At 44.9% G+C, this 144,179-nt stretch overlaps 1 protein-coding gene across 2 annotated transcripts; it reads right to left on the bottom strand.

The window, feature by feature from the left end:
- Positions 1-36,085: 36,085 nt before the first annotated feature.
- Positions 36,086-98,779, bottom strand: SBK1 (SH3 domain binding kinase 1). Of its 2 annotated transcripts, none has more exons than XM_029576721.1 (4): positions 98,640-98,779; positions 56,287-56,483; positions 44,396-44,598; positions 36,086-37,204 (listed from the first exon to the last, which is right to left on the bottom strand). In XM_029576721.1, exons 2-4 carry the CDS (start codon positions 56,474-56,476, stop codon positions 36,416-36,418), a joined length of 1,182 nt encoding a protein of 393 aa, XP_029432581.1. In that variant the 5' UTR covers positions 56,477-56,483; positions 98,640-98,779; the 3' UTR covers positions 36,086-36,415. The 2 variants fall into 2 exon arrangements, with proteins under 2 accessions (XP_029432581.1, XP_029432580.1); XM_029576720.1 differs by lacking the exon at positions 98,640-98,779 and adding an exon at positions 98,310-98,381.
- Between the last annotated feature and the right edge of the window lie 45,400 nt (positions 98,780-144,179).

Genomic DNA, 144,179 nt, shown 5'->3' with positions numbered 1-144,179 from the left:
GACCGGGACCGGGCCGTGGAAGTTTTTTGCCAGTCCGCAGCGCCGCCAAGCACCGGCAGGTGTGTCGCGTGCTCCCGGTCTCTCCCACTGCTGTTGCCGCTGGGCTGTCAGCACGTTCAAGCTCAGTGGGAACGGCAGCGGTGCTAGAAGAAGCTGTGGCACCTGCGGCTGGGCCTTTTCTTCTTCCCACGCCTGCCCCCCCCCCCCTCCCGTGACCCGGAACAGGAAGAGATACGCGGAGCGGTGCGCGGGAAGGAGAAAGAGCCGTGCCGCGTGATAAAGTAGCAGCGGCAGCTGCAGCATCAGTCCCCGAGCAATTGAAGCAGCTGGTAATCGGGAAAGGAGACAGCAGCTTGAGCCTCCCGCGGCCGATGGGATTCTTCTTTCTTGGCCTGCGGGGGCTGCTGCAGCTCCCATTTGTGCTCCGGGGGAGGGGAGAGGAAGTGAGTGAGAGAAAGAGAGAGAAGCAGCCAGCCAGCCTGTGTGTGATTGACTGGTCAGAGAGCTGATGTGTGTGTGTATGTGAGAGACAATGAAAGTGATTGCTCAGGGAGATGACTGATGTGTATGTGAGAGTGTGATACATTAGTCAGGGAGGTGACTGATGTCTGTGTGTGTGTGAGAGAGAAAAAGCATGGAAGTGAGAAGTCTGGGTATGTGGGAAAGCATGGGCTAAGAAGCCTGGTGTTGTGGGGGTGAAAGAAAGCATGGGAGTGAGAAACCTGGGTGAGTGTGCATGCATGAGAGAGAGAGACTGCTTGGTAAGGTGACGGTATGTGTGAGAGAAAAAGACTGGTGTGTGTGAATGTGAGAGAATGTGATTCAGGGAATGAGAAGCCTGTGCATGTGGAGAGAACAAGCATGGGAGTGAGAGACTGGTGAGTGTGTGTGTGTGTGTGTGTGTGTGTGTGAGAGAGAGAGAGAGAGACAGAGAAAGTGATTATGAGAGTGAGAAGCCCATATATGTAAGTAGAACATGGGAGTGGGAAACCTGTGTGTGTGTATGGCATGAGAGAAACTGTTCAGGAAGGTGACTGGTGTGTGTGTGCCAAAGACTGGTTGGGAGATGATTGGTGTGTGAGAGACAGAAACTGGTCATGGGGGCATGACTGGTATTGTGTGTGTGTGAGAGACATGGGCACTAAGGAAGAGGACCATGAGTATAGAGCTTAGCTTCTACTGCTACTTCTGGTGAGTGCCACGGCCTGCAGGGAAGGGGAGTAGGAGAGCTGCTGGAGGGGGTAAGTAAAGGTGGCTTTTTAAGTTTATTTTTCTTGACTGCCATTTTAATTGTGTGATGTCTGCTTTTTTGAAATATTTTATTGGTGTTTGGAGAATGTTTAATAGTTTTTATGAGCTTTTAATTGCTGGATGTTATTCTGTTCATAGCTGTTTTGAAACATTTATTCTGCTTATTAGTATAGTTTTATAATTATTTCTGTGTGGGGATCTATAGCTGCTTGCTAGTTCTGTTTTCCTAATAAGAGGTGTATTGGTTTTTAGGACCTGATTTAATATTTGTAGTGTTGCCTTTTCATAGATAGGGTTGCTCCTGTTTGAGTGTATTCCATAATACAGGTGTAACTGTGTGCAGATTAGTTTGTGCATTACTACAGATCCTGGGAGTATGTTAGGTCGGTTCTGTGTCTGTTACCGAGATGAGATATTTTACTAGCATGTAAGCGTTTGTTTCGGTCTTATTTGTTGTGTTTTCTCAGAGGACATGCATTGGTGGTAAACTGCTGTCTTTTCATAAGTAGGGCTATTGAGCCTGGAAGTAGAAGGAGTTTGAGTTGCTGTTACTGAGATGACACCAGAACCAGAATATCTTTTTTGTAGGGTGAGTTGTATGGGGAATGTCATAATTCTGCTTTACATCCATTATTGTGGGTCAGGGGGGTTCCCGTGGATACAAACTGTACTTTTACATCTAGCCCCGTGACGATCATGGGTCAGTGTGCCATGCATATGAGAACCTATGGTGAGTTGAGTCACATTCACATTATAAATGTCATAATTAAATGATAAGTGTGCACTAAAATCCAACCCCCTCCATAACCCGCCCCCATATGACCAAAGCTCCGCCCCTACCCCACCCCCACCCCGCCCTGCCGGGCCATGGAAAAATGGTCTTGCTTGAAGCCGGTCCCTGGTGCAAAAAAGGTTGGGGACCACTGGCCTAGGGTGCCACAGGTTTGGGGGCAACCCAGCAGCCACCTACTGCTTCCATTGGACCTGCTCAGAATTGTGAAAAACCTTTGTCCCGATTACCGAGACTGGTGGCAGCTACAGGACTTCCAGCCCTCGAGAACTGGAAGAGAAAATGTGCTGTGGGCCCGCGTGGGCAGGAAGAAGCATGCCCAATCATCGTAGCTGGAAGGAGTGGCCGGAAGAAAAGACTGAGAGGGTCAATTGCAGCATCACCCGGGCCATACAGCAGGAGAGAGGCGCGATCGACCATGCCACGCGGCTGAAGAGAGGCAACGATCGGCCAAGCCGCACGGCTGAAGAGAGGCAGTGATCGGCCGGGCCACATGGCAGGTGAGAGGCAGCGATCAGCCGGGCCACGTGGCAGGAGAGAGGCAGGAGCAGCTGGATTCGCTGCAGAAGAGGCAGCATATCTGCTGAACGAGGAAGACAGTGGAGGCCTCCTGATGCTGTGGAAGTCCAAGAAGAAAGCTGCTGCTGTTGCCTACACCTAGGAGGGAGAGTAAAAGAAAAGAGTACATGTGTGTGAGCATAAGTGAGTGCATGTGTGTATGAGAACATATTTATTTATTTATTTATTTATTTTTAGATTTTTATATTTATTTATTTTATTTAAGGTTTTTTATATACCAACATTCAAGACAGAAGTCCCATCATGCTGGTTCACAAAGAACAGGGGTGTAAATATAATAAACATTACAATTTGAACTGTAGTGTGGAGAAGCAGTTACATATAACAGGGAAACAATAACTTGGATTAAGAAGGAAAAAGAAGATCAGATAATTATATATGTAAATAATAACATTGTACGAGGTGGCTGTTAATGCTATAGCTAGAGAAGCGTGGTAGTTGAAGAGAGTTAAGTGATATTGGAGTTAGGAAAGGCCTGTGTGAACAGCCACGTCTTGAGTCTTTTCTTGAAGGTTGAGATGCTGGGTTCCATTCTAAGATCCGGGGGAATGGAATTCCATAAAGTGTTCCTATATGAAATAAAGATCACATCGGTTTACATTGAAACAGAACATGAAAATTGCCAAAAGGCATTACATAGAACAAGGTTATGAAACTTGGAACAGAGTACATAAGTTCAAAATTTAACAATAACGTTGTAACATTGATGACCAAAAGATAAAGGAAAGAAAAAGACTTAAACAATTAAGTTGACAGGTCTTATTGAGCATAAAAATTATAACGTATAAGTGAGAAAGTCTCAAGTGTCCTGCAGCAAGAGATTAGATACCGAAGTAGGTAGTGGTATGGAAAATGGGGGTTTGTGAAGAAGATATGCTCTTGCTGGCTGGAGGGGAAAAAATGATGATCATGGTCCTGGAAAAGCTTGGCTAAAGAGCCAGGTTTTAAGTTTTTTTTTGAATGAAGAGTGGCAGAGCTCAAGCCGAATGTCTGGTGGGAGCGCATTCCATTGAATGGGGCCTGCTGTAGATATGGCACGTTTATAATGCGAGGATTTTGTTGAAGGTACATAGAGTGTGCCTTTATATGCTCCTCTGATGGGTCTAGAGGAGGAGTGAGGGCGTAGTTGGTTACATAATTGAAGAGGAGAGATATTGTGAATATGGGGAGAGAAAGCATGTGGGGGAAAAAAGAGTATGTGTTTGTGAGAGAGAGCATGTGAGGAAGAGTGAGTGTGTGGGGAAGAGAGCATTTGTGTGTGAGAAAGCATGGGGGGAGAATGTGTGTGTGTGTGTGCATGCGTGTAGGGGAGAGAGAGCAAGTGTATGTGCATGTGAAAGCATGTGGGGGAGAGTGAGTATGTGTATGAATATGTGTGAGAGAGGGAGTATGCTTGTGTCAGAGTGTGTATATGTGAGAGAGAGGAGAAAGTCTTTGTATCGCAGCCATCACCTCCATTAATCCATGACAAGCTCAGACTGAAAATCAAAAGTTCCCAGGTATGAGTGTGGGAGATTTTTTATCCTTATTTTTAATTATAGGGTGGTGTTTATGTGTTTGCTATTTTGAAATATTTTATTGGTGTTTGGGAAAGCTTTCAAAATTTGCATGAGTCTTTATTTATGGATATCCTATTCATCAGCTGTTTAGAAATGATTTTATTAGTATAATTTTACTATTATGATTAATGATTTATATATATTGATTTTATTGTTTGTTTCATGAGGAATGATGAAATGTTTGTTTTTCCATTGTTGCACTGATTAGAGTCTGGCGTGTTGCATTTTACAATTCAGTTTTTGTCTGCACATTTCTATTTATATTTTATGGTGGCTTTATTCTGTATTTGATGAGGGTCTGTATTCTGCATGCGAGACTGAGGTGAAGCATTTTGTTAGCATGTGGTTTCTCTGTAGGGATCTGTAGTAGCTTGACCTGTTCTGTTTTCCTGATAGGAGGTGTATTGATATTTTAGATTCTGGTGTAATATTTGTGGTATTTTTTTTCATAGGTAGGGTTGCTACTGTTTGAGTGTTGGCAGATAGTATTGTGTTGATACGGGAGGACCATGCTGACACGAAACATGTTACAACAATAGGTGTGATGCCATATGAATTCCAAGTTGCAAAGTTTTCTTGTTGGCATCACAACAGTGCATGTAACTATCACAACAACGTGTATATTATTTTTACCTCAGAATGTCATTTTTCATGTAAAATCTGTTGTTATAAATGCATAAAATTGTGTATGGGAAGGTGGGGGCACCAGGCTGTGCCCCCACCTTCCCATACACATTAGGGTGCCTAATACCCTTCCCATACACTCCCCATACACATTAGGGTGCCTAATACCCTTGCACTGGCCCTGGATACAGACCCTACACCATTTTGGTCGCCCTTCTCTGGACCGCCTCTATCCTGTCTCTATCCTTTTTGAGATTAAGGTTCCAGGTGAGACCCTCACCAAGGACCTGTACAAGGGGATTATCACCTTAGATGATGGGGGCATGGAGGGGGGTGACAGAGTGCAAGAGCCATAATATGTCCATTTGGGGAATGTGGATTTCTTCTATCTTTGTACTTTGCTGACTATAGGAGGAAATGTATTTCTATTTCTAATTCTTCAGGTCTGCGCTGCAGGCAGATGAACTTCTTGGGGTTTTCAGTGCAGGTTTTGTATCCTCATTTATAATTTGTGGTCTTTTATTCTGTATTTGGTGAAGGTCAGTTCTGTGAGGTATTTTACTAGCATATAGGGTTTTGTATCCGTCTTATTTGTTTGTGTTTTCCCAGTAGAATATGCATTGGTGGGGCACTGCTGCTTTTTCATAGGCAGGCCTATTGCTGTTCGAACTAACGCTGCTATTGTATGGAAGATTTGCCACACATGCGCTGAGTGGGTTTTCTTTTCAGGTTTTGTTTTATTTTACAATACATCTGATACTAAAGGGAGTGTGTGTTGCTGTTACTGAGCTGACACCAGAAGCAGAATATATTTTTGTACTGTGAGTTGTATGGAGAAATGCCCTAGCTCTGCCCTCTACCCATTGGGGCAGATTTTAAAAGCCCTAGGCGCGCCGAGCCTATTTTGCATAGGCCTGGCGACGCGTGCAAGCCCCGGGGTGCGCATATGTCCCGGGGCTTTGTGAAAGGGGCGGGGCGGGGGCGGGACCAAGGCCTCCGGCACAGCGGCCGTGCCGGGGGATCGCGCGCTGGCACTCGGCCGGCGCGCACAACCTACGCCTGCCCAGAGGCAGGCGCAACTTCCAAAATAAAGAATAGGAGGGGTTTAGGTAGGGCTGGGGGGCGGGTTAGGTAGGGGAAGGTGGGGGGAAGGTGGGGGGGGGGCAGAAGGAAAGTTCCCTCCGAGGCTGCTCCAATTTCGGAGCGGCCTCGGAGGGAATAGGGAAAGCCATGGGGGTTCCCCTAGGGCTCGACACGCACAAGGTGCACCCCTTGCGTGCGCCGACCCTGGATTTTATAGCATGTGCGCACGGCTGCGCGCACATGCTATAAAACCGGGCGTAGGTACTAAAATCTGGCCCATTGTTGGGGAGGACGGGGGATTCCTGTAGATGCATGTAGCCCTGTGACGGTCACGTGTTCAGTGTGTCATGCATGTGAGTATCATGTGGCAGGTGTGCCCCGACAGCAAAAAGGTTGAGAATCACTGCTTTACTCTACCTGGCTAATAATGTTTTATGGACTTTTCCTCCATCAGTGGCAATGGTAAGGGAGCTGACGTGAGGCTGCATTTGTGTCACAGTAGCTTAGAAAGAGACTCACAGTTCGCCGCTCCTGTTTCTGGAATAACTATCCTCATAGCTCTAACAAGAGCTCTCTCTCTCTCTTTATCTGTTTGTTTGTTTGTTTCTTACTGAAGACCTGAAGTACACTTAGATATAAATGAAACCAATTTCTACAAGTGACAATCCTCGGCTTAAGAGCTTTCTCCAAGGCTGGTGGGGACAGAAGTGCTCCTTTTGCTCTTAAACTGGAAACACTACAAGCATTGAAGATCCCCGACACTCTCTTAGTCAGGAGACTCGGGATGCCTGTGGACCGGGTTATACAGGGAGCTGCAGTTTGTGGCCATTGGCCAAGGACTGTAATGGAACCATAAAGGTACTATACTATCAGAAGGTATACATTAAGGATTCCAAACTCCAATTACCGTATGCCCATACTGAAGGAATCACTATCTACCTTATAAATGGGCTCTGACCGACGGCCCGCAAATGCGCAGTAGAGAGCAGCTCTACCGCACATGCGCGGGCGAGCACGTCGGTCAGAGCGGAGTGTGCCCATAAAAAAAAAATGGCGCTGGGTCCTTAGGAGCAGGAGCGGCGGCGACGAGCAGGAGCGGGAGGAGCAGTAGCAACGGCAGCAGCGACGAGCGCGAGGGAGGGAGGGACACCCCCCGTCTGCCGGTTGTGGATGAGCTGAAAGGGGAGGGGATTGAGAGAGGGGGAGTGAGTAAGGGGAGGGAGGGGAGAGTGAGCTGAGGGGGAGGGGAGGGGGGAGGGGGGAGTGAGGAGAGGGTGAGGGGAGGGGGGAGTGAGGAGAGGATGAGGGGAGGGAGGAGGGAGGAGAGAGTGAGCTGAGGGGAGGGGGAGGGGGAAGGTGAGAGGGAGGGAGAATAGAGGGGGGAGGTGAGAAGGAGGGGGGAAGGAGAGGGAGGGAGACTAGAGGGGGGAGGTGAGAGGGAGGGGGAGGGAGTAGGAAGGAAATGGACCAAAAAATATTTTTAAATGTAGCCCGTTGTTACGGGCTTAACGGCTAGTCATCACTGTAATAGTACTGCACAAAGTATCATATTTAATTTACAATGTACATATAATGAATACTTTATTAGATACATGTTATACATATATCAAAACATAGACATGTTCTATAGCATAAGTAAGAATACATTTTGTAATTCTGAGTGGTATAGTGAGGATTAGAAATTGATTGTGTCTTGAAAATATAGATATTTATGCTATAGTACATGTCTATGTTTTGATATATGTGTAACACGTTTATGTTTTGATATATATTATATATAACATGTTTTAATAAAGTATTCATTATATGTATAATACTATTATAGTGGTGATAGTGATTCTTTCAGCAAGGACTGTCAATCCCACAGCTGCGCTAAATAGGAGTGGGGGAGCCTTAAAATGGACAAAACCCCCGCCATGTAGTTGCACATGAAGGCTCAGGCCATCGTCCACCCAGTTCAGATTAGTTCCAATTGAGCTGGAGGCTCAAGAAATTAAACTGCCAGACCAATCATCCCATCTTATTCTGCCCCAAATGTGTAATGCTCCCTTACAGTGAAATATAAACAAAACCATCTGTAAGAGATTACCCTGAAAATCAGAGATCACCCTGAAAATCAGAGATCACCCTGAAAATCAGAGATCACCCTGAAAATCACCTAACAAGGTAACTTAGTAATGATGGCAGAAAAGGCCCAAATGCTCCATCCAGTCTGCCCAGCATGGTAACATCTGCCGCGCCGTGCAGGTTACCCCCATGTTTCTCATAAGCAACTGCTGCTCTGTGCAGTTATCCTCAAGCTTTATGATAACTCATAAAAATTTACTGCTAGCAACATTTTTACTGGGTGATGAGCCTTCTTGAAAATTCAGACAGAGCTGCTTGACGTGCTTTGCTTATGGACTTGGCCAGGCCTGGATTTGTCACTAGGCACACTAGGCCTTTGCCTAGCTCGGCAGGCAGAGAAAAAAACAATCCTGCCTCCAGTAGCAAGCAATCCTCTGCCTCTCCTCAGCTCATTTCTCGCAGCATCTTCTCCCAGCCCGTTTCATCAGCAGTCACTTTAAAGTGAGTCAAATGCGAGGGGAAGAGAATGGAGTGAGTGGGAAGAGGGGTATGAGAGGGAGGGGAGTGGAGGTGAGAGAAAGGGGTGAGTGGGAAGAGAGATGGCTATGTAAAGGAATGTGTGTGAATGAGGGGAAGGAAGGGGAGTATGTGAAAGGGACTATCTTACATGTTTGTGTGAGGCATTACAAGATATATTCACTATTTTGAAATATGTTATAGGGGTTTGTGAAATTTTTAAACATTTTTATGAGTTTGTAATTAATTATTGGTTCAATTTGTCAGCTGATTTGAAATATTTTATTAGTATAGTTTTACTATTATGTTTGTTGTTTTATATTTTATTATTTGTATAAGGAATGGTTCAGTTTTTATCTGCACTTTACTATTTATACTTTATGGTGTTTTTATTCTGTATTTGGTGAGGCTCTGTCTGTATTCTGCATGTGTGACTACAGTGAGGTATTCTGTTAGTGAATAGTTTTTGTATAAGGGCAGCTTGGCTTATGTTGTTTTCCTAATAGGACATGCAAGATTTGATTTGGTGTACCACAAGTTTTGAGCAAACTTGAAAGTGTGCCATGAAATAAAAAAAGGTTAAGACGCTCCATTACTTTATTTCTGTTTTGAGTTGGTCAGTGGTAATTTCAGTGGTAATGAGCCTAGGGGTGACAAAAACCTAAATCTGTCCCTGGACTTGGCCTTAAAAGCAGTCCTGTGCTTTTTCCCTTATGTCTGCGTATCAGTACCCCAGACTATAAAAGTCAGCGCCCTCATTGGTTGTTGTCTGAATCCAGCTACCCTTTTCCCTTTGCTGTTGAAGTGGAAAGCAACGTTGCAGTTGCATCAAAAACAAGATTTATTAGTTGAGATAATAACCCCTACACCAGCAAGTTACCTCCATGCATCCTTTTCTTCATTTCCATCCTCTAGCCTTTAGGGATCCACAGTGTTTATCCCATGACCCTTTGAATTCTTTCACTGTTTTTGTCTTCACCACCTCCTCCAGAAGGGCATTCCAGGCATCCACCACCCTCTCCATGAAGAAATATTTCCTGACATTGGTTTTGAGCATTGGCCCCTGGAGTTTCATTTTGTGACCCCTAGTTCTACTGATTTCTTTCCAGCGAAAAAGGTTTGTCGTTGATTGTGCCTCATTAAAACCTTTCAGGTACCTGAAGGTCTGTATCATATCTCCCCTGCACCTCCTCTCTTCCAGGGTATTCATATTCATATCTTTCAGCCTCTCCTCATAAGTCTTCTGATGCTGACCCCACACCATTTTGGTGGCCTTTCTCTAGACCATCTCCATCCTGTCTCTGTCCCTCTTGAGATACATCTCAAGAGGGACAGAGACAACTGTCCCTCTTGAGATGTATCTGACTGAACACAATACTCTAAGTAAGGCCTCACCAAGGACCTGTACAAGGGCATCATCACCTCCTTTTTCCTGCTGGTTATTCCTCTCTCTAGGCAGTCCAGCATTCTTCTGGCTTTAGCTATCGCCTTGTCACATTGCTTCACCATCTTCAGATCGCCAGACATTATAACACCAAGATCCCTGTCTTTATCCATGCTCATCAGTCTTTCACCCTCCATCAGGTACAGCTCTTTTACATTAATGCATCATGCTGCTGGATGAAACTGTAAGCAGAGCAAAGGCCCTGAGCTAACTCTGCCCACTTTCCTCACCTCTCTATCTTCCTCTCCCTCCACCCATATCATCCATCATTCCCGCCGACCTCTCTGAAATATCACAGACCCAACCTCAAGGCTGTATCCAATTCTCAAGTGTCACAAAAAAGTTTGGATTTTAGTGTAATCTGGCAAATTAACCAGATGGCTGTTAGACCATCAGGAATATTCATTGGAGATGTCCAATGAATGAACAACTTTTAAAAAGAAACTAAAGACATGGCTGTTCAGCCAAGCCTTCCCCACTACAAACTCCATTGCCTGATCTAGAATTGTACACCACACATCTCTGTAAACAAAACTCTCCAAATTTTTCATGCATAATATCCATTAAAGAGAGGTTGGCCCCTTGCCCCCTCTTCTGTATATAGTATTTATTCTATTTTATTTCATTTTATTTATATATTTATTGCTCCGTTCACCCCTTCTTTATTTTCCTACTCCAAGTTAAGGCTTCCTTGTTATAATGTAACTGTATGCTCCGTATCTCTTGTTGATTGGTTAATTGTATATTCTGCTTAGTTCATTGTAAACCGAATTGATTTGATTTGTATCAAGAAAGTCGGTATATAAAAGCCTTAATAAATAAAATAAATAAATAAAATGTCCTGAAAACCAGTCCCTGGGCATGAGTTAAATATCTTTTTCAGGCTTGATCTTCGGTTTACCTTCACTTCTCCACTACTACGGCTCCTCTGTGCTTGCCCTGTGCTTTCTTGATTTCTGATACCGGTTAATCCTCCACCAACCCCACTGGGAGGCTGTTCACGTTTCCCAGCCTCTGTGATAAGAACTATTTCCTGAGTTTCAACCTCCCGGCCCCCCGCCAGTCCCGGATTTAGGCATAGGCAACATAGACAGCTGCCCCTGGCGCCAAATTCTTATAGGCACCGGACCATCGCCACTGCTCCCTGTGCCTAAATCCAAACCTGCTGCCGTGCCACCATTTCAGTCCTTGCTATGGCACTGGCTCTGGCCGCATCGACAGAAGATGAGGAAACATCAGCACGGGGCCTTCAGCAGCGCTCTTGCACTGATGGACCCTCTGGCACCCGGCCCCCTTCTTCCCACATGGACTTCCTGTTACCGTAGTGTCCATCGGCATAAGAGGGCTGCTGAAGGCCCCGCCCCGCTGATTTCCCTCAACTTCTGTTACTGCTGCAATGCAAGCCGTGACTTTAAGGGGAGGAGAGAGCGGGGGCATGGGGGGGGGGGGGGGAGCAATGCCCTGAGAAGAGGATTTGGGCAGGAAGGATCTTACTCACCCCCCCCCTCCTTCCCCATTGCCTAAGGATGCTTGCCCTTTTAATCCCGCCCTGCCCCCCCAAACCCAGCTGCTGCTGCCGCATGTGACGAGCCTCTTGCTCTAGAACAGCAGTGTTCATTGTGATCCTTTAGTGATCACAACCAAGTCTGGGTTCTAGTATACCCAAAATATGCAAATCAAGCTCTCTCGGACCCACTTTGTGTAAACATATCTGATTAACATTTAAGGTGGGTGGCCTGAAAATTGGACCCATTTGTGGCCTTGGGGAATTTGAAGTGAAAACTCCTGATCCCCTCCTCCACCCAAGGAAATCCATTATGAATGATAATATGCATGAGAGAGTGTATGCAAATCTAGCTCATGCATCCTAAAAAAAACAGGCCTGAAGACTGATTTGGGAACCAATTCACATGGCATCAGAAAGGGTCTTTACACTGTAACAGGGCAATTTCATACATTTGTACCCACATGAAAACCTATTAAAAATAGCTCATCCCCCTCTTTGGGTAAAAGTACCCATGCGGGTGACAGCACAAGTAATTGTACGCACCGGCACAAAGGGGCAAGGTGGGGGAAGGGAAAGCACGTGCAGGGCTTTAGTTTTGAAAGTCCCAGGCACACTTATTGCGTGCAAGTTTGCACCTATTTCAGTGCAGGCGTAAATGAAGGCAGGTGGTACCTTGTGCCCGCTGAACGGGTCCCCCGGGATTTTGAAAGGGAAACTTCCATGTGGGGTTTCCCTTTGAAAAGAAGCTTGCGATAAGTTTAAAAATTGCCCCATAAAAGCACGAGCTTTTTAATTTTGCTTCAGAATTAGGCCGATACAGACAAGCGTGCTCAGCAGACCGCACCGTTTAACCTGCAGTTGGACGCACGTCCACTACCGCTTATACATAGCGCTCATCACATGCAAATGCATGGTGATGAGGCTATTAGCTATTCGCCCCAGATAACAGAAAAATAAATGTGCGCCGGATCTGCACATTTTACACTCAGAAATTAATGCCTGCCCAAGAGTAGGCATTAATTTCTGAGCAGCCCAAAAAAGCATATAGAAAAGCAAAAAAATACGGCTTTTCTGAACATCCTCCAACTTACGATCGCAGCAATATTAAGTCAAAGGAACCAAAAGGTTATAAAAATAATTTTTTTTTTAATGTATGCCAGCAGTCAGGTTAGGGAAACGGATGCTCAATTTTACGAGCGTCCATTTTCCTAACCCACTGACAGCCCCCTCTCCTGGGCGCCCACTGCTAAGGAGGCGCTAGGGGTGCGCTATTGTCCCTAGCATCTCTTTTTTAGCGCGACCCCCTCATTTAAATACTGTATCGTGTGGCTGGGCGCACATTAGGACAGCAGGTGCTGAACACTGAGCGCCCGTTTTTCCCCGCGACCTTACTGTATTGGCCTGGATGTGTTTTTGTTCTCAGACCCCCATGACTTCTTTTCTGTGCTTTTGCTGATTGCCAGGTTTCCGCAGTACTCTGATTTATTCAGAAGGACAACCCTTTATTTTTAGGAGAGAGATGATGCCATGGTAGAAAAATTCTCTTTGGGCTCAAGTGGAAGTCGAGGTGGGCTTTTGTGGTTATTCTTCTCTCCTGAGGAATTAGCTGCATCACAGGGTACAAGATCAAAACATTCACACCCTGTTACTGTGATCTGTTAGAGAAAGCCACACCCCATGTAGATTGCACACAATTTCAAAAGTACATACTGCAAACAGTTATACCCCAATGTAGAGTTGCTAACTGGCTCCAGATTGTCAGAACAGGTTGATCCAGTCCTGGTTTTATCCCATTGCATGCTGGGATTTATTCTGATTTCACTGTTGCATTCCCTAAGAAAAGCAAGACTTTAAGTACCTGCATGCAGGGGAGTAAAACCAGGACTGGATCGACCTGTCCTGAAAATCTGGAGCCACTTGGCAACCCTATGCCCCATAAACATTTCACTTGCTCTGTCAGATTCTAGGAAAGTTCTAAGCTCCTCCCCCTATGTGGGAGGACAGCCAAGTGGAGAACAATGTCACAAATGACCTCACTCAGTCGTGCAGGGCATGAGGGCTTTTGTGACATCACAGCATGGACCAATTAGATTCGGTCAAGTCATTTGTGAGGCTGGTTAATGTGGCTACTCTCAGGGGTTCATGGAAGATACAAGAAGGCGAGTTTCAAGAAACGACGTGGATGCTATGCGTGTGTATGTTAGAAATCTTCACTGTATGGTATGTGAGTGATGTTTCCCTTTTGAGCACGATGGCTTTCCATCATAAGCAACAGATTGAGTAAGTCTTGGGTTTTTTCCCACTGCATCCAGGGATGGGTTGGGTAGTCCTGCAGTTCTTCGAGAAATTGGACCTTCAGCTCCATAGGGGCAGGGGGGTAAAACCAGGCCTTCCACTTATGACACGGAACCCCCTGGCCCCCTGGTCATCTTATCTTAAAGAACAGTGAGATCTTCTTTAGCATATACAAAACATTCACTGGCCTCTTTGTATCTGTTAAGAAACCAGAGAGATAACGGGCAGCTTTCTAAGCTCTGCTGTTTCCTTTTTTTTTGCTGTAATCTCCTTTCTATGTCTGAAAATCACCTTTCCCCTATCACTTTTCATTTTTCCATGAGGTCCTCTTGGTTTGTGTGCCAGCGGCCCAATATTTTGATGAGGATCTGATTTATTGAATTCCTAACAGTGGGAGTGGCTAAGTAGGAGTTCAGGACTTATACTACTTGTCTCTCCTCCAAATGAAATGAATGTCAGACTGAGAAGGGGACATTCAAGGATTTTCTCTGTCTGAGCCAGCTGTTCTAGGGTCTAGAAATTGTTTTTGCTAGCAGGGCTGCCCCATCACAGTCAGCACTGGTGATTTTTCATGCTGGTGGGTGCTCAGAGGAAATCATCATCTTTATCATTTATTTATAACACACTTTCCACCAAAAGAGTTCAAAGCGATTTACAATTAGCTACATCCAAGCTGAGGCAATATTGGCATGATTGAGCGCTCGCTCCCTTAACGCGCGCCGATCCACCTCTCCTGGGCGCCCAATTTAATATTTAAATTGGGTGCCGCACTAAAAAGGAGGCGCTAGAGGAAATTGCATGCCCGGGAGAGGTGGCTGTCAGCCGGTTAGGAAAATGGGCACAATTTTAGAGCATCTGTTTCCCTAACCTGTGCACAGCCATGGGTTAGGAAAATGAACGCTCGTTAATTGAGCGTCCCTTTTCCTAACCTGACCACTGGCACCTTTTTTTTTTTTTTTTTTGGAGGGGGACATTTCTAATTTTTTAGTTCTTCCGACTTAATATAGCCATGATATTAAGTCGGAGGAAGTACAGGAAAGCAGAAAACACTGCTCAGGGCAGGCATTCATTTTGGTGAGTAAAAATGTGCCCGTCGGGCGTACATATTTTTTTTTGCATCGGGAAATAGATAATAGCCTCCTCAACATGCGATGAGTGCTGTTACCGACACGCGTTTTGGACGCGCTAACCCCCGTTTTGCATCGGGGGTTATGGTCACGCGTACAAAATCGCCCGTTGAGCCGTGCACTGTCGCCAGCACACGGTATTGCATCGACCTGATAGTTTTCAAGTATAATACATAAGATCTAGAGGTGAGAGAAAACGAAGATGATACTGTTTGCCTAGTAGATACACAGATTGAGGGGGATACAGTGTGTCTCAGTGATTTGCTTAGTATACTCCTGGAGGAATTCTGCACACAAAAATTTAAAATTCTGCAAAATTCTGCATACTTTATATTTGTTGCGGTCTCTACCGCTTCCCCCCATCCGTTATGCTTGGGACTCACCTCCGACGGGGGGTACGCCGCGTCTGCGGCTTCACTGGGCCTCCAGGGCGCCCGCCATTGTTCGATCAGCTCACTGCTGCCACGCGCGCGCGCAAGGACGCGCATTTTGGACGCGTGGCCGCCGGAAGTCTGGCCCCGCCTGAGTTAATGACGCCACGCCCCAAGCCCGATTTAACCAGCGTTCGCCTGCCTTCTCATTGCCTTGCAACGAGGGTCGCTACTGTTAGTAGTTCTTAGTTGCGCTTCTGCTGTCCTGCATTCCGGTTGACCTCAGCTTGTTCCTGACTTCGCTTCTGCCTGCCGCCTGCTTTGACCTCAGCTTGTTCCCGACTTCGCTTCTGCCTGCCGCCTGCCTTGACCTCAGCTTGTGCCCGACTTCGCTTCTGCCTGCCGCCTGCCTTGAACTCAGCTTGTGCCCGACTCCGCTTCTGCCTGCCGCCAGCCTCTGACCTCCGCTCTCCAGAGACTGCTTCTTCTGCTGCCAGCTCGACTTGGGTTCGTCTCCATTCCTGCTCTCCTCCTGTTCCAGTTCCGTTGCACACTACAGACTCAAGTCCTGCCTTCTACTGGTCAGCCACTACACGCTACAGACTCCGATCCCGTCTCCTACCTGCTCCACTCCACGGTTTACTACAGACCCCGGGCCTGTGCTCAGACTGTTTCCTTTCAACAGGCCAGGGCCTCTCTCTGACCGCTCTGCCTTCACCGGGCCTTCCAGCCCCCTGGTTACTGGACTCAGTGATTTACCCTTGCCCAGGCATCCTTGCAATAGAGACTGTGCTGTGCTCCTAAGTCCCAAGCTTCTAGGACCCTACGGGTTCCTCCTGGGGGGTTCCTGGTTCCCGGGTGAAGACCTTGCCTGTGGCTCCGCCTCCCGACCTACTCTGCCTTCAGGGTAGTTCGGCTCAAGGGTTCACACCTGGACTGCAGCTTCCCAGACTGCAACAATATTGCTCAAAATAACAATATACATCACAGTCTGAGTAATTAACTTTTCTGTATTATATTTTAACTTATTACTCAAAGATGCAGAGTTTTAAATATTTTGAGCAGAATTTCCCTAGAAGTACAATGTAAGTGTGTCCCTTCCATCTGTCTCCCTACTCCCCTGGCTAGACCCCTTTCACTTTGCTCTCTCGGGCCCCAACTCCTCCACCTTCTCTCCCCTACCCCTCTAAGCTCAACCCCCTTCCACTCTATCCAGCCCTCCACTCCCTGAGTTTGACCTCTTTCTCATACTGCCCCTCACACAGGCTTTCTCCCTCCCTCTCTCACCACCCCCCCTCCATAGGATCCCTCTCTCTCTCTCTCTTGCACATACCCATCCCCTCACAGGCTCCCTCTCTCGCACCTACACCCCCTCACACAGGCCTCCTCTCTCTCTTGCACACACCCGTTCCCTCACACAGGCTCCCTCTCTCACACACACACACCCAGACAGGCTCCCTCTCTCACACACACACACCCAGACAGGCTCCCTCTCCATCTCACTCCCTGTACGTAAGCTCCCTTTTCTTCTTGCACACACACTGACAGGTTCCCTCTATCACAAACAAACATGCAACCTCACATGCACACACCAGCTCCTAGTCTCTCACTCGTATACCCACGTCTTTACAATCTCTCCTCACATTCACACACCCCCACGCACCCTCATACAGGCTCCCTTTCACTCCCACACCGCCTTTGCACACAGGCTCTCTCTCACCGGGCCTGTCAGATCTTCGCCACGAGCAGGATGGGCTCCTCTTCTGGTCTGCTGCCCCTCTCTCCAAATTCTGTGCCAAAAATTGAAATTCTACACTCCACAGTAGCGCAGGATTCCCCAAGGAGTATTAGTAGCTCTGTTGGTTGAACCGTCTTGCGCAGAGTGGGGCAATTCTGTCAGTCCAAAGAAGTATAAATGTCAGGGATCTGGGGAAAGTTTTTCAAGGTTTGGACCAAGTGAATGCAGACGTTATGGGCTGGTACCAAATGCTGCCTTATAGACAGCCACATTTTAAATAGTTTTCTGAAAGAATTCAAGGGCCAGTCTGATATAAGGAGGCAGGACATGCCAAAGAGTAAGAGGCTGCGAGGTGCATGGGTCTCAGGGGCGGAGTCATGAGATGAACTTGGAACAATGACCACAGTGGGTGGGATGGTTCATAGCAGGCAATGGCATTGCTGAGGAAGGATGGGGAAAGGTCTCAAGAGATTTATAGGTGAAGATCAAGTTCTTGAATTTTTACAGCCAGGGTAAGCGTTGCAGGATTTTGATCTCCCAGTGATCCTTTCCTGTCTTCTGCAAAGGTAAATGAGAATACATTGTACATCAGAGCCACATAGAAACTTTCCGGGAGATGGCTGTAAGAGAACAGACAGAGTCCTCCTTCCCTGTGCAGGGAAGGAGGACTCTCCGAAGGAGACGTGACTTCCTTAAATCAATTCTCAAGTGATGAAAATGCAGGTGCAGCTTCAGAGGCAGGACATAGGGGGATGAGGGCTCCCAATCCCAGACAAGGCGCTCCCCCCCCCTTCCCCCCACTGATTAATCAGAGGGAAAGGCACGTGGTGCTTGCCCACCCAGAAATTCACTGTGCTCCCTCTATGCCTCTCTATACATACATTTCTGGAGGTGCCTCAGTCAAAATGCCTCTTTAGTGGGTAACAGAACAGATGGCCTGGAGTGGAAGATTAATGACTGTGAAGGAAAGGGGTGACCTGCCTGATAAAGGATTGGGACTCAGGACCCCGGGGTTAAAATCCTATTCCCACTGTCACTTGCTGTGACCCAGAGACGTCAGAATGGGGTGGCCCTCAGGGCCATTTCACCTGTGTGAAATCTGTACCCCGATTTTTAAGGCACTATATAGAAGACAAACCAAATAAAGGAACAATAAGGTTTCAATTGCCCCTCAAACAGGCCCTGCTTATAACAAACAAACTCAACCTCTGCCACCTTTTCAGAATTTTTTTTTTCTTTTTATTTTATAACAATTGTCAATATATAATTAAATAACACATTTAAAAACCTTCTCACAATTCAAAGATTACATTATTTACAAATGTCTATTACACGAGAAGAGGGGTTGGAAGAATGACAGTGTTTTCTTGTGTCCCCCTCCTCTCCTCACCCCCAGGAATACAACGCAAGAACATTCTATACAGGACCAACCTCACATAGCTAAGTCACACAACATTTACCAAAAGATGCAGTGGTCTCTTTCATTTCACTTCAGAAAAATAAATATTCATCTTGAGAAGCAGGGCTGGTGTTTGGGCCTGGAGCGAATCAGCTGGAATCCTCCCCCAAGATTGAAGAGGGGGCGGGGAGAGAGAGCTTGGTTCACCGCCGCCATCTCTGCCACCGCATGGGTCACTGCAGCTCCTGGCCTGCCAGCACTCTTAAGGAAGGAAGCGATGTCATGCCAGAGGCCTGGGGGCAGGGCTAGTGAGACCCAGGGCGGCCGCCCCCATAGGTGCCAGCTCTGTGGGCATTTGAGCCCTCCCCAAGAATTGAGCAAACTCCTTTACTGTGTCTAGGAAGGAATAGTTTTTTTTTTTCATTTTGAAAAGTTGGTCCCTATGATTACCCCGATTCACCCTCTCACGCCCCAGGACAGCCCTACTGAGAAATCCCTGAAGCCTGCTCGAATTCCTTGTCCTGTGGGAACCGGTGGTGGGTGGGCTCCATTTAAATCCTTCTGTGGCCGGTTCAGACTAGCACTTTTGGTATTATTCAACTGCAAAAGGCTAAAAATCAACCAATCTGGCTGGCTAATTTAGCCTTCTCCGACACATAAAACCCACACGGCCCAGGTGAACTAGCTCTCCTCACTCCCCCTCCTTGGGTTTACAATAAGGCTCCAGCACCTTGGGGAATTCCTGGATTTTAGAATTAACCATCCCCTAAATAGTTTTGGACATTGTAAATTAAAGCCATTTGCTTACTAAAATTCTGGTCTTTAAACATTTTTCGGTTTGTGTTCTGCTTTCTGGCTCCATGTTCCTTAGAGATTATATGGCAATAGATAGCTAAACTTGTAAGCAAATGTAAAGGTGCCCAAGGAGTGCACACTAGCCCACTTTGTGCTGGCAGAATTAAGGGCACACGAGCTCACTAACAGATATTCATTGCTCAGTACAGCCAGACATTAGAAATAGGAGGGGAACATGTTTATCTTTTCTCATCTTTTTTTTTTTTTTTATCCCAGTCCAATATTATTGCTTGGAAACTTAGCTACGAGACTAACATTAGCCAAGGTTAACGTTTCTATGGAAACCCCTATTTCTTTCAAGAACAGGTCAACAATTTCCAGAAGCCAAGAAAACTTTTCCAGATCACTCTGAAAGTTTTGCAAACCTTTCCTTCCATTTCCACCTGCTGATGAAGGCACGGCTGAGTGGAGTTGGCCCTTCTCTATTGCCGAAGTCAGTCAATGAATCTGCTCCCTCAGCGCCAGGCTGTTGTGAACAGCAGCCAATGGCTACGAGCGGACCTTCTCCTTTCAACCAATAGGAGGGCAGAGGTATTGCTTAACATAGAAATTCCACACTCTAAACCATGTAGCTTTGTAATTAAGGCAACTTTATTTTTGCTAAGTGAAGGGGGATACTATTAAAGGGGTCCCAGCAGAGAAGCATTACTGCTGTCCTCAAAGACTGGTAACTGTACACTACAATACATGGCATTCAAAGCAGGCACTGAACAACCCTGCTACACTGCTGGCCACATGGCCATTAGGCTGTTCTGCCAGCTTTTCCCAGAACTGATGTGAATGTTGAAATACAGTGTAGCAACATTGAATGACTTACAACAGATTGTGTTTACCATGGCAAAGCTTTACAAATGTTTTTTTTTTCCTATTAGTTTGATGAGTTTCATGACTTTATTGTGAATCTAGTAATTACTGGGTTCAATATTCAGCTGTACAGCTTGGCTCGTTAACCAGCTAAAACTATCTGGCTAACTTAGCCCGTATATTCATTGGCACGGCTGTGCTATACCCGGCTACCTAAAGTTAGCTGGATAAGTCTACCCAGCTAACTTTAGGACTGGCCTATGGGACAACCTGACTTACAGGCCGATACAGGTTGAAAACGCGCATCCAACCCCCCCAAATCTAATAGCGCCCGCAACATGCAAATGCATGTTGATGGCCCTATTAGGTATTCCCGCGTGATTCAGAAAGCAAAATGTGCAGCCAAGCTGCACATTTTACTTTCAAAAATTAGCGCCTACCCAAAGGTAGGCGCTAATTTCTTCGGGCACCGGGAAAGTGCACAGAAAAGCAGTAAAAACTGCTTTTCTGTGCACCCTCCGACTTAATATCATGGCGATATTAAGTCGGAGGTACCGAAAGTTAAAAAAAAGTAAAAAAAAAAATAAAAATTTGAAATCGGCCCGCGGCTCACGGGTTGAAAACCGGACGCTCAATTTTGCCGGTGTCCAGTTTCCGAACCCGTGGCTGTCAGCAGGTTTGAGAACCGACGCCTGCAAAATTGAGCGTCGGCTGACAAACCCGCTGACAGCCGCCGCTCCTGTCCAAAAGGAGGCGCTAGGGACGCGCTAGTGTCCCTAGCGCCTCTTTTTGCCGTGGGTCCTCATTTGAATACAGAATTGCGTGCACAGGAGAGTGGCCTGTGCGTGCGCCGGGAGAGCAGGCATTCGCCCGCTCTCCCGCGACTTTTACTGTATCGGCCCGTTAGCCAGATAAGTTATCCCGTTAACTCTGCATATCAAAGTTAGCCAGATAACTTATCTGGCTAACTCAGCTCCTCCCAGTTATACCCCCAGAAAGCTCCTAACTTATCCGGCCAAATTTTATCTGGCTAAAGTTTAGCTGGTTAAGTATCCAAATATTCATTTATTTGGATAACTTTGTGCAACTTGATCACTAACTTCAGACCTAGACTTCCTTACTTCTGAATATAAAAGATCTTTTTCAGTCTACATTAGACAGAAGTACACTGACTTTCTCTCCCCTGTTCTTTGAACCAGGATACCTCACTACAGCTGAGTACTGAATGTGAAGCTTTCTCTGGGCTTGAATTCTCGTTAAGTATGGACACCACATAACAACTGCTTATTCTTCTCTTCTGTAGGACAAGCCGTTCCTCCCTCTCCATCTCCTTTTGTTTGCATGGCCAGCTCCCTTCCAGTTTAAAACGCCAATTCCCAGGGGTCCAAATTATATGCAAGTGCCATCCCTGAGTCCAACACCTCACCTCCAGCATAGCTGTACTCAGACCTCACCAGCACCAGCCCCGTGGCACAGAAGGCCAGAGAGATTTAATCCTGTCAAGATACACAAAGAAACCCATTTGGAGACACTGATCCCCTGAAAGATCAGTGCTGGATCCTTCTCCAATTACCTTTCTACTTACAAATGAAAATCATTGGAGAACAGGTCTCTTTTGTTCTTGGATAGAAAAGGCTTAAAGTCAATCACCTTCCAAGCATTTTCACTATTTTGCTATAATACTGGAGGATATATAAGAAAATGCTTTTAAACACAATCGTTCTACAAAGTGCTTCCTTTAATTAGAAGGCGTTGGCGTTTGGGTTTGTTATTCGGTTGTTAAGGGGTTGCTAGCATTCACTAATTGGTCATTAACTCGGGGCCAATTTACTACTGCAGAGGGTGTCCTTAGAATTGTACAATCACTTGCGGCTTTGTAATGAGGCATTTTTGAGAAATTCTTAATTACGAATTCTTGATTGCAAATTCTGATCCTTCCATTTACTAAATTCTTCCAGAAGCTTGGAAGGGAAGAATAAAGGTAACCGATTCTCATTTTATTGCTTAACATTTCTAATTTTCTCTTTCCAAAAATTTTGTGTTGCCAGCCTTTGTTTGGAGGCAGGACTTGTGGCCAATGCAATGCTGAGTGCCCTTGAGTATCACTGACCCTGAAGACAAAAGTGGCCAGAGGGTCAGGACGGAAAGGAATATTGCCCCTGAAGGTCCTTGCTCTCTCAAAAGGTTTTCTATGAAAATAAATAGAGGCAATCTGTCCACTTTATGAAACTATTCTGAAAAACTTAGCAACAGGAAGTTTGGTGACGTCAAGTCAGCTCTTGCCTGCTATGCAAACTATTGACTCAGTAGTGGTCAACAGTCAATGTGACATCATCCACAAGGAACAGTGATATATATATTTCTAGTCAGATGATGAGAAATCAACCATTCCGATTCTTTGTTACTTAGGTAAAGCAAATACCTCATTTTAAAAAGAATCCTGGGATAAATAATAGCCTCCCTGGTCCCACCACAGCACCAACATATGCACAAATAGATAAGTGAGCATCTGTTCCATAGCAAGAGAATTATTGTAGGCATATCCCATCTCCAGCACAGATATTGCTTATCCAAGTTTAAGTAAGGTCCCTAAGTTAAGACTAAGTTTCCCAGTTGCATATGTTGTTTGTTTATTTGGCAAGCACCTTCAGAGGCAATATTAATTTAAAAGTCATGCTGGAGTTCGGCTAAGAAAAATATGGCTGGCTCAGTAGTTAGGTGGTGGTCATTCAGCCCTGCTCTGTCCCACTTTTTATCACCCTCTGCCCCCACCTCTGCCCCAGTCAAGTGGTGCCTAAGAACTAAGGTTTCATAAATACCAATAATTAGTGGGTCTCTTGTGTTTCACCTTGCCAGCTTGGTTCAACAGGGTAATCAAAAAGTTTCTGTGCCGCCACCGGTGCTCTAGGCAAACAAAAACAGTGCCTTCTGTAGCCTGGGGGGGGGGGGGGTTGGCAGCAGTGCACACAGCTCCCCTGAAGTGGCAGTGTTCTGCTGTCTGTGGCCAGGGAGCAGGGTCCCTCTCCAGGGCACTGTGGCCACCACAGCGCCCCTAAAGCAGCGGTCCCCTGTGTGGCTTCACAGGTCGCACACCTTAAAGCTGGCCTGGCCCTGTGCAAATCCCAAATGTACCATAAAAATGGCTTCCGTCATTTTGGTCATGCTTCAGTGGCCTTCTCAGCTTACTCCACGTCCTTTTCAAAGCTTGGACATAGCTATGCTGGTTTTCTGCTGCCCTTATTGTAACACAGGCAGTCATTTGCAGATGGATGTTTATAACCACCGAAGATGCTGCCTACCTAAATACTGAGAAGAGCATATAGGGCACCTATCCATAGTCTTTTGAGACCAAAGCAGCCCAAGAAGAAGAAAGTTCATTAGTGTACTGTAGGGACTTTTTGATCACCCTGTATCTATTCCAAGTAAAGGCTGCATACTAAGTTGAAGGAAAATGTTATAACCAGGTGTACAGATTGTGTATAATCCAATAACTTTGGGACCAAAAGCAAGAAAACTACCCAAGATGGTAACAACCTCTGAGAATCCACAGCCTCGGCCAGGCGGTTCATTCCAGGCAGGCTCACCCTACACTGCAGAACCATAAAAGGAGCATGCAGAAACAAACATTCTGCATGATATTTTGTAATCCCCAATAAATAGTGATGCTGGAACATACATTTAATACATAAAAAAGTTAGGAGCCAGATACATTTATTGAGGAAAAGTGTGCATATTTTTATATCGACACATACACACAGACATACACATTTTTATACACACAGACATACACATTTTTATACACACAGACATACACATTTTTCCTGAAGAAATGTATCCAGCTCCCAACTATATTTGTTTCATATACTACTTTTTCTGACATTTATTCCAGTCTTCACAGCCAGCTATGAAAAATAAGATGATACAAACATAACCATCAATAACAATATGCAATAGTGCTCGGAGATCTCACTAAATTACATGTTATAGGACCTCATGTTACCAAGACTATTGAAAGAAAGAAGGATGCCCTGCATAATAGCCATAGAACCATACTGTGCATCTTATTTCTTTGGTTCTGTGTAGAACCAAACATTTTCAGGATTATGGGAGGATATACAATCTAATTTGTTGCTTTTGTACCCATTGTCTAAGGGGTATGAAAAATAATTTAATGAAGATTTCTCTCTACTGTTCTACTGATAGGACTACATTCTGCAAAGCAAAGAACCCATGATTCAACAGAGCTGATGAGGTCAATAGCAGTCTTTCAAACTCTTGAGACCATGAAACATTCACATCATCTCCATCACAAATGAATTAGGACATACATTTGAGCTAGTGAGGTCATTAGCAGGATTTGAAAATCGAGAGTCCATGACATGGTCAATGATGACATCACTGTATGCTCATGATGTCATAAGAGGTTTAGTAGTGTAGAACTAAGTCATTACTTTTAAAGAAAGACAACACACTTAAAAACATATAGACTGTACATTGCCCAGTAGAAGGTTCCATAACCTTAACATTAGAGATAAGTTATAATGAAGAAAGACCACTGCATTCATTTGATAGTAAAACCAATCTTATAAAAAAGAAAAAAATAGACATCTTCACTATGTATATTTTTTGCTTTTTTTTTTTTGTTTTTGTTTTATGACTAAAACTGAGGTAACATCTGTGACAATAATCTTACCCTAGCGGAAGAGTTGAAAAACAACAGCAGAACAAATTCATTTATATATCTGGTTATCTACATTATTGCACTAGAAGATCAAGGACATTTAGGGACCTAAGGCAAAGGAGAAGTCGCTGCTAAAATGTCTACATCAGTGCAATATCTAACTCTACAACTGCAGGTTCTGAGTCTGTCCAAAGAAGTGCAGAGCGACAGTATACAGTATATTCAATGAATCTTTCAGTCTGGATCTATAGGAGCTTGGGCAACTAGAGCTGGCTGGCACAGGATGTGAGGGGTAAGGAGGAAGGGTGAATAGGCCTGAGTTGTGCCACAGAGCTCAACAGATTTGGTCTATTGGTAAGGGCACCCTGACAAGCCAAGGACAATAGGGAAGAGATTCAGGGTGGATGCTGCATCTCCCCAGACAGATTTCATTTTCTTTGATGAACACAGCTCATGTTCAGCTAGAAATGTTCCTTCCAGGCTACAGTCAGGGCTGTTCTTTGGAGGGGTGAATAGGGGCAACCGCCCTGGACCCTGCACTTTTTAAGGGGGTCCTGCACCACCATGATAGCCCCATCCCCAACCCTATCATTTCAGCATTCCAGAGCCCCTCTGTGGTTGATTCACCCAGGGCCCCTCAGCTTCCTAAGGTCAGCCTTGGCTATATTATACAAAGGGTTTTCCTACTTCTCCAGCTCGCAATTGGCAAATGATTGGTGAGGAATGAAGTACCTTCTAGTAGACATGCCTTTGGCTCTTATATATAACACCAGCCATCTTTTCTCTGGTTTAAAAGCAATCTTGAGCCTAAGAATGTATCATTGGTCAATCTTCTATGTGCTTGATGACAGAAACAGTTACATTGTGGTTGTGAGTCATCTATCGCTGCTTAAAAATGCCCTTAGTGTAGTGAGTTAGTGAGTGTGAGGGCTGTAGCCAGAGCACATCTTGGGACAAGGCTAAAAAAAAAATCAAGCTCCAGCTTAACGCCTTATCCAAATAAAGAGGCATGCTGAGGTATCTGTGCCTATACAGACTGATAACCAGCATAGACTAGGGGAGCCCCTTAGGAACATCCTACATTGAAGATTTGTTTCTATTTAAAGAAGCTCTTGGCTACATCCTGGCATGTGTACAGGCCATTACAGTATATTTCAGGGAAATATCCAGTCTTAACTAGATGCCCATGGGAATACAGCTCCTTACAATCTACATTCAGAGCAATATACAGACATAGCTTTCAGAGGGTTGGGTTACATATGAACTCATAACCAAATACTATAAACAGTTGTTTGTCTATCTGTCTGGTACATTGGATGTCCCATGTCATTCCACACATGACTAGTAGCCAATGCTGAGAAGGAAGATGCCCATTCTACAAAAAGGTTTTGGTGCTAAGCAGCACCCTCTGCTTTGTCCCTCCTACAGCAGGCCACAGGGCCAAAGAGGCAAAAACAGCTGCCCACTGAGGTAGATTTGAAGACAGCTGAGTATAAAAGAACAGTCCAGAACAGCATTGGAGAGGAAGGGAAAGCCCTCATCCAGGCTAGCCTTACTTTCCAAATCCCTGATTAAAGAGGAGGAGTAAAAGCCCCCTCCTGCTAGTCTACTAGACCCTTGTTTATAACAATCTATTAAATCAACAGATATATGGGCAGGCCTGGTGACGTCTACCTCTACCAGTGTAAAGATTTATGAAGATATTTTCTTCAGCTTGGTTGACTGATATTACACTATTAAGCCCTTGAACTCTGTAAGTCATCAGAGAGCTTTACCCTGCTACGTTTCCACTGGATTTTAAGGGGAGTTTATTAATTATTTGGTTTAACTCACTACATCCATTAGCCCCAGTCAATTGAATTTCCCAGTGTCAATGAGACCATAAGGATGCTGAGGACCAAGTCATCTTATTACTGTTCGAAACCTCTAACTCCAAATTTTGTTACTGGCTCACAGACAATCCAAGCTAGGCAGTCTTGGCTTATAGCCATTAGGGATACAGGGGAGAGAGGAGTATCTGGCATGGAAAGGAGTTAGCCAGCTAAGCCAGTTTGGGGAGAAAATTAAGAGCTACCTTTCCGATTCAGAAAGATCACATGGAACCTGCACACAAACAGAGATACCCCTAGAAAACAATCAGTTATGCAAAATGAGCTGCTATTTGTATTTTTTGCTAGCAGGTAGACACTGTGTTATAGGCTCCCTGATGTTCTAAGATTGCTACAAAAGGGGACCCCCCCCTCCCCGATTCTATCAAGTAAGAACACAAAATGCCCCCAAACCTCCCCCTCAGTACGTATTTGCTTCGGTTCAAACAGATTTCAAAGCAAATAAACTCAACTAGTGAGAGATCTGGGTTTGATTCCTCAGCCGGATTTCTGTCCCCCAGGTTGGCCGGGCAGGAGATGTTTCCAGAGAGCTGCCTGTATGACACGCCAGGCACCGTGGTGAGAGTCCTTGGTGTTAGCGTGGGCACAAGCAGAGAGCACTGTCGGCTGCCCTCACACAACGCTAGGAAACTCGCAAACTCCCATCACGTTCCAATGGGAGGCAGATAAAACTGAGGTCTGGCATTCCTTACGTCTTGTGCTCGAACTAAGGGAATTCATAGATTTGTCACAGCAAACAATTTGAGAGCCACATAACGCCAAACAGAGTTTTTGACTAAAGAATCAGTTTTGCTTTGCATTGCAAAATGGGGAAACAAGGCAGACAACTCGAGGCAACTGATGTCTTAGAAGGGCTATGCCTTACAGTAAAAATGCCAGCGGTGGGAACTGGCATGGCCCAGCGGGGCCTGGCGCTGCCACACAGGGGTCAGAGCACAGAACTGTGAAACCTGAAGACTCCAGTTTAATGCCCTCTCCCCATCGCTCACTGTGACCGTGACCTTCAGCAATTCACAGAAACCTCCACGTGCTCAAACTTACATTAGAAGCTCTTTGGGATAAAACATAAATATAATCCAACTCTTTTCTACAGTGCAGTGTACTATGCACTGTTACAGATATAATAAATGCATCACTCCCGCTGGTCACTGTAACGCCTGGGTGGGGGCTGCCTGATTTTTATTACTTATGTCCTTCAAAGGTAACAAAGCAGCAATTGAAAGGAAGAAGGACTTTCACACCTATTGGGATTACTGCACTACTGAGAAAGCCCATAGAAGGAATACGACAGGCAGGCAACTTCTCATTGCTGCAAATTATTTGCTGAATTGAGAAAGTAAAACCAAAATGAAGCCAGATCTGAGAAAGCAGCAATAACCTTTGATTTGAGACAAGCGTAACGGTCATAAGAAGAAGCCAGTTCAGCTCTGATCATTATGGGCCCCCACCCAGTGGAGCTTTCAGGTGATTTAAAAGCCTGGCAGAAGCTGTGGTCAGCAAAGCACATGTGCACCAGGGTCAGCTCCTGTTCAGTTTGGTCTGGGATGGTTGCTGGCATTAGTAGCAGGGGATTTATTTAATGTTTGGGTACTTGCCAGGTACTTGTGACTTGGGTTGGCCACTGTTGAAGACAGGATACTGGGCGTAATGGACCCTTGGTCTGATCCAGTATGGCATATCTTATGTTCTTATGGCACAAGCAAGATTTCTTCTGCTGTGCAGAACCCCTAGAAGAGGTCTCTAGCTTACTCACCTCTGCTATGTTTCCCTTCTCCCTTCCAGACTCACCTAAGGCTCTCAATCAGCTGATATTTGGCTGGCCTGGCTACTATTCACTAAGGGATGTCAAGATCTTTAAGTTTCAGTTTTCCACCAACGTCCGACCTCTAGATTGACAGACTTTCCCTTCTCTGTCCCCTGCCCCACTACTTAACATTTCCTAATATTTCTATAGTGCTACACAACATACGTGGCACTGGACCTTTCCCTGTCAATGAAGCATCAGGCTGGAGGCCAACTGTGGCAACGATGGCAGAAGCAGCGCGTTGTAAAGGCACATGGGATGGGGACAGAATCAGCATGCACTCTGCTCCCAGGCCCCCACCTACTGTTTGGAAGCCAATGGGGGAGGGGGGACTCATTCCTCCACCTATGCGCCTTTACAGCGCTCTGGAACTGGCTTCTGTTTTGACAAGAAAAGGTCCATGCTGAAGGGGAGATGGGAGGATGGGCAACCCTAGCCTCAACGCTGCCCACAAGAGAACAGTACAGCATGTTCTTCCAAATTCCAGGATGCTAGCTGAACTGACAATTATTTCATGGTGGCTCTCCACACCTCAAATGGCTTATTAACAGGAGGTATCCATTTGGAAACATGATGCAAACTTAAAAGCAGTATTTCAACACGTGGAGGCCATTTTTCACTAAGGTGACATGCAGCTGCTTTTGTACCCACATTAACTTTAGCAAATTTTCACAGAGAAGCATCCTGGGTAGTTTCCCTTGGAGCAGTGTCTCCAAATAGGTTTTTTTTTGCATGTACTTTGACAGGAATGAACCTCATTTCATAAGCCAGGGTATGTTGGGAATGACCTCAGTCTCTCAACTTTTACTGCTATCACCATTCTTAGTTCATGCATTGTGCCAAAGAGAGCCTTCTGCTGGTGTTCATAGACTAATCTTTATAGGCAACATCTCAAGGTGCGTTTGGAAATTCTTCTTAATCAGGCCAGTGGAACCTAATAGAATTGGGACTATTTCTGTATGTTTTTGCCACGTTTCCTTGATCTCTGATTGCATCTCTTTGTACATATGGATCTTTGCTTTCTCCATACGATCCACAGAATAGTCGCCAAGGACCGGCACCTCTATCCAGCTTTTCTCCTTCACCACAACATCTGGTTTTCTAGCAGCAGTCTTCCTGTCAGTTGGAAGAGAAATGTCCCAGATGATCACAACTTCTTCATTCTCTTCGGTTCTATTAGGATTGTGCTCTCAGTGTTTTTAGGTACATCTATATTATGATGTTTACACAGTTTCCAACGAGAAAGCTGTGCCGCCTTGTGCCTTCTGACGGCACATCACATCTAGCGAAGAGATGTGTAACTATTTCCAGTTCGATACTGCAGGATCTGCATTTGTACCCGTCTTTTCTATGCTGGCCGTGAACCGTCTTGTGCATATATCAAGCTCTCCTTAGCCACTGTTGTGTCAAATCTTCACCTACGTGGGGTTTCCGGAGTAGCTCTCTGTGCTTTCCACTCCATTTGTGCTTCTGGCAGTTATCTTACCTTGTGTGCTGGTCTAATCCTATAAAGAATTTTTTCTCTTGTTTTGCTAATTCTTTAACTTCTTTCCCTTCATGTCCTGGTGGATTTCTGGTCACTCCCTCTGTTCACCAGAACGATTGTCCAAGCTTAAGGACTGAGACTGATGATGGCATTGAGCATTTGGGTCCACTGATGTCATTAGGGATTCCTGAAGAGTTTCCCTTTGAAATTCTGCCAATGCTTACGCGGGAACAAAGGCATCCATGCATTCTGTGCCTGACACATCTGGGTCTGGGTTAGGTGGAGAAAGCTTCAAGTGTACATTTGAAAATTCCATATAAACATGTAGTACACTCCTGTGACCCAACCCCAGTTCCTGAAACCCTCACTTTTTCAGCTGGCATTAGCTGCTCTGTGGAAAACAATTTTCTAATCTTTGGCTCTAGCTGAATAACTCTTTAGTTAGCCAGCTAAATCATTCTGAACACTGCCCGCCACATGTTATACACTCCCTTTCGGCCAACACACAAGCCCTCCAGGGCTTGCATGACTTTTTCTTTCAGGATCAGTCTGGCCATTACTACATTTTGTATTGTCTTTGAATGGGCCTTCCAGTTCCCTGAAAACCTGAAGGAGAGGTTTCAACTGATCCCACTGTCTGCTGCCAAGATAACCATCAACCCAATGATACCCTTAGAATATAAGAACATAAGAACATGCCATACTGGGTCAGACCTAGGGTCCATCAAGCCTAGCATCCTGTTTCCAACAGTGGCCAATCCAGGCCATAAGAACCTGGCAAGTACCCAAAAACTAAGTCTATTCCATGTTACCGTTGCTAGTAATAGCAGTGGCTATTTTCTAAGTCTACTTAATTAATAGCAGGTAATGGACTTCTCCTCCAAGAACTTATCCAATCCTTTTTTAAACACAGCTACACTAACTGCACTAACCACATCCTCTGGCAACAAATTCCAGAGTGTAATTGTGCATTGAGTGAAAAAGAACTTTCTCCGATTAGTTTTAAATGTGCCACATGCTAACTTCATGTCCAACAGATCAAGAGACCAGATGTCAACAAGAAGGACAGACCACAATCTCCCCCACTGAAATGCAAAGGGAAGAAATATTTTGGAGGGCCAAACCAGAATAGTCACTTTATAAATCCAAACTAAGGGAAGGAAAGTCAGTGACCTGACCAATGGACAACAGCCAGGTACGGTCAACACTTGCTCAAACCCCTTCTTCCGAAGTGGGTGTACTGCAGTACTAGCCCTGAGGTGCATATAGGCTAAGCTTCCCCTCCTCCTTATAACTATAAGTGCATATAGGAAAGAAAACATTCACTATTACATTTCCAATAGAAATAGAATCAATGCTTCAAATAATGGAATTTGAAATTTTCATATAAATAGCTCCTCAGATCAGCACAGATTCAAAATTAGCCTACACACACTGTTTTATCCTTAAAGAGCATCTCTATTTGGAGCACAGTGATGATTTCCATTTCACATGATACACAGCCAGTCCATTTAAGGCTGCATGCAAAACAGTAACCAGACAAAACTAGCCTAGCACGCATAAACATTTTAAGCCTGCCTGAACACTTGCAGCCAGACTGGTTCTAGTCTTTGTGAGAAAGGCTCCATAGAGGGCAATAATTGAATACCAGGATTAGATGTACTTCCTGATCAGCCCTGATGATGCAATGCAAAGCTGGGATATGCAGGCCCAAATTAAATATATAAATATATATATGTATGTATGCATAAGCATTATGCTTTGTAACAACTGACCTAAGCCTTTGAACTAGTTCATGGGTAGACCTGATCACAGGAGCTCCCTGGTGCCAGTTGCAGAAGGACATTTCATGAACTGCAGTATATCAGATGGCTTCTTTTTTAAATTTTTAAGGAGAATCCTTAAATATTCTGGGATTTGCAGGCCTGCTGTGCTTAAAGAGAAAGCCAGATTACAAATTGGTAGGCATGGTGGCTGATCTAGCTAATTTGGGTTTAGTTGCTGGCCCAGACCTGCAAAGCAGTAGGGGAAGTACTCCCAATTCTCCTTGAGGGAGGGTGTACCATGTCCACATGCTGCCTGGTCAGAGAGAAGCCAATGATGACTTTCTAAATCATCCCTGGTTACAGACTTTACCCATGTGCATGCTGGAAGATCCTAACAGAATTCCACAAGCAAACTCAAAAGATTTTCCATTTTCAAGACATTATGATAAAGGGGATGGAACGGCTCCCCTATCAGGAAAGACTAAAGAGGTTAGGGCTGTTCAACTTAGAGAAGAGACGGCTGAGGGGGCATATGATAAAGGTCTACAAAATCATGAAAGGACTTGATCGGGTAAACGTGAATCGGTTATTTACTCTTTCGTATAATACCAGGACTAGGGGGCACTCTATGAAGTTAGCAAGTAGCTCATTTAAAATAAATCAAGGAAAATTCTTTTTCATTCAATGCATAATTAAGCTCTGGAATTCATTGCCAAAGGATGTGGTTACAGTAGTTGGTTTAGCTGGGTTTAAAAATGGTTTGGATAAGTTCCTAGAGTAGAAGACCATAAACTGCTATTAATCAATAAGGATTAGTAGCTTGGGATCTAGTCATTTAATGTTTGGGCACGTGCCAGGTACTTGTGACTTAGTTGGCTACTGTTGGACTCAAAGTACTGGGCTTGATGGATCTTTGGTCTTACCCAGTATTGCATGTCTTATGTTCTTATGTTTAGTATTTGATTGAGCTAAAATGGAGAGAGCCAATTTGTGTATGACTGAAGCTATTCTTCAGTAAAAGATTACTGAAAGAATAGCTTTTTGCTTACTTTTTCCCCAGTGCACATCTGAAGCAAAAAGGTGTGCGGAGAGCCACAGCTTAGTTGGGATCTATGGATATTGTGCCAGGGTTAGAAATGGGTAGACTAGTTGGGTCATTATTTGCTGTCCTATTCTATGACATTGGTAAGAACAGAGTTTGGAGGTGCAGTACTGCAAAAAGCCAACCTTCACATTCTCAAGAGCAGAGGCTCGAGGAGAAATAATGACAAAACAAAAGGGGTAGAGAATGGAAGCACAAACTAGTGCTATTGCAGGCCATGGGGCAGCTGGGCTGGTAATAGCAGGCTACGACTCCTCAGAAACCAACTGGGTTGGTTTTGGTGTCGCCCTGGTTCACTCCTTCCCCCCCATCCCCTCACCCTGGTTCACACTCTCTACACCCCATCCAATCCCCTAACACCCTGGTGCACCCCCCCACCCATCCTTCATCACTTTCTCCCCACACACAATCCCCTCGCACTTCCTGGTTCACTCCCTCCTCCCATTCCCTCACTCATCCTAGATCACTCTCACCCCGCACCCCCCACCCCCACCCAATCGCCTTGCTCACTGTGGTATATTCCCTCCACCTCTTATGATCTCCTCACTCTCCATGTTGAGAATAAGAGGAGGACAGAAGTCATGCAGGACCTCGGGCTGCATTCTCCTTCTTCGCTGCCAAGGCCTGAGTCGCACTTTCAACCATGTGGTTCAAAATGCAACTCTGGCCCTGGCAGCAGAAGAGGAGGATTCGGCCCGAGGTGCTGCAGGGCCGCTGTCCTCCTACTCCTATTTCCAACACGGAGGGTGAGTGAGGGAATCGGGGAAAAGGGGTACTGCCAGAAGGGAAGCTACCAGCGCTGCCTCTCTTCGCTAGGAGCGGGGCCAGAAGAGGAGCAATGCACCTGCCATGGGCCTCTAGTCTCCCAGGGCAATTAGGCCACGATCGGCCAATTCCATGGCAAAGGCCGCATTTTCCAGCCCTTACAGCAGCTGCGGAATCGCAGGAGACTTGGGGATCTGAGTATATGTGCGTTTTATTTTAGTTGTTTATCGCTTTGATAATATATTGAAAAGCAGTTAATCAAATCAATAAACTAGCTGTATGCTCATCTACCCAGGAAGGTAATGAAGTGCTGGGGTGACTTTCACCGCGTCACGGTTATAACTCTAAACAGCAGTGGGATGACTGCATCAGGCTTCCGAGAAGGCACTGAGGCAGCCTGCGTGGAGCGACAGTTACAACCCTAACAGCAGAGCTATAGCTGCTTCCAGCTTGCAAGAAAGCTAGGGTAACCGGCACGAAGTGACCGTGATTAAGAGTCGAACGTCAGTGAGCACGGTGAGGCCGGGCAACAGCAGCCTTGCTAATTTTGGTGGCTCTGTGAATTGCTGCAAAAATTCTTAGCAATCAGACAATGGAAGAGGAGATGGGGTTAGATTAAGTCTTGGCGAGGAAGATGATGAGGTCTGAAAAGGCCCTACCAGAAGAGGTGGTGAAGGTCAGCCCTGTAACAGGTTGTGGATGCATTTGTGATACAGAAGGAAGGGGTGGTAGGAGAAGGACCGAGAGGTCACCTAACAGACATTGGGTGGGGGAGCTGGGGTTGGTAGAAAACCAGAGGAAGGACCTCAACTGGGCAGTCTGGATGGCCAGTTTGTCTTTATCTGCCACAATTGATAGTGTTATTCAGTTACTATGTGTTTGCAGTTCACTGGAAGCTAAATAAGCAGGCAAGAAAAGCAAAACCCTGCCAGATCTTTTTCGTTTCTTTGGCCCATGCAGTTTTCTCCTTCTCCTTGTTTCCAGCTCATCCAGAACCTGCTCTGGTGACATGAATGTTCATTAGACACAGCCCACCTTCAAAGCCCTCCCCCAACATGGCCCTACCATTGCAGCAACAGAACTCGGTCAAGGACTGAGCTCCCACCAGAACCCAGAACAAGCATATCCTGAGTCCAGGCACTGGGTGTCACCGCTGCCCAGTGGTTGAGAATGCCATCTCCCATCTAGGGGCTGCTAACACCGTCTCCACAGCATCTCCTACCCATGGCCAAGCCCAGGGAGCAGAAACCAAGCTCAGAAAGGGTAGCGGGCAGCACAGATACCGAGAAGCCAGCCAGCACTCCCTTTTCTAGGGCTTTTGCTGAAGAATAATACGGGGAAGGTAACTCTCAAAGTCGTTTGTGTGGCTAACAGCACGCATTCAGTCCCGTTTAGAGGGGGCGTGGTTTGGACAGGGGAGGACATTATTGTGTGCAGATTGCATTTGGAACTGTAAGTGAACTACTTTCCGTGGATAAAGCCACCGGCATGAAAAGGACGCGCCAAACTGCGTGGGTACTTTGTATGCACAGCAGGTTTCCAAGTAAAAGCATGTATGGGCTTTCTTCTGGAAAACTGTTGCAAAGTCCACGAATAGAAAGTAACCCTGGTCTTTGTCCCAAAGTGGAGAGTCTAAAAACTGCCCCCCCAGTCTGTCAGTGATACCATCACCAGGAAAGAAAAACGCCCAGTGCCACGCCAGCTGCATTTTATCTATTTAAGCATTCCTGAATATAGAAAATATCTTTTTTTTTTTTTTAAATTCCATATTTGTGCTATTACCTTCCACAAACAACAGCGGTATTTAAACCTCTCGTCACAGAGAGACGTGCCCTGGCAGCTGTGACCTGATCCAGGAGCGAAAATGGGACACCAATAGGTAATACAGCCTAGGAAATGGACTCGATCTGATGAGGTCCCACAGTGTTGATCTATTCCATGGAGTCCCTCCCCACCCTGCCTGTCCGAGGGCAGCGGACTCCAAACCAAAGAGAAGACCCACCCCATCCCCCACCCCCCTGCTATTTATCAACAGGCTTTACTATTTTCAGTATTGGATTCTTAAGGGTGGAGTGGGTAGGTGGAAGGGGAAGAGACTCATCCACGGGTCAGAGAGATTCAGATCAGTAGCCATCATCAGCTCATCTATCCGGAACTGAGCGGGCGGGGGGGGGGGGGGGGGGGGAATGAGCGCGCCTCTCGCTGCCAGAGGTGATCCCTCCGCGGCAGGACAGGCATGGGAGAAGCTCGCATCGGTGCTGCCTCTGCTCTTCCCTTTCTGCAGTGCCGACGGCGTGCGGGTGGGGAGCCGGCGCGTCTGCCACCTGTGCCGTACCTGTTCTGCAGTGTGTGGGGAGGGAGGGGGGGAGGCAGTGCGTGAGGCAAACCTGCACTGCTGCCGCCTGCGCTGTGTTTGCTGTGCAGTAGGGGATGCTGACACTGCCTCTGCTTTTAAGTTGTACCTGTCCTGCAGACAAAACAGATTTCAGGTTTCCAGCACTGCTTTTCCACCATCTCTTAATTCCTTTGAAACCTCAGCAGTTCATTCCTTTTCTACCCACCCACCCACCCACCCAAGCTCGGAGCTGGGTCCGCAGGCCGGCATTATTTCACTACAGTCCATCAGCAGAATCAGAATCCAGTCATCACTGTCCAAGCACATCTCCCTGGAGTTTTGTTCCTAGCCCCCGCAGCATCCTATTGTGTTTACCGTATTGTTTTGTTTGATTAATTATTATTATTATTAATATTTTTTGCTTGCTGGGGCAAGGCAACAAATCCTGCCACCAACCTTTTAGCAACTGCAAACCAAACCTGTCCATCGGGACGTGAGGGCGTCACCAATGACCCTTGCAAACTATTCTGAGAAAATGCCACGGTCGACCTTGGTAAAGGTTACTAGCTCTATTATTTCTAGACACAAATCTCTATTGCTGTAGCCAGGACCATTTGACCTTTCCCCTTTTCCTGCCTCCCATCCGTCCTGCTAGGTCCTGGGGAAGGCAGGGCGGCATCCGACATGGGTGATAATCGAGGGCCGGTCCCTTCCGTGAGGATTGTCCTCTTCAGAGGGGTTGGGGTGCAGGAGGCGGGAGTCTCGTGGCGGTGGGATGTGGTGGAGAGCTTGTCGCTTGCGTGCTTCCGCGAGCGGTAGGAGGGCCTTCGCCGCACCTCCGACATCAGGTCATACTTCATGAAATAGAAGACCTCTTTCACGGGGCAGCGCTTCTCAGGCTCCAGGGCAAGGAGACGCTGGAACATGCGCAAGGCGTTGTCCGTGAACCGCCTCCACTGGGAGGGCAGCCCTGCCAGACGCCCCTTCTGCCACCGCCCAAACTCCTCAAAAAATGTATCTGAGGGTGAGGCTGCCTCCCAGGGGAAGTTACCAGTCAGGACACAGAATATTAGCACCCCAAAAGCCCATACGTCGATGCTGGTGTCCACTGTGAAACCCTCTGCTCGGCCTGCCTGGCACACCTCGGGTGCTGTGTATGGGATGGTGCCACTAATGCGCTTCACTCGACAGCCAACTTTGCGGGTCATACCGAAGTCCGCCAGCTTGATCCGGCGACAGTCCCGGTCGAAGAGGAGGACATTCTCAGGTTTGATATCCCGGTGCACCAGAGTTTTGCTATGCATGTAGTCCAATGCCAGGCCCAGCTGCTGCACACAGCGTTTTACCATATCTTCTGGAAGGCCCACCTGAGAGAAGACACAGACAATAAACAAACATAAGCACCAGCAGATGAGGGAAGACAGAGCCTGATACTATGGCAGAGTGGCAGAGAAAAAAAACAAAGCGTGAATCGAAGATCAGAACACGGCACAGGACTATGGGAGAACAGAGCCTTAAACTGTGTAACATGGTGCAATGGAAAGACCAAAACTTGGACCAGGGTAGTATGGGAAGACTGTGAAGTCCATGAAGGCCTTGGCACAGGAAGATCAAGCATCTGATTATGGTAGGTTTGCAGGGGAAGACATAGCTTTAGACCACAGTGAACAAACACAGGGGGACAGACCTCGGACGCTGGTATGGGAAGACAGTCTGACCTTGGGAACTGGTGAGTACAATGAATGGTGGAGAAGGAAGATGACAAAGTACCTATGTAGTACAGTCCTGAAGAAAGCTGGAGTCTTATTTGGCTGTGATAATTTTTAAAGGAAAAGCCAAAAAAATGTTGAGTAAAAGAGCTTTCGAGGCCTCCCAGGTTCTTCTTACAGATCTGAAGACAAGGCCAGTCTTGAAAGCTAAAGTACTATAACAAATCTTTTTTGTTGATCCTTTAAAAATGATTGCAACTTGCTAATACTCCAAAGTTTCTGAGAAAAATAACAAAGACACTCTGTATTGTGCTCAAATACAGATCTTAATGTTCCTCGTACAGCCATGAAAGGAAAGCCTAGGAGGGGGGGGGTCTGGCATGCTGAGTCTGTGGCATCTCTACCTTCCCATCACTTGACTCTCTCTGAAGCTGAATAATGAACTATACAGTAGGACTTCACTCACAGTTAATTCTGTTTCTCACAGTTTCTCTGTAGCCTTCAGTTTTCTGTGCTCTGAAGGATTTTAAGGAGCCCTGTTTTTCAGGTTTGGATGGGAGAAAATGAACGGAGAGGAGGGCAGGAGCACGTTAGAATCTAGGAATCCTTCCCTCCATATAAGCTGGGCTGTGATTTCTCAACAGTGGGCTCTGAAGTCTGGATTGTAGTCTTGGGCAACATGGCTGTTGACCAACCTATGCTCATCTCTGTGACACCAGGATTTGGTAGCAACTGGGTATGCTCTCATCCTTCATGCAGGCTGCACTGAGAGGTCACATCTCAGGCCAGCTGTGCTCAGGAGCCGAGCCTCACAGCACTCGCAGGGGCCCAGCTTGACCCATGCTCTGCTGCCTCATTGGCAATCCCTGGGACCCAGCCTGTCCCCTGCCTCACGGCATCAGATGTGAATAAATACCCCAGCAGCCTCTTTGCATGCCATTAGGCTAGAACAGCATCATGTAAATGCTCCTGCCCATCTTAGCTAAGCAAACCATTCAAATCTAGACTGCTACACCATATCCAGACCATCAGTAATATGTCATTAGAACAAGCCCATCTACCAGAAGGCTTAAAGAGTGTGATTAAGAGACTCACAGTAAAGAAACCCAGTTTAGACCCTAAGAATTGAACAATTACCACCCAGCGACTCTTTCTGGACCAAAAGCAACCAGTCTTGCTAATACTCCAGACCTCTCAGCAGCATTTGATCAAGTGGCTCACAAACTCCCAGCCTGACTGAATAACCTAGGATTCGTAGTATCAGCACTTGCCTGGTTTACATCCTATCTCCACACCCACACCAAGTCTGTTTCACCAGAATCAGCTCTCTCAAAGCCTTACCTTATCTCCTCTGGAATCCCTTAAGGTTCCATCCTCTCACCAACCCTATTTACACTTCAGGGAATTACACAATTATGTACATGCATAATTTTTTGTGCATTATTAATGATCATGTGCATAATCCCTTTAATTCCCCTGTAGCAGATATCTTTTGTCTGTTTTCAGTACTTCCAGGTTTGGTACTGGATGCTTGCCAACTCTTTCGGGGGTCCTGCATGCACTGGCTCTGTGTCCCAACTGTGTCCCACCTGAGCGCCTAACCACCTACCAGGCCTCTAGAGTCATCTCTAGCATTATTTGGCAGCATCAGGGTTTCTGTTTGGTTCCACTAATGTCATCCATCCCCTCAGCCAATGGCAGACCACCCCATGCCCACATCCAAGATGGCTGCCGTGGTGCCTGAAAGCGGATGTCCTGAGTGAGAAAGTGGCACTGGTCTTGCTGACCCTGGGGTCCAAGGAATGCGCTTGGTATCTGCCTTGGATGCATCTCTCAACCTTAACACCCCCCAATATGGCCATGAAGCACAGCAAGAGGTTTTAGAAGAGGAGCATCAAGTTTCTGGGGAGGTGAATGAGGAGCCTGACTGGGAGGGTAGGGTTTGACCTGCTGTACTAACTGATCAGAGAATCAAACTAGTCGCTATCCCTGTGGTTGACCCGGTGGCTGCAGCAGGAGGAAGGGGGTGTCAGATGAGGAGGGAGTCCTAAGGGCGCAGAGGTCTGAGGGGAGGGGAGGGAAGGCTGCTTTGATGTGGGAGGGGAAGGTGCTGTGATGGGTGAGCAGTGGTTGTAAGGAGGAGGGAGCCAATGCAAAACTGAGAAAAGGATGCATTAAGGGAGGAAGTATTTAGGGGACCTGATGGGGGAGAGCAGGGGGATCTGATGAGCAAGGAGAGGGCATTAGGAAGGGGGAATCTCATGGGAGAGGAAAAGGACCAAATGGGGTAGGAGGAGGAGTCTTGTTAGGAGACAATGAGAGGAGGGTGCCTTAGTGGAGGAGGGGGGGAGAGGGACCTCATGAGATAAAGATACGTGAAGGCACCCTCCTCTCTGCCCCATTTCTGGGAGGAAGGGTCAGGGGAAATTTGATAAGAAAAGAGGAAGATGCCTGGGGACATGACTGGTTGGAAAGGAGAAGGAATTTTTATTTGTTTCACTTTTTGTACTTTTTTGGCATTTCTGACTACTGCCATGATGTGATTTGATGTAGAATGATGTAGTAAATGATGTTTACTAGCTGGCAGGTAGAGAGTGATTCCTGGCTAACACATATTTAGTTTTTAGAGTTCTAACAGTAGTACAGTACTGTTCGGTTAATCTGAGTTTTTCAACTCATAATTTTACATTTTTAGAGCATAATTTCCTGGGCAAACTTATCAGAGAGAACCAGATCACATGCTACTCCTATGCCAATGGCATCCAACTGCTAATCCCTTTCAGTACAAACGATGGCAAGATGCCGGCCATCTTCATGACTGCTTAGGAAAGATATCCAATCAGCTGGACCAAAAGCAAAGTCTAAACCTGCAAAAGAGAGAGGAACTCTGCATCAGGAAAGAAGACCCCAGTCATCTACACCCAAAAGTGACCCTGGATGGGCGGACCCTATCCTTCAGGCCCCCAAGTCCAGAACCTAAGCTTCACCCTGGCCTCCCAATTTACCATCAAAGCCCAAATCCAGGCAATAATGAAAATGGCCCTTTTCCACCTCTGCCAGCTCCGCCATTTCCTTCTAAATAATAGTCACTGCCTTCTCAAGACTGCTGTTTGGGCCTGCGCAATCTCCCACTTAAGGCTACTACAACTTGCTTTACATTGGGATCCCTAACAACTTAAACGGTCATCTGCAACTCACTCAGAATGCCACAGCGTGAATGATGCTAAAGGTAAACAAATTTGAACAAATTCCTCCAGTTCCCAACCCTCTACCACATCAAGTCCAAAAAGCTTGGTCCTGGCCTACAAAACCCTTAAAGGCTATGCCCTGACCTACCTCATCAAACACTCCTCCCACTTCCTGCAGCCTGCCTAGTGGTGCCATCTTCCAAAGAAGTGCACCTCGTCAGCACCAGAAAAAGAACACTCTCCCATTCAACATTAAACTTGTTCCAGATCTCCTATCCTTCAGGAAACCGGGGAAAACGTGTCTCTCTGAGGCAGTATTCAGCCCACACCAGTAACATATCTCTCACTTATGAGCCCTGTTCACTACCCACCGGATCACAAGCAGAGGTACCATTATAGCAGGACATATTCACGGTCCTGCACTACCTTATTTTTATTATGTAGTAAGGATGTGCATTCGCTTCAAATGAATAAGGAAACCAGGCAGATTCATTTTGGATTTTTTGAAAACAAATATGAATGGCCTGTGCACACCCCCCCCCCCCCCCTCCGAAAAAAAAATTCCTGGCTTCATTTCATAAACAGTGTGCACTATTTGTAAAGAGTGCACGCTATTTTCTGAAACAAATAAAAACAAATCAAAAAAAAAACCCACAATACGAATAAAAAAAAGGATATGAAAACGAACAAAGAAAGCAAAATGAACATTTTTTTTCTGTGCACATCTCTGTTATACACTCTATCTTGCTATTGCTATATATTATACAAACGTTTTTACCTATATTCTGCATCTGTACTTAAGCTAACCTACTGTAACACAGTCTGAACTTCTCTGCTAGAAAAGCAAGACATCAATAAACGATGATGACGATGTCAATAGAATCTGCAGTACACGAGGGGCCATGTTTAGGAACAATGAGGGAATGGAGGGAATGTGCCCTGGGACGGAACTCTCCTGCTTACAAAGTGACTTTTCTCATTAGAGGGTGCGCTTTACCTCTGCTAGCTTCTCGCATGTTTCCTGGCAGCCAGCTCCGTAATCCAATTACCCTGCGTGTGAAGGAATACTTTCTCCCCACCTGCCTGACCTTCACGTTCCTTAATAAGCCGCTGTCCTCTTCTCTCTCTCATCCTGAACAGCTTCCACTATCTTTTCTTTTTGGTCTGCTCCGCTTCCCCTGCAAAGGCTCTCTCTACTCCCCCTTATCCATCTCTCATTGGCGAAGCACCGCACACCATCTCCTGGACCTGCCTCCCTTTCTCACATAATACAGACCCCCATGCAGCAGTGACCGACTGGGGGCCAGCAGCAGGATGCAGCTCCCTGTAGAGCCATCTGCAGAGATCCCTTCTTGTTGGCTCACAAGATAGGGCCGTGAAATCAGTGCTCGACTTGGAACTCGCCAAGGGTTTCCAAGCTTCCCCCGCCCAATCCAGCAGGCTCGTGCCCAAATCCGCATGGAAAATTAGATGTTGCACCATTTTCAGGCTTCTCTTCTGTTCCTTTTGTCTCTTTTATTGGTTTACCATAGCATTTTCCGGTTTGCTGATGTCTCTCTTTTTTTCTTTTTTTTTGTTCATTATTTTAAGCTCTGTGCAATTTTTTAATGTTATTTTATTTTCTCTTTGGTTTGGAGAAGTTTTGGGGGTTTTATATGTTTGGAGATGTCATCAGGTGTTCCTATTTTTGGTCCAAGGAGGCGGCACAGAAGCTCTCTTAAATAAAATAAATAAATAAATGCGCTAGCTGGGATTGCAGGGCAGCGGGATCTTGGCCTCTGACACTGTAAGTAAGCATTTGGGGAGACTGAAGGAGGCTGTACAGAGCACCTTTAGCTTCCAAAGAAGTTTCCAAGGCAACGCTGCCTGAACTGTAGCTTCTGATTTAGATTCCACCTTTCACGGCTGCTCAGCCACTTCAAAGCGGATTGCTTTCAGGTGCTGTGGGGACTTTCCCTGTCCTCAAAGAGCTTGCAGTCTTCCATTTTCACCTAAAAAGTGACCTGATTTGCTCGGGGCCACAAGGAGGGGGCAGTAGAGTTCAAGCCCTGGCTTTCTCTGGTCCTCAGCCTGCTGCTCTAACCAGTTCTCCACGCTGGAGAAGAAACCAGGTACAAAGACACCGTTATACACTTCCTGGACTTGTCAGCAACATCTTCCTCAGCTGTGACAGCTACTCAAGGCTCCCAGGTGACTCGACCTGGACCACCAGAGCATCAGATCCCCCCCCCAATGACCAGCCTATAATTCAGCAGTGCTGATGGTGCAACTCTCAGAGGACATGCATGGGTTTCTGCTTTGTACTAAATTTATGACTTGGTCAATATCAGCCCCCTTTTTTTTTTTTAATAAACTTCCCAAGCTAACAGATTTTTTGCCATTTTTTACAGACTTTTTGTGGAATTCGTTTCAGGCAGTGGCAAAAGCTAAGAGGGTCTTCCATGCAAATCTTAAATGTGGTGAAAACAGGGTCCAGGATAGACACGGGGACAGAAACTTAGAGGGGGGGGGGGGGCCTAGCCACCAGCGCTCCGCCTCAATGACATTATTCAGCGTTGCCAGAAGGGGGCCCTTGTGGTGCTGGGGGTCACAGGGCAATTGCTCAGGTTTGTGCTCTCCCACCTACAAACTAAGCCTCGGTTGTAAAACTTGCACAAGTGTGAAGGACACCGCGCAGCCATCACGGTGCGGTGGGGATCGGCCGCTGAAAGCTACGCGTCTGGTGCTGGCTGGGAAGGGACGAAAGCAGCCTAAGGAACGTCAGCCTATACATGGCATGAATGCGCCTTCAGTGTGCATGCAAGCTTGTGGAGGATTGTGGGAATTACTTCTTGCCCACTCCTTAAACGGGACTCAGCAGGAACGAGAAGGAAATAAAGCAAACACAATTTGTTTCTGCACAGGCATCGCTACCCATGTGAAGCAGCAGAGAGAGTCCCAGATTTGGGAGTGAGTGCTTCCTTGCTATGTGTTTAAAAAAAAAAAAAAAAAGATCATTAGTGGAAACTGGAGGCAGAAAAGGGTCTTGCACTCAGCCTGTGGTGGGAGCTGCTATGGTAACATGGGTTAAAATCCTGGTTGAGCAAATTACCCTATGAAATCTTGCATGCTGCTGCTGCTGCTATAGCAAAAAACGACAGCCTTATCAAGGAGTATAAACGGACAGCTCTAAACTTCATGCGCAGAGATGTAAGTAGAGCCTGGGATTGTTTGTGTAATTATCGATTGTTTCGTTGATTATAAATTTGCGACGTAACCTCTTGTTTATTGTGGTTTTGGTCTGTATTGTTAAGTGGTGAATATGCTTTCATTACTGTTATCCATTTTGTGTATAGGCGGGCTACAAATCAAACTACAGTAAAGTAACTGGATGTTCAGCACTGGCCTCCAAACCCTGTCACCTCCCGCACACCTGGAGAGAGATGTCCTCACTGTTACTTAGCTTCCCTCTCGCCCACCGCACAATTAATACAAAATAGTTCCCAGAGTGCACCCTAGGCCACAGCAGCTATTTCAGGTTCTTCGTCAGCTCAAGTGGAAAAGTCACTGCTTCCGGAATTCTAGTTCCAGCTTGAAAACCATTTCTGAGACTTTTATCAAGTATTAGCTGCCTCAAAACAATCCAGGAGAATCCCCCCCCCATGATTTCAGTCTACATCACCTGGGGTGGGATGACGTCAAAGAGGTCACCACCTGGGGCATACTCTTGTGCAAAGACATAGCAGTCCTCTGTCTCAAAGACCACGTCGAAGACCTTGATGATGAAGGGGCTGGATGAGAGGGAGTTGGTGATGCTGAACTCGCGTAAGAAGTTCTTTAACTTGGTCTTGCTTTTGTTCACAAACTTCAGTGCCATTTTGGTTCCTGGGGGAGAAGAGATAGACACAAGGAGTTTAGGTTTAAATCCAACATCCTAGAAGACAACTGTGGTGCCCTCATCCATCAGTCATGCTGCAGATCAGCCAACAAAGAACAGCCCATGAATAGAATAGCCAGAGGCTGGCAGACGTCATCTGCCATACCTGATCTACACAAGACCACCCAGGGTGAAGCTAGAACCATTAACCATATGCACAGGTACACATATGTCTCTAAAACCCGTAGCCATGTGCTCTTAGACATGTCACCCAGTATGCATTCATTTCCAACTTCAATTGAGGCAGATTTGCCAATAGGTGGAGTAGGTAAAGTGCCTATGGGCAGCCACCCTGGTGTGAGAGTCATCAGCTCCAATGCCGCACTACCTTGTGGAGGGAGGGAGTCAGCCCGCTGACCTCATGCCTAAAAGCAGCCAGAGCTTCATGCTTAGGTATTCTCCTGAACTGTACATAAGCTCACCCACGTTCTGTATACAATACTCCTGTAATATATGGACACTGGCTCATTCACAGACATAGTCATGAATTAACCTTTACGATTATAAAGTGGCTTTCATCCAGTCAGGATCTTAGTAATGGTCATTTTTAAAGGCATTTCCATGGGTAAAGCAGTGTTTTACCTTTGGAAATGTCCTTTTATAAAATTGTGAGGAATAAAGTCTTTATTGGTTGCCCAATAAAGACTTTCTGAAGGACTTTCGGCTATCCCCTTCCTTTATTCCTCACGGCTTTGTTAGACCATCTTCCTCTTTGCTTTTTGGGCCCATCCATTTTATAAAATTGGTCGCTCAAAATGCACAAGATTTGCATGTGTGCACTGTTACCTGCATTTGGGACAGCATTCCAGTATGTGGGAAATGGATGGGCTTTTTTTTTTTTATTTTAAAAAGTACTGTATGAGTGTAGATTTTCACAAAACTATTCGCACCAAAAAAGTCAGGTGTAATTGTGGGCAGGTAGTTCTGTCGAGGTATTTTCCACAGCAAATTTACACACTCGAGTTTGCTCTGAAAATTGGTACAAACTATGCATATAACAGTCCACAAATGTATGCAGGCTACTACAAAATTGCCCCCAATAGGTATAGGTGTGTGTGCATCCATATCCAGGTCTATTACACAGTTCAGGTCCAAAATGAGAACATACATGAGTCTATGAAGTAAAATGAAATCTGCAAAATAACACTCCTAAGAGTCCAACATTATTTCTAGAAATTGTAAGTGAATAGCAGTGAGCGAGAAATAGCCTGCGCGAGCCCCTGATACCTAACTCACATTCACGCTGACCTTTCAGACTGACAGTGCAGGCGCAATATGACCCACGTTCGGCACATATGGCTCCTGGCCGAACAAATTGGCGCGATGGGACCGGCGCAAAATGAAAGCTGAATTCAGCGGCTTTTTTCCTGTGCCCACGTCCCAGCAAAGAACCCTGCTAAATCTCCTGTTAAATCTCCTGTTAAATCTCCGAAAGTTCTTCACCGATTGCTTTGAAATTTTGACACAATGTTGCATTTGAATTCGCGCATGTTTTTATATACCTATATTATATAGATGTCACACCTGTGACAGGTAAAAACATGCTTTTTTGGAAAAACAGCACCATCTGTTGGACGTACAAGCAACACACGCTATCTACAATATAAATGGGCTCTGACCGACGGCCTGCAAATGCTCAGCAGAGAGCAGCTCTACTACGCATGTGTGAACCATTGAGCTCTGCGCTACGTGCTGGGTGTCAAAGAGGGGAGGAGGAAAAGGCAGACGAGTTGCTGCTCCAAGAAACGGCTCAGCCCATTCCTTCCCCACTGGGGAAGGGGGGAGGGAGAAGGGACTGCCGGACAGTTACACACAGGAGGAGGAAAGGGTAAAAGAGTCGCTGAGCCAGTCCGTCCACCGCCAGGGAAGGGGAGGAGGGAGTTGGGATGGCTGGAGCAGAGCAAATGCAGTAGAAAGCGGCTGTGAAGAGATCACAAACAGCTGCAGCCTGCAGCAGTCAAAGCGCAAAGAGCTGAACAGAGAACAGCTCGCCCTCCTCCCCTGCCCCCTGAGTCCTGCAGATAAGGAGAAGCCAAGTAAATATCCTGCAACTGGGGGGGGAGGCAGTGCTGTCAACCCGCCCGTGGGTCTCAGCCACCACAGAAAGAGTTTAAATGGGCATCGCTCCACCCCCACTCCCAGCAAAGCACCATGATGAAAGTGAAAGCTAGAGCCCTGCTCCCTCCTCCCTCTCAAGTCCCCAATCGGATTTCTTAAAGGCACAGGTCTCCCAGAAAGAGCAAGGTAAGCTAGGCAACGTTTCCCAAATCTGTTGCAGTGCCTGCCGCCTGCCCTTTGCGAGGGGGGGGGGGAGTGTTTTCCTCACTCTCCCAGACACAACTGGCATGGGAACTTTGCAAGCTCTTGCGAGTGCAAAGACTTAGGTGGAGAGGGAACAAAAATCCCGCCCGTTTTAACTGTGTGAGAGAGAAGTGTGGTAATGTGTGCTGAAGGCGAGTGTGAGTGCCAGAGAGAGAGGGAGACTACGTGAGGGATTGTGTATGTGTGTGAGAGGGATTGGGCGTGCGTGTGTGAGGGACAGAGAGAGAATGTATGTACAAGAGAGAGAGAGAGGGGAAGCCTATGTAGGGGGCTGTATGAGAGAGAGATTCTCTACCCCCCCCCCCCAGCTCTTCACTTATAGGTTACAGTGGAAGGGGTTCAGTGTAGAGGGGAATGGGAGAGCAAAGTAGTTGGGGCCTGTAAGGATAGAGTGAAAGGGGTCTGAGCCTGTCCCTCTGCCACCGGGGAAGGGGGGAGGGAGTTGGGATGGCAGGACCATTACGCCTCGCGAGATCCCCCTTGGCCACCGCTGCAGCTCCTACCACCGCCGCCACCTCTGGCCCTTCGTGGTGCTGGGGGGGAGAGGAGCGGAGCAGAGCAAAGACGTCGGAGGAGAGGGGACAAAAAACTCACCCGTTTTAAAGGCTTAACGGCTTGGACTAAATATTTTACAATTCCATTTCAATGTTTCCGATTGCATTGTTAAATTGAATTTTCATAGATTTCGATTTATCTTCATTTTGATTTCATTATTTCGTGTGACATTGCGTTGGAATTGAGCTGTGTCGTTTGCCATACCATTCATTTAGTGAGTATAGTTTGTTTTTTTCTTTTTTCATTCCTTTTCATTTCTACAATTATGCGGTTTACATCTAGACACGGATTGCTTCTCACATGGACAATTATATGTTGCGTGTCCTAGAGTCGGCAAACCAGACAATCTCTATATCTGCGCAGACAATGGAACAACAAAAAATATTGTATCCCCACAAGCATTGTGAAATTAAACATATTCGAAACGTGCGCTTTCTCTTTACTTTCTTTTCCATTTAACCAGACTGAGCCACAGCAACTCGTGGCCGGGTGCAGCTAGTAATAAATAAATAAATGAAAAGCCCACGTAGTGGGCCCCATTGCTGGTGACTTTCAAAGGGGAGTAGGAAGGGAGGGACAGGAGGCAAACAGTGTGAGAAGAGAGAGAGAAAAAAAATGATCGTGAAACGAAAAGGGAAGCCAGAAGAGGAGGAGCAGCAAGAAACGAAAGTGTGAGGTATTTAGTGGAAAAAAAAGGGACGGAGCAGCTGAAGTAAGGAGGGGGGAGGCTGTTGGAGGGAGGCGCTCACTCATTGAAGAGCTGGTTTAAGAACAGGCAAATTACACATCCAGCAAGAGGAGAGGAGGAAGCAAGGAAGGGCCTGAAAAACACAAGGGAGGAAAGCAACCAAACAGATCAGACAGAGTGAAAACAACGGCAGGAGTGCAGAGGATAAATGAGATACAGAGAAGCAGAAGGAAACCATGAGGCAGAAAAACATATACTGAAAGAGAGACCAAGAAAAAATCAGAAAGAGAAACAAAAAGGAGTGACTGAGGAATAACTGGATTAAGGAAATGTAGTCTTTTTCCTGCTGTCACCTACCAGGCTACTATTAAGGGAATAAATCAGAAACTGAAAAGAAAAAAAAAATAAGAAGCAAAGAAACAACTAGAAACAAGGAGAGAGACACAGAGTTCTGTGAAGGAAATCCTAGAGAAGAACAAGAAACAGAAAAGAGGTAATGCCACATTAGGTAAGAGAAGGTCAGAGAACAGGAGGCTGATGGGAAATGTAATCCCAGGAAGACTTAACCTAAAGCCGGTCTGTAAAATCTCCAGGTATAGAAACTTGGTATTAATTGGAGGATCCAGGAGAGGCTAATGAAGGATGTACTTACAGAGAGAAGTCTCTTTCTAGGGGGAGAAGACTACCAGAGAAGCGAGGGCCGTTCGGTCAGAGCAGTACAGCGGTAGGGATGTCGCTGTAAGAATTGGTGATCCTGCAGCTTGCTGCTAGCAGCATGACTAGAGGCAGGCAAAGAAGGACGTTTAGGATGCCGCATAGAGTTTATGCCAGTCTGTGTTTAAGTGCCTGCTGTACATGCCCAGCGTGACCCTTGTGCCTCAGGGGCATGCAATTGTGATGGAACAGAGACTGAAGCAAAAGTAAAGGCGCTGTTTGTTGAAAGAGTTTTGTCAGACAGTTTTCGTGTGCTCCAGCAAATGCTCAGAGCCAGTCACTGGCAGTAACTTGTCACAGGGAGAGAGAGAGACCGAGACCACAGATGGGCACAGAAAAAAAAACCACATTACTGGGAGAAAGAAAGAACGAAGAAAAGTAAATGCAGAAGAGTGAGAAGGAGATGGAAATCTCATTGAGATTCCAGACACAACATTGGTACTAACATAATTAGCAATCTCATTACCAGTGAGCAACTAATAAACACTACACAGTACAGAAGCCTCCTCCTTTCCCCCCCATCTCTGCATCAAGCAATTACACAACCCAGCTCCATTGTCAGTGTGCCCCTGCATAGAAAAGACAAATGCGGAAAATGTTACAGGAACCCGAACAGAAAAAAAAAAAGAACAAAGGGAAAGGAGGAAGAATGAAAAACCATGAAGAGGAGAAATGTGGTGAGAGAACAGAAAAGAGTGCACAAAGATGAAGAGAAAAAAAAAAAAGGTGGCAGAAAATCCCACTGTGAGCCTCGCTGCCTGGTTATGAGCAGGTTCGAGAAAGGCAATGATTAGGACTGTAGGAATGGGGTCAGGCCTGGGCCCACGTTGCCAGTGGCAGCGTTCAGGTTTCCCCGCTTGGTCCATCACTCTAGGCCCCTGCACCGGCTAACTGGGCCAGGCTGGCTTGAGCTGGAAGAATTGTTGCCATGAGCTGAAGAACGATGACCCAAGTGCTTCACGGCAAAGCCTCTACAAAAGGAACCTGCTGCAGTGTAGCCCTCAGCAGGGCAATGCCAGCACCTGACCGCTGTTTGAAATGCTGGGGCACCCTAACAAGGCAGCCTCTCAGGTCGCCTTGCCCACCACACCAACCTGCCCATCCTGCTCCAACAGACGTGCACGTTTGCAGCATGTGTGCCCCTTCACCACATGCATGCCCTGTGTAGCACAGGTTTCATGCACTATAGCCTGCACCTTTGCAATCTCGTTTGTATGGCATTGCATACATAAAGGCTGGCATTCCAAAAGATCCAGGCCCCCTAACTGTGTAAGGTACTTGCAAAGTCTGCAGGTACTTTTCCTTGTGGATTGTACACCAGCCCTGAAAGGGAATGTACATGTGTATGTTCCCTTCGAAAAACTGCCCCTGGGGAAAAAAGTAGCTGCCACAGACTTGGACCTGCTTTTTCAGTGGATGCTCTTCCCCTGCAAAACTCTGCACCTTGTGTTCTCCCCGACCTAACTCCACATACTTTCCTGTGGGTAAAAGTACGGGCATTGTTCATACCCCCATTATTTCGCTCATACCTTTTCATTGGCAGCTCACGGCAAATTACATTCAGGTGCTGCCTAGACCTTTTTGTGATTAGGCGATTTATAAATTTAAATAAATCTAAATCTAATCCCTTTCCCCACAGGGCTGACAATCTAAGTTTGTGCCTAAGGCAATGGAGAGTAAAGTAACTTGCCCAAGGTCACAGAAAGCAGCAGTGAATTTGAACTCGTCTCCTTGGTTTTTAGCTTCCTGCTCTAACTGCTAGGCCGCCTTGCCATTCCATCCATGCCTATGTTTACCCACTTAAAGAGGGTGGGCAATTTTAGCCCTTTTAACCAGGTAGATGGCTTTTAACCAGGTAGATGGCTTTTGATACTTGCCCTCTCAATTTAAAAGATGTTCAGGTGGTACCCAAACAAGGCTCTGTAGAATCATGAGAGGAGTAGGCGTATCATGAGGGTCTCTGTAGATGGGAAGGTCTGGATTGCTGTTGATATTAGTTGTCAGCTAGGAGGAGGGATAATAATTGAAATTACTGGTAGCCACTGAACTGGTTCCAGAATTGGTCTTCATTATGGCGCAGCATTCTCTCTTGACAAATTTGGTATGTTAACATGAAGCTCAAACAAGTACACAGTATTCGGCTGCTGAGAAGACCAAGGCTATGGCAGATATGTAAAGAGCAGGAGATCTGCACCCCAATTTCAGCCAGCAAGCTTTCCAATATTTATTCGTGCCTGTATTTATATTACGGTCTCTTGAAAATGACAGCAGTGGATTAGTGAGTGGTCAAGAGTAGGTGAAATTTGGGGTCATGATGCACTTTTTCACCAGAAGATATGATATTGAGGAGATTGTTTGCCTTGCCGCTTTCAAGATGAAAATCAGAATTCAGTCTAATTTCCAGATCTTGGAAAGTTTTCACTTTCTAGTGAAGATAATGGCAGTGTCCTCAGCGTAACAGTGTTTCTGCATAGATATGTACAGCCTTGCTTGAATGAATTTGAAATAGTGCTGGTGCAAGGACAGTGCCCTGTAGAAGGTCCCAGAGTACTGACCTTTGCACCTTGGGAACACCAGGGTCAATTGAAGCATCAGTCCATGTTTTCACATGGTAAGATAGGCTAAAGAAGGATCTATAAAAGCGACCTGGTCTTAAGCTTATGAGGGAAACCAGCCTCAGTGTTTGCAGTAATGGCAAAGACTTGTTCACAGCAGCAAGGATATGGTCTAAAAAGCTAGCCCGTTCCTGGGGGAAGAGAGAGATTGATGATAAGGCTAATTTTTCTAAGGATGAGCTGCTCGCAGAGCTTACCAGCAATGGAAATGGGTCTATAGCTCCCCGGCTCACGTGCTGGCTTTTCAGTTTTTATTTTTTTGTTTTTTTTAACAGGGCTATCACTCTTGCCTCCCCGCAAATTTGTGGAAGAAGGCCACTCTCCCCCACAGCTGAAAAGAAAGCCAGAAGTCATTGTTTTGCCAGTGGATCAAGATGAGGGAGAAATTCTGGTTGAATAAATCTATGTATCCCAGTAACTTTGCCTGACTTTGTGGATACTAAGCTGGCATTCAGTTCCACAAGGCCAACTCGACATGTTGCTATTATCTCTCTAAGCTTTGTCTTGACCTCCTGCATGTGGTAGCAATAATTAAAAGATTTTACATGGATAAACACATGTTTACCCTTGTAAAAATGCTGTTTGATTATTGCCCCACTCCCATAAAAATTAGGGTTGCCAACTGGCTCCAGATTTTCAGAACAAGTTGATCCAGTCCTGGTTTTACTCCCCTGCATGCAGGTGCTTATAGTCTTGATTTTCTTAGGGAATGCAGCAGGGAAATCAGAATAAATCCCAGTATGCAATGGGGTAAAACCAGGACCGGATCAACCTGACCTGAAAATCTGTAGTCAGTTGGCAACTCTAATTAAATATGGATGAAGTTAGTTTGCAGGTGTGAAGTAATGTGCATGGTCTTTGCACCTTGGTACCTGCACTGTGCACGTTGGCCACATTTTAAAAGAGAAACTCCACAGGCACCTTGCCCTCCCCATTGCTTATTGAGGAACCCCTTTGAATTAGCCATCAGGTTGGCTGCAACAGCATTTGCACCGACTTGTGGCCCAGTGGCTTAAGTGTACAGAATCCAGAGATTCCAGACAGTCCAGTCAGCTTTGTTCTCCAGAAGTACCCAAGGATTTGAGGAAGGCTACAACTCTCGCTGGGTCTTCAGATTGTTGGTACAGATGAAAAAAGAACTTTCAGGGCATGTACTGAATGGATTCCACATGCTGTTAGTGCATAGTAACGATCAAATAGTCCATCCAGATTACCCAGCATGTTGTTTAAAGTAATAACTACCACTCCGTGCAGGTTATCCCCATGCCTTCTGTTAAGGGCAGTAGCTGCTGCTCCATGCAGGTTATCCCCGTGCCTTCTGTTAAGGGCACTAGCTGCTGCTCTGTGCAGGTTATCCCCATGCCTTCTGTTAAGGGCAGTAGCTGCTGCTCTGTGCAAGTTGAAAATTGTGCTCAGGGTGCACTGTAGCTCCAGTGAAATCAAATGTGCAACAACTAAATGCTTCAATTTTTTTTTTTTTCATGGATTCAGACTTCAGTGTCTCATGCATATTGAAATGGAAGCTGCACCTTGATGGGGAGCAGCCCAGCAGCACCCCCAATTTAATTTGGTTCATAATAGAAGAGATGAACATGTTCTGCATGAATTTCACACTGTCGCTGCATGCACTGCATGGATTCCATGTGCTGTCAGTGCAGGCATTGCATGGATGACACATGCTGTCGGTACAGTCGCTGCATGAATTCTACATGCTGGCAAGTGTATGCACTGCAAGGAATTCCACACGCTATCAGTGCAGGCATTGCATGGATGACACACGCTGTCGGTGCACGCACTGCATGAATTTCGCATGCTGTCAGTGATTGTGTGCTGCATGGATTACTCACGGAGTCGGTGCATGTACTGCATGGAGCCCACACAGTGCCAGTACGTGTGCTGTACATGCTGTCTTGTCATGGCCGGGCCACATGCATTTTTATAGAGGCTGCTCTGCTTTTTCTTTCAGTCTCAATATATTTTATTTTTTTCTACATTGGCACCTTTTCTGGAAATAAGAAGTGTGCAGCTTTTATTATGGCTGCACTCTGTTTTTAAAAAATCTCCTCTGGGTTCAGCCTTCAGTGTCTCGGGCTGTATCCAGGCGGTAAATGCTCCGGCATGATGCCTCGATGGCGAGCAGCACAGCAGCGCCCCCAATTTAGTCTGGTTCATAATGGGAGAGGTTAAGCGGCAGGAGCTTTAAAACAAAATGTACATTGGTGTCTTTGCTGGAATGCAACATAAATCAGAATGAAAAAAAGGGAGGAATCTTAATGATTCTATGTAATTGCCAACAGAATTATCTAAGGCATGTTTTGCTGGTCCCACTGCTTTAGTGCTGTTCTAGCAAGCATCGTTTCAGTGATTGGAAAGATCCGCTCTGTCGCACCGCTGCTTTCATTTGGTCACATACCATGCAGCTTTCGTGTGTCACTGCCCACGGACATAGGTGATGGCAGCTGATAGGAAACGCCACAAGAGCATGGGAAGAATGTTGTGCTGTGGGGGCCGAGCGACGGAACCAAAATCCAATCTTCCCCATCACAAACAAATCCACAGACTTTAATTAAAACATGAAGGGAAAAAAAAAGCAAAAAAAGACATTTGGAAGCCTTTATTGTTGCACACTTGATTTCACTGGAGCTGCAGTTTGCCTTGAGCACAGTTTGCAAACAGTTGGGCCAGGGTAATTCAACAGTTATCCTGGGTAAAACCAGGGTCTGGGATCTCTCTTCCCCTTCTGGGCGCACGATGGTTTACAGCAGGTGCAAAGCAGTACCCCCCCAGCACTGCCGCCCCCAAATTTTCAAAGGGAAACTTAATTCGCTTGCAGGTTCAAAGCCTGCAGGCCTTAAAACTTTGTGCTCCTTTGGCATGAAGTAACTGCAGCCCATTAATAGCAGTAATTTAACACAGTGGTCATGTCTAGAGCGCTTAGGAGCAGAGGTTTCCAAACCTGTCCTGGAGGACCACCTCCAGCCATATTCGAGTTTTCAGGATATCCACAATGAATATGCATGCAGTGCCTCTGCAGCATGCAAATTTCCTCTCATGCATATTCATTGTGGATATCCTGAAAACCCGACTGGCTGGGGGGGGTCCCCCAGGACAGGTTTGGGAACCTCTGCTCAGAGACACTGAACCCAATCATTACAGCCACGGTACAATTGGTGCACACTGTGCAAAGCTTGGAAGGATGAAAAGTGAATCAAGCAGGCCGGCATTTGAACCCAGGTCCCTTGATTATGGAGATATTCTTCAATGCGGGAGTCTGCAGCTCCAGCCTATGAAAGCCACGCACAGGGGCTGGTTTTCAGGATAACCAATTCATGCAAACTGAAGACATTTTAGAGCGAATATATCTGATGAATGTGACTATTCTGAAAAACAGGTTTGTGTGCGGATCTCAAGGAGCCGAGCCAGAGACCTCCCCCTGGTCTGAGGCATTTTCCATTAAGAACTTGTATGGGACTGAGAATAGGGGGCCTTGGACTCATCACCAAGGAACCACAAACGTCCTGGATTTCAAGGTTGCCCACACGTGGAAGTCCAGCTGGCTTTTCCACTAAATGCATGCAAATGCAGTCTGTTCCGGGACCAATGCAGCCACTCGAACACTGCCCAGTACATTCAGCCTCACGAGTGACCCAGTTGGAGCCCTTTTTGTTTTCCCCTTGGCATTCTGTTTCAGAGGAGCAGTGGTACATGCTCCTCTCGCTGTCTGCTTCTACAATATGTGCAGGCTTCCTGGGGACGGATGGCAGAAGGCATTCGTATACGAAAAGATTTGAAAACTTCTTCCCACAAACCTCCCCCGCTGCCAGTGAAGAGTGAGATGAGTGCCAGTCCCTAGAAGAAGCAAGGAAGCGGGGGCCATGGGGAGCACCCACCCGCTGACAAGGAGCAGCCAAGCAGGGCCATTGGGACCACTCACAGGGAAGCAGCAGCAGCAGCACGGGAACACTCGCGCCACCACTAACAGGGAAGTGGCTGAGCCGGGTTGTGGGACACACTCCCATCTCGGAGGAGGCGCAAGAGTGCCAGGGAGCTGGGCCACAGCACCTGCCGAGGCTACCACCGCCAGGAAACCTCCCCCCCCTTCCCCCCCCCCCCCCCCCACCACACTCCTGCTCAGAGAACGACAACTGCGTATCATTTCCGCAGTGCGGCTCGACATGTGCAGCACTGTACAAAAACACAGAAGAGACTGACCCTGCTCAGTAGAGCTTACAATTGAATCAAGGCAAACACACAGTGCAAAATTGGGAATTTAATGAGAAAATGGTGAAAATCAACGAGGCTGTGAGTGGAATAATCAGGTTAAGATTTAAAAGCAAACGCAGAAAGATGGGGGGGGGGGTTTGACTGGATTTAAATAGGAGCAGGAGGGAGTGTCTAGAGTCTGGGAGGACAGAGTGAGGAGGAAGAAAAGAAGTGAGCTGGGGGGGGGGACTAGAAAGGGGAGAGAGAGAAGCCCGCACCTGATTTGGGGGGTAGGGAAGGGAAGAGAAGCCTGCACCTGAGTGGAGTAAGATGAGGAGAGAGAGGGCTGCATGGATTTGGGGTGAGGGGTGTGCACTCTTCTCCAGGGCAGAAATGCACTCACCATGTACTCCCACCGCCCTCTCCCCAAAAAACACAATTTTCAAACGCCATGTACAGTATATATATATATATATCAGGCCCCCTGTCAAGTGTTACTGCCCCACCCCCTTCCAGTAGGAGGCAGTGCTCGCGGTTACCTGTGCTCTTGTGGGAAACCAGATCCACCTTCCCATAGGTGCCTTTGCCTAGCTCGCGGATGAGGTCATAGTGCTTGTAGATGTCTGTTCCGGAGAGGGTGCGGATGGCCAAAGACTGCATATCCTCGGTGATGAGGGGAACGCCGCAGCATGCCAACTTCCGTGATGGCTCCTGCTCAATTGAGCTCATCTTGGCACTGCCAACAAGAAGAAAGAAGTGATAGTCTGAGCTACTTCCAGCCACTAGGAAAGCTTGGTTATAGGGAACCAAAGATTGCCCCATCTCAAAGAGCCATGGGACAGCTAGCAGAAACCCAAGTTATCCTCTTTTATTCCATACTTAACTAGGTATCTGTCAGCTTCCAGTCAGGGATAGGTTAATTCAGTGGGAACCAGTGCTGGGATCCGTGCAACCTTCCAGGGATTTTCCCCGTTTTAATAGACCCTCCACCTTCCACTGTTCCTTACAACCCAGGATGCATGCCTTAGAGGACTTTGAATCAGGGGCTCTTAATCCAGCTCCCAGGAGTCACACTTAATGATGGCCATGACTTCCCTCCCCAGGGCTGTGAACCTTGACTGCAGCATCCCCAGCCTTAGCTGATCCAGGCTGTGGACAACTCAACTCGAGCATCAATCCAGAGACATCCTGTTTGGCAGTGAGCCACCAAGCTGGCTCCAGACCGTATCATTTTAGGATACTGTTTATTTCCCATAGCACAAGCTGAGTAATATGATAATATGGCAGACACACTTGTAATGTTTGGGGGTCAAAGTTGTACAAAGCTGTCTGTAAGCAGAGAAGATCAGGTTATAGGACTGGGTAACATCTGGCGAGTGGTCCGTCAGGAGAGATGCTGCTGTAGTCTGCAATTCCATGTGTCTTCGTAACATTGATTTAACTTACAAACAGATAAGCTTCCCTGAATTTACCTATAAGAACAGCAAGAAGCATGTAGGAGCCGTACTATTATTTTTAAATGACCAGGTCTAGAATTGAAAAAAAAGAGGAAAAGATTATTCTACCCTCAAAAAGTCCAGAATCCAGAACGGCCAGTCCCTGTACTTTTATTCCTATGGCCAATCTTCTAGCTTATATTTTGTTCTGGCTGTTTTACTGGACTTTAATTTGCTCTACCAGACAGGTGCAGATGCTGGAATTCTGCTAGGATATTCCAGTACTGAGCACCCCACCCCCACCCTGAAAGTCCACTCAAAGTTTACCTGCTGTACTCCCTGCTAGTCCAGTACTGAACCGCTCTCAAACTCTGTCAGTGCACCTCAGTCCTGACCTGCAGGACTCCCTGCTGTTCCAGTAATGAGTCCCATGTATAGCACTGCCGATGCACCTCATTCCTGACTCCCTCTGCTAATCCAGTACTGAGCCCCTCTCAACTCTGTCAGTGCACCTCAGTCCTGACCTGCAGGACTCCCTGCTGTTCCAGTAATGAGTCCCATGTATATCGCTGCGTGCCGATGCACCTCATTCCTGACTCCCTCTGCTAATCCAGTACTGAGCCCCTCTCAACTCTCTCAGTGCACCTCAGTCCTGAGCTGCAGCACCCCTTGCTGTTCCAGTAATGAGTCCCATGTATATTGCTGCGTGCCGATGCACTTCATTCCTGACTCCCTCTGCTAATCCAGTACTGAGCCCCTCTCAACTCTCTCAGTGCACCTCAGTCCTGAGCTGCAGCACCCCTTGCTGTTCCAATACCGAGTCCCACATACATGTAGCCCTCCTTCCTCCCTGTTCTCAACTACAATCTCGTCTGTATCTCCCCCCACCTCACTCCCAGAGCCATCCTATCTCCAGCCCCAAGCACTCCTCAGAGACAGCTCAGAGGAGACACCCAAAATATTCTGTGAGCCCCTACAGGAAGCCAAGCTCCCTCCATATTCCCAGGTCTCCCAAGCTTTATAAATACAAAACACTCATAAATACAGTAATGCACTTATTATTTCAAGGGGAAGTTTTTAAACTCCCCAAGCTGCTTGCAGGATACCTGCAGATCTAGAAACGTGTTAGGGAATCTCACCACACGCCAGGGCTACAGAGGTATACACAGACTTGGCCCCTGCCTTGAAGCAAAGTTCATGCCAGAGAATGCATGCGGGGATTTCAGAATGAAATTGCCGGGCATTCTATCTCTCCCCTTTTTCCTCGTACGATAATGTGCATTTACTGTACACAGAGCACATGCTTTTACTGGCACAGAGAGGGGAGAAATTTCAAAACCTATTTTTATGAGGGGAAACGGGGTTAACCACATACAAATATTTAAAATTGTTCTTGCCAAGGCAAAACTTAAATAGGAGCTGAAAATATTTTTTTTTTATTTCTTAGCATACGCTGTATTACTCCTTTGGGATCCTGCCAGTTACTTGTGGCCTGGATTGGCCACAGTTGGAAGCAGGATACCGGGCTTGATGGACCCCCTTGGTCTGACCCAGTATGGCAATCTTATGTAGGTACTTGACCATTCGGTGCAACTTTGCAATGCAAAATTTGTGCAGGATTCCCTTCCCGCACAGAATTTTAGATGTCCCTGCAAACATTTGGCATGGAAGGAAGCAGTGGCAGGCTGGAAAAGGAACAAAGAGACAACTGAGACTGCCTACCCAGGCCAGATAAGGAACGCCAAAGTCTGGTGGAGAGCAAGAGAGCCAGCGCTGGGGAAGGGAATGAAGCCTAAATGCAGATTTGGAATAAGCTGTCAAGGGTGGGTGGGAAGAGAAGTTGAGCCTGGGAGGCGGAGGGAGAGAGCTGTGGGAGAAAAAGGGAGAAAAGCAGAGGAAGGGGGGTGTGGGAAGAAACGGGAAACATACAGAAGGGAGGAAGGAGAAAGGAATGGTGTAGAATATATTGAAGACAGATGAGAGGCAGACAGGGAGAAAGGAAGGATGTGATGTGATGAATGCATAGAGGAGGAGGAAAGGGGACAGGAGGCGGGGGAAACAAACCACAATCTCCGCACAACACATCAGAAGCCAGAAGAAATAAGTTACCCTGTCCCTGCCTGGCCCAGCAAATTCTCCTAAGCTATACACTCCCAAAGTCAGCCTGAGATCAGCTTCTTAACCACAGGTCTTAGCACCCCTGCCTTGGATAAGCAAGTGGGATAAGTATTATAGGGCCTGCTTGTGTATGTGCCACCTGCCTCTTCACATAATTACCCATGGGCCTGTGTGCCCTCAACTTGTATGTCCACATGTATGCGCCGGTATGTTGGTGCATGCATGCAGGTTTCTGCATTTTCCACGTGCGCAGATTCGCGTACCTTCCTATGGGCGTGACTACCACTGTCAATGTGAGCAGGGTCGCATTCTCCAATAGGCAGAGGAGGCAAGGGCCTATGGGCAGCTGCCTTGCTGCCACGTCTCACCCGCGACTGGCCAATGATGAGGCTGCACATCGCCACGTACGAAAGTTATGTGGGTGGACAAGGGGCAGCTGGGGGGGGGGGGGGGGGGGGTAGTGATACGGGTGCACGGAGGTCCCTGCATGCCGTGCGCTGTGGTGAGGCTTCTTCCACTGTCTGAGGAAGGAACGGGAGAGGAGTTATTTTGTTAAGAGAGATAAAATGACTGAAGGAAAGAGAGAAACAAGAGACAGAGGCAGGCAGAGAGGGAGCGAGAGTTGTGGAATGGGAGATTTAGTTCCTTGTCACCATAATAATAAATTCCCTTCTACAAAGAGTGGCAAGGTCTACGTCATCCGCATATTATTTTTTGCTGCCGTTGGAAGCAATCAAGCTTCATTTAATTCAGCGTGTCCTAACACACACATGCTCCAAACCCATTATATCCATCCATCTCCTCAGAGCCTCGCAGCTTGCAGACGTCCGGCCCTCTCTTTCCCCTCCGTGTATCTCTTCCCTTCTGTCTTGTCTCTCCTTCCTGCCTCCCCTGGTCAGAGGCAGGATTAGGATCCCCGGTGTCCTACCTGCCTCGGCACCATCCCTCCGCGTGTCTGTCTCACTGACCTGCTATTAATGTACAAGACCTTCTCACGCCTTGCGCCATTCCACTGGAATCAGCTGTCACCTCCGCCCAGCTCCAGTTAGAAACTACAACGTTATCCCAAGGCATAGGAATCCACTTTGGAAAATGCTTCGGGGTGCTGAACGCAACACAAGTAACAGCGCCTCCCAGCAAAAAAGAAAAACCACCCAGCACAGTGGGTTGCGAGTGTGACTGACCAGCCTGTATTTAAATGTCCAGAGAGGAGCAGGTAATGTGGACATGGGGAAGACTCACGTGGCCCAAACAAAACCTAGGAAAGCACTCAGAGCCCCGCCAGCCATTCTCCTCCCCAAGCACAGCTCATTCCCATCAGACTCCTTCCCTTTTCAGCCTTCTCCCCCCCCCCACCCATCAGTTCATCCATACCTCAGCCTCTTCTCCCACCCTCCCCTGCCACCATCACCACCACCCTCTCCCATTCTCCTAATCTCTTCTCCCCATCTTTTCCTCTTGTTTTGTCTCTCTTCCCTCCTGACTGCCTCTGCGCTCTTAATTCTCTCCTGGGCATACTCTGGATTTTACGTATCTAGGGAAAGGGGGTTTAATACCCCTCTTCCAGTTCCACTCCGTACATCCCCTGAGCCTGTTCTGCCCTCCATTGCCCCACTGTTCCCCTCCCAGATGCTCCCCAGCAGGTTCCTCCTCATCCCCACCCCCCTCCTCCGCAGGCTTGGTCCCCCCCATCCCTCAGCTGCACGTTAGGCTCAGCTCATATTTCAGTTTGTGGTTTCCCCCTCCTCCCGCAGGCTTGGATCACTTCCCTGTTCTGCACTCCCTAAGCCCAGGCACCCTTTTTTTTTTTTTTTTTTAACTGGAACTTCCCCTGCCCGCCCCCCCCCCCCCCCCACCCCCACCCCCGTCCCTTGCAGACAGGGTGGGTTTTGGAAATCAGAGAGCAAGAGAGGGGATTCCTAAGTAATTTTTGGGCGCCTTCAGAATCTGAAGCCCAAGCAGATGCCTGAATCTTGGCCCTGCCCGCAGCCCTTCTCCCAGCACTCACAGAATCTGGGCCAGAGCCGGTCCCGGGCCTGCGAGAGCCCACATGAGACTCTCCCCCACCTGCATGCCCTGAGCCCCGGCAGCTCAGCATCTTCCCCAGCTGCACCTGGTGCTGCCTGCCCTTGATTCGCAAACTCCAGCGATAACTGCTGTCTCCCGTGGGATGTAAGCGGGGAATTTATTTATTTTTGCTAGAAGGGAAACAACGTTCACGTCAGTTCGGGCCCTGATCGCGACCCCTATCAATTCTGGAGCTGCAGTTTTTAAGAGAGAGATTTTGAGCCTATGATATCACAGGCTGCCACAACCTCCTCCCCCTTCCAGTAAAATACTTTTATTTACCCTGGGGACTGCAGGGCTGGAAGATAAGGGAAGATACCACCTGCCCCCAACCTTGGCACTGCCCACCTCGCAAAGAAATCTTCATCCAACTTCAAATAAACAATTTTCCAGTCTTTGTGTCTATGATTTGAATCTATCATCTATCTCTGCTGGCTCTTGGCTTTCTCTTAGCTTCCTCTCTGCCTCCTCATTCCTTTTTCTTTTTAAAACTCGTTTTCTGGTAATTCCTTTCATTTCTTTATCATTTTATTATTTTTGCTCCATGTGTACATGAGACACCTTATCACTTCCCAAATCCGGCTCTTTCCCCCCCTAGTAGGTACTGACACCACCCTGCCGCAATGTTTACTTTCCTGCCGTCAAACGCGGATCTGCAATCTATGTGACAATTTTTCTCCAGAGGATTTTCCATCACAGGGCAACAGTTTTCTGGAGGGGACATGTTCTGTTTTGTATCACCCTCAGAGAGACACCACATCATTATTAATGTGAATTCGACTACCTGTCCCCTGGACCCTTTCTCCTCAGCACCACAAAAGGTCATTTGTTATAAGCCTGGTGATTTTATTGCTAAGCTGATCAATTTGTCTTTATCATCTGGACACTTGCCTGACTCACTAAAAAGAGCCTCTTATATGCCCGTCTTAAAAAAAACACAAAAAAAAAACAGACCCTACACTCGTTGCAAATTACCGCTCCATCTCATTCCTTCCTTTTCTCGCTGAAGTTGTCGAGCGAGTTGTTGTCAATCAACTAAAAGATTTCTTAGACCAAGATTCTGCACTTGACCAATATCAGTTCGGTTTTCAGAAACTGCACAGTTCTGAGATGGTCTTACTATCTAGCCTTGCCACTACACGATGAGGTTTTGAAGCTGGGACAGACTACATGCTTATTTTATTTAATCTCTCGTCAGCATTTGATACCGAAACATTTCATTTTATTGCCTCATCTGTCTGCACTGGGGATATCCAGTTCCATTTTGAGCTGGTTTGTCATTCTTAACAGATCCATGCAGGTAAAGGTCAATGCCAAGATTTTCGTGATCTCCCATTTTGGCTGGTATTCCCCAAGGCTCTGCCTTGTCAGTTGTACTTTTTAACATTTATTTAACACCTCTAAGTCGGCTTCTTGGCTCTTCACCCAGTAAAAGTGTTGCTAGCAGTATATTTTTTATGGGTTATCATAAGGCTTGGGAATAACTGCACGGAGCAGCAGTTTCTACCCATGGAGAAACATGGGAGTAACCTGCACAGCACAGCATATACTACCATAAGAAGCTTGCTGGGCAGACTGGATGGACCAGTTGGTCCTTTTCTGCCATCATTACTATGTTACTATGTTATTATAGTACATTTTATCTCACTGTTGTTAAATACAATATCATAATTCTCTCTAGATTCCATGCTACTGATTGCCCACAGTTACTTGTCTTCAACGGTTACCATATGCCAATATCAAATACAGTGCATAACCTTGATGTTACAATCAATGTGCATATGCACATTAAAACCATTATTCTGTCATCTTTTTGTAAGCTCTGTTTCCTATGCCACCTGAAACCCATCTTAGAGCTGCCTCTTCTTCTGATAGTACTTCAATCATTGGTTTTATAAAGCTTAGGTATGTTGCGTTTGGCGATCTGCAGGCTCCTCCCATGGACCGGTGCACTTACCCCTCCGGCCAGGTTTTCCCTCTGGTCTCAGGACACCACCAGGCTGCAGTTCTTTCCCATGTGGCAGGACACCACTGAAATTCTTTGTGGCAGGACGCCAGGCCCCAGTCCTAGGGGGTGTGTGCACCCAATGTCCACATTCTTAAAGGGCCCACGGTGGGAAAACCCAATGGGTGCTCCCTGATCACGTCGCCATCCCTGGCCTATATAAGGCCACTGCAGACATTTCCCCAATGCCTCATCAACAGGTCACCACTGTTTGTGGTGTGTAAGTTGCTACAGTGTCTTCATTCTTGATTCCAGTTCCTCGTTTTCATCCTTGGTTCCAGTTCCTTGTCTTCATCTGCAGTCCCTGTGGTCTCGTCTCCTGTCCTGAGCTTGTGTCTTCAGTCTTCATCCTTCAGTGTTCCATGTTTCCTAGCCTGCTCGCCTGTCCTGCTTCTTTCCTGCCTTTGGACAGATATCCAGTATTGTCCTCAACTTGCTCACTGGACCTCCTTGAACGCCACTAGCCACTGCTTCTGGATTAACCTGTGCTTCTTCTATTCTGACCCGACGGACCTCCATCAATTCAGCAGAGGCCCCTAAGACCTGCCAGCCCCGGCACCCAAAGACTCAACCCCAATGTGGAATGGCAAAGGGGAAGCTCCAGCTGGGCCAATGCCTCATCCAGATCTGCCTGTTGATTTTGGGGACCTGCATTGTTCCTCCCTGCAGGTTGTGCCACCTCCACCTCGGTCCAAGGGTCCAAAAAGTCAACAAGATGACTGCAGTACCCTTTACACTGGACTCCCCGCCAACACACTGCATCCCCTTCTCTTCATCGGATCCCAATACACCGATGAATTCAATATAAACATGCTTCAATAATTTTCAATTTGTTAAATAACATTTCATTACCTTGGGCTACTGCTCTGCTCAAAGTCTACACCCCCAACATACTCTTAGATCCTTTAATTCAGGCCTGCTTGATGTTCCTTCTCCAAGGGCAGTTTACCTAGGCGAGTTTAGAGACAGAGCATTTTCCATAGCAGGGCCAGTCTTGTGAAACTCGCTCCCCATAATCATATGCATCATCAAAGAACAAAAGGTATTGAAAAGGGCCTTAAAAACACATTGGTTCAAACTCAGATTTGATCCTCCAAGCTAGAATGTACTAGTCAATTAAGGCTGTCCCGTTCTGTTTTGTTCTTTTATTAGATAATCCTAGGATTTGCCTGTATTTTATTTGCTATTTTATCTATTATGTTTTGTCTGCTTTTACGTTCATGATACGGTTTGATTTTATTGTGTGTGTAAATTATGCCCCGCCCCGAAATATGGAGGCGCAGGTAAGAAATACAATAAATAAATAAATAAAAAATAAATATCTCTCTCTCTCTATCTGCCAGCTGTTTCCCCACAGCTCATTATCTTCTCTCACACCTCCTGCCACTTCCATCTCTCTCATCACCTCTAGCCTTTTCCCTCCACCATGATCCCTTCTCGTCTCACAGCCCTTCTCTTGGTTTACTTCACTTATCAGGCACCCTCCTCTCTATTCACACAGCAATTTTCCAAGTCCTCCTCATGTCTCATCCTATTAAATTCCCTTCCACTTAATCACTCACTTCTGCTCCTCTTCTTATCACAGCCTATGCCTCTCTCCCAGCTTCTATCCATTTTTCTATTCTCACAGTCTATGTTCCCACTTTCAGCCCTCTCTGGCCTCACAGCCTGTGTCTACTCAGCTACTCTCCCAGTCTCTCTTCCCCTCACAGTTCCTTGTTTCCTCCTCTCCCAGTCAACATTCCTTTTTTCACTTCCTCTCCCAGACCCTCACAGCATTATTCTCTTTCCCAGCCAGTATCCCCTTTTAAACCATTTCCCAGCAGTTCTCTCAGTTCTTCTCTCATAGCTCCTCTATAACAACATAAAAACATAAGTTGCCAAATTGGGTCAGACCGAGGGTCCATCAAGCCCAACATCCTGTTTCCAACAGCAACCGATCCAGAATACAAATACTTGTGAAATATCCAAATATTAAATAGATCCCATGCTACTAATGCCAGTAATAAGCAGTAGAGATGTGAATCGGAACCAGAATCGGTTCGGATTTCAGTTCCGATTCACATCTCTAATAAGCAGTGGATATTCCCTAAGTCAGCTTGACTAATAGCAATTTATACATTTCTCCTCCAGGAACTTGTACAAACCTTTTTTAAACCCGGCTAAGTTAAACACATCCTCTGCCAATGAATTCCAGAACTTAATAGTGCATTGAATGAAAAATAATTTTCTCCAATTTGTTTAAAATGTGGTACTTGCTAACTTCATGGAGTACACCCTAGTCCTTCTATTATCTGAAAGAGTAAACGACTGATTCATATTTACCTGTTCTAGACCTCTCAAGTTTTTAAAGACCTCTATCATATCCCCCCTCAGGCGTCTCTTCTCCAAGCTGAACAGCTCTAACATCTTTAGCCTTTCCTGATAGAAGATCCATTCCATCCCCTTTATCATTTTGGTCGCCCTTCTCTGTACCTTCTCCAGTGTAACTATATCTTTTTTGAAATGTAGCGACCAGAATTGTACACAGTACTAAAGATGCAGTCTCACCATGGGGCGATACAGAGGTATTATGGCATTTTCCATTTTATTCACCATTCCCTTCCAAATAATCCCTAACATTCTGTTTGCTTTTTTGACTGCTGCAGCACATTGAGCCAATTATTTCAATGAATTGTCCACTATGACGCCTAGATCTTTTTCCTGGGTGGTAACTCCTAACATGAATCCTAATATTGTATAATTACAGCATGGGTTATTTTTCCCTATATGCATCTATTGTACTTGTACACATTAAATTTCATCTGCCAGTGTTGCTAGGTCCTCCTGCAATTTATCACAATCTGCACGTGATTTAACTACTCTGCATAATTTTGTGTCATCTGCAAATTAAATCACCTCACTCATCATTCTCCTTTTCAGATCATTTATAAATCTATTACAAAGCACCGGTCCAAGTGCAGATCCCTGAGGCACTCCACTGTTTACCTCTCTCCACTGAGAAAACTGAACATGTAATCCTACTCTCTGTTTCCTGTCTTTTAATCCGTTTGCAATCCACAAAAGTACATTGCTTCCTTTCCCATTACTTTTTAATTTTCATAGAAGTCTCTATTGGGGGACTTTGTCAAGTGCCTTCTGAAAACCAAATACACTACATCTACCGAGTCACCTTTATCCACATGTTTATTAATCCCTTCAAAAAAATGTTGCAGATTTGTGGGTATTGTGTATGTTATTCATGTAATCCACCTGGATCCTTGGAGGGCACGGGATAGAAGTAATTTTAAATACATAATTAAATAAATCCATACTAGCTCTGTCCCATTAAACCTTGTCTATCTATAAGTTCTGTGATTTTTATCTTTAGAATAGTTTCCATGATTTTTCCTGGCACTGAAATCAGGCTTACTGGTCTATGGTTTCCTGGATCGCATGTGGAGCCCTTTTTAAATATTGGGGTTACACTGGCCACCCTCCAGTCTTAAGGAACAATGGATGATTTTAATGATAGGTTACAAATTACTAGTAATAGATCTGAAACTTCATTTTGAGTTCTTTCAGAACCCTGGGGTGTATACCATCCGGTCAAGGTGATTTACTACTCTTCAGTTTGTCAGCCTGGTCTACTACATCTTCCAGGTTCACTGTGATTTGGTTCAGTTCATCTCACTCATCATCCTTGAAAACTGTCTCTGGAACGGGTATCTCCCCAAGCAAAGAATTAATTTAATCTTTCCATGATGGCCTTATCTTCTCTAAGTGTCCCTTTAACTGACTCCCTCGCAGGCTTCTTCAGATACATTTTGAAAAGTTTTTATTATGAGTTTTTGCCTCTACAGTCAACTTTGTTTTCAAATTCTCTCTTAGCCTGTCTTATCAATGCTTTATACTTAACTTGCCAATGCTTGTGCTTTTTCCTATTTTCTTCAGATAGATCCTTCTTCCAATTTCTTCCCTTTCTAGTCCCTTTATCAGTGGCCTTCCCCATATCCGTTACACCTCAGGAAAACTGTCTGACCTAAACTGCTCCTGCACTCTGGTCCCACTGTGGCCAGTTAGTCAGATATTCCACAGCCAGCCAGGGGGAGGCAGAAGTGTATTGCCTGGCCTTCCTGCACCTCTTTGGAAAGACAATCTATAGCCAGCCAATAGCCATGCCACCCCTGTACCCTTATTTTTTTGCAGGGAGTCAGTACAGCACATTGTTTGGAGCTGCCCAAGGCTGACTCCTGTTCTAAGCATCTTAAGAACACTGTTACTGAAGTTCTGGCTCGCCTTTTCACTGCACCTTCTCTGCTATTGCTGGCATCAGTAGCATGGGATCTTCTTGGTGTTTGGGTAATTGTCAGGTTCTTATGGCCTGGTTTGGCCTCTGTTTGGAAACAGGATGCTGGGCTTGATGGACCCTTGGTCTGACCCTGTATGGCATGTTCTTATATAAGGGCAACCGATAGGAAAGGCCCCGAAGGAAAGGCAAAGAGACTACCTAGTGAATTTCCTTCTGGCAACAGCTAGGAAAATCATTAGGTGTACAAGAGAGGAAGGAAGAGCCCATGGAGAAGCAATTGATTGCAAAATCTATTTTAGATCAGAAGTAAGATCAAGGATTCAAATGGAACACCACTGTGCAGTCACTAAAACCACCACAAAAGTCTTTTCTCAAAAATGAGCCATTCTTGATGTCCTCTGCTCCAACCCCCTTCTCCCCCACACTTATAATTTAGTTTTGCATATTTAGACCCTCCCCTTTTTTCTTTATTTCATTTATACTTTTGTTTGGGCAGTGGGATCCCTTTTCCAAGAGTGGCAAAGTATGACGATTAGCTAAAGGTCACCCATTATAAATGGGTGATTCTTTTCTGCCTTCGGGTAGTGTTTAATATGAATGCTTTACCGCTCCTTTCCTCCCCTTATGGCAATGAGTGAGAGCTGTGAAGAAGTGCCAACTAAGACAATTAGTTTTATAGTCAGACATGATTTTTTTGTGTGGTGTCCCACAGGATGTGGGGCCACAGCATGATTGCTGCAATTGTTTATTCAGACCCACAGTGGTCCGCCAAAGACGGACCACTGAGGCATCCACATTACAAATAGGACAGGCACTTCTTGCTTGCCCTCCCCTGAAGCCTACTGGTCAAATATTTTCCAACAAGCCAGTAAGCTATAGAGCAGGGGTGGGCACTTCCGGTCCTCGAGGGCCACAAACCAGTCTGGTTTTCAGGATATCCCTAATGAATATGCATGAGAGAGATTTGCATGCACTCTGCCTCATTTGTATGCAAATCTATGTCATGCATATTCATTAGGATATCCTAAAACCTCGACAGGTTTGTGGCCCTCGAGAACTGGAATTGCCCACCCCTGCTATAGAGGGAAACAGCAGCAGTAGCAAGCACTTCCTTAATGCCCTCCCCCACAGCCCTGCAGCATGGAGCTCTCAGCTCCCAATCTACAGGAGTGCAGGAGACAATATTGGGGGTGCCCAAGCACCCACAATACCCACAGAGTTGACACTTATGATCCAGGAACCTAATCCTACAGTATTTGCCACTGCCTCAGCTGGCCAAATACTCTGGTGTATCCTTTGCTCAGCCTGTGTTTGCTTTTTGTAAGGCCCCCCCAAAATTCCTGTAAATAAACTAATGAAACACATAGGATCAAAGTCACCAAAGGTTTGAACAGTTATTGCTAAATAGCATGCCATTCACTACTTGAACAAGAATCCTGTAAATAATGGGGCAAAAATGCTATAAATAAATTAATCAGACACACACAGTCAATATTATGGAGGGATCTACAATACATGTTGCCCAATGAAGTCAATTTTATCACCTCCCTTAACTAATTTTTCTTTGATCCTTATAATTGAATTTAATATAACTGCTATACATATGATTTTTCTAAATACGTCAAAGAAATTCCAAATGAATTATAAAAAATTCAAAAAACATTTTTTGGAAGGAGTGGAAAGTTTCATATATTATTTTGTAGCCACTACCAATCGGTAATGCTGAATAGTGTGCTAATGATGTAAATAAGAACATAAGACTTGCCACACTGGGTCAGAACAAAGGTCCATTAAGCCATGTATCCTGTTTCCAACAAGTGGCCAAGCCAGGTCACAAGTATCTGGCAGGATCCCCAAGTCCACCTTAATAATGGTTTATTGACATTTCCTCCAGGAACTTGTCCAAAACCTTTTTAAACCCAGCTACACTAACTTCTTTCACCACATCCTCTGGCAATGAATTCCAGAGTTTAATCATGTGTTGAGTAAAAACTATTTTCTCCTATGTTTTAAATGTACTGCTTAGTAACTTATTGCATGTCCCAGTCTTTGTACTTTTTGAAAGAATAAACAATTTGCATTTACCCATTCCATTCTGCTCATTAATTCATAGACCTCAATCATATCTCCCTTCAGCCATCTCTTCTACAAGCTGAAGAGCCCTAACCTCTTTAGCCTTTCCTCATAGGGGAATCATTCCATCACTTATCATTTTGGTTGCCCTTCTCTGTACCTTTATTAATTCTGCTATATCTTTTTTTAGATGTAATGATCAAAATTGCACAGAATACTCAAGATGTGGTCACAACATGGAACAATACAGATGCATTATGATATTCTGTTTTATTCTCCATTCCTTTCCTAATTATTGTATTTGCTTTTGGCTGCCGCTGCTCACTGAGCAAAGGATTTCAATATATTATCTACGATGACATCTAGATTCTTTTTCTGAGTGGTGACTCCTAATGTGGAACCTTGCATTGTGTAGCTATAATTTAGATTACTTTTCCCTAAAGTGCATCACTTTGCGCTTGTCCACATTAAATGTCATCTGCCATTTGTATGCTCAGTCTCCCAATATTGCAAGGTTCTCTTGCAATTTCTCACAATTCTCTTGTGATTAACATCGAATAATTTTGTGTCATCTACAAATTTGATCACACTACTTGTTGTTCCCATTTTCAGGTCATTTATGAATATGCTAAAAAGCAGTGGTCCCAGAACAGATCCTTGGTGTTCTCCATTGGCACTAACCTTTAAAACGGAGATAGAGCAGCTTTTAAATTAGAACAAAGGGGAAAGCTGATAGTCGCTCAGCAGCGCATGGTTCGGAGGAAGGTATCTTCAAAGAATACTAACGAAGCATTAGAGTTAAGGGCATCTCAACAGAGAGGTTCCAATAATATTTATTTATTTATTTATTTATTTATTTATTTAAAAACTTTTCTATACCATGGTTTAGTAATGCACCATCACAACGGTTTACAATTAGGCACAAAATAAGTTTGGTATATAAATTATCCAGAAGGTGCCAAAAAATTTTCGGTTACATGTTTCAATAATATACTCTATGTGGAAAGTGGATTGGGATTTCCATGTATATGTTCTATACAGTCCTTCTCTTAATTTAATACTTACTTTATTATTTTCATCATAATTAAGCAATTATGCTTTTGGGTGACTTTCAGCTGTGTGTGAAAAGAAGTTCAAGTGCCTATAATTAAAAACTCACCTGTGCTAAAAGATTCCAATTTATCCCTGTCAACTGAAAAGCAGAATGTAAATATAAACAAAAAGCACACTTTGAAATATCTGTATGCTAATGCCAGAAGACTAAGAAGCAAGATGGGAGAATTAGAGTGTTTAGCAGTGAATGATGACATAGACTTAATTGGCATCACAGAGACATGGTAGAAAGAGAATAACCAAAGGGACAGTGTTATAGCACGGTACAAATTATATCACAATGACAGAGAAGAGCATCTTGGTGGCAGGGTGGTGTTTTATGTCCAGGATGGCATAGAGTCCAACAGGATAAAGATCCTGCATGAGATTAAATGCACAATCGAATCTTTATGGGTAGAACTCCCTTGTGTGTTGGGGAAGAGTATAGTGATAGGAGTATACTACCATCCACCTGGCCAAAATAGTGAGATGGACAGTGAAATTCTAAGAGAAATTAGGGAAGCTAACCAAACTGGTAGTGCAGTAATAATGGGATATTTCAATTACCCCAATATTGACTGGGTAAGTGAAACATCAGGGCATGCTAGAGAGATAAAGTTCCTAAATGAAATAAATGACAGTTTTATGGAGCAATTAGTTCAGGAACCATCGAGAGAGGGAGCAATTTTAGATCTAAATTTCAGTGGAATGCTGGATTTGCTGAGAGAGGTAACGGTGGTGGGGCCGCTTAGCAATAATAATCATAATATGATCAAATTTCAATTAATGATGGCTCTAGCACTAAACTTTCAAAAGGGAAACTTTGATACAATGAGAAAAATAGAAAAAAAAATAAAAGATGCAGCTACAACAGTAGAAAAGTGTGTAACAGGTGTGGACGTTGTTAAAAAATACCATTTTAAAAGCACAGTCCAGATGTATTCCACACATTAAGAAAGGTGGAAGGAAGGCAAAACAATTACCAGCATGGTAAAAAGGTAAGGTGAAAGAGGCTATTTTAGCCAAAAGATTTTCATTCAAAAACTGGAAGAAGAATCCATCAGAAGAAAATAGGATAAAGCATAAGCACTGGCAAATTAAATATAAGAAATTGATAAGACAGGCTAATAAAGAATTTGAAAAGAATTTGGCAATAGAGGCAGAAACTCACAATAAAAACTTTTTAAAATATATCAGAAGCAGAAAGTCTGCGAGGGAGTCAGTTGAATTGTTGGATGATCAAAGGGTTAAAGGGGCACTTAGAGAAGATAAGGCCATCGCGGAAAGATTAAACGATTTCTTTGCTTCAGTGTTTACTGAAGAGGATGTTGGAGAGATACCGGTTCCAGAAAAGGTTTTCATGGGTGATGATTCAGATCAACTGAACCAAATCATGGTGAACCTGGAAGATGGTAGGCCTGATTGACAAACTGAAGAGTAGTAAATCATCTGGACCAGATGGCATACACCCCAGGGTTCTGAAAGAACTAAAAAATGAAATTTCAAATCTATTTCAAGTAATTTGTAATCTATCATTAAAATCATCCAATGTACTTGAAGATTGGAAGATGGTCAATGTAACCCCTATATTTAAAAAAGGATCTAGGGTTGATCCGGGAAGCTATAGACCGGTCAGCCTGTCTTCAGTGCCGGAAAAATCATGGAAACTGTTATAAAGAATAAAATCACAAAACATTTAAATAGACATGGTTTGAAGTGACACAGCCAACATGGATTTACCCAAGGGAAGTCTTGCCTCACAAATCTCCTATATTTTTTTGAAGGGGTGAATAAACATGTGGACAAAGGTGAACAGGTAGATGTGGTGAATTTGCATTTTCAGAAGACGTTCAACAAAGTCCCGCATGAGAAGTTTCTAAGAAAACTAAAAAGTCATGAGATAGGAGGCGATGCCCTTTTGTGGATTGCAAGCTGGTTAAAAGACAAAAAACAGAGTAGGATTAAATGGTCAGTTTTCACAGTGGAAAAAAGTAAACAGTGGAGTGCCTCAGGGAGCTGTACTTGGACCGGTGCTTTTTATTATATTTATAAATGATCTGGAAAGGGGTATGATGAGTGAGGTTATCAAATTTGCAGATGACACAAAATTATGCAGAATAGTTAAACCTCAAGAGGATTGTGATGACTTGCAGGAGGTCCTTGCGAGACTGGAAGATTGGGCATCCAAATGGTAGATGAAACTTAATCTGGACAAGTACAAAGAGATGCATATAGAGAAAAATAACCCTTTCTGTAATTAAACAATGTTATATTTTATCTTGGGAATTTCCACCCAGGAAAAGATCTAGGCGTCATAATGGATAATACATTGAAATTGTTAGCTCAGTGTGCTGTGGCAATCAAAAAAGCAAACAGAAAATTAGGAATTAATAGGAAGGGAATGTCAAATAAAACGGAAGATGTCATGCTTCTGTATTGTTCCATGGTGAGACCGCACCTTGAATACTGTGTGCAGTTCTGGTCATTGCATCTCAAAAAGGATATAGCTGCACTGGAGAAAGTGCAGAGAAGGGCGACCAAAATGATAAGGGGCATGGAACGGCTGTGCTAGGAGGAAAGGCTAAAGAAGTTAGGGCTGATAAGTTTAGCCTCATCTACATGGAATTTACATGTAATGGGCACTATCAGCTACACATTTGTTTGGGCACATTTTGGATGTGCTAATCTCCTCATTGCATTGGGTGCTAGTCTAGCGCATCCAAAATGTGTGTCAAACCACGTGTAAACGTGTGTGCTTGGCTGGGCACACTTTATTGCATCGGCCTCTCTGTTTTCCATCTGTTAACCAGCTACCAATCCAACTATGACATTGCCTTCAAGCCCATGATATTTTAATTTCCTCAAAAGCTGCTACATATATAACAACATAGAAATGATGGCAGAAGAGGCCCAAATGGTCCATCCAGTCTGGGCAGCAAACTTCTCATGGTAGTATCTGCTGCTTAACCTACTCCCTGTTTATCAAAAGGGTATTGCAGTGTTGATCCTTGAACATAAAAACATAAGAACATGCCATACTGGGTCAGACCAAGGGTCCATCAAGCCCAGCATCCTGTTTCCAACAGTGGCCAATCCAAGTCACAAGAACCTGGCAAGTACCCAAACATTAGATAGATCACAAGCTATCATTGCTTATTAATTACCGTATTGGCAGTTTATAGATTTATGGATGCACTTTGACTCAGAGAAGGGGTGAGCGATTATCAAATGGACATTTTACCTGGGGATATGGCTTTTGAACGTTGCTCTATAAAGCTTTATCCTACATGTTAAGACACCCACTAGCACGTTAACAAGAGAATGGTAAGCTGTGGTGTTGCAGCACATGCTAATGAGTGTAATGAGATGCAAAAGGCATAATGAGCTTGTACACATCATCTCCCTATTTACTAAACTACATGCTAGTTAGTGACCTGACCACACGCCCCAGCCAAATATTCATCCCGGTCTCCGGACCGTGCTCTAGGCATTTGTTACACACGCTCTGAAAGCCACCTGCTGGCCAGTGCCAGATTGTGAGGAAAAGGGAGGTGTTTTGGCTACTTCAGCAAGCAAGGAGAACAGGAGAAGACAGAAGGGAATAAGAAAGAGGAAAGGAGGAGCAGGAGGAAAGCGAAGGAGAGCGAGGTTGCAGGGGAGAACAAGACAGCCACATTCCCAGATTTTGTGTGGCCCAAGACAATTTGCTACTGGCAACAATGCCACCTATCTTCCCCTTGAATGCCAGTCATGGCCACACACCATGAAGCATGGCCCTCTCTAACTCAGGTCATCATGTAGTGGAAGGAAAGACTCAAAGGACTGGGGGGGGGGGGGGGGGGGGTGGAGGGAATGAATAGCAGGTAGCACGGGGCCTACAGTATAGTGGCAGGATCCTAAGTACCTGACACGAATGGGAAGACAGAAATAGAATAAAGGAAGCAATCTCCCCTCCATTGTACATCTCCAAGTTTCATATCTTTCTCCTCTTTCATTCATTCGCATTCACCTCATAAATAGGGGGCAATGTGTTAGAAAGGTCCCTCTCCCTAACACTCAAACCCACTCAATAAAAACACACCACTTTTATCCCAAACGAAAACACTTTCACGGAGATAAATTATATAGTGTATCAGGCAACATATCACGACTATCACTTCCTTGATGGGGCCTGTGAGTCGCTGACAACCAGAAGGTGCGAGAGACACAGTCATTCACCCGTGAAGCATAAGAGGCTTCGTTTCTCTTCAGCTACAGGATGCAGTGGGTGGCTTCCTGCCCCCGCTGAACACATCTCCAGGCCCTTCCACCTCTGATACGTGGCCTAGGATCCAGCTGGGCGTGTACTCGGAGGAGGCACCTGATAAAGGGGCAACTGCTGCTCGCAGGATGTCAAAGCTGTGCCAGAGGGGAAAGCTGAGGTCAGAGATAACTGTTATCACCTTACCCATGGACCGGTGAGCCCCACTCAGACGGTTTGTCGCTTTGTCCCTGGATTTTAGCACAGGGTTGCCAATGCATGAAAATGTGTTTTACTGTCTCAGATTTTTACTGAGAATTGTTCTACCATTGCCATATTGTGCACAGTTGGGGTACCGTGTAGGCCGGTGATGGTTCTGGTCGAGCCAACACAAGTGCTAGCCTCATTTTTGCACACACTGCCTCTGTACAGGCACACAAGAGTGCATTCACAGCAAATAGTGTAATATCAGCTGTGCACTAGTGCGCACAATCAACTTGTAGCATTTGGTCCCCTGCTCTAAGCTATTGTGAGCTCTGCATATCATTATCTTAGTAAATAGCATGTTAATGGTGATTTAACCATGTGTGCTAAAAAGAAAATCTGGTGTGCTTCGTCATGAACTTTAGAGAATCAGCCCAAAGCTGCTCATTATTTTTCTAGAAAGGAAGAACCAATTACTTTTACATTACTTAAGGTATGAAAATGTGTTTACATGTTCTGAATTGGTGAATAGAAATGATTTATCTTTATCATATTCACAGTCACAACTGACCCTACAATCAAAAACTTTTGTGCTGAAGGTACAGAATGAAAAAATATTTTCAGACAGTTTTTGGCCTTCCTGGCTCCATCTCTGTCTGTAGAATCAGGACAATATTGAGTTTCACTCAAAAAGCTGCTGGAAAAATTAAGGAAAAGAAGAAAAAGCAATTAATTTTTTTAATCTCTAGAATGTTGCCCGATTGCTTGTTTATATTCCATTTCCAAAAGGTAACTCCCTACAGTAATCTGTAAATTTAGAAAAGCAATCAGTCCTCATTACTATAATTAGTTATTTTAACAACCCTGCACAAGCCCCAGGGAGGGTGGATGCGGACAATGGTGCGCTGCAGTGGTGCTCCCGGCTGCTAGAGGCCACATCTGGAGCTTGGGGGTCTGGCGTTTTTAATGTGACAATTCTTTTTACAAGTCTCAGAATACCGACAGGGAAAATAACAGCTGAGCCATGCCACAGAGCAGAGAGAAGAAAGAGAAAAGGGAGGCTTTGGGGCGTGTTAAGAGGCACAGTCCTTCCAGGGCATCGAAGGCAGAAGCTGGGTAGGATGTGCTTTCGGTTTCAGGTGATATGAAAACAATTGACAACATTTGTCATCTCAGGTCAATTTCAAAACCAAAACGAAAGAGAAAAAAAAACAAGGAATTTTGATTTTTTTTTTTTCATTTTAGCACATGCTAAAACAAAAACAAAATGGGGAAAAAAAAACAATACAAAACCGTCTTTCCCTGCAAACCCCCTACTGCCTGGAGCTTTGGATTCCCAGAGGCTTCCACTGCAGACAATGCATTTTATTTTCTCGATCAGAGCACCGAAAATCATGGGCAATTTGACGTAAATTAGCAAATCTTATGCAAGTCCTAGGATAAGAGGAAGTAAAGCAAATGCAAGACGACCAAAATTAGATTAAGATACCAAGGTGAAACAAAATTAAGGGACATAAGAGAAAGTCCAGGAAGACTATTTTATGACAGGGATGTGAAAGTAGGTCAGGGTAAGTCTATGCAGACCTTATTAGGAAGTCAATTTAGAAAGAGAACATTGTTGGTCCAGATCTATGGAGGCTATGTCAGGATAACCAAATAAATCAATGAAACGCCAAATCTATGCAGCCCCTGTCAGAACATGGGGGCAAAATGTATTCGTGCTGGCAAATATCCATGGAGATCATTTCGCAATAACTATGTCCATCCAGAGAGGTGAGTAATCATCTATGTTGCATGCAATGGGCACTTCTGCAACCAATAATTGTTTTACCTTTTTTATTGTAAGTACAGATTTTTGCCTTTTTTATTGCAGATTAACTAAGGGCCTCATTTACGAAGCATTTTCCCCATAGACACTGAATGGGAGAAAAGCCTTAGTAAATCAGGCCCTGTTAAAGGAAAAAGTCCACATAGTCCAAGTCATGATATCTAAGTGAAAAAAAACAACAAATCGGTGAAAGCAGGAGTCTATAGAGGGCAAAAGTAAACCGCGTGGGGGATAATCCTGTGAATCGCGCATGAGTTATACCAAATGTTCAAAGCAACCCTACGCGCTTTGAAATTTTTCCCAACAAATCTATCCACCCCTGCTATTGTGGGTGCAGAACCTTTCTGGAAATATGCAGGTGGAACATCCAAAACCCCTCCCCAGCAAGAGCCTCCACTCAGTTTGAATATATGTACGGGCATATGAAGCATACAGGCTCAAGTTTACCCAAATATCTAGGGAGACATTTTGACATATGCCCCTTTCTGTGAGTAAAACACAGTTTCACCAGCCGAAATGCTTTCGAAATTTACCCTCCCTCCCCCCCAGAGATGAAAATGTCAATGCAAGTGCTTGGAGACCACATGACATCAATTCAGATCAGAGAAGACATTATACAGTCAAGATGAAATAGTGGTGCAAGGCTCTGGAGACCATGTTACAGAGGTGGATTAAAATCAGACAGTAGCCCTGCAAGCCTCTAGAGACTACGCCATAGTCATGACATCCTAATGCAAGTCTACAGAGAGATATTTCAGGGGCAGGGCAGGGCGAAACAATGCCAGTGCAGTCAATGGGAAAAAAACGCTACAGAGGTCATGAAGAGAGGTCCAGTTGCAAGTCCCTGGAGATCATGTTACTGGGCAACGAATAAACAATATGCTACCAGTTCTAGATTATGGGCAGCGCAAACATATTTATTAAAACATTTTTATACCACGTTATCTAAAAGTCCAAACGGTGGACCACAGATACAGTCATAAAATAAATAAGCATTCTTCACTTAAAACAAATAAAAATCATACAGATGAACAAAAATAAACTGCCTTATTTGTTCATTAAAACGTTTTCATACCACTTTATCTAAAATTCTAAGCAGTGAACAACAGATTAGAATTATAAAATATACCCATTTACTTAGATATTTAAACAAATTGCAACACCTACATAAACATAAAAGGGAAGGAGAAACACACAAAGCCAGAGAAATACAAAGTTCAAGCTGCCATTATAACCTAAGCACAGTCCTGTTGTGCTTTGGTACTGATGCCCACATGGTCCAGGGCAGGGATGGCAAAATTAAGGCTTACAACCCACAGTGGCTCTCCTAGCTAACGGGGGCAAAACATTCAGTTCCCATGATGGCGTACCTCATCCTGGTAATTCCAGGTGGTTGGGCCTTTTATTACACCAGAGTTCATAAAATTTCTCTGTTGCGGGGCACAGAGTCGATCATAGCATGTACCATAAAAAAGATTTTTTTTTCAGTTATTTTCTATGTGAAGAGGTCTCGGGGGAGATTAAGAGAATGGGCCTGTACGTCTAAATGCCTAACTGCCTAACTCGATGTTCCCAATCATTAGCATTTAGCGTTCACATCTTTAGGTACCCTATGGGAGATAGCTAATCCATCAACTCTGTCTAGCGTCTCATCCAATAAATTCAACAGGTCCCTCATTCCTGACAGGATCTTAACATGGCTTCCTTCCAGGAGTTAAAGACAAAGCATCATATGCCAGCCTGCTTCCTCTAAGAAGGGATGGAAAAATGCATGATATGTATTTTGTTCGTTCTTTTTCTGGAGTCTCCATGGTGATGTACAATTAATGGCTTTCTAAAAAGGACAAAAATGTCACTTGTTTCCTTTTGCTGTGTGGAAGGGACACCTGCTATCCATCTCCGCGCTCCCGATCTGTCATTCACAGAGGCCACGTGATGTCCCCATCTCACGTGTTAAAAATAGTGTAACCTCCTCTGGCTCTGCCTCTTCTGCAACATTTTTAGTTCTCATTTTCGGTCCTTCGTGGCAAACACTCTAAATTCAGAGCTGTGCACCATGTCTTGCAGAAACTCCCTCAAGGAAACTGAAAGAGGTGCAACTTTCCCCATTCTCCATAGCCCAGCTGGGCTAGACCTTCACTATAATACCTCCTGCTGGGACAGGCTGGGACTGCAAGAGCTGTGAGCTCTAGAAGACCAGTGCTTCTACACCACGGGCCAGTAACTGGCAGCCTACGGACCAGATCCAGGCCAGATGGCTGCCAGCCATGTTGCCCATCGTCTTGACTTGGTTATGAGATTTGGACAAGCTGGATGTGCAAGAAAGTGTTTGTGCTCCCTGGTTCAAAGTAAACATTTCACCGAGAGGGACCCCCTACAACCTTCCTCCACGTCGCTAGCAGAAGGGGAGATGGATTGTAGGGAGGCAACTGAGGCTGAGCCAAGAAGACGTAGAAAAGGAGGAACCATCGCAGGATTCTTGCTCCAGCTGTGTCCCCTCACAATGAAGAGAGAAAAGGAGACCCTGTTTTATCACCCTTGTGTAGTGCTGTGTATGTCCAGTAGCACTATAAAATAACTAACCTCCTCCTTCAGGGTGGGGGGGCTGCATCTTCTCCCTGTATGAAGGCAGCTCCTTCTTCTCCACCAAAGAGGCCGGGTCTTGGTGTCCTCCAAACCAGAGGGCTTTCCACCCTGCTGCAAGTGCCCAGCACCAAATTAAAAGGAGTCCCAATGTAGCCTCCCTCCCACTGCACATCTGGGGAGCTGGGGCCCCTACCTTTCGACACCAGCCTCCTCCTCCACACAGCCTTAGCCCATCCCTCCTTGCCTTATCTACATTTCAATCTAGTTTCCAGCCAGGGTCCTATAACATTCCCATAACATGGTGACTCCTGCCAGGACAAGCTTAGAAAGGAAGAGCGAGTGTACACCCCCCAGAGCATTCCTATATGAAAGGCTTGTCTGCAACAGTGGTCTTAAACCAGTTTAACAAGGTGACATGTAGACAAAGTCAAGCCATGGTAACGGCTCTTAAAGGAATTTGCATCCACACTGCAGGACCATTACAACTATTACTAGATTCTTCATATTGATTGCTACATTAGCTTGTCAAGTGATATGCTTGATGTAATATGAAAAAAAAAAAAGGCCATAAGATTAAAGTGAAAAAACTATTACCAAGAACCATTTCTCAGGATAGACTCTGGAATGGTTCTACAGAGAACGGATCAAACTAAAGCAGTTCAATGGCAGTTCAGCCAGGGCAAGTCAGGCTGGCAGCTGCACCAGAAGCTGGGCCTCACCCTGCCCTCTGCTTCTGAGAGATGTATCAGCAAAGCTGGGAATCCCAGCAGCAAAGCCGAGGCTCCTGTGGGGGGGAGGAGAGGCGAGAGAGATACAGAGCTACTATGAGAGGATGGCCAGGGCAGCTGTCTGCTCATTTTGGGTGTTTTGTGATTGCTTTCTGCCCATTTTAGAAAGCCAAGCAGCTGAAGCTGCGAAGAAAAGAAAGCAGAAGAAAAAAAAAAAGTTAAAAAGAAAAAGAGAGTCTTGAGAAGCTTTATTGTAGTAGGCAGGTGGTAAGATACACCGGCAGCCTCTCACACGTACGCATTTACAGAGAAAAGGTCCCATGAGAAGTCAGAATGTGAATGAACACCCACAGCAGCTCTCAAAGCAAAACAAAACTCTGGTAAGACCAGCCTCAGGGGTGCAGTAACAGCTCTTTCTCCTCCCTATCACAAGGCAAAGCACAACCCTAGGAAGTTTTGTTTGAAGCAGCTGAGTCAGTACTACATCCCTTCCAGCGAGTTCAGCTGAGCATGCAGCAAGTCAACAAGGTGAATTCAAGGTCATTAGCAATATCTCCTCTCAGTGTTACCCGATTGGGCTATTTCAAGCCCAATTGGGCTACATCTTCGCGTTGTGTGAGAAAATATTATTGCAGGCTGGGCCAGTCGTGGGCTGCATCTTTAACCTAGCCACACGTGCTAGCATTTCCCTGAGATTGATGCCCACGTCCTGAGAAGCAGCCTGATGAAGGGGGAGCTGTTCCAACACGTGCCTGCAGCACCGCCCTGCTGCTGCCTGCCTGCACAGCCCAGCCTGCCTGTCTCATGCCTGTTACTTAGCCATGGGCTGCTCTGCCGCCCCTCCCCTGCTGCAATCATTGACCTCCTCACCCCCAATCCTTGGGCCTGAACTGGTCAAAGTCCTTGGACTGCCCCGAAGCTCCCTAATGTGGCTGCTGCCTGGGAACTGGAGAGAGAGACTGGAAGAGAGCAGCAGGAAGCAGGAGGAGAGGCTTTTTAGGCCTGGAAATTAAGGGTTAACTTGCAAGGGGAGGGGGAGAGAGTAGCACTGTGGGATAGGAGGCAGAAAGAAGGTGGTGAGGGTCAAGGGGGGGAAGAGGGGTTTGGGGGCAGAAAGAAAGATGGAGGGGAGGGGTGGGGGAGGAAGGGAAAAGAAGGGAAAAGAAGGGAGTCGTGTGAGGGGAGTATGGGGTGAAGGGAGGGGAAGCAGAGAGACAGGGAAGGGGGAGGGAGGAAGCTTAGGCAAACTGCAGAGGAAAGGAGAAAAGTGTGACTGCTTTGATAGAGGGGGGGAAGGGAGAATTGGATTCAGATGACAACCAATACAAGCCCCGACTTTTCTGGTCTGGGGTACTGATACGCAGACAGAGAAAAGGCACAGGACAGCTTCTACGGCCAAATCAAAAAGTAACGCACGTCAAGCAGCAGTGACTGAATTACTGAGAAGGCTCCTCACCCAGTAAAAATGTTGCTGGCAGTAATTTTGACAGTTGCTTGGTTTTGATGGTAAATAATATTACTACCCTTATCATAAGGCTTGGGGATAACCGCACAGAACAGCAATTACTGCCCTTAATGGGGTAATGTGCACAGCATGGCAGATACTGCCATAAGAAGCTTGCTGGGCAGACTGGATGGGCCAGTTGGTCCGTCATTGCTGTGTTACTATGTATATTGGCACAACAGTTGTATTTTGCATCTATTAGAACAATTTTCAAACTGGTTGCCTAAGTGCAAAGTCCTTGGGTACCCTTTCACCTGCGGAGGAGCTTACCCCCTGTTTATGAATAGGTAAACTTTCCCTTTTGAAAACTGCCCAAGCAAAAGTGCGCCCACAAATTTACGCCTGCTACTTCTGTGGAAGAATGATGCCCATACTTTTGAAAATGCAATGTGCCCACCTAGCCCCTCCTTACACTGTCTAGTGCAGATAATGCTGCCCACAGATAGGGTAGGCAAATTTTCAAAGGGCCATTTAGTAACACGCTCAATGATGGGCAGGAAAAGAGCCTGCTGCCCATCCAGTCTGCCTAGTTATTCTGTCTACACTGGTAAGGATACATCCTGGCTCCTAGCCACCTGAAGAATTTCTACTTCTCCAAGATAGTCTGGGGTCTCCTATATTTTGTGCTCCACTTTCCTGAATAGAAAAACATACAGATTCCCATTTGGTTCCCTCCTGCACTCACTTTCCTATGCTTCCCCACAGGGATCTGTAATAATCTAAATAACAATTATTGAAAGGGCTCCAGGGGTGATCTGAGAAACAACTATAGACCAATGAGTTCGACCTCACTGCTGGGAAGAAATAGTGGAAACTATTCTAAAGAACAAAATCACCGAACATATAGAAAGACACGGCTTAATGGGACACAGCCAGCATGGATTTACCCAAGGCAAATCTTGCCTCGGCAATCAGCTACATTTATTTTGAAGGGTTTAATAAACATGTGGATAACGGTGAGCCAGTGGATGAGGTGTATTTGTATTTTCAGAAGGTGTTTGACAAAGTGCCCCATGAGAGACTCCTGAGAAAGATAAAAAGTCACAGAATAAGAGGCGATGTTCTATTGTAGTTTACAAACTGACTAAAAGGTAGAAAATAGAAATCAGGACTAAATGGGTCAGTTTTCTCAGTGGGGAAAGGTTAATGCCTCAGGGATCTGTACTGGAACCAGTTTTTTAAAAAATATATTTCTAAATGATCTGGAAAGGGGGAATGACGAGTGAGGTGATTCCATTTGCAGACAACACAAAATTATTCAGAGTGGTTAAATCACAAGCAGACTGTGAATCATTTCAGGGGGACCTTGTGAGACTGGAAGATTGGGCCATTTAAATGGCAGATAGAATTTAATGTGGACAAGTGCAAAGTGAGGCACATGGGAGAAAAGTAACCCACACTGTAGCTTCATGATATTAGGAGTTACCACCCAGGAGAAGGACCTGGGCATCATAACAGACAATATTTTGAAATCCTCGGTTCAGTGTGTGGCAGTTCAGATCAGTGAGCAGCAGCGGCCCAAAAAAAAGTAAACAATGTTAGGAATTATTAGGAAAGGAATGGAAAATAAAACGGCAAACATCATAATGCCTCTGTATTGCTCCATGGGGAAGCCACACCTAGAGTATTTTGGCAGTTCTGGTCACAGCCTCTCAAAAAATATATAGTTGCATTGGAAAAGGTATAGAGAACGGTGATCAAAATGATAAAGGGAATGGAACTTCTTCCCTATGAGGTAAGACTAAAGAGATTAGGGCTGTTCAGCTTGGAGAAGAGACGGCTGAGAGGGGATATGATAGCGATCTACAAAATCATGAGTAGAATAGCATGAGTAAATGTAAATTGGCTATTTACTCCTTCAAAAAATACAAAGTCTAGGGGACACTTCATGAAGATAATAAATAGCACATTCAAAACAAATCAGAGAAAATTATTTTTTCACTTAATGCACAATTCAATGCTAGAGGATGTGGTTAAGGCAGTTAGTATAGTTGGGTTTAAAAAAGGTTTGGACAAGTTCCTGAAGAGATCAATAAACTGTTACTAACCACTATCTATCACTGTGCAAGAACATGGGATCTATTTACTGTTGAGGATCTTGCCAGGTAATTGTGATCTGGATTAGCTAGCTACTGTGGGGAAACAGGATTCTGGGCTTGATGCACTCTTGCTGATCCAGTATGGCAAATTCTTATGTTCCTAGGTCCTCTGCATAATCTGCCAGACAAACTCAGCAATATGAGCGCCTGCGCTTCTGCTAGGATTTCTAGTTGCAGCCTGTCAGACATACCCAGATGCTAGTTTTGAGTCTGATATCCCAGTAGGATCCAAACAGCTACTGTTACTAGGGAGCCACCCAGGTCCCTCCTGTCAGCTGCCAGACTCAGCTGTAGAGCACCTGCATTTCTGTTAGGATTTCTAGCTCTTGTGTACAGAAATGGCTTTTGAAAATTGCCCTGCTAATGTGAACACTTTAAGAATGCTGTAATTACAAAATTCAATTTCTTTTCATTTTGTGCTTCATGGCGTTTTCTATATCCACCTCTTTATCTGGATATATTGCCACATTGTAGATAACAGGACTACATCGGAAATAATTATTGAAAATACCATTCATATCAGCCTTTATTGGGTCTTCTGAAGGTTGGGTTAGGTTTGGGCTTGGGACCCCTCCTTTCCCCGGGTTTCTTGGGCAACAGTTAAGTCTTACGCTGGGCTACAAACCCCATTTAAGATCTGGCAACACTGTTTCCTCTCCACATCCTCTCGCACAGAGAGACACACCAGGACGCTTTCTGTGATAAACGTGTAAGAATCGCCCGTGCAGACTCCCCCCCCCCCCCCCCCCCCCCGAGACTGACATGCATGCCCATAGGTACGGACAGAAAGACAGACACACACAGGTTCTGCTAGCTGTGTCCCAAGGGGAGGCTCTCAAAACCTGCATGCCTGGCACTGGGGAAAAGGGAGCTGTGTTTTTTCCCCTTCTAGCCCCCGACCCTCTCTCTGCAGTACAGTCGGAAACCCTCCGGGGCTTTCCCACCGTCACTGCCGGCATTTGTGTGAGAGCAGTGCCCCTCGGGCTCCATTGTGCTGACTCGGCACAGCTCCCGGCCCACGATGCTAAACACGGGTCCTCATCGCAGGCACGAGGGACGCTGCCAGCTCAGCCAATCCGTGCGCGGCACGTGGATGCCATCCCTTGTCCTCATTTCCACGACACCACCTGCTCTGCCTACTCCCACACTCCAGAGGCGGCGTTGCAGAGGCATCGCACGGCGTGCGGCACGGAGTCCATCAGGTGTACCCTTCCTGTCTCAGACGTGGTGGAGACCATCAGGAAGTCAATGGGGCCTGACACGTCTCTTTCCCTGTCACTTCAGCAGTCTACAATATCGGTGCCATGCTCACCCTTTCGCTTTCAGTCATCTTCATGGTCACATGAGCCTGTCTGTACCATGGTGCAAGCAGGGACCGAGGCCCATCTCAGCCACATTTCCCACATCGCCCTCAACATGACGGTAATGGCACTCTCATAGAATGACAATTCCCCCCCCCCTCCCGCCCCCTCCAACCAAGGCCCTGGCCTTCACAGACTTCGGCAGCATCCTCTCAGTTACCAGAATGACCTAATTAATTACAGAACATCGCCAAATGATAGGGTCTGCCTGGGACCCACGGGATCCCCCAACCCTGACGCTTCAGGACATTCACAATAAACTACGGACAATTCTTCTCCAAGAACTCCTTTCAGTTGGTCCCAAAGCCCCTCCCGGAATCATCAGATCAGCCAGTCTGACGCGAACGAGAAGGCAGTGAAGACAGACTTAAGGACCACGGCGGATTTGGGTTTCAAGCAAAAGGGCAAAAACAAAAAGACAAGCAAATCAGTTCGCTTGCAATTTGGAAATAACCCACTGTTTGCCCAGTGTCAATTTCATGCAACTTGTGGAAGGAAAAAGTGCCACAGACCCATCCCCACTGCAACCAAAACGAGCTTGTGCACAGAGCACTGTGAGACATCTGTCCTTCTTCTCAGATTTAGCACATTTGGGAAAACACAGCTTTTGCACGAGTAGTTTTTCCCTGCACAATTTTTTTTTCTGTGGGCTTTCCCTCCCCTCCCCCTCCCCCCTTCTTTACCTTATCATTTCTACCAGGTGTACACAGCACTGTACAACTACGCCTACGCGGGCAGTCCCTCCTCCGTGCAGCAGTGCCAGCAGGTTTGTGGCGGCTGGGGAGTTGTGCAGCGAGGTGATCAGGGAAGGAGAGAGGAAGCACCTCCCCAGCAACCAACCGGGCTGGTGCCAATAGGTCGGTGGTAGCCAGGTTCTGTCCAGCAAGGCCATGGGGACCTAGCCGGCTGGATTTTCAGCCAACAGCCTCACCAGTTTCGGCAGCTGTTTACGGACATTATAAATCTTGGTACTAAGAGGTGGCGGAGGGCCTGGGCGTTGGATGAAGAATGAGAACACATATGCGCATCCTTCCAGGATAGTAAAACACCGAAGAGAAAGACCAGGAAAAAAATGCCTTGGAGAAGAAGTACTACCCACCGAGCTCTCAGGCTCCTAGGGCTGGCAGCTGGGACGTATCCTTAGCAGTATGGAGAGGAATAACTGGGCACACTGAATAGGCCAATTGGATTTTATTCTCCTGTCCTCTGCTGTGTTGCTATGTGCATGTTACTATGCAGCAGGAAATTAAATCCTTGGGTAAAAGACTCACAGTTTCAGCATTCAGTAAGAAAGTGGACTAGCAGGCTTTTTTACACTCTTTAAATCTATGCTGAAATTTGAGGATGTCTGATTTCTTGTATTAATATTATTAAAGACCAGTTTCTCTCTTCTCCTCCTAATTTTCCCTCAGGTTCCTTTTCCTCTCCTCTAGCTCACCTCTGAAACATCACCCCAGCTCCTCCTGAAGGTTGAGCTGCTTTCACGCTGAGCCTCGGGTTGCGGACTCATTCCAGGCCAACCAAACAGGGCAATCCGGTCCAGGTCTTCCCCCATTGTATGCAAGGAGCTGCACCTGTGATTGTCTCAGGGGAATCCCAGAGAAAATGAGAACTACAAGTCTCTGCATGCAATGCAGAAAAACCAGGACCATCTATTGATTATTTCCATTTATAAAACCGCCTCTCCAACAAGGGTTCTGGGCGAGTACATAACATACAACAATAAACACCATTCCACAATACAGCTTCAACTACTATAGAATTAAAACAAGACAGACAATAACAAAAAGTAACAATTAAAACTAAGAAAAATGACTCTTGGGTGACTTGGGGTAATTTGGCAATCCTAGCTGAGGCCCTCAATAATTGAGATTATCTCAAGGCAGCTCCTTTGTAGGTCATGGCACAGGCCATTCTCTCTTCAGTCAGTCATGGACGATACCCCTACCTGGGAATGTTCAAAACTGGCTCCCTTTGAGATTTGCAAGGGAGCATCTAATAAACTGGATGTAGGGATTACCCCCAAAATATTATTATCCAAATGTGCAGCCTCTGGAATCCTGGAGTCGACTTAAAAAGCGGACATCACAAAATCACACACAATTCAGTACAATCGCAGCACATTCTGTAAGGCACTTACTGACTTGAGAGTCTGGACCTAAGGATTCTGTCCATACTTGATTCTTTTAGTTATTCAAACCAATCCATGCAAAGCAATATGTGTTGCTGTCTTACTGTACAAAGCAGTCATTTTTTAAATGTACTTAATCAAGAGACAAACTGGAGACCATAAACTAAAAATATTCTTCACCCCAGACCAGTGCAAGTTTAAGCCCATGTCTCTTGCCCCAGTGACATCTACTGTAAGATAATACAAAGCAGCAAGAAGGGTTTCAAACCTGTCTTATTTATTTTATTTATTTAAATAGATTTCTTGTCTGTGCCCTCCAAGGTTCAGGGCAGTTTACAATAAAACAAGCATAATAAAATAGATTATAATAAAGCATTTACATATAAACATAAACATAAAATTAAAATCAATAAAATCAATAAATGAGTAAACAGGGAAATAGGGAACTACAGACAAGGTAGAGGTCATGTCAGTGGACATAATCAAACAGAATAAAATCATAAAAGGTCTTTGAAAGCCTGTCTAAATAGGTAATACTTTAGGGCTTTCTAAACATCATGCTTATCATTTAAATTTCTGATGGAACTGGGTATTGAGTTACATAAAATGGGGCCAGCGATGGAAAAGGGATGCTCTCTTGTTATGTTGAGCCTCGATGATTTGTGGGAAGGGATCTGAAGAAGAAACTGGCTTTGATGAGGGAGTGTAAAGGTGAAGAATTGCGGAAAGCCATGGGGTATTCTGGTTGTGAATCAGGTTGTGTAAAATGGTTAGGATTTTGTATTTAATTCTCCAGGAAATTGGTAACCAATGTAATTCTAGAAGGACAGGGAAAATGTGTTCATGTAATTTGGTGTTGGTCAGAAGACGTGCCGCTGCATTTTGCGATAGTTGAAGGGGTTTAGAGGGAGGCCAAGATATAAGGAGTTACAGTAATCAAGACCAGTAAGGATTAGAGATTGTAATATAGTTCGGAAAGCTGATGGATCAAAGAGAGATGTAACATGTCTGAGGAGACGAAGTTTATAGAAGGTTGATTTGACTACTGATTTAATGTGAGCTTTCATGTCAAGCTTGGAATCAAGGAAAATGCCAAAGTGGCGGGCAGAGAAAGAAATCTTGATGGGTGTATCATTAATGGTTATGGAGTTAGGGATGTCAAATGAGGGATTAACAAATATCATGATTTCTGTCTTTGAGAGATTTAAGGAAAGTTCGTTATGGAGTAACCATGACTTTACGGATGATAAGCATAAAGTGATAAACTGGAGGTGGAATGCCAGGACCGCCAAGCTGGAAAATAGAATTGGATATTATCAGCATATATACGATAAGAGACTCCTAAGGTGGAGAGCAGCTGGCAAATGGGGATAATGTAGATATTAAATAGAGCAGTGGAGAGCACTGAACCTTGAGGTGCACCAGTGTTGAGAGGAAACCAGGAAGAGGTGGCAGAGTTTAAATGTACTTTCTGGAATCAATTATCTAGGTAGGATGAAAACCATGTAATGATGGACCCAGATAATCCATCTCCCTGTCCTATGATGCCATCTTTCTTTTCTCTATCCTAGTCTTATCCCCTTTTCTCTCATTTTTTTCCTTTTTTCTATATTCTTTTATTTTCCATTCTATATTTTAGTCAGCTTACTTCATTTAGAAACACAGAACATGATGATAGATAAAGATCATATGGCCCATCCACACCTCCTGCTCAGCTTTATAGTCCCTTCCTCTCCCTAAGAGATTCGCTGAGCTTGTCCCATGAATTCTGGTTCTGTCCTTGTCTGCACCATCTCCACTGGGAGGCTGTTCCATGCATCCACCAATACTCCTTAGATGACGCTTGAGTCTAACCCTTTCACCCTTATTCCATGACCCCTAGCACCAAAGCCTCCCATCTCCTGTGCATTTATTCCTTGGGAGGTATTCCTTTCTCTTCTTTTTTCCAGGGTATACATGTTTGGATCTTTAAGGCTGTTCCCATATGCCTTATGATGAAGACCGTTGATAAATTTAGTAGCTACCCCAGTGCCCTCTGGGCCAACTCTAACCTTATGAAGATGCAATCTCTAGAACTATGCACAGTATTCCAAATTAAGTCTCACCAAAGATTTACACAGAGGCAATACTACCACCACTTGCATACTGGGCTGGCTATATTCCCTATGCCCTCAAGCAGCCTTCTAGCTTTTGTCATCACCTTATCTACCTATTTGGTCATCTGAAGATAATCAGATATGATCATTTCCAGCTCCCACTCTTTTTTTGTGCACAGAAGACCTTCACTCTCTATACTATATTGCTCCCTTGGGTTTTTACAACCCAAATGCATGAGCCTGCATTTTTTTAGCATTAAATCTTAGCTGCCAGACTAGGCCATTTCTCAAACTTCACTAGATTCATCCTTCTAAGGATGAATCTGTTGCAGATTTTCATATCATCTACAAATCTTTCCCAATAGCCATTCCACAATATCATTTATGAAATGAAAACAAAACTGGACAAGGACCAATCTTTGTGGCACACCACTGGTAACCCCCCTTTCTTTGGAATAACTCTGGTTTACCACTACCCTTTGTCATCATACATTCAACTAGTTTCTAACCCAGTCAGTCACTTTAGAATCTATAGCTAGAGCACTCAGTTTGTTCATAAATCACCTATGTGGTACCATGTCAAAGGCCTTGCTGAAATCCAGGTATTCTACATCTAGTGCTCTCCCCTGATCTAACTGGCCTCCCAGTCAAAGAAATTGATCAGATTCATCTGCCATGAGCTACCTCTGGAAAAACCACGCTGCCTTGGGTTTTGTAATCCAATGGATTCCAGACACTGCACTATCCACTACTATTCAAGCAGCAATTCCATTACTTTACTCACCATCAAGGTCAGACTAACAGGCCTACAGTTTTCAGACTCCTCCATACTTCTGCTGTCGTGGAGAGGAACCATCTTTGTCTGTCTCCAGTCCTCCGGAACTACTCCTGACTCTAAAGAAGCATTGACAAAGTCAGCCAGCGGAGCTGCCAGGACATCTCCAAGTTCCCTTCGTACCCTCGGATGTATCCCAACCGGCCCCATCGCCTTATCTATTTTCAGTTTTGCTAGCTCCTCACGAGCAAAGCCTTCCGAAAACTGTTCAGGGTCTACCAATCCTATTTGTGGCGCCAGGCCCCTTCCCCAGCAAGTCTTACAACCCCCTTTCCTCCTATCACGAACATATCTGGAAGAAGTCTTGCTCCCATGTTTTATTGTATTTGCTCTTTTTTCTTACATTAGTGTCTTTGTCCTCCCATTTTCCCAGCTTCTCTTAGCTTTTCCAGATATAGGCACATCTTCCTCGTTCTGCAGTCTCTTGCAGTTTAGGAACCTGATCCCTTTTTTCCTTCCCTTTTCAGCCACATTTTTAGAACACCAGAGTGGCCTCTTTTTCCTCTTTCATATTTGTTTCTTTTTATCTGTATCCATTTTCCATTATTTCTGTCATTATCTCTTCTCCCTGACCGTCCATTTCGCTTCCTTTTCAGCATGCTAACGTCTTCTGCCTTCTTGCTGTGCATTTTGCAACCTCTCTCCTACTCCCCTTTTTATAGTATTTCTTTTGTGCATCCTTATTTGATTCTGATTCCCTTTTTTCCCTATTTCACCCTTTTAAACAGTTTCACTGCCCTCCTCAACAGCAGATTTTTTTTTTTTTAAATCCACAAGACCTTTCTTATTTTTCTGTTTTGCTTTTTCGGGGGGGGGGGGGGGGAGGAATCAGCAGCTTCCTCCTGCTCCTTTTGGCTTCCAGCTCAGTCAAAATTGAAACGTGGACCTGGTGCCATGCGCCTTCATTCACAGCTACCCAAGGAATCTTCTTCCAGCTTCCTTTCACGGCAGCGACAGACCACAGCCAGGGACCATGCTCCATGGCTCCTTCAAGATTTCTACACTCATGGGTGCCACCGCTGGCCACTAGGTGCCGCCATTGCACGACACCTGGAACTCCCTTCCCTGCATGAGCTGTGAACGCTACATCCACAGCAGATTACCTTAATTGGGAATTTAACCCAGCGCCTCGGTTCTGTCACTACCCTCTCATTTCTCCTTCTAGTCAGTCCTGGAGAAAACTAGAGGCGTCGCAGATGGTGACATCTTTATACTGGAACAACATCAGATTATTCCAAACTACATAAGCCCCTGACTGAGATACACACATCTGAAGAAGGGACCCAGCTGGCTTCTTTTTACTGTAACTTTATTAGACTAAAGTTAAAGAGGAAAACGTTTATATCCATAATATTTTTTATTATAATTTTAGCCAAGCAGTTTCCTCCTCTACTTTGGCATCCAGCTGAAGTGAAAGCAGCCTCTTTCAAGCATCAACCAGGGTATTTCCCCTATTTTTATAATCACTAGCCAAGCCACAAAATGTGATTCCCCCTGGAGCCAGTAGGTGTCACCATCGAGCAAGGGCTGAGACTCCCTGCCCTCTCCATCCCGGGGGCTGAGTATGCTACCTCTACAGTATTCTCAGCCCTGGGTGGCTCGAGGAGGAAAAGATGGGCTTGGAAATCAAACCCAGAATTTCTGCTACACTGAGCCACTGGCAGCACGAACCCTCTCTGATCAATCTTTTCATCATGCATAAAGGTTAATGTTGCCGTGTACCCTAATGTTGGTGGTTATATATGCGGGTTAATAAAAGTTTGAAATGGAATAACAAATGCTGTGGTGTCTAATTGGGGGTGGAGGGAGGAAGCATATGCACAGGGGGAATGGTTGAATGTGTGTGGTGTGCCAGGATTATGCATGTTATGAACCAAACAGTGTAGAACTGTGAAACAATCATCACCCTGCTTTACAGCAGTCCACTTCACGATACTCACCCCTGGCTTTCTGAGAGGTTGCATCTTCAACCTATCACCTACTCCTAAATGTCTTTGAGATAGCTCCTCCCACCCATCTAGATCTGGGGGTTGGAGAACGTAGTTTGGAAGGCTGTATTTTCCATTGATGTAATAGCCTTCTGAGCTCCATATTCCATGTTGCTTTATATTCAGCACATTCTTGGCCTCAGAAGATCATCATTCCTTGTGTCTGTCCTCACCCCCACCCCAATACTTTTGAACCATTTAACCAATTTCATTTCAGATTTCTGCCACAGATGAAATCTGTGACCCCTAATTCACACTTTGAATGTGCCCTGAATTCTCCCATCACTTAGAATCCCTTCTATTTATTTCATGTAGGGAATCAGGCCAGATCAAGTCAGTTGAAATCTCAGGGAGGTTGCAGCAGATTATGCTATAATCAAGAATTTTTAATTAGTCCTTCTGTTGGTTATTGCCTGTGGTCACTTCTTGCCTGCATTCCTACAGGGAAAATATAGTCCCATATGTTTAATGTTGTACATATCACACAGACATTCATACAATGAATGGATTTTGTCATAACCATGAACATCATACCAAAGGGGAAAATGTGGAATCAAGAAATGTTCACCCGTGTCCTTGTTTTATGGAAATTGACCAAAGTTATCCCTTCCCATCCACCAATCAGAGGTGCTGATTTCACTTTTAACCTCTATTAACTAACATTAACTTATTTGTGATCATGCTAAAAGAACAAAAAAAAACCATGTTTGGCTACATTGCTCTCTTTCTGTTTTGTATCTTTGCTCCCTGGTCTATCGTATTGCCTCAAACAATCCATCAGTTCCTATTATCTCATAACCCTTTAGAATCTAAAGCCTATTATCACACACTCCTCTTAATCTTCCTTTTGCCTGGATACATAATCCCCATAGTCTGGGTCTTTCATCAGGAAGATGATTGTTCCTGCTCTCTCATTTTCCATAGGCTGCAGTTAAACCTTTCCCGACTCATAAATAATTTTCTTGCTGTGCCGATTCGAAAACCTGGCAGAATGCTCCAGATGTGCTCTTCAAAGGTTTACTTGGTACGCAGGTTACCACTGCAATCCCGGATAAACACAAAAGGCCAGTCACACAGACAGCTTCCTGCAGCAGCAGCAGGATCCTCAGGTCCAGCATGGAGCCCCGTCAGACTCGTGTTACATCTTAAATTCACTCGCAGGGCACCAACACCACGCCGTGGCAGGCTACGTTTTCTAACAACCACCAATGTAATCAGAAGTCAACTGCAAAGGCCGGATCGCTCTCCCTTCTCCAACGTCAGGGATTCATAAACCAACTCAGAGCTCCAAGTACCTTCCTAACCTCACATTCATAATGCATCTCAGGGGGTCTCCCGCACCATCCTAAACTCAGAGACTCGTAATCCTCCTCGGGACCTCTGGCACCTTCCCAAACTCGGAAATGTGTAATCCATCTCAGGACATCGGGTGGACCTGGCTTTTGAGCTGTCATCATGAAATATAAAGATACTCAGCATCTAATGGTGTCAATTTATTACCTGACATCAACCAGCTCGCGGAAAAGATTCCTAGGATAAGTATTCAGTGACACCGAACCGGAATAGTAATCACATTTATTATTCACATTGCAGCGTCGACGTGCAGATCGCTGCGCAGGGAACCGAGGAGTTTCAAAAAAATAATAATTCCATCCAAGGAACCAAATTAGTTACAATCTTAAAGGTGTTCTGCAGCCACACACCAGAAACTCATTTTTACAAAGTGACTTCTACCACTGAAGAGGCATCGATTACCATACAGAACTTCTGTGGAAGTGGGGTTTTTTTGTTTGTTTTAAATTAGTTATTTTTATAGTGTTACTGGACATACCCAGCACTGTACAATTCCTGTACTATCTGTCCCTTCCCCAAAGAGCTTACACTCCTGAGGCAATGGGAGATAAAATTGACTTGTGGAAGAAGTGGGATTTAAACCCCTGCTTTCTTCGGCTCTCGGCCCACTGCTCTGTTAGGCCACTTCTTTTAGGTAGCACACAAGGGCAGGCCCCCGGGGAGCTCCCTTGTTAAGAGCACCTCAAACTGATTCAGATTCAGGCTGGCTGAAACGTCCTCAGCACTAAACATGACAGGAGAAGGGAAAATCACTGGTCATTTAAGGAGGGGCTTTCTGGCCAAGTGTTGTTCCTCTGCTTGCCCTCTGCCCTATCTGGAAAGAATCGCAGGGAAACCAAGCCCCCTGCTGGGCTCGGAAGGGGTTGGGGCATCCTCGTAGATTGCGCCCAGCCCCAGAGCCCAGAGGTGACGTACAAGGTGATTCATGGTTGAGATCTGGGCTTGGGTCTCGGCATAACTGAAGGCAAGCCGGGTAAAATGGCCCTCCTATGGCCAGCTGAAAAGAGGCACCGGCTTTCATGGCACATGGACTGCCAGCAGGCGTTCTCGGAGGCAGGTCTGCACCGCCCTTGTAGGGATGCCCACTCGGCCACCCGCCCGAGACGCGCGAGTGCAAACTACGCGCTCGTCCTTAGCCCGCGCCCTTCAAACTCATAGTCACTCGTGAAGAATTTGCATCATATGTGGGTGCTAGTGCGCCACGCTGCGGCTCATTTGAAAAAAAAAAATTCTCCCTCCATTATCATTTGCAAAGAGCAGAGGCTCTTAAAACGTATCAGGGAAACTAAGCGAAGAGTCATTCCAGCCTCACCCCGTCAGAAGTGCAAATGCTATGTTGCACAAAACTACGGTCCAGTGTGCCCTCAAAGGAACAGCAGCATTTTTATGCTGGCGATTACATTTTTTTTACCCAAAGAGGGCTTCTTCTGGGTGCCGTGCACCTGAATTTTCTCTGACCCCCACCCCACCTACAAGAAACCATCTGTCAAGGCGGTGCCACTTCACCAACAGGCTGGCCCAGCGGCGGTGCTGTACCCGGCCACGCAGACGGTCCCTGGCTCGAGCCCCAAATTCAGATCTTCGGCTCCCTGGGTCAGCTGGGGGGGTGGGGCCGGAAATGCTGCGGTCATTGCCTTAAGGACCACACTTAGTGGCTGTAACTCAGGGCCCATGAATGCAAGGTTCCCGAAGGAGCCTCCTGCCTGGAACAGCCTAGGTACATTGTGGGGAATATAAAATAGGGGCAAAACTCCCCAAGGAGTCATGAATGAAGGCTCCAGCTGGAGGAAAAAGCCCAGTCATTTAAAAAAAAAAAAAAAAAAAGCCATTTTCTCCTTCCCCGGGTGCATGACCACTGCTGGTAAGTATCATTCCCAGCAGGAGGCAGAGATTTATCAAGGTTTGGTTTCATTTTTTGTTACAGTGTAAGTTTTAAGTCTGAAGCGCGTTTTGCGCCGGATTGAAATTTCGATAAATCTGCCTCCAAATCAGCAAGGATGAAACCTGGTTGGAGCCCTTTACTAATATACCATATAAGCTTTGAATAGCACACAGAGCTCTGCTCAGTGCAACCCCACACTATAAGCAACATCTCAGATTCCACACTTAAAAGGGGTTTCAGAAAAATAAAATAAAAAAGGCTCCTTTTTCGAAATTGGTTTTGACCAAAGGACAAGTACTTATTTAAAAAAAAGAAAAAAAATCAGTAAAGATTTTCTGCCATTCTTTCTTCATGGCAAAATGAGAACAGACGATAAAAGATTTTCTGTCTCAAAACTGAAAACATATTTACATGCAGAACACCAGAATAAGGAGCCCCTGTGGCTTCAAGAGCTTAGGCAAGGTAATGATATGTAAAAAAAAAAAGGCAAATTTTAAAAATTGAAATATTAGATTGGGGGGGAGGGGGAGGGCCAGCGGCAGCCTCTCCCTTTCACTCCAGCTGCATTAGGGGGAGAGGCATCAGTTTGCCTTAGGTTCTAAGGCAGCGAGCTGGCAGCAAATCAAGCCCTGAGGCCACATCATCTTTTTCTGTTTCGTTGCCTAACAAAAGCCACAAAAGGTTCCCAGTTGCTGCAGGACCAATACCAGCACCGGAACTCTGCAGGTGTGGAATAAGAGGCTATGGCCCTACAAACTATTCTGCACAGCGCTGGGTGGAGGAATAGCACACCAGAAACAGGACAATATTTACCAATGAATTAGCCGGGTATTATGTGATCTGGATCGGCCGCTCTGTCCATGAACCTTTGCTAGCAGCATCCAAGCCGAAGCCAGGCTGGGTCACGGCAAGCGTTCGTGGCCAGTGGCCAATCCAGATCACATAATACCCGGCGGATCCCAAAGACAACATACAAGATCCTTAAATAAAGGGCTAGTTTTGTTTCCAGTGAAGTGGCTTGCACTAGTACACATTTTCCATAGAGACGCAGAATGTGACTCTTTTCTCCTGCTGCTCCTCTAGTAGCCGTGTAAACTTATCCGGTTGCTGACTCCACTCCGGTTCGCACGCCTGCTTTCTGCCCAAAGAATCTGGAGTGGAAGTTCAACAACATCTGGAAAGCATTTTGCTTATTTATGAGCACAAACCCAGCATCACATGCCCATGCAACAAACAGCAAAGAAACGCAAATACTGAAAGAAAGAAAGAAAAAAAATACCAACAAATAAACCTGTGACATCTAGCTACAGAGAAACTGCCTGCAGGGGCCTGGAGAGAGAACCAGTCGTCAGCTTTTTTAATGTCTGAATTATAATAGTAATGAATGAAGTGGGATTCGAAGAGCGCCCTTCGTCCACCCTGTGGCCGAGTGGCTACCGGTTTTAGCACCCGGGCTGCCTCAGACCTTGGGAAAGGGAAAAATTGAGCCACGCGGATTGCAGGCACAAACCCTTCACGTCCCCGTCTTCCTCTCCACGCTGCGGAAGCCAGGCCAATGTCTGCCTGCCTTGAGCAAGGCTGGCTGCTGCTGCCCCAGAAGTTTTCCGAACTCGGGCGGAAGGTGAAGCAAAGGCTCCCCCGGATTTGCCGCCAGCAGCCGCAGGCGTGCGAGTTTCCCCGTCCAAACTCTGCGGGCTTTACTGGAGGCGCCGGCCTTTCCTTCCCCAAAGGAATCCATCTCCTTTCTCGGACTTTCTAGGAAAGCAGGCAGGTAAGCTCTCCAGCAGCAGCAGCAGCGTTCCTGAAAGTCCCCAGCAGCGCCGCGAGCCCACTCATCCCCAGCGCGCTCGAGGTCAGGGCAGAGCGCCCGAGGTCAGGGCAGAGCGCTCGAGGTCAGGGCAGAGCGCCTGTGCGGGGCTCCGGCCTCAGAGCGCCGGCGCCGGGGGACACTGCTTACACCCAACAAAGCCCGGCTCAGCCGCTGCAGCTGCTGGCCAGAGCCCTTTGTCAAGAAATGAGGGGCACGCACCACGGCTTTTGGTGCTCCCAGCTCCCCCTCCCCCCCCAAATCCTGCTACCTATATCGTTTCCCACCTCCTGGACTGGACATAAGTTGGGTGGCAGGAGAGGCAGAGCATCCTCTCACATCTTCATTTCGTTTTGAGGAAAGCAGATGACAGGATCAAAATTGCCTGCTCCGTTTGCTGTCAGCCAGCAAAGAAAAACACCTCTGTACAGGACCCAGCTGTGCTAATAGGAGCTTATTAGAGGAATCAATGCGTCCTTTAGAAACCCACAATCCATTCTTGCCACTGATGTGAAACCGATAGCCCTAGCACTAGCAACGATAGCAGATGGAGAAGATGCGCTAGCAAAAGGACTTTATCCTGAGATTTCTTTACAAGGCTTGAAGACGCGGCTCCAAGAGTTAGACTTCGAAATGCCACCCTCACAAAGGCGCACAATGGGACTCCTTGTGCCGAGCTCTGCGTACTAAGGACACCTTTCTATCTGGGACACACGTAGTGCTTGGTCTTCTCCTCCGTACCCCTATACCTCCTTCCCTGATCTATTTATTAGGACACTTTTCTCCTGCCTGGGTCAGGCGATAAAAGGACCGGAAAGGCCGAGCGGAGCTCACTCACCTCTCGGGCACATAGTATTCCTGGGCTAGATAGGTGCAACGCTGGCACAGATCGCCCGCCGCACCTGGATGACTGCTGGGGCTCAGCTGCTACCCGGGTGCGGCGTAGGACACACACCCGGGGGGGGGCTCCCGTCAGCGGCACGTCACGTAACAATACCAGGCCCCCCCTCTATATGGACCGGGCTGGGAGTCCGTATGCACAGCCCCTGGGCCCGGACCAGACTGAACACGAACAGCGCGGGACGGGACGGAACCGGGAAGGGGGGGGGGGGCGGTGGAGGGGCGGCGATCGGCTGCAGCCGGAGGTAAGCCGAAGCGAGGGTCTCACCTGGGTTGGCGGAGGCTCCTACGGGAGCACCGGGCTGCGCGGCTCCGTCCCCTTTGTTCTCATCTCCGAGCCCGATCTCGCCACGGCACCTGCGCCGGATCGGCCGCCGCTCTCTGCCCGATTCTCCGGCTCCGACCTCCCCCTCCCCCCTCCGACACCACCTCCCCAGCCTCACAGGCTGCCCGCCGCGCGCCCCGGGGGCTCCGGGCTCCCCCCCATCGCAGCCCGGGCACCTGCTCCCTCCTTCGCTCGCGCGCTCTCTCTCTCTCGCTCGCTCGCTCTGGCTGCCCGTGCCCAGGTCCCTCACAGTCTCCTTGGCCGCCTGGGTCTTAGCGCCCGCCCGCCGCGGCGGCGCTCCGAAGCCAGATCTAGGTCAGAGCCGAAGTGGAGCGGGCGGGATTTCTCCCGCACCGCTCCCTCTTCCCCCATCCGCCCGAGTGTGTGCATCTATAATTAATCGAGCAGAAAGCGCGCCGTAGCCATGGGGAAACCAGAGCATCTGAAAGAACGGATGATCGATCCCTGAAAATCCAAATGGATTGGTTCAGGGAGCGCATTTGGCCCTAACTCGCGCTTCGGAAATCAAAACCTTATAGACAGTTTTCAACACTTTCAACCTCCATGCAAACTTCAGATTGCACCTCCAGCTCGGTAGGGGCTGTGAGTCAATTTGCATCAGTTACTTATCAGCACCGCTCTACGTCGGTTCTTTATTACAACAATTCATCAAGGTAGGCGTTAATGATCCTATTTGTTTTAACAAATTGGAATTGCTAAAACAAATACTGACTTTAGAATATGGAAAGGGACCATCAATAAGATATTGCTAGGGACCAAGAATAAGATTTGCTACATATGTATATAATCTGTGATGACTGGTGGGCCATGAAATAGGGGGTGCTATACTGGTAATCTTCCCAGTTCATAGCCCTATACCATCTCTTCAACTTTACCCTCTATTGCTGCTGCCATTTCCCCTCGCTTTTCTTCACGTCCTCTATGCTAGCCCTCTCCGTCTACAACTCTTCCCCCCCCCCATCTATCCATCTCTTGATTCTCCCTGTGTGCTCTACGTGCTCCTCTCACCTTCCCTCGATCCAACATCGGCAGCACCATGCAGGTTGTTCTCTGATCTTCTGCCAACTGAATTATCTAAAACATGGTTTGTTATTCCTAAGGGAACAAAATCTGCAGGCAAATACATGGCTATGAAATCACACAGAAACCCCGCAAGAAATCACAGAGAGTTTATGACATTGCTACAAATCCTAATTTTATAACAAACGTGTAGCTAGAAGCATAAAAAAAAAAAAAGTGAATCCTGTTTTTGCAAAAATCAGAGCAGCTAGTTGTCAGCTAAGTGAGCTCCAGCTGAAAAATAAGTTTTAGACTGAAGCAAGATTAGCTCCATTCAGGTAACCCGGGGGTCAGCTGGCAAGTCTTGCACTGCCCTCAAACAGGCTGATACAGTACACTGTTAACCGGCATTTAAACACGCGTTTGACACGCTAGCTTTACCCCCTTATTCAGGGGTCGAAAACACGCGTCCAAATGCCGGTTAACAGTGTACTGTATCGGCCTGTTTTCGACGCGCTAACTTTACCCCTTATTCAGTAAGGGGTAATAGTGTGTCGAAAACGCACGTCCAACCCCCCCCCCCCCCCCGAAACTAATAGCGCCCGCAACATGCAAATGCATGTTGATGGCCCGCTTAGTTATTCCTGCGCGATACAGAAAGTAAAATGTGCAGCCAAGCCGCACATTTAACTTTAAGAAATTAGCGCCTACCCAAAAGTAGGCGTTAATTTCTGCCGGCGCCGGGGAAGTGCACAGAAAAGCAGTAAAAACTGCTTTTTTGTGCACCCTCCAACTTAATATCATGGCGATATTAAGTCGGAGGTCCCAAAAGTTAAAAAAAAGTAAAAAATTTAAAATTTAAAATCAGCCCGCAGCTCGCGGGTTGAAAACCGGACGCTCAATTTTGGCGGCGTCCGGTTTCTAAACCCGAGCTGTCAGCTGGCTTGAGAACCGACGCCAGCAAAATTGAGCGACGGCTGTCAAACCCGCTGACAGCCGCCACTCCTATCCGAAAACAGGCACTAGGGACGCGCTAGTGTCCTAGCGTCTCTTTTTACCGTGGGCCCTAATTTAAATATTTAGGTTTACAGAATCGCGAGCACAGGACACTGGCCTGTGTGCGCGCCGGCTTAGCGGGAGCTTGCCTGCTCTCCCGCGAACTTTACTGTATCGGCCTGTATGTGAGCTGCAAGCATTGAGGCATTAACACACTGATTACAGATTTACATTTCAGGAACCATAACTCAGAAAGGCCAGATAGAGATTAGAGAAGGGCAACCAAAATGATGCAGAGTTTACACCAAAAACTCTATGAGATGACACTGAAGGACCATCATCTGGAAAAAAAAAAAAAAAAGATCTACCAAATCCACCAGTACAAAATTACCCATGGATGTTGTAACTAGGAGGGCTACTGAAAATTGTCCCTACATATGCTTTCGAGGTATTTGAATGTCTTATATTCTCGTTGATTCCATCTCTGGGATATACATGTAAGAACATAAGATTTGCCATACTGGGTCAGACCGAGGATCAATCAAGCACAAAATCCTGTTTCAAATGGTGGTCAATCCAGGTCACAAGTACCTGGCAGGATCGCAAACAGTAAATAGATCCCATGCTGCTATCTCCGCAATGACAAGTAGTGGTTATTTCTTAATTTCTTAATTTCTTAATTTCAGCAACTCCAACTCGACCTGGAAATCCCTTTCAAACTCCACTCCTCTAACAGACCAACGAGAGATATCCACAAAGGCACTCTGAAATTTCCCCCTACTAAAGCCACACGCCTCTCTACGACCAAAGACAGAGCTTTTTCAATAGCAGGCCCATCTATCTGGAATAACATCCCAGCAAATCTCAGATTGGAACCCTGCCTCTTAACCTTCAGAAAAAGACTAAAGACGTGGCTCTTTCACCAAGCCTTCCCAGATCCACCGGATAATTACTAGTTTGAGCCTCACTTCTTACAAGGTCTTTGACACACTTCCTCCTGAACAATGGACACTGGCATCTCCAGGTTAAAGCATATGCTCTAACCCGTTAAATTATTCGTATCACGTTATATTTATTCTACCTGCCTTTATCTTCCTTCCAGCTTGTCTTCAAGCCTCCAAGTTTTTTCCATTCCTTGTTGATTGTAACTTTGACTTATTCCTTTTTCCTTTGTTATCTATTATTAACCAGAATTGTTATCTTAGTTTACCCTTGTTAAAATGTAAACCGATCCGATATGGCTATCTACTATGAAGGTCGGTATAAAAAAACTGTTAAATAAATAAATAAATAAATAAATAAATAAATAAAGTTACGTGGTTAATAATAGTTTATTGACTTCTTTTCCAGGAACTTCTCCAAACGTCTTTTAAACCCAGCTACACTAACAGCTTTTACCACATTCTCTGGCAATGAATTCTAGAGCTTAATTATGGGTTGAGAAAAAAATATTTTTTCCTATTTCTTTTAAATGTACTATTTACCACTTTATTGCATCTCCCCTAGTCTTTGTACTTTCTGAAAGAGTAAGCAGCTGATTCACATTTACCCATCCCATTCCACTCATTATTTTATAGACCTCGATCACATCTCCCCTCAGATGTCTCTTGACCAAGCTGAAGAGCCCTAACCTCTTTAGGCTTTCCTCATAGGAGAATCATTCCATCCTTTTATCATTTTGATTGCCCTTCTCATTACTTTTTCTAATTCTGCTATATCTTTTTTTGATACAGTAACCAGATTGCACAAGATGTGGTCGCACCATGGAGCGATACAGAGGCATTATGATATTCTCTGTTTTATTCTCTATTCCTTTCCTAATAATTCCTAGCATTCTATTTACTTTCTTGGCTGCCACCACACACTGAGCAGAGGAGTTTGATATATAATCTACAATGACACCTAGATCTTTTTCCTAAGTTGTGACTCCTAATGTGGAACCTTTGATTGTGTAACTATAATTTAAATTGCTCTTCCCTAAGTACATCACTTTGCACTTGTTTACATTAAATTAATAAACGTCATCTGCCATTTGCATGCCCAGTCTCCCAGTTTTGTAAGGTTCTCTTGCAATTTCTCACAATCCTCTTTGAATTATTTTGTATCTTTTGCAAATCTGATCATCTCACTCATTGTTTCAGTTTTCAGGTCATTTATAAATATATTAACAGGCAGTGGTCCCAGAACAGATCCCTGGAGTACTCCACTATTCATCTTTCTCCATTGAGAAAAGTGACCATTTCATCCTACTCTGTTTTCTATCTTTTAACTAGTTCCCAAGCCACAATAGGACATTGCCTTCTATCCCATGACTTTTTTAATTTCCTCAGAAATCTCTCATAAGGGACTTTGTCAAACACTTTCTGGAAATCCAGATACACTATATAAACTGGCTCACTTTTATCCACATTTATTCACACCTTCAAAAAAATGTAGCAGATTGGTGAGGCAAGACTCCCCTTGTCTAAATTCATGTTGGCTTTGTCCCATTAATTATTGTTGTTTATGATAGTTTCTACCATTTTACTTGGCACTGATCTCAGGCTCACCGAGCTGTAGTTTTCTGGATCATTTGCATTTCGTTACCCCTAGTTCTGCTGTTTCCTTTCCAACAGAAAAGATTCAAAAAGTTCACACATCATTAAAACCTTTCAGGTATCTGAAGGTCTGTATCATATCTCCCCTGCACCTCCTCTCTTCCAGGGTATTCATATTTAGATCTTTCAGCATCTACTCATAAGTCTTCCGATAGAGACCCCATGCTCTTCTCTGGACCCCCTCTATCATGTCTCTATCCTTTTTGAGACACGGACTCCCGAACTGAACACAGTTCTCCAGGTGTACAAGTGCATCATCACTTCTTTTTTTCTTACTGATTATTCCTCTCTCTATGCAGGTCAGCATTCTTCTGGATTTAGCTATCGCCTTGTCATATTGCTTCACCATCTTCAGATCATCCAATACTACCACCCCAAGATTTCTCTCTTGGTATGTGCACATCAGTCTTTCACCCCCATCACATACAGCTTTTTTGGATTACCTCATCCCAGATGCACAATTCTGTACTTCTTGGTATTGAATCCCAGCTGCCAAGTCTCGACCACTCTTCAAGCTTTCTTAAATCATTTTTAATTCTCTCTATTCATTCAGTCATGTCCACTCTGTTGCAGATCTTAGTACCATCTGCAAATAGATAAACTTTACTTTCTGTCCCTTCTGCAATGTAGCTCAAAGATACTGAACAGAACCAGTCCCAAAAATGATCCCTGTGGCATTCCGCTTAACACTGTTCCCTCTTCAGATTAGGTTCCAGTTAACCATTACAAGTGATCTAATAACCAATTTGTAATCCACACCACCACCACCTTGGCACTCACGCCCAAGCTTCTCATTTTATTTACAAGCCTCCTATACAGGATTGCATCAAAAGCTTTACTGAAATTTAAGTAGATCACATTGAGCATTCTTCCTCAATCCAATTCTCTAGTCACCCAATCAAAAAAGTCAATCATATGTATCTGACCGGATAAATCCATGCTGCCTCTGGCCCAGCAACCCACCTGTTTGAGATAGTTCACTATCCTTTCCTTCAGCAGAACCTCCATTAATTTTCCCACCTCCAAGGTGAGGCTAAACAGCCTGTAGTTTCCAGCTTTCTCTCTGCTATCATTCTTGTGATGCGGGACTACCTCCACTCTTCTCCAATCCCACAGCACAACTCACATTTCTAGGGATCTATTGAACAGGTCTTTCAGCGAGCCTGCCAGTGCATCTCAGAGCTCCTTCAGTATCCTGGGATGTACCTCATCCGGCCCCATGGCCTTGTCCACTTTCAGTTTTCCTACCTCTTCCCATACATTCTCTTCTGTAAATGGAGTTTCTCTACCCCCATCCCCATATACTGTCTTGTCAACCAGCAACGGTCCTTCTCCAGGGTCTTCTTTAGTGAACACCGCACTGAAGTATTTGTTTAATACGCCTTCCATTTCTTTATCTCTCTCCACACATTGCTCCTTGTCACCTTTCACTATACCAACCACTTTGCTGCTTCCTCCTTTTTCTGATATATCTGAAAAATGTTTTGTCACCTCACTTTACTTCTTGGACAGTCCTTTCTTCTGCTTGACCGTTTGCTTTCCTGATTTCTTTCTTTGTCTCCCTCAGTTACCAGGTATTCTTCCCTGTGTTCCTCTTTTTGGGATTCTTTATACTTTTTAAATGCTGTTCTTTTTGCTTTTATTTTTTCAGCCACCTCCTTTGAGAACCAAACCAGGTCTCAAAGTGACCTGAAAAACATAACCTCTTGCACCAAATCCTGTATTCCACTAAGGACTAGGTCTAAGATAGTTTCCCCCCTCTTGTTTGTTCTTGTACTGGCTGCTCTATGAAGCAGTCATTTATTGCATTTAGTAACCATCTCCTTAGCTTGTCCTGTTGTGACATTTACTCAGCCAGTACTGGGGTAATTGAAGACCCTTGTTATCACTGTACTGCTAACTTTTTTTTTAGCATTTCATTGTCTGTCTGTTCATTCTGGCCGGGTGAAGGTATTATATCCCCACTGCTATTTTATCCCCCTTCTCACATGGACTTTCTATCCATAAGGATTCTATAGTGCTTTTTGATTCCTGCAGAACATTTATCCTGTTTGACTCTATGCCCTCTTTAACATACAGTGCCACCCCTCTACTAATTTGATCCATCCAATCCTTGTAATATAATTTGTACCCTGGTATCAGTGTCCCATTGGTTAACTTCCTTCCACCAGGTCTCTGAGATGCCAATTATATCCAATTCTTCATTCAGTGCTATACGCTATAATTCTCCCATCTTATTTAGACTTCTAGCATTTGTATACAGACATTTCAAAGTATGCTTTTTGTTTGAATTAACAACCTGCTTATCATTTGAGAGGGGTAATTTGGAATCTTTCAATTCCTGCTACTCATTACTTAACAGCATCTGGGCACTCTTGCATTTATTGCAACCTCTCTTTTGGAAAGCCCCAACTTCCCTGCTGTATTAGTATTAGGGGTGGGAGCCTTGAAAAATGCCATGCCTGTTTTGTTTTTGTTCCATGGGTGGGACAGTTTGGGTCCATTCCCAGATTGTTGTTTTTAATTTTGGTGCACTGTTTTTGTTTTTAAAAATATATATATATATAAATCAGAACCTTCTCCCACTAGCAGATCCCCCCTCCCCAAGTACTCACCACAAACACCCGGTGGTCTAGTGAGGGCCCAGGAGCATTTTCCCATTCCCGGGCTGGTGGCTGTCCTCATTCAAAATGGCAGCAGCCTCCCTTTGCCCTTAAAATGTGACAGGGGCTGCCCAATGGTACTGGGGGCAAGGGTGGGACATGGCCATACCAGGACTTTAACCTGAAATCTGCGTGAAGTATTTACGCACACATGTATGTGTCCATATAAATTGTGCACGCATACGTGCAGCCAGGCTATTTTATACCGTGCACACATGTACACGCATATATAAGTGCATATGTTATAAAATGAAAGCAGCTCTGTACGCGAACTGGCATCCGCATGCAAATATTAAACTATTGTCATCATGCACAAAATACCAGGGCCCCTCCTAACAAAAAAACAAAAAAAAAAGGGATTGGCGAATTTAAAAAATGCACTTGCTGAGCATGTACTTTCACTTATTGCAAGGTGCATCATTAGGGACGTGCAATCATTTTCCCCAAATTAGGCAATGTCAATGAAATTGCCTAATTCAGAATGGTTTGGGAGAACCGAAAATGATTGAATTTTTTCCGAAATTTCAGAAAAAAATTCATTTTTGAGTTAGGGCACGCTAACCCGAAAATTGGGGCCCCCCCCAAAAAAACCCCAAACCATGGGAAAAATGAAATTCCCGTTGGGGGGGGGGGCCCCGAAACAAAGCCCGACACGAAAGTTTTACCCGAAGCAAATCTCTACATCAGTTACTGGGTGGTTGCAGCATTTCTGCACAGTAACACGAAAACCTGGATTTGGAACGAAAATTTGGGGATTTTTCCTTTGTTTTCCGGATCCCCAGAAATGAGATGAAATAGACAATCGCAATGAAGTTGTTTATTTCATAAAAACATGACTGCTCATCCCTAATTAATATCGTTCAAAGATCCATCATTCCGAACCATGAGCTTCCAAGTGACTATCAGTTTCCCCCCATCATCTAGATTAAAAGCTGCACTACCTCCTTTTTAAAGGTTTAGTGCCAGCAGTCTCATCTCAGGTGGCTTTTGGTTCAGACCTTGCCCCATTTTGGTAGCCCCCCTCTCTCTGTCTAAATCCTTTCAGAGGTAAACAATCTTCTGGGTGAGATATTCCCATTATCACTTCTTTTTTTTTTCCTGCTGGTTACGCCTCTCTGTGCACCCTAGTCTCTGCCCACACTGTTTCCCTACCTTGAGATCATCGGATACATTCTCCTCAAGGTTTCTTTCCTGCTTGGTGGACAACAGCCTCTCACCTCCTTGGATTTCTCAATCCCCTTTCTAACAGCATCATGTATCAGTTTCTTTCATCTCTACTGACAGGACTGCACCAGAGGGCATTGACCGCAGGGCTGGGAGCCAGGGTCAACCACGTCTGTGAATGACCAATGCATCTCACCGAGATTTAACTAGTGGATATTCGCTTTCTTACAAATACACTGTAACAATCATTGCCTGCCTTTTGTTTCTTTTCAAGGGGGGGGGGGGGAGCAGGGTTTAGGGGTAGAAAGGGGAAGGGTCCCAACAGTTTCCTCCTGCTCCTTTGAGCTCTCAGCTCAACTGAAAGCATGGCTGGGATCCCTGGTTATTCCCTATTTTTATATCCCAGGGATAGGCAACTCCATTCCTCGGAGTGCTACAAGCTGATCAAGATGTCCATACTAAATATTCAGAGGATACACATGCACATTCATTCTGGCTACCCTGAAAATCAGACTGGTTTGTGGCACCCAAAGACTGGAGTTGCTTATCCCATCTCCTCCCAACGCACCTAGCTCAGTCATTACAGTGATAATCCTCAACTGGGGGGGGGCATGCACATGGACTCCTTCCAGGAGCTTCTGATCATGGGTCCTAAATCCAGTCCCTAGGTGTTGCTATTGTGAAACAATTAGAATCCTTTCCCCCACCCCCATGGCTGTAGATGTTGCCTCTGTAGCACTCTTGTCTGGAGAATCAAACTCAGAACTGCCACTGAACTACTAGTACCAGGGCTGGCCTATGTTTCTAATGCAGTGGAGTGCAGTCTTTCAAGCTGTGGGACCTGTTGCATGCAATCTCTCATTTCATGGTCAAGATCCCAAGCAGACTGAGACTTGGAAGATTCAATTGCAAGGATACACTCAGAGTGAGTGTGGGAGGGAGGTGAGATGTGTCTTCTAAAGATCTGGAAGTTTCTCCTCTGCAAAGATACAGCAGCTGTTGTTAGGAGTCTGTGGCTGCAAGCAGGTCTCCTTCCTTTTTGGGTGCTTGAATGGGCTCCTGGTAACTGTCCCATTCACCCCCCCCCCCCCCTCCTTAACCTACCACTGCAGCCTTCTGCTTGCTGGGACCATCTCATATCTAATGTAATGGCACTAAAGAGTCAGAACTAGGAAATAAAACTTTGCAGGCTCTACAAAGTTAGAAACAATCCAGATTGATTCTTTGAGAGGACATGGTAAAATGTGGTATATTGGCAGCTATTGGGTGGCCATTCTCCATGCAGACACCTGCTTTTGCTGTGTATGTCAGGTAGCACTACAGAAATGTTAAGTAATAGTAGTAGTAGTAGGTGCTTAGAACAGTTTCCCTGCTCATAGTGTGGTTCACTGGATACTTGGCTGTTCTGGCACAGGGATTTCAAAAGGCCTCTCACTAACTCAAAGGAGCTATGTAAGCTGCTTTGTTCCCATTTTTGTGTTGTAGCTGCTAGGAACTGCTGACGCATGCTCATCTTTACCTTGTGGTCATGAGATCAAGGCAAGATGCAGCTGTATGAGGAGCACACCTGCAAAAAGATTTATGTAAGAGCTGACATCACATATTGCACTGGTACCTCAATTTTAGCCAACATTAAAAAAAAGGTTTGGGCAATTTATCATAAGCTGATGCTCTCCCCCACATTCTGGACAGGATGCAGTCATTGAAGGCACCAGAAGAAACCAAGTATATGCAAGGAGTGGACATCTGCAATGGAGGTTCTCACACTGAAGTGATATTGGGTTGGCAACTGTCTTGAAATGGGTATTCTCATCCCTATAGCCCTGCTAAAATTAAGGCCACATCTAGTAGCATTATAGAAGTGATAAGTAGTAGAAGAATAGGATGGGTTTTTGGGTTTGGTTTTTTTTATTCATTACTCATCTTTCCAAATCTAATCTTAAGGTGAGTTATATTCAGATGCAGAAGTACTTCCATGCCCCAGAAAGGTCTTATAAGCTATGGGCCTGGAATTTACTAAAGCTTTTCTCCCATTCTGTGTCTATGGGAAAAATGCTCAGTAAATGAGGTCCTAAGTTTGCACCTGAATCAGAGGAGGGTAAAGCGATTCGCCCAGGATCAAAAGGAGCGACAGTGGGAGCAGCAGGATTTGAACCCTGGCTTCCCTGGTATCCAGCAAACTGCCTACCCCAGGGTTAGAGCAACACCAGTCCTCCAGTACCACAAACAAGTCTGGTTTTCAGGATCGCCACAATGAATAGGCACGAGAGAGATTTGCATAAAAGGGAAGCAGCCCACGCAGATCTCTCTCGTGCCTATTCATTGTGGAGATCCTGAAAACCGGGCCTCTTTGCAGCACTCAAACATCAGAGTTGCCTACCCCTGCACTAACCCCTACTCCCATCCAGGTACATCCCGTTTCCCAAAGCAGTAGGATGAAAAGGATCTGAATTCATGGTAACGGGAGTTAGGAAGGCAGGCGTGAACAGAGATCTCATGATAACTTATAGTTAGGCTGCCAACATGAAACTCCAGCAATGCCTTTGGTTAAACTGAAGGCTCTTATAACAAGCTCTACAAAAGAAAACAAGGACCAGCCCCGTTTCCCCTGACACACACACACAGCAAGGCTATTTCAGCTCTGCCATCTTACTGTAAAGGGCCACAGTGTACACCATGACTGCTATTCTCTCCCCCCTCGATGAAATACCAAGCAGGTATTGTATATCAGGTGAATATCCTGGAAAAGGAAAATAGCAAGTATCCTGAAGAAGATATCTGTGAGATATTTGTGAATAATTAAAAAAAAACAAACCAATTTGGCAGGGCTTGAGATGAGATATTTATGCCATACTTGATCTCTTGCCTGTTCGTTCAAGGAACCCCAAGGAGAGAGTTACAAGAAAGCTCAAAACAACATTTTTTAACCATACCAACATAACAGCTGACATGATCTACAACAAATTAATTACTGCAAAAAGTGTAATATAACAGCAGCAAAACTAGCATGACCAAAGCCATCATAAAACTGATCGCCCCCCTCCTGGGAATTCCTGCTCCAAGCCCACAATACACTAGAAAGACGACCCCAGAAATCATGCAAAGGCTTGTGCAAAAAGGCAGAATAATTAATTTTGAGAAGAAATCTCCAGCAGCACCCTATGGCACAGAGTAAGCCCAATAATACGAAATGTGGCTCTATGAGAGGAAAGCAGATTTGCACAGGGAGTGAAGGAACGGATACTTGGTTTGCACAGGAAGAAGCCATCCTAAATGCTCCATTAATGCACCATCCACTCTGCAATCACCTAAATACATAATGCGACTTGTATCCACCCCTTTGAGCTCCCGGTCCCAAGAGGCAAGAGTCACTCTAGCAGGAAGCACTGCTGCAGTTCCCATGACTTCTTATGGAAGAAATATGTCAAGCTTTTGTTTGTGGGAAACGTTAGCTATTGCCTCTTCTTTATCCAATACCCTCCACCCCCTAACATTTAACAGCCGTCTCCTCTTTTTAGGGGCTGGCTAACATTTTCCATGCGCATATGCCACTTGTAAAGAGCCAGGGCCTCCCCCCCTTTCAAGGATCAAGGCATGAGCCTTGAAAAAAGAAAACCACACAAACTTTGAGCTACCTACGCTACAGTACATAACAGGCATATCAGCTCTCTTCTACTAATCTAAGCTTAGCTTTACTTGCTTTCACGTGTTTGCTCCCTCTCTTCTTTCACACTTAATTTAGTCACACCTCACACACATACTCCAGGCACTTTCCGCATGCATGCTAAACACATCCATGACAGGATGGATATCAAAGACACATACTGCACTGGCAAGCAGCACAGGTAGCACTAGAACAAACACTAAATTTAGCACACAAGCTATATATATATATATATATATATATATACACACACACATATTCATATACATATACATAACACACACATACATATTTTTTCCATTCCAATACCTAAAAAGAGAGGTGGTGGCCTCCTCCTTGCCACTAAAAAACACCTCAAACTCCTAAACATCAATGTCCCCCACAAATTTGAAATAGGCCTTCTTAAATCCAAAGAATTACAAATCTGCCTCATATACGCCTCCCCCCCCCCCCCCCCCCCAGCCTACTGGAACACGACCCATCCCCACTCATTGAATTTATTTCTGACAATCTCAATATTGACATCCCTGCTGTAATACTAGGAGATTTCAACCTCCATGTGGATGCCATCCCCACCACCTCATCCTGCAAGATCTTCCTTAACTCCCTACTTGCCCTTGGTTTCAGACAACTCATCACCTCCCCCACACATAAAGCAGGTCATACCCTTGACCTTATCTTCGTCAACTCCTGTATACACTCTCCCCACTCACCTGACAGTATCCCTGTCCCATGGTCAGACCACTCTCTTTTCAATGTACTCCTCTCCATAAAATTGCCCTCCTCTACCACCCCCACACATAATAACAAAATCTCCTTTCGCAAACCATGCGCCACGGAAGACCTCATCTCTGCTTTCAACAATTTTACCGACAACCTAGACCTCACCAACCCCGATGCTGCCCTTTCCTCCTGGAACAAGCTCACCACTACCATAGCCAATGAAATTTGCCCTATCATCAATAAAGAAATACACCACTCTCAGTCAGCAAAAAAACCCTGGTACACCACTGATCTAAAAATTGACCTTAGAAGTAAAGAAAGAACCTGGCGCAAAAACCCTACCCCTAAACAAGCAGCCATTTACAAATCTACACTACACGCCTACAGACTCTCTACCCTCCAAACTAAGCGCGATTATTATTCTGCAAAAATCCATAATTACCAATTAAACGCAAATGCTTTATTCTCATATGTGGCAGAACTCACTAAATCTACCAGCAAAGCACTCGCCCTCTATTTCAAAAATAAAATATCAAACCTCCTCCTACACTTCCCTTCCAAACCCTCTCCAGCCAATCCGCTCCCCAAAAATCCCAACCTCAAATTCGAGTTTCTCGACGTACCCTCCGCCAAGGAAATCGAATCCATTTTTAAAAAAAATCAAACCTGCTACACACACCTCTGACACTATCCCCACTAAAGCACTCCTTCTCATTCCCTCCATCATCGCGAAACCCCTGTCTGACATAATCAACTGCTCCCTCTCCCATGGCAAAGTTCCAGACCCCCTCAAACTTGCTGTTGTCAAGTCTCTTCTCAAAAAACCTACCCTTGACCCCACCAACCCTTCAAACTACCGTCCTATCTCTAACCTTCCCTTCTTATCTAAAATTATGGAAAAGATAGTCAATTCACAGCTCTCTGACTATCTGGAAGACCATAATATTCTCCACCCCTCTCAATTTGGCTTCCGGAAGTCTCGTAACACGGAAAGCCTATTACTTTCACTGACTGACACTCTCCTCAAGGGCATGGACCATGGACAATCCTTTATCCTTGCCCTTCTTGACATTTCATCTGCCTTCGACACTATCAGTCACAAAATCCTCCTCATCCGCTAATTGAGATTGGCATCTCAGGCACAGCCATCCACTGTTTCTCTTCCTACCTCAATAATAGAGGCTATGCTGTAAAAATTGCAAATTCCGAATCATCACACATCCCCCTTACCCAAGGCGTCCCATAGGGCTCTTCACTATCCTCTACGCTCTTTAATATATACCTGTTACCGCTCTGCCACCTCCTCTTCAACCTTGGTCTTAAGTTTTTCTTATATGCAGATGATGTCCAAATCCTGATCCCTATCCAAGAATCCCTCACCAAATCTCTTAAGTTTTGGGAAACTTGCCTCATCTCCATTAACTCCCTACCCTCTAACCTCCACCTTGCTTTAAACTCCTCCAAAACTGAACTCCTCATCATTTGAAATCACCCTGACCAGACGCCACCATCTGCTTGTGACCTCACCCTTCCCTCAAATGCTTTTCCCTACTTTGTGTGAGATCTCAGTGTCTCCCTAGACCACCAACTAAACTTCAAAAACCACATTAACACAATCATAAAGGGAGGATTTTTCAAGCTCCATATCCTCAAAAAACATAAACCCCTACTCCATTCGCAAGACTTCCGGACAGTCCTGCAAGCGACAATGTTATAAAAAATGGATTACTGCAATTTCTTACCTCTAGGCCTTCTCTACTCTACTATTAGACCCCTGCAAATGTTACAGAATTCTATGGCAAGAATCCTTACAAATATACGCAAAGCCGACCACATCACCCCTATTCTTAAGGAACTCCATTGGCTTCCCATCTCCTCCCGCATCAGATACAAAACCCTCACCATTATTCACAACTCCCTGCACAACCACAATCACTCATGGCTTGAGGATGCTCTTCGATTCCGCTCCTCCAATCGTCCTATTAGAACTGCACTTTCAGGAACCCTCTACACCCCTTCCCTTAAATGTGCTCACCACACTTCCACCAGAGAAAGAGCCCTATCCATTGCAGGCCCCTTCCTCTGGAACAGTATGCCACTTGAGCTCCGACTAGAACCATGCATTCGGAAATTCAAAACAGGGGTTAAAACATGGCTCTTTAAAATGGCCTACCCTGATCCGGATCCTACGTAGCCCCCCTGCTCCCTCTACTCCTTTAGAGAAAGAGCTCTTGTTATTAACGTACTCATAGCCTTCTCCTTTATTCCTTTAATTATACTCTGTTTTGTCTCCCATTTCTTTGCACCTCCTTATATACCCCCATTTATACCCCTTCCCCCCCTCCCCTGTCCTTAAACCCTACCTTTTCCCTATAGCAACCCTTTTATACCCCTTTTATTTACCCCCCCCCCCCCCGCTATCCTTTAAACCTTACTTTTCCCTATAGCAACCCTGCTAGTCTATATATAGATGCCTTTCTGAACGTATAATTTGTAATGTCATATATAGTGTCTCCAGTATGTACTAGTTAAAGATAATGTATATTATTGTATATAATACTTTGTTATTACTGTATATAATACTTTTTGGAGTGTATCATTTATATAAGATTACCACAGTGCATAAGGTTATACACAGTCCCTTATTGCGTGTATAATTTTGCATTGCTACTTAATATGTTCTTCTGTTGTTTTCCATCAGGTACTGTTCCTTTTCTCCTCTTCCTGTTTTTCCCTCTCTTCTCTCGCCCCTTCTCTCTTCCTATCTGCTCCCTCTCCCCCCACCCTGGTTTTTTGCAATTTCCTCCTTCAGTTATATTGTAAACCAGCATGATGTACCCACGAATGTCAATATATAAAAGCTAATAAATAAATGATATACATATATATATATATACATACATACATACATACACACACACATACACACATTAGGGCTTCATGCTTAAATAGACCTATGCTTTACAGTGTTTGAAGGTTTAAAAGTGTAGGCTGATGTACTTTACAGTTGGGAAGGTTGTAGTCTGGGCAAGGCCGGGCAAAGGATTTTGGTGGGAGGACACTTTGGGGGTAACCCTTCCTCTAAGGAGATATCCAGAGTGTGGGCTTTTTTTAAAGGTTAAAAATGTATCCTACTTCTTGAAATGGAAAAATTCCAGATAGTGCCAGTGGAGGTGTGTGCCCTGTGTAGGGTGAACCAATGGTTGAAATTTCATGCCTGATGTAAACATGAGAGTGTTTGGCCTGTGAAAGGGATCAGTCACGGAAGGAGCTGATGGGGTAAGAGTCTCCGGAGGGTCCAGGCCACAAGTTTGAGGAAGGAAACAATTTCTGCTTCATCCAGAAGCATTACCGTATGTGTGATAGAGGAAGAGAAGAGTGCGAGGAAGCAAGTGGTGAACGATCTTCAGAGAGTTCCATCAACTCTCTTGGAGTTGAGAAGTGCTACAGAGGTCAAGAATTATTGGAAGAAAGAGATTTTTCTGAGGAACTGTGCTGGGGTGGGAGGCACCAGCTGGGCTCCCGACTAGCACTGGCTCCAGAAGTGAAGTGTCTGAAATGCAAACAGCTTCTAAAAAGAGTGAGTAAACAACTGAGACTTCTGTGCTTAGGAGGAGACATCTATCCAGGGCCACCCTTGGGCCTTCAGTTGAGGCAGAGACACTGTGAGCAAGGAAATGAGAGTGGTGTGGTTTTAGGGGTGGGCTCCCTGTGAAGATTTAACCAGGCCCTGGGTGCAGAGAGTAACTTCTACACAAATCTGATCACAGGGAAGGTGAACTGAGGTCTCCCTAAGACTTCAGGAGTAGCCTTGAGAAAGAGTTAAAGAGTTTTGGACTATGATTTATTGTGATATGACCAACCTGGCTTAGAAAGTGGATATGGAAAATGGACTATGATTTAAACTGGATGACTTGGCTATTGTTACTTCTGTATTTTACAATAACTTTTTTTGGAGGGGGGGGGGGAAGTACAAGTACTGTTTGGACAGTGGAATTTATGAACTCTGGTTGGACCTGTCTTCAGCCAGTTTGGCCTTGCAGGAGATCCTGTGCCTAGCCCACCCCTTGAAAGACAGAATACTCCACCCTGGGTGAAATATTCTAATGCTCCCCAGGGCTAGGACGGTGGCCTCTTGGTACTGATATAAAAACATATTTATTTACACATTGAAAAAAAATGCAAAACAAATATATCAACAATTTATACTTAGGGAAAATAAAATGACGCCATCTTTCATGTCCTTTCCAAGTGAGAGGATGGTGAGTGCAGTGTGCAGCTGGGCTTTCTCTGTTCTTGAGTCTACTGGAGATGGGGAAAGAGGGCTTGGCTTTAGCCGCAGCTGCAGAACGTCATCACGCAGCTTTAAATACAGAGGATCAACAAACTCTCAACCCTGTTTAAGCATCTGCAACCTCCATCTTTAAAAGCAAACAAACCGAGTGAAGGTGAAAGGGGGGGCCCAGGCTGGAACCCGTAGCAGAGAAAATATCAAGGGGGAAATTTCTAACAGCCGGGCAGAGTTACAAACCAAGCCAGCACTTTCAGCACATGGAAATCTGCAGAGCGAAAAACTCGCCACGTGATTTCTCTTTGAAACTTTGAAATTAGCAAATGGTAAAAGCGTTGGTGTCCTCGCGCGCCGTTTTCCTCCCTCGACGGATACCGTACCTCCAGGAACGCCTCTTTTCCCCCACAGCTAGAAGTCTGTACCCTGGGTAAACTGCACAGATTTTTAGCCACTCGGAGAGTAACTTTTGCTATTTTTGTGTGGAAAGGGCTTTGAAACCTGAACTCCTGAAAGGATAAGAGCAAGCACACGAACCAAAAGGAGGAACACTTGTAACCAGTGACATCAGAGTGCAGCAAGGAGGCAACAGAAAACTTGTAACACTTTGAACTCTGCAAGTGCACAGAGACATCACCGAAGAGCTGAATAAGCCCTGGTCTCTCCCACAGAAGCATGCAATACCCAAACACCCGTCATGCATGCAGTCCACATGTATATAGAGCCAAGCAAGCACTGTAAAGGCAAAGATTGTATTCACTGCCCAGTTACGTCTGATGCACCACAGCAGAATCCTTCCTCTGAGCTATCGGATCTTTCTCCTGCAACTACAGGCCCTGTGCTGCCTTGCATGCAAATTGTGCAATTTCACAAAGACTCACATGGAAGGAGGAGGGGGGGAGTCTACAGCAAAAGAAAGAAAAAAGTGAGAGAAGGACGCTAGCAAGTCCCATCCCACCAGCGGCCACTGAACATAAGAACACTTCCAGCAGTGGTCATGCCAGGTCACAAGTGGCTGGCAAGATCCCATAAGGTCAATAGATTCCATGCTGCTTAGCCCAGAGATAAGCAGTAGATATCCCACCTTAATAATGGTTTATGGAATTTTCTTCCAGGTACTTGTCTAAATCTTTTTTAAACCCAGATACTCTGACAGCTTTCTCCACAGCCTCTGGCAACTACTTCCAGAGCTTAATTATGCGTTAAGCAAACAATAATTTCTCCTATTTGTCTTAAATATATCACCTAGTAACTTCATTGAATGTCCCCTAGTCTTTGAACTTTTTAAAAGAGTAAACAGCCAATTCGTGTTTACCAGTTTCACTCCATTCATGATTTTATGGACATCTATCATATCTCCTCTCAACCGTCTCTTCTCCTGCTAAAAAGAGTCCTAACCTCTTTAGCCTTTCCTCATAGGGGAATCATTCCATCCCCTTTATCATTTTGGTCGCCCTTCTCTGTACCTTTTCTAATTCTGCTACATCTTTTTTGACATGCAGCGACCAGAACTGCACACAATACTCAAGGTGTGGTTGCACCATGGAGCGATACAGAGGCATTAGGATAGGCCTCAATTTTATTCTCCATTCCTTTCCTAATAATCCCTGGCATTCTAATTAGTTTCTTGGCTGCTGCTGCACACTGAGCCGAAGATCTTTTTTCTGGGTAGTGACTACCCAAGTGGACCCTTGCACTGTGTAGCTATAATTTAAGTTGTTCTTTGCTACATGCAGCACTTTGCACTTGTCCACATTAAATGTTATCTGCCATTTGCATGCCCGGTCTCCCAATCTTGCAAGGTCCTCTTGCAATTTCTCACAATCCTCTTGTGATTTAAGTACTTTGAATAATTTTATATCAGCATATTTGAACACTTCACTCATCATTCCCATATTTAGGTCATTTATGAATATGTTAAACAAACAGCAGCCTTGTACAGATTGCTGGGGCACTCCACTATTCACCTTTCTCCACTGAGAAAATTGACCATTTAGCCCTACTTTCTGTTTTCTATCTTTTAACCAGTTCTCAATCCACAACAGAACATGCTGTTGTGTGTGCCGGCCACAGCAGGCCCACAGCCAGACCCTCTTACCCCCGTTTGCCTGCTCCAGTTCTTGGCTCTGCTGCTCTCGTGGCCGGTGACTGCTGCCTCCAACCGCGGGCCGCTCCTCGTGCTCCCAACTCTTCAGCAGACGTCCCTGCTCTGTGGGGAGACGCCGCCATCTCGCGCTGTGCCCCTCCCTAGGCGCACGAGCATCAGCTGTTCTTTTAAAGGAGCCACGGTGGAAAACTCACCCGCAGCCCCGGATGATGACGTCACTGGGCCCCAGTATATAAGGCCGGACCCAGCCAATGTTTCCTTGCCTTGGCAACAGGTCTCCATGCTGGTCGTGTCCTGAGTTGCTTGTTCCTGCATAACCTCCGTGTTCCTGGTTCATCTGCGTTCCTGTTCCTACCTTGGTACCTGTTCTTATTCCTGTGTTCGTCTCTTCCTTGCTTGTTCCATTGATTGACCACTGCTTCATCTGACTACGCTACTGCTTGTCTCCTGGTATTGACCACTGCTTCATCTGACTATGCTACTGCCCGTCTCCTGATCTGACCTTTGCCTTGCCTGACCATCCTTCTGCTGACGTCTGCTATTGACCCATGCTTGCCTTGCAACTCTCCTTGCCTGCCGCCTGCCCTGACTTCAGCCTGCTCTACGATGCTCCAATCGTCTTCATTCTGGACTTGGCTTTTCAGGCTTCGGCCTGTTCTTACTCGGGCGCCCTCTGCCTTCCTCCTGTACTCCTTGGCACCCGGGTCTCCGGGACTCCGCCTCGTCCAGATCGGACAACCTATTCCTACTACCGCTGCTGGCCCCTGGCTGACCTCATCATCCCAGAGAAAACCGCGGATGGAGGCTCACCTAAGTCCTAAGTCCAGCCGGTCCCAGTACCCAAGGGCTCAACCTGCAGGGAACGAGGACTGGTATTGGCGAAACTCGAGCCGGCCTCTGTCAGTCAGCCAGCTCCGTCTGCCGCTGGTGGGGACCCGTTGGGCTTGCCCTGAGGGTAGCGTCAACGCCACCTCGGCCCAAGGGTCCACCTCCTGCGCAACACATGCCCTTTTAATTTCCTTTAGAGTCTCTCATGAGATATTTTGTCAAATGCTTTCTGAAAATCCAGATACACTGTATCAGCTGGCTCACCTTTATCCACATGTTTATTCACTCCTTCAAAGAAAATGTAGCAAATTGGTGAGGCAAGACTTCCCTTACCTAAATCCATGTTTACTTTGTCCCATTAAACTAGAACTATCTAAATGCTCAGTAATTTTTTTTCTTTAGAATACTAAAAGTGAGACAGAGTTCCCAGTGGGACTGTTGGCAGAACCCATTGCGCCACTGGCTGAAGAAACTGAAGGCAAGAGAGAGGCCCCGGGGCCACCAACAGAGCCAATCCTCCTGAAGAAAGGAAAAACAGAGAAATGGTGTGTGACTGACAGCATGAGTGAGTGAGAGAGAAATGAGTGAAAAAGAGTGGGTGCATGCATGCGTTTTTGTGAGAAAATGATCATGTACATGTTAGTTTATGTACACAGACAGGAGAACGTTTGTGCTCCCCCCTTCTCTCCCCCTCTCGACTAATCCATGACAATCTCAGGGTGACTGCAAATTAAAAGTTCCCAAGTAGAGTGGGGTTTTATTTTTTACCTTTATCAGTTTTAATTATTGGGTGCTATTTGATATCTGGTGGTTTGAAATATTTTATTGGTGTTTGGGGAAATTTAAAACATGTTTCTATGAGTTTTTAATTATTGGATGCTCTATTTATCAGTTGTTTTGAAATATGTATTCTTTTTATTAATATGTTTGCTATTTTCTATTCCTTGATTTTATTTTTTGATGTTTTATGAGGAATGGTGATGTTTCTGTTTTTCTATTATTGCATGCATACAAAGTCTGGCTTGCTATAGTTTCTAGGTCAGTGTCTGCTCGTTTGTATTTATACTTTGTTTCATTATTCTGTATTTGATGAAGATCTGTTTGTGTTCGACATATGGGACTGAGATGAAGTATTCTGCTAGTACGTAGTTTCTGTGTATGGATCTATAGCAGCTTGGCTTGTTCTGTTTTCCTAATAGGAGGGGTATTGGTGCTTTAGGACCTGGTGTAATATTTGCAGCATTGACTTTTCATGTTATTGTTTGAGTGCTGGCACTTAGTGCTATTTTGGTATAGGAGATTTACTATATTGCAATTATAATTAAATTTACTTATGGCTTTGAGGGTCAACCTCATATCCTAAGCATTATAATAGGCCTAATGCCATATGGGTTCCAAGTGGGGTTTTTTTGTTCGTTTTTCAGGGTTTTCTGGTTGGCCCCACAGTAGTGCATGAGAATATAATATATATATTGTTGCAAGTGTTATTTTTATCTCAAAAGACTATTTGAATGGCCTTTTTCATGTTAAACCTATTATAAATGCAGAATTTTTAATTGTGTGTGGAGAGGGCTATGGGAGGGGGGTGGTGCAGGGCCCAAGGCTGTAAGCTTTGCCTAGGGTGCCTAATATCCTTACACTGGCCCTGACCGGAAAAACAACGAACATTAAGTGTTAAAAAAAAAATAAACACAGAACAAGGAAGGGGCAACATAGGAATTGTTCACACAATGCAAAAATGCTAGCACTGACCCTGAGCAATCACTCCAGGAAGAGTCCCTGTCCAGCATGGCAGTGAAGAACAAATGCACAGAAAAACATTCCAGGCAATGTAGCTACAAATCAAATATCTTGCATGACTTCATTTTAATCACTGACTAACAGTATAAGCATACACAGATAGGAAACTCTCTGGTCTTAAGGATATGCGCTTATCTGTTACCCGTCCAACGGCCTTCAGTTAAAATTGTGAGGGGAGACTGGCGTTGGATTACTTAAAATTCAGAAAACAACTAAAGACATGGAGGTCCATATTTAATAGCCATTTAGAAGAATAACATAATAGTTATCTGTATAAATGGCTAGAGACCGGGCTTTCTCTACAGCAGGCCCCGCTCTTTGGAATACCTTACCACCTGATCTTAGACTTGAACCTTGCTTATTAACATTCAGAAAAAGGCTTAAGACCTGGCTATTTCAACAAGCCTTTCCCGAAACTAATATCCAAGGAGAGATCCTACAGCAATCAAGCACTCCAGAGTCTATTATCCATTGAGAGACCTTACTGCACAATGTAAATAAATTCCATAAAGAGACATTACTGCACAATGTAAATAATCTACCTCTGTAAAGATTTATACTTATTCTTGTCTTCTTCCTCCCCCAGTTTCAACAACCTTGTTATATTGTAACTTTTTACTTCCTCTGCACTGGTTAAAAAGAACAAAGGTATTGCACCCCCCTGTTATTTGTAAACCGGCATGATATGATTGTATCATGAATGCCGATATAGAAAAGCTTTAAATAAATAAATAAATAAAATTTAGCCGGATAAGATGGGGGCATTCTTGTGGCAGGAAGCCGGGGTTCCAGGGAGGAGCGGAGTTAGCTGGTTAACCTAACTGGTTAACTCTGGTCGGCTTAGGTTTATCCAGCTAACTAGCCGAGCCACTCAGCGGCTGAATTTGAACCTCAAGGTGTTTTTATATATTTAAAAACTTTTATATTCCCCATCTTGCAACCTGTCCCATCAATGGAATTGATTCAACTTGAGTTATCTACTATTGGAAGCTGTTGGGGTTGTGTTGATTTAGGACCTGAGCGTCTATTGTAGCTAGTGGGGTTGAATTTTAATTTTGGTTGGCTTTTAACAGTTGTATTAACTGTGGTGTGGGGAGTGGGCTGTAGCGTGTAATCAAAATGTAATTAATAAATGATAAACATTTTCTTACCTTCCTCCTGCTCCAATCCTCCTGACATTTGATATTTAGTTCAAAGGTGTATCAAATATAATACATATAGACCATCCAGAGTACCACCTCTGGGATCAATGAGTGCACCCAAGCTCCAGCTGGAGATGGGAGGGCACCCTCGCTTCCCCCTCCCCCCCCCCAGGTGATCAGTCAAGTTGGTCCAGTTGCTGTGTTCACACGGCTGCATATTTGTCAGGCAATGAAAATCACACAGCATGCCCATATGTGACTACATGTGTGGCACTGTATACTGCTTCAAAGAGCACTGGTTCATTTGAAGTAACTGACACGCAAATGACTTGAATGAATGTGCAATCTGAGAAGAGGTGAATATGTGATCTGATGTCCTAACCACTTAGTCTCTGAACGATGGAATGAAGGGAAATGGGTATGTGTGTGAGACAGAGCAGCTAGCCTTCCAGTTTTTGAACCATTTTGGCTGCTATTTACCCTTGGACGGGAGACAGTTTGGTTCCACATCGTAGCTGGAAGATCCAAGTTTGAAAGATTACTTTCAAACTTGGATCTTGGAGTCCTATTCAGATCACCAGACTTTATGCTTTTCCCTACTCACTTTTATAGTTTGCCCTGTTGTGAACTGTGAGTCTGTGCTGTCCCAGGAGGGGTTGAGTGCAGAATGAAGCCTCACTGAAAGCTGCAAAGTGCTTTTGAAGGAAACCTTTGTTTTTCATGTGCAGTGCTGCGCAAAGTGTACAAAGGTACTGAAACCCCCATTTTTAACTTTTTTTTCTAGCTTCCTCATGCATGTGATACTCTTGTTTAACACGATTACATCTTTTTAGACATAAAAGGGTTTTTGCACAGAAATGAAAGATGTACAACTCCCTTTTATCATTATTTCCCTATCGATTCTGATAGAGTTGGGCTATGTAAGTGGGTGTTTTGATCCAGCCTTCTTCTCTTTTTCCTCTGGACTTCCAGCCCAGTTGGAATTGGGCTCTATTGGGCTGTGGCACCATACACCTTTATTTGCCACTACCCCTCCCAACCCAGCCTAGGGGTCATAAATGGCAGCTCAAGTGGACCCCAAGTCTGGCTGCTAACTGTTGCTATTGAGCAATGGCTGAAACGTCCTGCCCTGAGGCTGGAAATGTTTATTTATTTTATTTAGTCCTTCACTCTTATAGTCTGCTATTTCTAACTATTTGACCAATGCAAATAAAAAAAAACATTTGCCACAAGACATTGCTTCTGTGGCCTCCCCAGCAGAATCCAGGCCTGGGAACTGAACCCACATCTCACCAAATGCCAGTGTGCATCAGTACCACCGAGCCATTGGGCTGGCCCCTAGAAGTGTTTCTGATGGCATTTAAATGAAATAGTGTGGCAACTGAAGCATGGGGCGGGGGTAGGAGTAGGGGAGCATTTTTTGGCTTCTTGCCCTTAGTTGGAGCCAGCATCAGGGTGGAAGCCTGCTCAGATGTCTTCCAGTGCTCAGTTCCAGATGTTGGTGACATCAGGAGACTGACTCTACAGATCAGGAAAGGAATAATGCAAGTCAAACCCTACTAGAATCAAGCTGCTAATTACCAGATCCAAAGCAGAGAAATCTAGGGAACACATGCACGTTCCTGAAGGCCTTGGGCCTGCATTTCCTTATCACAGCTCCGATTATTCATATTTGCGCTGGATACCTGTCTATGGACATTTTTCTAAGTCCCAAATGGTGGGTGCATTGAACCCTGAGCTTTGTCTGCAATTTAGGAGCGGGGAGGGGGGGTTTATGGAGCTCTTTCTCTGGATTTAGGATGTAGTAGAACTGGTGGAAGAGATGATCCTGTTCTTTTTGGTTATGTCCCTCAAAGGAAGTGTTCTAGTGAAATATACATTGAGAGTCAGACCTTTCCAGTTCACTGACTGATACTCTATACAAACACAATGGAGCCAATATTAAAAGGTTTTATTTTTTTTTTAATTCTACTCTATATTTTGTAGGGATGTGCATTTGTTTTTCATGAATTAGACAATGTCAACAATATTGTCTAATTCATCATGGTTCGGTAGCACCGATATACGAAGCAATTGTTTCTGAAATTTCAGCACACTTACTGCGCACTGCATATCTTAGTGCGCACTGTTTTTCTAGCTAACAAACTTCTCTGAATTGATATTTAATTTTTAAGTTGCATTTTAGTGCGCACTAACTTTAGTTACAGCGCACTACTATATACTTAGTGTGCTGTAAGTTCTATTAGTGCGCATTAAGGCCCGTTAGCGCACCCTATCTCGTTCAGTGTACTGCGCACTAATGCTGAGATAGTGCACACTAACACACTTCGTCGAAAATTGCCGGGAAAAAAAAAAAAGAACCATGGGAAAACTAAATTTTTCGCGGAGCGCCCGATCCGAAATCTTTAAACGAAGCACATCTCTATAATTTTGGTCTATTTCCTGAACACCAAAAGCCATATCAGCCTTAGCATGGAATTGATTCGCTGTGTGTCTGGTCAGAATCTAATACCGTTCCTCGTGGGGATGTCTGGAGAGTTTTCACTTCAGCTTAAATAGCTGCACTACTACAGAGTGTGGTTGCCGGTCTCTCCCACAAGAGCAGGCTCTGGAATTTAGTCACTTATTTTGCTGGCATGGTTTCTTTTTCATACAGAGCCTGATTTGCTTCTTCTCCAATCTGTGTATATGGGATAAAAGCTTAGTAAATCTGTGTATGCTCATGCAGGGGCATAGGTCCATGGCAAGGCCTCAGTATGGACAGAAATGGTCAGCAATCTGATGGTATACTGTCAAAGTGAGTTATGTGTTGAAGTGCCCATGGGGCTCCAGGAACACCAGCCATTTTTTTGCCTATTCTGCAGTTCTAAATTCCACCCTAAAGCATTCTGGGTTCTGTAGTTCCTTTTTTTTTGGTTAAAAAAAAAGTGAATTTCAGGTTAATGAAAGGTTTGGAAACTAATGTCTTCCATTTATCTACAAAACAAGTACTGCAGGGCAGTGCTGGTGCGAGCCTTCCCCAGTGGTCACACACCAGTCTGCCAGTACATCTCAGCTCTGCTCTAGAGGGCCACCTCTAAGGATGAGAGGATAATTCGGTCTTTCATGAATTGCACTCCCACTAAGATTGTCCACATGGGTGTACATTGTGATGGTCATTTTCTAAAGATGTGGACCATAGCCACTGGAAACTGTATGAGACTAGTAACTCACTTCACATCAGCAATTGAATGGCTTTGACGTAACGGCTTTTGGTTGCTACTGACCTAAGCCAGATTTGAACCAACTGGGTAAGGGCAAAAAGTCGGACTTCTGGTTCTTTCATGTTTTATAATGTCTGATTGAAAATTGTGGTTGAACAGTACTAGAATAATAACATAGCATTAGAAATCTGTCATGCTAACAAAAGCCTGGTCCGAATGCCATGTACATCACAGGATCTGCTCCTTTCACATCTGTGAAAAATAAAACCAAAACGAACCAAATAGTGGCTATCCTGTCTCAGCCTTGTTGTTTCACTCAGAAACTAACAGGACTACAACACCCAGAATGCTTTAGCTCTGAGAGCTAACAACCCAAGAAGGATAGCAATGCATGTAAGTCAGTAAAGAGCCAGATACAAGAGAAGTGACTCTGCCAACACATTTATTTCAGTAAAATTAAACTCTGGTCTGTAAATAAAAAGGTACTTTTCAGTGCACTCACTCTTCTCAGGCCAGGCTGTTTGGATTTATTTACTGAAGATTCTTTGGTCTGAAAGTTTCCTGGGAGCAGATCTGTCTGCAGCCAGGGCTCTGAAACAGCCTCAGGGTTCCTGGACCCATCTCACCCAAGTGATGCAAAGGTTTAGCACCCAGCCTCAGAAATACCAGGGGAAAGTTAAGGAAGGACTCGGTTAACTGATAATTACAGTGGTTAACATCACCTCTGGATAATTGTCATTGCCATCAAGTGCCACCTTCCACATGAAGGCTGGTAATGCCGGAGCACCACTTCTTTCTGTCCTCAGCTTTTCTTTTGCCCATGTTTCCAGGTCTCTTATCTTTTATTAATACCATCAGCCCAGACTGCGCTCTGCTCTGCTCTCTCCTTTGCTCTCTTGTCATGCTCGGTCCCATACCAAGATGCAGCCTGAGAATACATGACCAGTAAACCTCATTTTATTTTTGGCCAGGTTCTTCACCTCCTCATTTCACGCACGCTATATCTGTATGATAGGAATGTATAACAAAAAATAAAGATACAAAACTTTTTAAAAATCACGTGAATGATTGTATCGGAGCCGGATTTGTTGAGCACGCTGGCGACTTTCAATCAGAAACTGAGGTTACATCGCCACCTAGTGCCTGTTTTGGGCACTATTCACGCTGGAACATGAACTTTTTCAAAACAAGTTTGCCAAATAATTTGTCCAACCTGGAATAAAGTCGGGGGATCGAGAAACCATTTTGCAGTGAACTTTTTCAAATCTTCTTTGGAGTTTTTTACAATTAAAAAAAAAAAATGATTTATCAGATTACTACATCTAAATCTAATTTATTTCTTATCTTGTTCAGACATCTCTGTAAAAGGAGATAGGCTGAGTGGACATTTGCCACAATATTTGCTTTGCTGCTGTCTGACACTAAGATGTTTATGCTAAGGGATTTTTAAAACATATATTTCATTCAAACTGACTTTTCATGGGTTTAGTGTTTACCTGACGGAGTTACTGTTTAATCATCTGTGAGCCGCAGGAAATGTGCCACTAGGCTGCCAGGAACATAAGAACATAAGAACATAAGAAAATGCCATACTGGGTCAGACCAAGGGTCCATCAAGCCCAGCATCCTGTTTCCAACAGTGGCCAATCCAGGCCATAAGAACTTGGCAAGTACCCAAAAACTAAGTCTATTCCATGTAACCATTGCTAATGGCAGTGGCTATTCTCTAAGTGAACTTAATAGCAGGTAATGGACTTCTCCTCCAAGAACTTATCCAATCCTTTTTTAAACACAGCTATACTAACTGCACGAACCACATTCTCTGGCAACAAATTCCAGAGTTTAATTGTGCGTTGAGTAAAAAAGAACTTTCTCCGATTAGTTTTAAATGTGCCCCATGCTAACTTCATGGAGTGTCCCCTAGTCCTTCTACTATCCGAAAGAGTAAATAACCGATTCACATCTACCCGTTCTAGACCTCTCATGATTTTAAACACCTCTATCATATCCCCCCTCAGTCGTCTCTTCTCCAAGCTGAAAAGTCCTAACCTCTTTAGTCTTTCCTCATAGGGGAGTTGTTCCATTCCCCTTATCATTTTGGTAGCCCTTCTCTGTACCTTCTCCATCGCAATTATATCTTTTTTGAGATGCGGCAACCAGAATTGTACACAGTATTCAAGGTGCGGTCTCACCATGGAGCGATACAGAGGCATTATGACATTTTCCGTTTTATTCATCATTCCTTTTCTAATAATTCCCAACATTCTGTTTGCTTTTTTGACTGCCGCAGCACACTGAACCGACGATTTCAATGTGTTATCCACTATGACACCTAGATCTCTTTCTTGGGTTGTAGCACCTAATATGGAACCCAACATCATGTAATTATAGCATGGGTTATTTTTCCCTATATGCATCACCTTGCACTTATCCACATTAAATTTCATCTGCCATTTGGATGCCCAATTTTCCAGTCTCACAAGGTCTTCCTGCAATTTATCACAATCTGCTTGTGATTTAACTACTCTGCACAATTTTGTGTCATCTGCAAATTTGATTATCTCACTCGTCGTATTTCTTTCCAGATCATTTATAAATATATTGAACAGTAAGGGTCCCAATACAGATCCCTGAGGCACTCCACTGTCCACTCCCTTCCACTGAGAAAATTGCCCATTTAATCCTACTCTCTGTTTCCTGTCTTTTAGCCAGTTTGCAATCCACGAAAGGACATCGCCACCTATCCCATGACTTTTTACTTTTCCTAGAAGCCTCTCATGAGGAACTTTGTCAAACGCCTTCTGAAAATCCAAGTATACTATATCTACCGGTTCACCTTTATCCACATGTTTATTAACTCCTTCAAAAAAGTGAAGCAGATTTGTGAGGCAAGACTTGCCCTGGGTAAAGCCATGCTGACTTTGTTCCATTAAACCATGTCTTTCTATATGTTCTGTGATTTTGATGTTTAGAACACTTTCCACTATTTTTCCTGGCACTGAAGTCAGGCTAATCGGTCTGTAGTTTCCCGGATCGCCCCTGGAGCCCTTTTTAAATATTGGGGTTACATTTGCTATCCTCCAGTCTTCAGGTACAATGGATGATTTTAATGATAAGTTACAAATTTTTACTAATAGGTCTGAAATTTCATTTTTTAGTTCCTTCAGAACTCTGGGGTGTATACCATCCGGTCCAGGTGATTTACTACTCTTCAGTTTGTCAATCAGGCCTACCACATCTTCTAGGTTTACCGTGATTTGATTCAGTCCATCTGAATCATTACCCATGAAAACCTTCTCCATTACGGGTACCTCCCCAACATCCTCTTCAGTAAACACCGAAGCAAAGAAATCATTTAATCTTTCCGCGATGGCCTTATCTTCTCTAAGTGCCCCTTTAACCCCTCGATCATCTAACGGTCCAACTGACTCCCTCACAGGCTTTCTGCTTCGGAAGGGGAGAGAGTAAAAGATCGCAGAAACAAGGGGGCCATGAATAAAGTGCACATGGTCCCAGGGACAGGCCTCGACCAGCGGAATAAGGAGAGCGCGTGGGGCTGTAGGCACACACTGCACCGGTAACCCCGAAAGGTGCCGGTTTACCACAAGAATAATGCTGAAAAGGTGATATGAATTTTTTTGGGAGAGAATTAAAAAAAAAAAAAAAGTGTTCCAGTGATGATATAGAGCCTCATCAGGACTCTGAGCTTTATAAAACTCAGCCAGAAACTCCCGCGATCAGGCACAAACACCTGGTCGCTTCCATCGGAGTTGCCTAGCAAGGGCATAGGTGTCAGCAGAGGCGCCGGTCCCGGATTGTGGTAAGAGGCTACCGCGATCCTGGAGACCAACTTCAAATAAAGGTATGGGGTGGGGGAGGGAATCTGAAGCCCGCAGGATTTAATGTTTTATGTATAAGGGGAGAGCAGGAGATGGGGGGGAATTCCCAGCCCCAATCATTTTTTGTTGACATTAAATGGGTCGTTTTGGGGGGAGGGGTGGCAAGTTCGGCCCCGTAGGACTTTTGCAACTCAGGTGGGAGGGAGGCGGGGGACAGGCCGTGATGTGAGGGATTTTTTTTTTTTTAATGGAATCTTATTTAACCAGCTATATATTAATTTTTGAATATTTCCAGTCAAAGTTATACATCTAACCATCGCTGAATAACTTTATACGTAACCGGCGAAATTCAAAGAGAATATCCAGTTAAGTTTAAAGTTATCCGGCGATGGTTAGTTGGATAACTTTAATCAGGGATACTCAGTGAGACCTTTATCCCACTGAATATCCAGCTAACCTGTCTACTAAACGTCCCCACTAAATAAATGCCCCTTTGTTTACTGGCAGTCATTCCATGTACTCTGACAGCAAACCCAGTCTATTTAAAGCAATAGGCTTTCTGTCTGTATTCATTTTCTATAACAAGAAGAACCGTGAACTCAAATTAACAAAACCGCAACGATATATACATCAAAGGTTAAGCATCACCAATAATTTGAAGTGAAAAACTCCACCAGCTAGCATCATCTGCCAAGAGTTCTTTACTTTCTTGCTTTCCTTTTTCTTTTTCAATAAAATGTGTCAAAGAGATGTGTAAGGTGCAGTAAATCCATTCCTTAAAAATACAGATAGGAAACGCCAGACTTGTCAGCCTTGTAATGTTAATGAAACATTATTTAACTTCTCCATTGCATAAGGCCACTTCATCACAATGACGTCTTCATATAGAATGAATGGACTACAAAACTGGCAAATAAGTGGGCACATGACGACAGGGGCACCAGTTTTTCACTTTAAAAATTCTTGGCATTACGCCGCGTTTGACGCCATATCACAATTATTCACATATCTTTTCGATTTGAGATTATGTTTGTTCTTGTTATATTCATCTATGTCTGTGATTTCACTCCTTGATATTGAGTTGTACTCATTTTCTACCAGTTTCAGGCAGTAACAGTCACACAACAGTGCCTGCAAGCAGCTAAACAAGGGACTAGGTTTCTTGGTCTGTGATAATAGATTAAATTATATTTTTCCCTCATTACAGATGTGTTTGATCCTGATTTTATTTTGGTTTTACACCTTCTCTGCAGTCGGTTGATCACAAATTCGGTTGTGATGCAAAGATGCTGCTGTAGACAGAGTTCAATATGACTACAAATCTTGAGCCCTACTGTGCCAAACTAAAAGGCGGTAGGAGGACAGATAGTCATTTTACATTGTTACATAGAAATAAAGGTCAGTTAAAAGATATTAGTTTGTAAGTGCTTGTTTTCGAGAAAAAACAAAAATTCACTTAAGTTTTTACTTGGTCTCTCTCTCTCTCTCTGTCTGTCTTTGTACACATTGTCTCCTGAACCTTTCAACCTCTGTAACACTGACAAATCAAACTTGGCATCCCAACAAGAGGCCAGGTCTAGATTATTGTGTTTATTCAATGTATTGACTGAACTCCTCATTGCAGCTTTGTATTTCTCTTCAAAGGAGACCAATCCGAGATTAGCTACCAGTGTTCCTCATTGCAGCAGTATGGATTTTGACATACCCCTCCCTGTTCATGCCTGCCAGGGTATAACAATCAGGAAGACAGTCTCTAATTGGTGAGTAGATTGGTTGCTTACCGTCTGAGTAGTGCCAAAAGAAACAATAACCTGGATGGACTTTCTAGTGTGCTCTAGATAGAAGCTGAGAGCTTTTTTTTTTTCTACACAGTGCAAGATGTGAAGGGCAGCTTCTCTCCTGTGGGCAAGAAAACAAATATTGAAAAGGCAATTGACTGGCTAAAATGGAATTAGGCAGCCACAGATCACTGCAAAGCTCCAACTTGTCAAGATGGCATTTGGTATAAGACAGGTCAATCACAAAGGTCTGGAGCCCACTGACTCAGACCTGAAATGTCAACCACCAAAAACACAACTTTCCAGATAAGTTAACTGTGCTGTGAGAGGCATGGCTTGAGGAGTGGCTTTCATCATGTGACTGAAAACTATGTTGATTGCCTATCAAATACTCCACTGTGTCATAGGACATTTCAAATACATGAGAACTGCATGAACCTTTCAGCTAAAACAGGGCTGGCACAAACATACAGGCAGCACAAGCTAATGCATTGGCAGATCATGCAGGGTGGCAAAGATCTTGTTGCCTCTTTCCTGCCAGTCTTCATTTCCCTTTGCTCCCTTATCCATTCATAAAGCAGAATCTCTGTCATGGAGTCCCAGAAATCCTATGGTGGCCTCTCCCCTTCCTCCTGTGTACATTTTCTTCCCAAACCCTAATCCTAACCATTTATAGAGGAGAATGTATGGGAAGAACTAGGAAAATGGAAAGTGCACAAGGCCATGGGGCCGGATGAGGTACATCCTAGGATACTAAAGGAACTCAAAGTTGTGCTAGCAGCTCCGCTGAAAGACTTGTTTAACAGATCCCAGTGGTGCCACAGCACTGGAGAAGGGTGGTTGAGGTCCCGCTTCACAAAAGTGATAGCAAAGAGGAAGCTGGAAACTACAGGCCAGTCAGTCTCACTTTGGTGGTGGGAAAATTAATGGAGACTCTGCTGAAGGAAAGGAAAGTGAACTACCTCCAATCTGCTTGGTTGCTGGACCCAAAACAGCATGGATTCAGGGGAATGTCCTGTCAGGCAAATCTGACTAATTGTTTTGATTGAGTGACAAGAGAGCTGAATCAGGGAAAAGTGCTCGATGTGATTTACTTGGATTCCAGCAAAGCTTTTGATACAGTCCCACATAGGAGGCTCATGAATAAAATGAAAAGCTTTGGAGTGGGCACTAAGGTGGTAGAGTGGATTACAAACTGGTTGGCAGACAGGAAACAGCATGAAATTGTACATGAAACTTACTCAGAAAAGAGAATGGTGCTAAGTGGAATGCCTCAAGGATCAGATTCTGTTCAGTATCTTCATCAGCGACATTGCGGAAGGGATAAAGGTAAAGTTTGTCTTTTTGCAGATAATACTAAGATCTGCAACAGAGTGGGCACATCTGAGGGAGTAGAGAGAATGAAAAGTGATTTAAGAAAGCTTGAAGAATGGTCAAGGACTTGGCAGATGGGATTCAATGCCAGGAAGTGCAGAGTCATGCATCTGAGGTGCAGTAATCCAGAAAAGCTGTATACAATGGAGGGCGAAAGACTGATGTGCATGGACCAAGAGAAGGACCTTGGGGTAATAGTGTCTGAAGATGTGAAGGCAGCAAAGCAATGTGACAAGGTGATTGCTAAAGCCAAAAGGATGTTGGGCTGCATAGAGAGAGGAATAACCAGTAAGAAAAAGGAGGTGATAATGACCCTGTACAAGTCCTTGGTGAAGCCTCATGTGGAGTACTGCGTTTAGTCTGGAAACCATATCTCAAAAGAACTTAAGCTAGTACCTTACAAAGTAGAGATAAACCCTCCCTACGAAGTAGCAATTCTAAAATTTCCACAACTAAACATAGGACTGGTCTATTGTCCTCCAGGTTTTACTACAAAAAAAAGACTGCTCACCACTGATTGAACTATTCGCTAAGGTGTTGTAGAAGACTAACTTCCATGTAGATAAAACACTGAGAACAGCGGCTTGTGAAATGTTTCTAGAGACAATGGAAGCTTTAGGATGGTCCCAATTTGTTCCCAAAGCTACTCATGAAGCAGGACATATCCTAGACCTAATATTTGCCAATACCAGTAACTGTTTAATCAATACCTTTCACAACAGACCTCCCTGGTCTGATCACCAATTAATAAAAGGCAGAAATAACCTTCCGCAACTCACACCAAAGTATAGATAATAACCATACTTTTACCTTCAGGAAAACGATAGACACAGAGGTACTTGCAGAATCATTAGAAAATAAGCTCCTTGAACTACATCAGTCCAATGCCTCCTCAGCATTTGATTCCTGAGATCAAGTAATCAATGACATAGCTGAAAACCTCAGTCCGGTCCAGACAAAAACCATTAAAAAGAAAGGAATACCTCTAAACAAATGAAGCCCTGGTACAATGATGATTTAAGATGCACTCAACAGAATCTTAGAAATTTAGAGACATTATGGCGGAAATGCCCATCTCCTGAATTGCTAGGAAAACATAAATCTCTCCTAACAAAATATCCCGCACTAACCAATAAAGCAAAAAAAAAAAAAAAAAGATTACTATGCTAAACAGATTCATTTAATTCGAAACTGCTCTTTGATGTTGTTAGGCATCTAATTAAGGACCCATCATCTTCCATCTCAAGAAACTATAACTTCTCAAAGGCTACTTGCAATGAATATTCCTCCTCCTTTTTAGATAAAATCAATAGGTTAAAAACTCAATTTGCTACTTGTTCTCCAAAAACAGCACCTAAAGATTCAATGGACAGGTAAAGTGGTTCATATTCGACAGAATAACGAATCTCAAAATCAGTCAAATCATTGCTAAAATTAAGCCTGCTACTCACCAGCGTGATCCAATTGCAGCAAGTTCCTTGAAAAAAGTACATCATGTATTCACCCCAACAATAACAACCTTAATCATTCTCTGTCAGAAGGAATAAGAAGAAGATAAGAAGATAAGAAAATGCCATACTGGGTCAGACCAAGGGTCCATCAAGCCCAGCATCCTGTTTCCAACAGTGGCCAATCCAGGCCATAAGAACCTGGCAAGTACCCAAAAACTAAGTCTATTCCATGTTACCATTGCTAATGCCAGTGGCTATTCTCTAAGTGAACTTAATAGCAGGTAATGGACTTCTCCTCCAAGAACTTATCCAATCCTTTTTTAAACACAGCTATACTAACTGCACTAACTGCACTAACCTCATGGATTAAAACAAGCTGTGATAAAGCAGATTCTCAAAAATAAAAATGGTAGAAGCGATGATTGGGACAACTATCATCCAATCTGTCTTTTTTTATCAAAAGTACTTGAAAAAGCAATATTAAACCAAATGGTAAATACGTGGAAGACCAAGATATTCTCTTTCCAAATCAATTCGGATTTAGGAAACAAAGTTCAACTGAGACACTTCCTTCATTAAACGGACTCAGTTTTACGAGGTTTTGATGCGGATGAATCTTATTTTCTCATGCTAATCGACTTAACAACCACCTTTGACATATGGACCATACCCTACTTTGCCATCAGCTATGCAACATTGGGATTGAAGGAGGTAGCGTTCTCAAATGGCTCTCTTCCTTCCTATTTAACAGGACATTCCAAGTCAAACTGGGCAATCTGATACTTTCCATATTGATACAGGGGTCCCTCAAGGCTCTACACACTCAGCAATTCTATTCAATATCTATATGCTCCCACTATGCAAACTACTGGTGGATTTAGGAATTATATTCTTCCTGTATGCTGATGACATATTATTATATTCCCTTCTCTAAAACATTTGGAAAAAAAAGGTATTAACACTTTCAACTGATATGGAAACAATACAGAAGGAACTATCAAAACTTAAACATTAAACCCCAAAAAAGACTGAAATCATTTGGTTAAGAACATAAGAACATGCCATACTGGGTCAGACCAAGGGTCCATCAAGCCCAGCATCCTGTTTCCAACAGTGGCCAATCCAGGCCATAAGAACCTGGCAAGTACTCAAAAACTAAGTCTATTCCATGTTACTGTTGCTAGTTATAGCAGTGGCTATTTTCTAAGTCAACTTAATTAATAGCAGGTAATGGACTTCTCCTCCAGGAACTTATCCAATCCTTTTTTAAACACAGCTATACTAACTGCACTAACCACATCCTCTGGCAACAAATTCCAGAGTTTAATTGTGTGTTGAGTAAAAAAGAACTTTCTCCGATTAGTTTTAAATGTGCCACATGCTAACTTCATGGAGTGCCCCCTAGTCTTTCTATTATCCGAAAGCGTAAATAACCAATTCACATCTACCCGTTCTAGACCTCTCGTGATTTTAAACACCTCTATCATATCCCCCCTCAGCAGTCTCTTCTCCAAGCTGAAAAGTCCTAACTTTTTTAGTCTTTCATCATAGGGGGGATATGATAAAGGTTAAGTAGAAACTCTTCAATAGCTAAACTTCGGACTCTAGACCAGGAGAATTTTCAAATTACTCCTTCAAACCAAGTACAGGATCTAGGGATCCAGCTAGATGAGAACCTTACTATGAAAAAACACATCAATAAATTAACCAAAACAGGTTATGCCAAGCTGCATATATTACATTGGTTGAAACCTTTATTAACTCTTGAAGACTTCCGAACTGAATTGCAAACTCTAATTTTCTCAAACCTAGACTACTGTAACTTCTTATTGCTCGATCTTCCTGCATATCTCTTAAAAACATTACAAGTACTACAAAATGCTGCTGCAAGATTTTTGATAGGAACTAGGAAATTCAGTCTCATTACACCCTCGCTGATCTCACTGCACTGACTACCAATACGATCCCGAATCTATTTTAAAGTATTAATGTTAATATTCAAAATACTTAACTCTAGTAACACCGGTATGATAGGTGTGTCATTACAACTAAACATACAACAGTGAACATTAAGATCTCAAAATAAAGGACTACTGACTGTCCCCACAATAAGGAGCACATACCTGAGGAATGTAAGAGATCGTGTATTTTCCATAGTGGGTCCAAAACTTTAGAACTCCCTACCTGAGATGCTACATTTGATACCAGACAGAAAGAGATTTAAATGTGAGCTAAAAACATGGCCATTCAAAATTGCTTATTACCTAGAAACTTCAGAATGGAGAAAGCTACAGTAACAAGAAGGCCAAGAGATATTAATTGAAGCATGAAGAATAAACTTAACGAGAGAGAAAGAATCAATATAATATACCGATTAAAATGTTAAAGTTATATTATTTTATGGTCTGTAATTGTTACAAATCAGAAGATGGACCCCTGTTCCGAGGTAGGGTTAGCGCTATCCAAAAGGGAGTCAACCCTTTTAGGTCTCTACCATCGGAGGGCAAGGCCTGAAGATGCAGATGTTGAATGAAGACTTCACCTTGGAAGCTCATGATCCCCCCAGGAGGAGCCCATAGGGACCCGGCCACTGGGACTTTGGAGACTCCCTGAAGACTGAATGTAGGTCTGGATGCAGGCACCTCCTGCAGGTCATGGATTCCAGATGGCTGGCGCCTCCAGCAGGTCGTAGACAGTCCAGGAGTGGGAGTCGAAGAATAATCAAAAGCCGGTCCAAGGGTCGAAGTCAAGAGGAGGGTCGTAAGCTGGTCCAAAAGCAAGTCAGGAGAGTGGTCCGAAGCCAGTCCAGGAGCAAATCAGGAGAAGGGTCCAAAGCTAGTCCAGGATCGAGCCAAGAGAATTACAACAGCCGGTCCGAAGGTCAAAAGCCAAGGAATCAGTCCAAGGAGGCGGAGCGGAAAAAGGACAAAGAGCAGAACAAAAACCAGGAACACGGAGCACAGGCAAAATCCCTCAAAGAGCCTCAATACCAAGGCAAGGCCTGAGGAGCAGACCCTGCCTTAAATACCAGAGTGAGGGAGGAGTCTTCAGGAAGGAGCCATGACAACTTCCTGTCGTGGCCCCTTTAAATAAAATTTTCAGCCGCGCACGCAACTCTAACATATTCGGAGGGGGCGGAGTCATCCGGTCAAGCAGGGGCCATGCGGCCGGCCTCAGCAGTGGCCAAGACCGCAAGGAAAGCGCTGAGGAAGGCTGCCTGCCTCAGCAGGAGCCTCCGAGACTGCCCGACGCAGCGGGTAAGCATTTGGTCCCAGCCGCAGACCGCCGCAGCCGGCGGCCATGACAGTCGGCCGAGGCCTCGGCCAACCGCAGCTGGCAGCCATAACAGTAATCCTTGCCTATGTCCCAGATCTTTAGTCAAATATATTGGAACATTTCATTTGATAGATGTTAATGCTTGTTATAAATACTACCTCTGTAACCTGTCCTTATTTGTTGATTTATAACTATGAATGTTACTTTTCTAAACTGTTGTGATCTATACATAGAATGACGGTATAAATAAATAAATGTAAGAAGTGAAGATAGGATGGCAGCAAGTCCAGAGAAAGGCAACCAAAATGGTGTGGGTCTGTATCGGAAGGCTTATGATGAAAGGTTGAAGAATCTAAACATGTATACCCTGGAGGAGAGGAGCAGCTGGAGATATGGCACAGACCTTCAGATATCTGAAAGGTATTAATGATGCACAAACTTTGAACCTTTTCATTGGAAAGGAAACTGTAGAACTAGGAGTCATGAAATGAAACTCCAGGAGGGTCGACTCATAACCAACATCAGGAAATTGGGCGACAAGAGAACTGGAGTGAATGCCTGGAATGTCCTCCCAGAAGAGGTGGTAAGGACGAAAACAGTAAATGACTTCAAAAGGGCACGGGATAGACACTGCATATCCTTAAATGCTAGATGTTGGATATGGAAAAAGGGGGCATATGTGTAACCTGCATGGAGCAGACATTACTACCCTTTACAGAAGGCATGGAGGTAACCTGCACGGAGTGGTAAAAGTCACGTAGGTAACTTGCATGGGATGGAAATTACTACTATGAGCAACTTGCTGGGCAGAATGGATGGATCGTTTGCACTTTATCTGCCGTCATCACTATGTATGTTACTATATGTTAACATTTGTATTATAAAACTGTTGAAGTATTAATGTTAAGTGCATTTATGTGTTATGTGAATTGATGTGATATAGTCCCCTGAAGAAACCAGTTTGAGGTGAAACAAAGGACCCTTGTCATGGTTTTAAGAAGATGGGTTAGGTGATGTACTTGTATAGTTGTGTGTACATATAATAAATTTAAAAATAAATATAAATGCATGAGTTTATAAGTTTTGTATATGCGTTCTTGTTAGATTCATTTTTCTGATGTGATTATGGACCTTTGGTGTGTATAATTTTGTGCCCTTTAAGCACATGAGCCTTTAATACTTCACAGACCTCTTTGTCAAATGTACTCTAGTACAGAAGACATATCCACTTTGGGTCCCCCCCTACTTGAGGAAAATTTGTTTGCCCCCTGCCAATCTAAGGGGTCACGAGTGGAGATCCAGTAGGTCTTGATTTAGGTTGTTTTCTTTCCCTTCCAGTTAAATTGCAATCCCATGTCACACCCTAAGAGCTTCCCCAAGAAGCTTGCTATAGTTAAACTGAGTATTTGACTGTTTGAACCAGGACCATTTTGATGGCAACCCGGTTTCTAAAGGCATTTAAAGTGTTCACAGCAGACCCTCATTTTCAGACACATTGGTGTGATACCTGGTTTCTTAAAAAGGACCAGGGACTCTATAACCAAAGCTCCTCTATGTGAGTTTCTCAACTCAGGCTGGCAATATCTAGGGTCAGAACAATTTGAAGATCCAGAATTTGGGGGAGGGCTGGGGGGGGGCAAGCCCTTTGATACTTTGGTATCTATTGGGCTGCTCTCGTGTGGAGATTTTCCCTAAGCTTAACCCGTAAAGTTGCTACCATCAGACACAGCATCCAGAGCATGGATCTATCTAATATCTACTGACTCAGAGTAATCTTCCTTGGGAAGATCAAAATGTACTGGACTCTTGCATCAGCTTCTATGAATACCAACTGCAATGTTGAGCTTAGATGGGGCTTCACATAACGGATCAAAAGCTATTGTAGCTCTTGCACCTCAGTGGTGATTTGTAATGACATCTTTCCTTCTGCTCAAGATGTAGCCTTGACAAGTTTTATCGTTCAGTTATAGAAGCATGGCTTCTTCATGTGTAGAGATATAGCTCAGCTACTGCCAAGCATTTAGTGAAGACTCATCGTGATGATGCCATGCCAAATGGTGGGATAGGATACTAGCAGTCCTGCATGCCTACTATAAATTAGACTTTTCATGTGACTGGAGTGTAGCCTTATAAGAGCAGAATAGTTTTTGAGGGTCCAGCTTGATTTAGGAGAGGAAGAATGGACCCTACAGAAATTTCCCAGTGTTCTATTTGATTAAGAGAAGCCTCAAGTCCCTCGGGTCTAGGGTGAGTTTGGCCTCCTTTCCGCAGCAGAACTTCTTCACCTGAATGAGGCATCAAGAAAAGAGATTTCTGGCCTCTGCAGTCAGATAACTTTTCCTGCAGGCCAAGCTGGAGGGTTTCTCAAAAATAAAAATACATTCTACCCATCAGAGGTGATGAGAAGGGAGCCACGGCCCTCGGAGTGGCTATTCCACCTGCGCTGCTACTGATGCCGCACTGTACACTGGTATTACCACTTTCCTGCAGTCTCACAGGAGCATTCCTGAGACCTCCCCCAAATCTTCTGCCAGGGAGTTCTGAATCTCCCAGCATTGCCTGCAGAGAGCAAGCCTTGAGTTACTAACTTCTGCAAGTAATATGCACTCGATTGCATGGAAATAACTCTGCTAAGCCCCTCACCCCTCTTCTTCCCATTCCCACCACCGTTATAATACAATCTGGGACTCACTTGTGTATTTAAACGTCATCCTTTGCTCATTTTGACCTGATAAAGGGAATGTTAACTCCCACAAGCTAATCAGGAAATGCATGAAGTTTTGTCCAATAAAAAAAAGGTATCACCTTCTTTCTTTTTTGTTTATTGACCTTTAATAACTGCTGCAAGAAAATCCTAAGACAAGTAAAGTCCTGAATGCAGTAGAAAAGGCCGGAGTCTCTGAATACAAAAATAGATGCAAGCCTAATGAGCACAATTTCCTATCAGAAGGGTGCAGCTGTAATTTATTCTTATATGAAAAATAACGAAGCCTTGATAGGTCAAAACTAATGAGGCTTTATGGTACCTTTAGAAAGGGCCAATATCAAAAGTACAAGCACAGCTGCAAGGTATCTGTTGCAGCCCAAATGTTTCAAGCTCCAAAGAGTCTAGAGAAAAACGTGTAAAATAAACTATAATAACAGTGCATAAACTTTAGGCAGTATCACATATAGCAACCAAAAATATGGACGTCATCAATAATTAGAATACAGCCAGTCATAACAGGGTATCAGTGTGGCTTTAAAATGGAATAAATCCTGGCTCCCAAAGAGACAGAGCGAGGAGGAGAACAGGAGAAGGGGACATCCAAACATCCGGGCACCAGGAGAAGAGCTGAGCTGAATGGGCCATCTCTGCAGTCTTTGCTGCAGAATGAGTTAAGGACTTGGGTTTTGAAAGCTATTTTGGTTTGAGTGATTGGGGGTATAGCGAAGCTAAACATACATTGATTATTGCATCTGTTGGTCATAGTTTGATTGCTGCGCTCTGCTGGTACTGAAAGAAGGTCCCTTTTTGTCTGATGGCATTCTGCTGGTTTTGGGGCAGGTTCCCAGGGGGGGACAAGATCCCCAAGTAGCACTGATGATAAATAGACTAATACCGGTAACCAGCACTGGCACTGCTGCCCGCAGTTTTCAAAGGGAGGAAGCTGCCGCTCCCACGCAGGTGGAGAATGAAGGCGCAGTCTTCCCTTGCTTCACTGGCCCTAACCGGCACGGTAACGGAACTCCAAGCCAGCGGCACGCTGACGGTCTCTGCCTTCTGTTTGTGCTCCGGCCCCCTCCTCAATCCCGAAAATCATAATGTAAACACCAAGGGGCACTGCCTTCACGAGTCGCTGTGGCCTCATCACATCACTCTGCCCACTCCCTCACGTAGAGGGGATGCATTGCCATATGGGGGGGTACAGACAGCCTCACGGTGGGTGTCGTGGGTGGCAGCAGCAAGAGCACATTGACGGTGAGAGCCTCTCAGGGGAACAAGGTCCTGTTTTGGGTCATCTGCTGGATGGGGAAATGGTAGCGCGAGTGAAAGTTGCAGGGGGGTGAACTGCAGTGTGAAAAGGACTTGGGCGGGGGAAGGCAGCAGAGGGGTAAAGGGGAATGGCAGAGGAGTGCTCAGCAGAGAAGCATCCTCTGCTCACACAGCTGGCATGGAGGACTGTATGGGGGGGGGGGGGGGGGGGGAAGCAGTTTCACTTAGTAACACAGAGAGCCACAGCTTTCCTCTCTCTCTCACACACACACACACACAAGCAGTCTCCTCCTCCATAACTGACATACACATATGGATATTCTCTCTCTCTCTCTCTCTCTCTTCTTCCCTCCTCATGGATGACTCCAGCAGGCTCCCCTTTATCACCAAGCCTGACCCCAGCTTGCTTTCCCCCTTCCTCCCTGCCCAGAGCTCTCCTGCTGGCTGGACATGGACACCCCGAATCTGGTTTCTCTTTGTTAACCGCTGGCTTACTCATAACAGACAAACTAAATATAGAAAAAAACAGAAATATTATTACTTCTTACAGACATAAAAAGCGCCATCTTCCAAAAGTCCTACCCTCACTTAAATTTCAAGGAACATGGATTCCAATTGTTCCTCAAGCAAGAAACCTGGGAATTTTACTTGTGTGGTTGCATTGATCAATTGCTGTCGTCGCCAAGACGGTAACACAAGCCAATATTATTTTGGCAATTAGATTTAGAGCATAATGTATTAATTGTTTTATAGTATGTATAAAAATTAAACGCTGGTCTGTCTTTTATTGTGAATGCTTTCATTGCTATAGGCCGCCTCGTGCTAAAGCTGTAGAGAGTGGGTTATAAGTTTTTGTAAATAATTAAATGGACACGCAGGGCTAATGCGAGAATCTCACTCAAAAGAGAACGTGGCCCTCTGCTTTCTTCTCCAACATCTCCTCTCCCAGGCAGCTAGTAGAGAACAGGAGGGGAGGCGATGAGGCTGAGGTTGGAACAGACAAGAGAAGAAATACTCTGTTCCCCGAGCCCCTGTTTTCCTGTTGCTTCCCCTCTTCTCCTCCTGCCCTGCAGGGGAGGGGTTTGGAGTGGCGAACAGAGCAAAGAAGGAAGAACTACTCTGCTCCCTAATCCAACCTCTCCCCTCCTGTTGTTTCTCTCCCCCCTCCCCCCCCCCCCCCCCTTCTAGGCAGCTTGTGGGAAATTGCAGCTTTGGTTATTGGTGGCAATATCCAGGCTGGTCAGTGCCCTCCCACAGATTGACGTCTGAGGCAATGGCCCCTTCTTGCCTTCACCCTTGGGGTGTGTGCTACTAGTCCAAGCTCAGGCTGGGAACTGCATCGTCATACAATAAGATGAACTTTATCTAATGATGTTAGGCCAAGAAAGGCATGAGACCAGCCGGGCTGGCTCAGTCTCGAGGCGTGAAGGGGGATTTTTAACCAGTAACTGCTGTAGATGTGTCTTGGAAGTTACACCACAGGCTACGCCAGGTCTTTATGTTTTTGCCCCATCTTTTGTCATCTCTGGTCTACTTTATATCTCTGACAAAAAAACTAGAACATTTCCTCCTCTTCACACCTTCTGCTGCCTTCTCTTCACCCCACCGCGAGTGTCAGAGACATCAGGGTCGGTTTCAAATTAGAACTAAAAAAAAAGACAAGAGCAGCAGCAGCATTTGCACCTCTGATTTAGATGTATATTTTTAATTCACTAGGATCAGGAGGTGAACTGTGTGCTGGCTGAAGATCTGTTTGACAGCAAACATTTTCCATATGTGGGGAGCAGAAGGCAAGAATTGTTCCAGTTACCATTCTGTCAGCTGGTGGCAAACACAACGGAGCGTCCCCGCTTCCTCCATACCTATCCCTGTGCCCCAACACACCCACTACCGTGCCCAGCTAGGATGGAGAGCTCTGTGAAAGGGGCCTCAGGAAGAGGCAGCTCTCACATTCCTCTGCTTTACCCCTTATCCGTCTAAAACGGAGCGGAGCCACACCATGGCAGCTTCGGAATGCATCGGGTGGGAGCCCAGGAGCTGAAGGCGGCCCAGCTTCCTGCCCTGTATAACACAATTTGTCTCCTCTCCCTATAAGTCTCGGAAGAATGGCAGGGGAGCTTTACTGGGGAAGAAACCTCAGGCAGTCATGAAGGAAGACCAGGGCTACTCGGCCTTCCCCTCCCCCTATGGAGATGGCAGAGAGGGGCTGGGGAATATTCGGATGAGGCTCAAAGCTCAAGAGGAGGAAAAAAAAAAAAAAAAAGATGACCAGACCAGATACGATTAGTCCAGCCACTCAAGCCCGAGATTGTGCCACGAATCCAAGCCCGGCGCCTGCACGCTCAGAACATCCTACAAATACATCAGGAGGTCAGCGTTCTTGGCAAGTGCTCCTTAGCCAAGTTGGAAAAATTACTGTTTTCAAAATGATGTCCAAAATGAAAATTAGCAAAGACATGCTTCCTAAAAGATAATACAAAAAAAAGAAGAAGAAGAAAATCTCTCTCATGTCACTGCAAATCAAGTCCAAAAAGGGAAGAGGTTCAAGCCACAAGAATAAAAAAAGAAAAATAATCACAAAGCAACAACACAATTATTTCACACATAAGATACATTTAATGTCATAACCTAAGACAAATTGATAGCAGCTTCTTCAAAAATCCCTCCAGAGAGAACAAAATGTGCTCCCCAATAAATACATTTTGAAGCAAGAAATCTTGCCAGTCAAAATAACTTGGTGGCACACACTCTGAAATGCTTTACGCTTACTCTGGGTAGCTTAACACACATCAGGGAACTGTTAAGGCCCCTAAATGTCCAGTCCCTACAACGGTCACCATTAGTGTCATTCTTGCAATCTGCTCCTGGGATCTTCCTACTGTAGCACTACTAATACATGTAAATTACATCAACCTGTCCTGAGCACTCCCCCCTCCCCCACCACGTCCATTTATCTTGGGTTTAAAGGAAGGCAGGTAGGGGGTAAGGGTATAGCATCTGAAGGAATTTTTAGCACTGCTAATAAATATTTGTAACCATATCAGCAAGAGACACCATAGACTTAGGGCAATTATTAAACTTTTAAAATGTCTTTTCCTGGAGACATTTTCAAAGCTTTCAGTTTTATCACCTGTCTGACTTGACTGCAGGATATATTCCCTTACGCCCTCTCCTTTTGGCTGATCACTTGCTTTTAAGTCCTTCCTTCGTCTCACTGGGATTTAAAAGATTAGAGACATTTTTTTTCAGTGGTCGGATCCACTTCTCTGCAATTCGCTTCCCCTGGCGGTAAGAGAACTGCCTGACTATAAGGTGTTTTGTAAGCAGATCTAAAGCTTTTTTATGTTTTCCTTAAGCCTTTGACGGTGTGCCCTGAATTTATAATTTTCTCTTTAGTCCTTTTGATTGCTTAAGTATTAGGATTATTGTTGGATTTTAAACATGTCATTTATTATTTTATGATTTTACCTATTGTGATGCACCTAGAACGATCTATATTGACGTTAGGGGAATATAAGAAAGGGTTGTGGATGCACGGAAGAGTTGGTGAAGAGAGGAATGGTGAAGGAATTCAAAAGGTGTGGGATAAAGACA

Source organism: Rhinatrema bivittatum, chromosome 14 (assembly GCF_901001135.1).
Source record: "Rhinatrema bivittatum chromosome 14, aRhiBiv1.1, whole genome shotgun sequence".
Lineage (NCBI taxonomy): Eukaryota > Metazoa > Chordata > Amphibia > Gymnophiona > Rhinatrematidae > Rhinatrema > Rhinatrema bivittatum.
The sequence above is the reverse complement of the archived record's forward strand: the minus strand, read 5'-3'. Positions and strand labels throughout refer to the sequence as shown.

Excerpts from the sequence above, each read along its gene's own strand:
- SBK1 (XM_029576721.1), bottom strand. The coding sequence starts at position 56,476 with ATGAGCTCAATTGAGCAGGAGCCATCACGGAAGTTGGCATGCTGCGGC. Across the intron at positions 44,599-56,286 it reads GGTTTCCCACAAGAGCACAG|GAACCAAAATGGCACTGAAG; the intron begins GTAACCGCGAGC and ends CTTCTCCCCCAG. Across the intron at positions 37,205-44,395 it reads TTGACGTCATCCCACCCCAG|GTGGGCCTTCCAGAAGATAT; the intron begins GTGATGTAGACT and ends GTCTTCTCTCAG.